Source organism: Alexandromys fortis, unplaced genomic scaffold (genome assembly GCF_014885135.2).
Source record: "Alexandromys fortis isolate MF-2015 unplaced genomic scaffold, M_Fortis_MF-2015_v1.1 scaffold_36, whole genome shotgun sequence".
In the NCBI taxonomy this organism is placed as follows: Eukaryota; Metazoa; Chordata; class Mammalia; order Rodentia; family Cricetidae; genus Alexandromys; species Alexandromys fortis.
The window spans coordinates 7109235-7250497 of NW_026067915.1; the positions used below are offsets into that span (position 1 = coordinate 7109235).

At 51.4% G+C, this 141263-nt stretch overlaps 2 protein-coding genes across 3 annotated transcripts; both read left to right on the top strand.

The window, feature by feature from the left end:
* The first annotated feature begins 1582 nt into the window (after positions 1–1582).
* On the top strand, positions 1583–68961 carry Poc1a (POC1 centriolar protein A). 2 transcript variants are annotated; one of them, XM_050139599.1, is made up of 11 exons: positions 1583–2002; positions 3538–3622; positions 5227–5398; positions 5727–5906; positions 7544–7651; positions 9039–9154; positions 16023–16156; positions 26509–26577; positions 29932–30021; positions 49566–49709; positions 68294–68961. In XM_050139599.1, the coding sequence occupies exons 1-11, from the start codon at positions 1985–1987 to the stop codon at positions 68390–68392; spliced, it is 1215 nt and encodes a 404-aa protein (XP_049995556.1). In that variant the 5' UTR covers positions 1583–1984; the 3' UTR covers positions 68393–68961. The 2 variants fall into 2 exon arrangements, with proteins under 2 accessions (XP_049995556.1, XP_049995557.1); XM_050139600.1 differs by lacking the exon at positions 1583–2002 and adding an exon at positions 2952–2970.
* A 17909-nt stretch (positions 68962–86870) lies between these two features.
* Dusp7 (dual specificity phosphatase 7) lies at positions 86871–93701 on the top strand. The gene is made up of 3 exons (XM_050139581.1): positions 86871–87601; positions 88991–89425; positions 91807–93701. The coding sequence occupies exons 1-3, from the start codon at positions 87085–87087 to the stop codon at positions 92112–92114; spliced, it is 1260 nt and encodes a 419-aa protein (XP_049995538.1). The 5' UTR covers positions 86871–87084; the 3' UTR covers positions 92115–93701.
* The last annotated feature ends 47562 nt before the right edge of the window (positions 93702–141263 follow it).

Below are 141263 nucleotides of genomic sequence, written 5' to 3' on the forward strand. Positions count from 1 at the left end.
CCAGGCTGGCCTCAAACTCACAGAGGTCTTCCTGTCTCTGCTTCCCGAGTGAGTGCCGGGATTAAAGGCATGTGCCACCATTACCCAGCTCACACATATCTTAAAAAGTAAAAATAAAAGAACTTGTGACTGTCAGAGACAGAGGCAGGAAGTGTGAGGTCAGCTCCAGGAAAGCTAGGACTACATAGAGACCCTATCTCAAAAACAAAACAACGACAAACTGACAGAGCTTGTGAACTTATTGCTATTCAAAACACTGTGAATTGTAGAAACATACAAATGTGTCCATCCTGTTTCTGGCATGGTATGCTCATGACACTCACAGACACAAGAGAAAACTGAGTATCGTTATTGGGAGGCTGGGAAATTGTCCTCTGAACAGTGCTGAACAATCCAGACTGTTCTGTGTACGTGAGCAACTATTTTTGTCTTGGGAATTTTACAGTGTCTAAGTTAAATTGGTCTAAACATTTCTAATGTAAAGGAACCAACTCTATGCCAAAATAGTTAAAAATAGCATCAGATATAGATCCACTTCTTGTATCCCTCCTCGAGCCATTTTAAAAAATTATTCTTTTTAATTAAGTGTACGTGTGTGTCTATGCAAGTGAAGGCAGGTGCCCCAGGAGACCTGAGGTGTTGAATTGCCTTGGATCTGGAGTCACAGACAGTTGGGTGCTGGGAATAGAACTTGTGTCCCCTGGGAGAGCCGTTTACACTCTTAACCAATGAGTCCAAATACACTCGTCGACACGCCAGTTTCTGAGTTTACTGTCCCTGCAGATTTAGGGACACAGTCTCAAGCCTAGACATGTGTGTTGAAACCTCAGGACACTGCCAGATCCTAATCAGTGTTGGAGTACGGACAAGTTGGCCTGCCCAGGAGAGGCGATAGAAGGTTCTCGAATCTTACAAAACATCCAGTTCTGGTCAGGTGCACGTAGGGAAGATTCCCATAGGAAGTCAAGTAGAAAAAAGGTCACTCAGGGCCTTCTCGGCTTTCACTGCAGAAAGTGAAAAAGGACGGCCTCTGCTGGTCAGGCCCAGGACTGCGTAGTTTAACTTTTTTTTTTTTTTTTCTTTTTCTTTTTTTAAGGTAGGGTAAGATTACGTCGCGCGAATCCAAGATTCTCCCCAGACTATCCAGTGATGGGAATACATGGACTTCTTTTAGACACAGAATATGTGAAGGAGGCCGGGCTGCAACCACAGTCACTTTTAAGACAAATGGAGAGACTGTCCTCGGAGCAGACACGCTTTTCCTGAGGTCACCCAGTAAAACCATGAGAAAATTAAGAATTGAACACAGATCTCTCTACTCCATGGTTGTGATTCCGAGTGGCTCCAGCTCTTTTAAATAGACATTTAGGAGCCCTCGGAGGCACGAACCATTCCGAGGTCCCGAGGGGCAAATAACTGGTTCTCAATGGAGCCTTAGGCGGAAGCTTTAAGGCAGCACCAAACACCACCACCAGTATTCTCTTTCCGGGATTCTTAAGGCCGCCACTCCTAATGGTAAAGCTCCGCCCGCCCCGGGGCGTCTCGGGAAATGTAGTTCTACTTTTATTAAGACTGTAGGGTAAGAGCTATGTAGAACTTCATTTCCCGGAAGGCTACGCGCTCTATTACCTGAGCTAGGCGATGAACCGTAGGGCCTAAACCTTTAGCTAGGGTTTTTTAAGTTCTCAGAAGGAAGGTGTGACTGCGAACGGAGGCTTTTGGCTGCTCGCCGGGTTAACTCATCTGTGGAGTTGGAGAAAGAGAGCGTGACGACTGTGGAGCAGGCCCACTTCCGGTCGGCGGTCAAAAACCTAGGACTCTTCTCCTTTAATTGCGGTGGGCGGGACGCGGCGACGCCACCGGCGTTGCTATTGGCGGCGATTGGGGGCGCGGAAACTGAACAGGCACAACTGCCGGCGCAGCTACCTCGGGCTTTTGAGGTGCTTCTGGTCCTGTCAGCCCCGCCAGCCCCGCCAGCCCCGCCATGGCCGCTCCCAGCCCGGTAAGTCTCTGGAGAGTGGGCGCCTGGCTGACTGGAGCAATGGCCACGAGAGGGGCGGGTGGTGACGCGGGGTTCTGGGGTTGCCTCCCCATCTAAGGTTACGGGGTGGGTCTGGCATTGGCCCAGCGTCCCAAGTGCCAGACTAGATGCTGGACCACTCTGGCGAACAACCAAGCCCCTGTTTCTGGGATTTACGATTTAGCGATGAAGACACAAGCAAGGCCCGAGCCTTGTCGTGGCCTGGGACCAGTGTGAGCCTCGTCGTCCTGTCCTCTTCTTGATGTCTTCTTGGAAGCAACATCCTTTCTAACAGGCTGAAGCAGTAGGCCATTGGAATGCCTGAGGTGTCGGAGACCTGCAGTATGACCTAGGCCAGACCTGACCCCTTTCCCAGTCCAGAAAACTCCAAATTGGCCTTTTAAATAAAAGTTTGCATCCAAAGTGCCTGGTGCTCTGACGAGGTGGTAGCCGATGGCCCCGGTGCACCTGAAGACTTGGGCAAAAATGGAACCTAGAATTTTGATTACCAATCTGATCATATGTTGACATCCATAACAACATGCTGGTTTTAGGGGAGGGGAGGCCCACATGCAGGATGAACGACTCAGGGAAGAGGGCATCGGGAAGGGGGTCCCACTGATCAGGGCTGGACCTTTCTGCCCGCTGAGCCTAGGATAGACACTGCTTTGTCCTTATTTTTCCAAGAGGTTCAGATGAGGCCGAATGTTCACTTGCTGCTTTGTGAGAGCCCTCCCCCTGAACTACCACTCCATCTGTTAAAAGGCGTGGCCCTGCAGGTGTGTTGGGGGTGGAGCTGGGCACTGGGCCTCACCTTTGTTTTGGGTACCGCTTCACGGAGCTTCACGGAGTAACGGTGGCTCTGCTATGCCGTGCCGTAGGAATGTCCTTTCCCAAGCTGGGTTCCTTGGAGCTCCTAAAATGGGCTTCTGAAGTTTTTGATGTTTGAGGTGGAAGGAGATACCTTAACTCTGCATAACTCCTAAGTCTTGTATACAGCCATGGCCATCCTGGAACTCGCTCTGTAGACCAGGCTGGCCTAGAACTCACAGAGAGTTGCCTGCTCCTGCCTCCCGAGTGCTGGGATTAAAGATAAGTGGCCCCGTGCTCGACCCACACGTGGTTTATTTGTTGTGATTTGTTTATTCATCTGTTGATGGGTGTGTTTGTAGACTGTGTCCCTTTCCGTACGGCACTCCTTTATTCTAACAGCTTTTAGTGGATTTCTTAGGGTTCCTTATATACAAGGTATAAAAACACTTGAGGGGCCGGGCAGTGGTGGCGCACGCCTTTAATCTCAGCACTCGGGAGGTAGAGGCAGGTGAATATCTGTGAGTTTGAGGCCAACCTGGTCTACAGAGTGAGTTCCAGGACAGCCAGAGCTACACAGAGAAACCCTGCCTCGGAAAATCAAAAGACAAAACAAAAAAACCACTTGAGAATTTTTAACATCTGGTTATAGGAAGAGTCTTAGTCCCAAAGAAGTCTTTTACCCACTTGACCTTGCTCTCCCCCAGGAGGACCCCTCACTGGAGAGTCACTTTAAGGGCCACCGAGATGCAGTTACCTGCGTGGACTTCAGTCTCAACACAAAGCAGCTGGGTAAGTGAAGGCATCTATCTTGTCTCAGGTTCTAGATTCTAAACTTAGAAGGATTGGTGTGGGGACGCCAGAGTACAGCAAAGACATGCTGTTTTGTTTAGTCCTTTGTCTTGCTTCTAATGTGTTAGCTTTCTGAACACTGGACTTACTAAACTCTGTAAGCTCCATTGTGCGTGAATAGAGTGTAACACCCAGAAAGGTTAGGAGCCTTGTCAGGGTCATGCAGCCTTTGTTTAGTTTAATCTTTTTCCTTTTATTGGAAAGATTCTTTTTCTCACAAAATATATATGATTGCTGTTTCCCTCCCTCTACTCCTCAGAGTCCCTTGCTGGGTGGTGGTGCACGCCTTTAATCCCAGCACTCGGGAGGCAGAGGCAGGCAGATCTCCGCGAGTTCGAGGGTAGAGAGGCTCCAAAGCTACAGAGAAACCCTGTCACAAAAAAACAAAAAAAAGGGGGGGGGGGAAGAACCAGGCTTCTAAGGAATAATAATAAAATATAATAAGATAAACAAAAACTATCACATCTGAGTTGGACAAAACAAGCAAACAAGGAAAAGAGCCCAAGAAGAAGGCACAAGAGTCAAAGAAACACTTGTTCTGCACACTCAGGAGTCCCATAATGGCATTAAATTGGAAGCATATAGTATATATGCAGAGAACTTGGTGCAGACCCACGCAGGCTGTGTGCATGCTGGTCATGCATCCTTTGAGAGTACAGGGTCTAGGTTTTCCCCTGTGCATCCTGGCTACTTCTTGGGTCTGCTCTGGGGTGTGGACCCCAAACTGGCTCCTTTTCCTGAGTCTTCATTTGATTGCCCACAGTAATATGACACATTTTCTTGTTACAGAGACCTGCTAGTGAGAAAGATATTTAACAAGGCCCAGCTCCCAGCTCCATACCACTGCCCCTTCCTTGTACACACCAGGGTTCCTAAACAGCTTTCCTGACTGCAGGTTTCTTTTCCCGTAGGTTAGGCTTGCCTCCTTATCTTATTGCTGAGTTTCCCTGCCAGAGGCTGTTGGTTTGCTCTAAACAAAGAGGGAACTGAAGCTATTTTTTTTTTTTTTGTCTGTTCCTCCTTAGGCTTCTTACTAAGTTAGGTTCTTTGTTTTGTTTTTATTTTTAGATTGGCTCATTTTATTTATGTGATTGTTTTATCTGCATGTATATCTGTGCACCACACATGTGCCTGGTGCCCCCAGAGTCCAGAAGAGGACATAGTTAATCACTGAGCTATCTCTCCAGCCCCAAGTTGGCCCTTTGAATAGAAAATGTCTTCTATATCTAACTGGCTTCTGAGCGTTAGGAGGACTGGGCCCCTGTGTTCTCAGAGTATCCATGGGCAACCCCACAGGGATGAATTCATAGGACCCTGGGTTGCAATACAGAATGGCGTGTGAATGGTCTGTCAGTGTGGTTCCTGTGTTGGCCTGCTGCATGGAGAACTGCCGGGCCATAGCTGGCAACCTTTCCATCCCAATGGGATCCTTTTTGCCCTGTTGGAGATGCTTGTGAAGGTGGAGCTGGGCCTCCTGTATCCCAGCAGTGAGGTGGGTACCCAAGGTTCTTGAGGTCTGAGAAACATCTTGTTACTCTCCTTAGCCAGCGGCTCCATGGACTCATGCCTCATGATCTGGCACATGAAGCCCCAGTCACGTGCCTACCGCTTCACGGGCCACAAGGATGCTGTGACTTGTGTGAACTTCTCCCCGTCGGGACACCTGCTTGCCTCAGGCTCCCGAGACAAGACTGTTCGCATCTGGGTACCCAATGTGTGAGTTATGGACCTCAAGGGACTAACAGCGTTGAGGGACCTGGTATAAGAGTTGTCCCTCCTTAGGTCCTTTCCTGGCTTTGAGCTGGTCACTGGGACATGTGACCTTAGATGCCAACAGAGGGCTTCAGCTGGGGCTGTCTGCTTAAGCTGGAAGGACTCACGTAAGGGTAGAGATGGGGAGAAGCGCTTTGTTTCTGGTGGAGAGGCTCTTGCCTTTCGGGGGCCCCGGGACAGTGAGGCCTGGAGAGGTAGAGAGCTCTGGTGCACTTGTAGGTCCTCGTGTCACTGCTGTGAATCTTCTGAGTCTGGGTGTCTGTCCTCATAGCAAAGGTGAATCAACCGTGTTTCGTGCACACACGGCCACAGTGAGGAGTGTCCACTTCTGCAGTGATGGTCAGTCGCTTGTGACAGCCTCTGATGACAAGACAGTCAAGGTGTGGTCAACTCATCGCCAGAGATTCCTGTTTTCCCTGAGCCAGCACATCAACTGGGTCCGCTGTGCCAAGTGAGCATTGTCTGAGTGGAGAACCTGGAGGGCGTCGGGGTGGTAGGGGACAGAGAGGAACCCTTGGGTGTCAGCCTGTAACCTTGGGCAAGTTACACAGCTTCCCTTTAATGTATCCCTGAGTCTTGATTTCCTAATCTGTAATGTGTCAACAGCTGTGGTTGCTACACTGAACTGGTCAGGAGCTTCACTGAGTTCATGTGTGAATGTGTGATACCTCTTAGTCAGCTGTGACCCTCTGTCAGGAGTGCTGAGTACTCCCAGGACAACAGCAGTAACAGCAGCAGCAGCAAGCTCCTGTCAGTACCACCGTGCAGTGGCTCCTTGTTCCTTTGGACGGTTCTGCTATCTGGGTAGCATCGTTCTCATTTTGCAGAAAAAGAAACAGGCTCAGAACAGAACAGTCTCTTGCCCTGGGGCCTGCAGTGGGTACGTGGTGGAGCTGGGGCCTGAGCCCACATTTCTCTGGCACTCGGGTTCGCCTACTTCCTCAGAACTTAATTGTGCTCTAGAGCTGCTAGGTGGGGCTTGCTCTAGCTTTGGTGTGGGAGGCAGTGCTGTGACGTGGCAGACACAGATTTGCCTGCCTGTGGCTTCTTCAGCTTCTTTCAACAGAGCTTTCTCATGTCATACCTCTGCTCCGGAAGAGGGGGTTATGGTGACCAGAACGCAAAGAAACCATGAAAGTCAGAGGTTAGGGACCATTGAGCTGTCTTCCTCTGTGGATACCATGGAAGTTACTTATTCCCTAGAACAGAACTATTTTTCTGGGAAGGCCCTATTCTGAGAGGTCTTATGGTCAAGGACATAAGAACAGAGGAGGGCAGGGGTCAAGTAAACAAAGTGGGGTATGATATCCACAGTAGTACTTTGATGGTAGCTCCCAGACCTCCATGTGTTTTTGTTGGCCCACTGTGTTTTGCTAATGTACTGATGTGGGACTCGTGATCTCCTCCATACATCAAACTAGACCAGTTGTGTATCGCTACAGGCCATGTGCCTTCTGGGTATTCTATGCAGTGTGCTACTGCGTGATTACTGCGGGCACTGGAAAGGATGGATCTCACAGAGAGGGAAGCCACTTGCCCAGGATCACTGAAGGTCTTAGAGCAGTGTACCGGCGTAAATGAATGCAGACAGAAATTGTAATAAATATATACAGCTTTAATTGGGAAAATAGACTTACAGCACCAGAGGTTCCAGCGGAGAACAGGAAAGCAGAGGGGGCGGCCCGGAGGCTGGAGTGTGCCCGCAATCTTTATAAGTAAAAAATATCCTCGGGTGACCCCGCCCTACAAGTAAGGTGATTGGCTGGGTCTCTCCTACAGAGCAGCGCATGTAACCCTAGGTAGTTCCTGGTTCAGGTAGCTGGGTCTAGTGGTGCACACCTATAGTCTCAGGAGAGACAGGAGGATTGCCACAGTTTGAGGCCAGCCTGATCTACATATAGAGTGTTGCAGGCCAGCCAGGGCCATATAGTGAGACCCTATGTCAAAATAACAATAACACAAGAATCCCAAAATGCCCAAAAAATTCCTGGATCAGGTAACAGCATGCTGGGAGAGATGGCTATAGAGAACACGGTGTGATAGTCAAAGAGTCTGTTAGTCATGTGACTTATTCTGTACTTAACTTAGGTTTTCCCCTGATGGACGGCTCATCGTGTCTGCCAGTGATGACAAAACTGTGAAACTGTGGGACAAGACTAGCCGGGAGTGTGTCCACTCTTACTGTGAGCATGGCGGGTGAGTCCCTATGGTCATCCTCAGTTTGCAGGTGCTCCTGCACAGGTCAAGACAGAAGGCCCAGTGGCCTTTGGGGCCTGGGACTGCGCATGTGGTAGCCCTGCTTGCTGCTCTTTGGCTGGCTTGCTTTTTTGTATGAGCTTTGAACCTTTTTCTTTGTGGGTGGACAGTTAAGCCCAGTCCCCACCCCATGGATAGCAGAAACACTTCACCTAAGGTCATGCAATAATTTGGCCTCTTTTTCCCTCTATAGTTTCTAAGTTCTCAAAATTCTATTGTGTCTCTCAGAGCATTGAATCAGCTCCCTAACCTGCATGTTAAACTTAGTGTCCCCAGGGTAATGATTTAGGAAGGAAAGCCTCCATTCTTGCAGCCGTCAGTGGCTCTTTGTTCTCTGTCACATCATACATGGAGAATGGGAGTGGCCTGCATCTGAGCAGGGATTTAGATTTTCTTTTCTTTTTTTAAAATTTATGTATTATGTATATAGTGTTCTGGGCACCAGATCTCATTATAGATGGGTGTGAGCCATCATGTGGTTGCTGGGAATTGAACTCAGGACCTCCGGAACAGCAGTCAGTTCTCTTAACCTCTGAGCCATCTCTCCAGCCCCGGATTTAGATTTTCTAAGTGTGTAAGTGGGCTTCAGCTTTGGTCCTCATTCCTTAAGCTGGGGCTCACAGGCAGGGGCCCCTCTGGAGTGCCTGAGTATCACAGATCGTGCATTGCAGGCTCTCAGCCTGTCTTGTAGTGAGAGATGGATTGTAGTCCTCGTAGCCTGGTGGACCTTCCCACCTGTGCCTCAGTTGGCAGGGCCTGTCGTCTTGGAGCCAGCCCTGGCAAAAGGAACCCCAGAGCAACTTGGCTGACTTGTTGGACTGAAAATTGCTGTTTTTACTTGTACTTAGAGCTCAGTAGTAGGCTGGACATGGTTCCATACACTTGTAATCTCAGTATTGAGGAAGGGAGTGGAAAGGTGAGTCTGGACTATAGTGAATAGTGAGCTGCTGTCTCAAAAACATAAGGAGAGAAGGAATAGAGGGAGGGAGGGAGGGAGGGAGGGAGGGAGGGAGGGAGGGGGGGGGGGGGGGGGGGGAGGGAGGGCGGAAGGGAGGGAGGGAAAGTAGTGGTCCCTGAGTGGACAAGGCAGAGGAACTGGGGTTGTGGGGTGTCACCTCCTTCTTGGTCTTTCTGGAAGAACAGCCAGTGCTCTTAACTGCTGAGCAACCTCTCCAGCCCTCCTTCTTGGTCTTTCTTTGCCACCTGGTAAAGAAGCATGTTCCAGGTTGAGGGAGCCCTGTGAACAAACGAAAAGGGACAGGACACTTCTGTGTCCATCCTAACCAAGGAAGACCTCTTACACTATGTGACTGTCCCTGTCTTCCAGTTTTGTCACCTATGTGGACTTCCACCCCAGCGGTACCTGCATCGCCGCTGCTGGCATGGACAACACAGTGAAGGTGTGGGATGTGCGGACCCACCGGCTGCTGCAGCACTATCAGCGTGAGTGGTAAACAGTAACCTAGGCTGCAAGGAGCTGCGGTGAGACCATGCGGGCATTTGGTTCATTGCCGCAATGATCAAACAGGCCCAAGGCCAGCCCTGAGTCGGGAGGCATCTTGTGGCTGTTGGGTTAGCCAGGGTGAATAGTTGGCGGAGCAGCTATCTTAGCTTGGGATGTTGATCACGAGGTACCCTGCTATGAGGTAGCAGAAACTTACACACTCAGCTGAGGAGTCTTCAGTGGGTTTCTGTCTAGGACTGTCCATGAGGGTACTTCTTGAGAGCCTCCCACTGCTCATTTCTCCCTATGACAGAGATGACTTTCCAGGGCTGCTCAAGAGGTCACTGGTGGGACCTTGGCCTCAGTTCTCGTCCACCAGTCTGCCTAGAGTTATGAACCATGTAGAAGGTAGACCTTAGCTGGGGCCAGGCTCTGCTTCCAGGCCCAGGGCCATGGCCCCTTATTGTCACCTTTGGATGGCAAAGCAGCAGGGAGTTGACACTGGTTTGGAGCTCAGTCTTTAGCACTCTCTACCCAATATCCCCATAAGCACTTGGGTCACTGAGGTGAGTAGACCTGGAAAGGGGAAAAGTGTGGATTCTGTAGCGAGCTTCATCATTCCCAGCTGTGTGACACTGGGCGGCAGTTGACTCTTTATCATTATCCTGGGACAATGATAGGGTTGTCTTGCAGGTGGTGAAACAGGGCTTGAGTTTATGTTAAAAATGGAAAGTGTGCTGGGCGGTGGTGGCACATGCCTTAAATTCCAGTACTTGTGGGGGCAGAGGCAGGAGGATCTCTGTGAGTTCGAGGCCAGCCTGGTCTACAAAGCAGGTTCCTGGACAGCCAGGGCTGTTACACAGAAAAAACAAAACAAAAAGAATGGAAAGTGGCTGTGACAACATGGCAGCTGTGACAGAGCTGCTGCTGCTCCCAGTGGTCTGCCTGGACATACAGTACACTGCGCCACCACCAGGTGGCAGGCCTTAGCCGCAAGAACCAGGTCTCTCCTATTCAGAGCGCCTAGGCATCAGCCCTTGATGTTCTTTCAGAGGCTTCTAGAGCAGAGCAGCGGTGGGCTCAGTCTTCCGCCTGAGAGGGGTGGGCCCTACACTGTTTTCTGTTCTGGCCAGGCCTAAGTGAAGGTGCAGGGTGGGAGACTGGGCCCCACACTGACTGGTGGAGGTGAGGCAGGAAAGTGACAATGGCGTGCAGTGGCCAGGGGTGCAGGCCGTGTCCTGTGAAGGGGGATAGAGAATAGGACCTCCGGCACGAGGTGGGAAGCTGATGAGCGTATGTAGAGGTGTTGTAGTTCATGCTTGGTGTGGTGCCTGCCACACTCCTTACACTGGGAGGAGAGCATTTCTAGCTGTCTCTGGAGGAGTCCCACTCTCCCGGTGGATCAGGAGCCTAGACCTGGTGTTCATGAGTTATAGCCGCATGTACTCATTGGAAGAATCTTGAATGCCACCTTTAAATCTGAGGTTCCAAATACTCGTGGCTGGCAACTCTGGGGCATGACAGGTAAGGAGCAAATGGATGAGGTCATTTGAGAGGACAAATATAGAGTGAGAGTCTAGGGTGTGTGGTTGACAGACCCTGGCCACTGGTGCATGGATGTCCAGTGCAGAGGGGTCAGGCCAAGGGGACTGCTTATGTGCAGTGAGTAGAGGCAGGAGCTGATGCTCTGGTGGTGGAGGGGCCAGCTGGGCCCCGGGATCTAGGACATGAGAAGGGCCAGTGCCATATTCTGGGCCCTTATGATTGGAGGACCACTGAAGAGAAAAGGTCTCCAAAGCAACCAGACCATGACATAGCTGGGGGAAGGCAGAGCCAGAAGGAGAATGAACTCTCAGGAGATGGAACAATACAGAGGAGGTGGGGGAGTGGGCTTGGTCATGGGCAGAAGGACAGCTCAGTGCTAGCAGAGCTAGAAGGTGTGTGGACCTGGGTGAGCATCAAGGCCGGGTTCCAAGTGGACCAGAGTGCTTGTCACCCACAGGTTCCCCGGAAAGCTTTCAGTGGGCACTTGCTGCTGTCCTTGCCTCTTGGGATGGAACTCCTCAGCAAGGCTTCAGGGGCATATTTCTCAGCTGTCCTGGTGTGTGTTGGAGCCTTGTGGACTCCGTGCAGTCTATAAACACAGCCATCTTCTCTTGTGCTTCCTACAGAAGGCCGTGGCACCTGGTGGGTGTTCACATGAGGCAAACTCACCCCTTAGCCTGGGTAGGGGCAGGAGAAACAGCTCTCACTCTACCTTCTGACACCAGGCTCTGGAGAGATCTGCTCAAGTCTAGGGCCTTCCCAGAGAGCCCTGTGGCTAAAACAGTGCTTGGGAGGCTCACACGTCTTCAGTGTGCCCATAGATCTGTGTGGAGGCTGATTGCTCAGAAAGGCCTCTCAGCACTGTGGTGGCAAACCTCTGATCTCTCTCTGTCCCAGATCCCTAAGGAAGCCAGGTGAGATATTTCAAGGACAGTGATTTCCAAATGTCTTCCCTGGTGACACTGGTGGTTGCCAGACACTTCTAAGTAGCTTTCTCATTTGAGAGGACGATGGGCTCTTGTAAGAGTGTGGTTGGTGCTCCTGCAGTGTGCGTCCAGCCGCCATGGCCGTGCTTCCTGCGCTTGGCTGGGTTGTTGGAGTAAAGCTCACTTGGGCTTTCAGCTACAGCATAAACCACCGCTGTTTACCTAAGGCTGACTGACTGTCCTCCCAGGCAAGGAGTTTCTTGGCTCTGGCCTATCACTGCAAGGAGCAGTTCTGATTTCCCAATTCAGTATGGGTTGGTGGAGCCCTGGGAGTGCCAGTTCCCATGGAGGTGGGGTAAGTGCCATATGCTCAGAGCCCACGTTAAGACTGTTCAAACATCTGAGCAGCAGCCCCCGCCATCCCAGAACCCAGAATCTGCTTTGTGGTTTTACAGGCATGTGCAGGTCCATGATCCAGGAGCACTGGGTGACTAGCAAGACACAGGCACTCCCCCTTCACCCACAGAGAGTTTATGGCGTGCCTACAGTCACGCAGCTGGAAGGCAAATCTAGCTCTTCAGTAGAAAGGGCCTGGGAATCTGCCCATCGTTCCCACTAGTGTTTTATTCACAGGGTTCCTGGGAGAGAGCTCTCTCTCTCTCTCTCTCTCTCTCTCTCTCTCTCTCTCTCTCTCTCTCTCTCTCTTGTGTTTGTTTGTTTGTTTGTTTGTTTTTCAAGACAGGGTTTCTCTGTGTAGACTCGGTGGTCCTAGAACTCACTCTGCAGACTAAGTTGACCTCAGACTCACAAATCTGCCTGCCTCTGCCTCCTGAGTGCTGGGTTTAAAGGCGTGCATCACCAGCTGGCCAAGGGTGGTTTTCCTAGCTGGCTTTAAGCAAGCTAGTCTTTGTCATTTCCAGGAGCTTCAGTTGAAATTCTTAGTCCTGAGTTCTCTGGTCACTGGTTCCTAAGAACATCTCGGCACCCCTACCTACTCAAGAGGTGTTTGTTTAAGCTTTCTTTGTTTTCATATATATGGTATGGGTGTTTTGCCTATGTGTATGTCTGTGTGTCAAGTATGTGTTTTGCCCAAAGAGAAGAGAGCACTGGACCCCTAGGACTGGAGTTACAAATTGTTGTGAGCAGCTATAAGGGTGCTAGGACTCGAACCAGGGTCCTTCAGAAGAGCAGCTAATCCTTTTAACTGCTGAGCCATCCTTTCTGCCCCTTTTTTTATGTTTTTTGTTTTTTGGGTTTTTGTTTTGTTTTGTATTTTTTTTGTTTGTTTGTTTTTTCGAAACAGGGTTTCTGTGGCTTTGGAGCCTGTCCTGGAACCCTGGAACTAGCTCTGTAGACCAGGCTGGTCTCGAACTCACAGAGATCTGCCTGCCTCTGCCTCCCGAGTGCTGGGATTAAAGGCGTGCGCCACTATCGCCCGGCTTGTTTTATGTTTTTAACTTGTGCTAGGGAGTGAACCTAGGATGTCAAGCATGCTGTCACCAAGCCCTATCCCTCAATCTGGTTCGTGAAGGCTTTTTTGCTTTCTTGTTGTTTGTTTGTTTGTTTTTTGATTTAAAAAATTGTGTGTGTGTGTGTATGTGTGTGTGTGTGTCCTGGTGCCAGCAAAGGCCAGAATAGGAAGTTGGATCCCTTGGAATTGGAGTTGTAAGTTGTTGTAAGCTGCCTGACGTGGATGCTGGGAACCGAACTCAGTTCCTCTACAAAAGCAGTGCATTCTTAACTGCTGAGCTAGCTCTCCAAGCACCTTGTTATTTCTCTGGCCCTACTTGGTGTTTTGAGATTGAATGTATTGATCAGGAGCAATGCTGGCTAACCTACCTCACTGTTTCCTACCATCCTAAAGTGGCCATTTATGTGAACTTTCTGAAGAGGGGTCCTTGCAGGTATAGACAAAGTTTCCTGGAAGTCCAGAGGCCGGTGAGTCACTGGAAACACTAGTCCAGCCATGCTGGACACTTGGAAGTGAGCAGCACTTCCGAGGATGTGGAAATGGAACTCAACCCTGGCACTGTCTACTTCAGAAGGTTTCATCCTGCCCAGCACACGGGCATTCTCTGGACCCCTTGGCCTCTCTGTACTCCCATCAGGCCCAGGTTTGCCAAAGCCTTCTTCCTGTACACAAAACAGTATAGGCAGAAGGACTGTGTAAATATAAGTCTCTCTTCAGGTTATCTGCTGCCCACAATTTAAAGCCATTTCCTGGTGTTTAGGGATGGGGCTGTAGGACCCATTGGCTCCTGGTGGCCTATAGAAGCTTGCTGCTATGCATCTCTGGCACTGAATTACAGTTCCCTCTCTAGATCACAGCCAGGAGCTTACAGCTCTCAATGATAGTCTGTGTTGTCCCTGATAGCTGCCATTGCACAGGACTTCATGAAAAGTAGATTGTTCTTGGATGGTCACTGCTCAAGGCATTGTGAGGGGGAGACTCACCCCTTTGTGGGGCAGGGATAGCTCGTAAGGTCGGGCTTGATTAGAAGCAGAGTGGGGGAGACTGTGGCCAGCAGATGAGGCAGGAGAGCAAGTGGGGAATAGGGATGTCCCCCAAAGCCTGACAAAGAAGGCTCAGCCCTTCTTGGGGGTAGTGACTGTAGATATTGTGTACCCTGGCATTTGGAATGGGGTGGGGCTTCTGTTGCTCTTTCTCTTAACCCAGTTTTCTCTCTCTGGTAGGCCTGACCAGAGGGGAGGCCATAGTTGTGTCCACACAGACTGAGGTTCAGGGGAAGCCCAGGACTCCCTGAGCATGCCTCACCATGTCCCACTTTTCTGCCATTGGCTGTACTTCTGCTTCTTTGTCTTAGGTGGCACTTGGTGGCTTTCCTTCCAAGGCAGGCTGAGGGGTCTCTGTTCTCTCCAGGAGTGGGCTGGAGAAACCTTCAGATCTTCTCCAGGCTTGTGTCAGTAGAATGTGTTGTTCAGATATAAATACCAGGTTACATAAAGCCTTGGCTGTCTCCCCTAAGTGTGCTTGGGAACATGTCTCCACACTCCCCAACACATCAGTACACCAATGTGGTTAGCATCTAAGAGGCTTCCTGTAATCCTTATGGGCTCTGCTGAGGGCCTTGCAGAGGTTCCTGCATCCTCTTGGAGCCCAGGTGAGAGCCTCTTTATTTGTGGCAGTGCCAGCCCATCAAGGTCGTGGTTATCTCAGCTCTACTGGTTTCTTCAGCAGATTAGTGGTAGTGAATAGCAGATCCATGTGTTGGCTATGATGTTGCTCCTTCCTCATGGGGACCACATAGCTCTGTCCATCTCTGTGAGCTCCGTACACAACATGCCTTCAGCCTTAGAGAAGGGCTGTGTAGCCTCAGGGGCTTCCTTCTGAACAACCATCCTAAGTAGCTGCTTCCTCTCCATTTTCTGTGTCCCTCTTGGTGAGGCCTTGGCTTAGTCTCTGATGAGGTGATGTCAGAAGACAGTAGATGTGAATCTGAACGCAGCACATAATGAGAGGGTAAACTTGCGTGAGCCGTGTAGTGTTTTGGAAGAACAAATAAAGGGGCCCCCCAGAAAGCTTCCCAGGGGAGATGATTTTAAGTGGAGAGCTTGAAGATCAGGGACAGGGCAAGAGACTTTTAGCCCACTGGGAACAAGAGGTGAAAGGTTTCACAGATGGGCAAGCCACCAAAGTTGGGGTGACTGATTCTTGGAGAATGGGGGACACCAGAATAGGTGGTAGGCTTGGGTAGGGGTGGTGGGGAAAGGAGTCATGAATGGGATGGAGCTGCTAAATGGGTAGGGTAGAAGGGCCCAGGGCCCAAAGGAGAGGGATACCCGTGCTGGCACTGGGGGCCGAGGGTTCAGTTAGAGATTAACTGGTAGCATTTTCATAGCAGCCCCAAGAGTGCCATGGTACAGATGAAGAAACTGCAGGTCAGTCAGAGTGACTGTTCAGGGTCACAAGGCAGGCCACTGGGAAAACCAGGACGGGAGCCTGAGCCCCACTGGCTCCCGACAGTCTGCATCCTCTGCTTGCTGTGCCCACACAAGGTCTGTCCTGTAGGATAGCACATTGTATTGTATTTCGAGGGTTTCCCTGCAGTAACAGAATGTAAAGCAGATTTAGCACTATAATTGCCTGTTCTCTTCCAGTTTCACTGCTGAGTTATAGGAAAGGTAGAGGATCATCTCTTGTGTATTCTGTTTGTTTCTTCATTGTCTCTCTTTGCCTGCTCTTGGTCCCCGTCCATAAATGGGGCTGTTTTCCTGGGAAATCGTGAGGAGTTCCCTACCTCAGTCAACAGTGGCCATCCTAGCCTGACCCCCTGAGGCCGATGCTGAGGCACTGTTGACTCTCACTGCCTGTCCCAGGCTTCAGCTGTGTTCTGGGGGCCTCCCAGCCAGTGCCTGATGGCTGTTCTTTCTCCAGTACACAGTGCAGCCGTGAATGCCCTCTCCTTCCACCCCTCGGGAAACTACCTCATCACAGCCTCCAGTGACTCAACCCTCAAGATCTTGGACGTGATGGAGGGCCGGCTGCTCTACACACTCCATGGGCACCAGGTAAGAGGTACTGGCGTGGTGTGGGGCAGAAGCACAGCTTTGATGCAGGTGCAGGGCTAGGTTTCACTTAAGGGGGGTTCTTCTGAGGGGTCTTCTTCCCCTGGAGCCCACTGTGGTTCCATCTCAGCCTAGACAACACAGTGAGATGCAGACGGGCCTGGCATCTGCAGGAGCTGGTAGAGGCCTTTTTTGTGTCCTCACTTGATTGCTAGGGTTGAACTTGGTGTGCCTGAGAAGGGAGTAAGGAACTAAGATTGGAAAGGTGTGGGCTGAATGGAACCAGTCCCCTAAAGAGCTTAGGCTCCTTGGTTTGGTGGGTGAGTAGCGTCTTAGAACCCTAGTCACCGTTGGAGTTCTGGGTTGTACTGATTTCCATGACCTCAAAGACAGACGTTTCAGAGGTTGGGGCAAGAGAGGGAATCTGCGTGTTTGTTTAGGAATTTTTTGGCACTGAGTCAAAGGGGCAGAAGCTTTCTTAGTGGCTTCAAAGAGCATAGGCCCTCTGAATTCTCTGGCGGGTCTTCTACAGGAGCTGGGCTGCCTGCAGTTCTCACCAGCAGCTGGCGTGGAGCTAGGCCTCTCATGTACACCCCGCCAGGAAGTTGTGATGTAGCTGTTTCCTGCCAAACAGATCAGTCGCCTAAGTGTCTTCTGTTGGAACACAGTCACCATGTGCAAGTGGGATGTCCAGAGTGTGGAGAGCAGAGATTTTAAGTGTGTCCTTTCTCCACCTGGAAGCTGGAGGAAGGCAGGACAAGGAGTAGGTCAGGTCCTCAATGGCTAAAGGGGACCCTGAGAGAGCTTGTGTATCCTCCAGCAGGCTGGAGTTATCTAGCTTAGTTAGGGCTCCCCGAGCTATGTTTGAATCCTGTTATCTTCTGTTGGGGCACATGCAGGCCTTGTAGCCATGGCTCAGAGGTGAGGACATAGCTTTTTCTTCTTTCTTGGGACCTGAAAGCTGTTTGCTGTCTCTCGTCTAGTGGTGAGCCCTTGTCTTCCCTGGGCCACCACAGCCAGGTGCAGTGTGTCCTAGGGTGTAGTGACTGCAAGCCAATTGCTTGCATTGCAGCAATTAGATCATGTGTAACCAGTTTGGGTCCACTAGCCAGGAGGGCCCATGAAAGCTACCTCTCCTGCTCTCCATGGGCAGAACAAAAGCACTTCTCAGAAACAATATGTAAGCAGGTGCTTACCAAGTCAGACGTTCCCTCTCTTTGTGAGCGTCCTTTGAAGAGGGGACCTCTCCCAGCCCAAATACACTTCAGTATGGGTGGCAACTGTTCTGGTGCATTATCCAACACATAAAGGCAAACCTGTTGACATTGTTTTCCCTGCATCTGTCTGTCACCTGCTCCCTGCTTAGTGGGTCAGACAGGAGGGACACAAAATGAAGGTTGCGGTCCTACTCTTTGGCGCTCACAGCCTGGGTTGTGGAGGACTCTGTTAAGGCAGAGGTGTTAGAGACTGGGAAGGACAGATGTGTCCTATAAAGTACTCGGAGGCTTGGCTGAGAGTGGGCAGGCCCTGCTCACTCCCTGCCTGTCTCTCACAGCTCAGATGAAGGTGAGAATCAGGATCTAAGGCTGGATGTTTTCCTCTTCCCATCCTCTAGCCTCCTGTTCAGTACAGAATAGGATTGCCACAGGTTTTATAAGTTTCTCTTATTGAGGTCTCTGATGCGTAGCTTTCTTTTGGGGTACCGCAGGCTCGGGGTATCCCTGGGCTTGGCTTCTTTAGGGTTCTGCAGGCTGATCAGGAAGCCAGGTTTGCTCAGAGTCTACTCCATGCTCATGTTTCTCATAATCCTGCTCTTTCTAGACACTTGTTCTTTGTCTGCCTCCTTTCTCTTCAGGGCCGTTAGTGAGGCCCCTGACTCTCTCAGCTGGTGCTGGCTGCTCGGTGCTGTTCTCCACAGCCAGTTTCCTCACCCTGTGTGGCATGCTTTCTTTTGGGTGCTTACTAAAGATACAGAGTGCTTCTGGTTTGAAAAGTTGAACATCAGGGCTGAAGCAAGGGAGTGCGTGTGGGGGTCAAGGCTGCCTGAAAAAGAGCCTTTTTTACCCCAATCCAGTTCAGCTCTGCCCTGTTTGGAGAAAGTTCAATGTCAGCTTCCCAAAGAGGAGGATGTTGCAGGTGAAACAGCCTTGCTTATGTGGATAGCTGGTTCAGACATAAAGCCCACCAGCTGGACTGAACTCCTTGTGCTTTTGGAGAGCTGTGGCCAAGAATGGAGTCTGATCTTCCGGAAGTGCAGGTGGGCTCTGGTGACTTGAGCTTTTACACTCTGTCCAGGAGGTGATGACATGATGGGGGATGAGGCCCAGCTGTTGGTAGCCCCGCCCGGCTGTGTGTGACTTAGCAGTTCTTGGGCTTGTAAGTGGTCCCCGACTGCAGATAAGCAGGATGGCAGATTTGAAAACACTTGAGAACAGGTGACACTGAGGGCTTGTGTACTTCTCAGGACAGCAGAGCTGAGACAAGTGCTCACATCCATACTTTCTGCTACGCTCTCTTGCCTGTCACACATGTCTTTGACATTTGAGTTGTGGTTTCACCCTTGGTTCAGCATCACTGGTCTGGATAAGATGCCAGCAGGTCTCATGGCTGCTGTATCCCAGCACCCTGATCTGGTCTATTAGGAGGGAGACCCCATAGAACCAGCTTAAACCTAGGAGGTCCAACTAGTGGCAGTCCCCAGACGCAATCCCTAGAAAGTTGTCACAAGGAAGTCCATTTGACAAGAGGGACAGCAACTTTCTTGTGCTTCCTTTTCCACACGTGTAGGAAGAGGATGATCACAGGCTAAAGGTGAAACCCTGGGGAGGACAACCTCAGGGTCACATCAGGAAGCAGACCCTGACAGGAGGGAGAGGGGCTGTTGTGTGCTGGAGAGCTGTGCGGAGACTGTAGGGGAGTTCTCTCCACAGAGGAGGAGAAAGGGTCAGGGCCACAGTGCTTTGGAGGATGTTCTTATCTGGGTTGAGGTAACAGCGTCTCCTTAGGTCAAGGGCACTAGATGAAGTAACTTGTCAAGTACCAGGATGAGTCATGACCACCCTGTTAGCCTTGGGTTTCTTGGACTGGAGCTATGTGGGGTTGTAGGCCAATGTCAGTCAAGGAGTCTAACCACGTGGCAGTTTTGTCATTCTCTGGTGTGTGATGAGCAGACTTCCCAGTGGCCCACTTAAAGGGCTTTCTGTATATGCAACCTCCCCTGCTGAATATGAAATACATACCCCCATTTTGAGGCTTAGGGTCTCACAGTGGGGCAAAGAACTTGCTTTTGGGTGAGTGAATTACTTTGTTGAGCTAAAGGCTGGGTCAAGGGGCATACTCTTGGGTGAGGAATTTGCTCTGTGTGGCATGGGGCCTGTTCTGTGTGGGAGGGTCTTGTGTTGGGGTAAGGACTTACTCTATGGTTGAGGGGCTTTCACTGTGTAGTGAAGGGCTCACTCTGAGGGGTAAGTGGGGATGTTTAGGTCCACTTTTTGTTTGCTATAACAAAATGCTCCAAATCCAGGCATGGTAATCCACAGTAGCAATCCCAGCATTTAGGAGGCTAAGGCAGAAGGTTTACAAATTCAGGCCAACTGGGCTACTAGTGAGCTGTCACCTCAAAGCAACAGCTATAATTTAAAAGATGTCCCAAGTTGGGAAATTTATGAAGATGGGAAGTTGTTTTCTCATGCGCTGGAGACAGGGTGGTCTAAAATCAAGGTGCTAGCCTCTGGTGAGGGTTGTTACTGTTCTCTGCTTTCAAGGCAGCGCCTTGATGCCACATCCTTCAGGGAGGAACCCTGTGTTACGTGGTCGGCCCCACTTGGCAGATGACAGGTGTGCAAAAAAGCCAAATTTTCTGTCCACGCCCTTCCAAAGAGCATTTAATCCCACTTATAAGGCAGAGCCGAATGACTCAGCTTCCTCTAAAGACCACACTTTGGAACACTGTTGCTCTGGGGACTAAACTTTAACATGAATTTTTAGAAAGAACAAAAACATTCAGACCATTGGAGGGCTAGAAATTGGTAAGTTTATTGTAGGCATAAAGATTTCTGATATTCTCACATGGCCCTGGCTTTGGAACAGATCCTGTTGCTTGGCACCTGGAGCATGTGAAGCTGGCTCTTCTGAGGTTCTGTAGAGACATTGCTGAGTGACCTGACAGACCAGAGAGCTGGAAAAGTTCTTTGCTGGCTTGGACTTGCATGGGTCCTAGCCCTTTAACACTCCTTAGCTTGGAGCCTCTCAGCAATGGTGGGAGGCAATGAACTGTCATTAAGCCTCTAGATGCAGCCCTGAGTGGACGCTGCTACTCTGGCCAGTGGATCAAGTCAGCTCCAGAGAGGAGCCTGCCCTGAATCTGAGGCTTGGGCGGGGGTGGAGGTGGTCCTGCCACTATGGTGGCAGTTAAGCAGGAAGGAACGAATCCCAGCTTCTCTCCCCATGCAGTGCAGATTTGGGGAAGTGAGAGCTGTACAGGAGCTGCAGTGCGCCCCCTCATTTTACGTCAGGGAACACCGGCAGGAGAGGGAAGGGCTTTCCCACCGACTGCAGCTGTCATTTGAAGCCTCATGCCCTGAACAGGGCCCTCACAGATCTGTGTGGCAAGTGTGGGGGCAAGGTGCTAGAAATATAGATTTATTTTTCTGTATTTTCTGAAACATAGTCTTGAGCCATGCTCATTTGGTTTAAATCCTCTAGAGCTATTTGGGAGAGGATGGTGGGTGGGCCGTGGGCAGAGTTAAATCTGCTATTAGTGGCTGTGCAGTTGGTATGCGTGTTACTGCAGAGTGTCGCTGTGGAGTGACTGAGCTGCACACCATCCGCGAGCGCAGACAGCTACCCTAATGTGGGTGGGAACACTTGCCATGGGCCTAGACATGGGCAGAGGCTGCTGACTGTACTTGTGGCCGGAGCTCAGGCTTCTGAGGGACCCACAGATGTATTCTGGGCACTTGGGCCATGCCAGGCCCTAGCTGGGGTTGGGGAAGTAAAGGAAAGGAATCTTAGGTGCTTGGGTTTCTCCTGGGGCTGCAACAGTAGAAGAAACTTCTGGAATGTCTCTTTGCCCTGTGTCTTGAGAGGACTTAGCCCTTGTCTAGTTGCTTTGTTCTGAGGAGTAATTTGATAATCAATAGGGTCTTACCTGGTATTGATTGGACTCCTCTGGGAAGTGTAAGGGGCCATGAGGACAGAGTAGTAATTCATGTGTGCCATTGTAAGAAACCCAGAGTCAGCCTGGCTCTCTGGCACCCTCTAGCAATCCAGAGTTAAGAACTAGGGTCCTGGGTCAGGGTGGAGGGAGAGCTTTGCTTTCCACAGGCAGCACCTCCTACACAGAGTTGTAATATCCCTGTGGCTCATCACTTGGATATACAAACACCTGGTGTGCCAGACTGTTTCTGTACAGGGTCAGAGGTCAGAGCACCCACACCAGAAGTCTCTTGGCCCCCTTGGTCATATATATGATGGCCACTCTGCCTTTTCACATACCTGGGGAGTGTGTGGGATGACAGCCCTGTTTGTTCACTGGTACATGGTGTGTTAGGGTATCATACTGGACTTTGGCCAGTGTAGCTCTTAGGGCCCCATGGTCAGAATTCAGGTGCCACAGAGTCTGTCAAGTGTCCAGAGATCTGGACAGGCTGCCTAGGGTTTCAGAGCGTGCAATCTAACAGAGTCACTACGGGCTTCTTTTTGCCTGATGCTTGGTGTTTAAAGGAAATGGACAGGGAGCTGGCCAGATGGCTTGTGGGTAAAGGCCCTTGGTGCCAAACCTGATGACCTGGGTTCTTATTTTTCTTAATGTGCACTGGTGTTTTGCCTGCATGTATGTCAATGTGAGGGTGTCAGATCTTGGAGTTATAGACAGTTGTTAGCTGCCATGTGGGTGCTAGAAATTGAACTCTGGTCCTCTGGAAGAGCGGTCTGTGGTTGGACTTTTTTTGTCAGGACCATTGGCTTCCCAATAATGACACACAGACTTATTATGAGACTTACTAATTATGAAAACTCAACTGATAGCTTAGGCTTGTTTCTAACTCTTATAACTTAATCCATTTCTTTTTATTTATTTTCTACTTCGTGGCTCTATTACCTCAGCTCTATAGTACCCATCCTACTTGCTCTGCATTTCCTGGCATCTCTGCCCCTCTTCTTCCCAGCGTTCTTTGTGCCTAGAAATTCTACCTAGCTATAGGCCATTTAGCATTTTATTAAACCAACCAGAATGACACAGTTTTACATTGTACAAAAAGATTATTCCACAGCAACAGTCAGTGCTCTTAACCATCAAACCATCTCTCCAGCCTCCTGATGATCCAACTTTTATACCCAGAACCTATATACTATATAGTAAAAGGAGAGAACTGACTCCTGAAAGTTGCCCTCTTACTTCCACATGTGTGCTATGGTACATGTGCGAGCATGCTAAATAATTAAATAATGTAGAGAAAAGAATCGGCAGCATAGCTCTCATGAGTCTGGAAACTGGCAAGGGAGAAGAGGCGTGGTGAAGTGACTGGGTGTGAGTTCAGCCAAGTATGATAGGGTCAGGAGACAGAAAGGGAAGATACAATGTGTATACAGTGTTCATTACAGATTAAGAAGGATCACCTTGCAGGGCAGTGGTGGCACACGCCTTTAATCCCAGAAGCAGGTGGATCTCTGTGAGTTTGAAACTAGCCTGGTCTACAAAGTGAGTTCTAGGACAGCCAAGGCTACACAGAGAAACCCTGTCTCAAAAAAAAAAAAAAAAAAAAAAAAAAAAAAAAAAAAAAGTAAGAATAAGAGGGAGGGGGAGGAGGAGAAGGAGAAGAAGAAAGAAGAAATCACCTTATAAAACACCTTATAAAAAAAACCTTTAGGGGACAGGAGGGGGCCCTAGCTGAGCTTGTGAAACATCTGCATGGATGTGGTCAGGAGTAGACAAGGGACAGGGTCCGGTCCCCAGCAGGTAGGCCACTCTGCTGCTGGGGGTGCAGTGCAGCTGGAATCTTTGCCGCCTAAGGCCCAGCAAGAGATGATGCTCAAGTCACGCTCTGGAGTCCCCGTGGAGGCCCCAGGGTAGGCCTAGCCTCAGAATGGAAGAACTAAGCCACATCTCTGCTGGAGCTGGCCTCCAGCACACCAGGAATGATTGATCAAATGAAAGGAATAGGCCACCATGAAGCTTGAACATACTGTATTTGATCACTGACACTTAGAGAAAGGAACTCCCCAAGTTCCCTTGGCTTGAAAACCTTAGATTCATTCACTTTCTAGTAACTGATGGCCTAAAGAAGTTGAGTCAAAACTGACCATTAGGAAGGGAATGACAGAGAAAGTGTACAGACTGGAATCTTCAGAGACAGATTTGTAGCCTTAAATGAGTTTATTTAAAATGCAGGAAGATTGACAGTGACTGAAGAGCTCAGGGTTAGAGCTTCAGGAGGAGCAGGAGAGAGAGACTTTTTTTGGCTCAGCCTTTGAGAAGCAGTGAGCAGTAGAGTAGACTAGAATGTTGGTGAAGGGCAAGATCAGTGGAGGCTGACTTGTCCAGACCCTGAGAGCCAAGACCCCAGAACACAAGAATCAGCCCAAGTAAGTGGGCCTGCTCTGTATAGTCACGGTCTGAGAAACACATCATGTGATTTTTGTCATCGGGCCCAATAGTTTATACTTTCATAGACTGAGGTGGCTGCGGTGGCGTGGTGATACAATCTGATGGGAACACAGGCTGCACTCGGCCTCAGGCTGCTTGCTTGGGCTCTGGGCAGACCAGCAGAAGCCTCTGGTGAGCACTGTTCTTTCTAGGAATGCAGAGGCTCCTGGTTACAGGAGCCTTGCTGCCTCTTAGCCAACAGGCAGGCACTATTGGGGAAGCATGTGGGCCCCACAGAGCCTCCTGGTTGCTTGCTTATCCCTAAGTCCCCTGAAAGACTTGGTCTCCTGGGGGAGCCCCAGAACGTTAGCACCTGCCCTCTGGCCCTAATCCCCCTGTAAGCTGGGTGCATTCTCGGAGCCTGCTGCTATGGCTGCTGACATCTTGTTCCCAGCTTGGCATCTGGTGGCTGAGTGATGACAAGCAATGAGAGTGAGCCACAAGTGTGTTTGCTCTTGTCATTGCTGGCCCTTCTTGGAGCTCTTCCCATGAGCTCTGGGTGGGCAAAGGGCCTGTCTGCTTTTGAAACTCCGTGCACTGGTTTCCTTCCCTTTTCTTTCTTCCCTCTTTGTATTTTTCCTCAAAATGAAAAACGTTCTGTTGTCTTTTTTTTTTTTTTTAATTACAGCATTGCCATACATTAAAAAGTTCCAAGCATGGCTGCCCTTGCAACCTACCCCCCAAAACAAAACCAAATTTAAAAGAAAAACCAAAAATCAAACCAAACAAACAATAAAAATGTTCCAAGTATGAAATTGTCACAATGTCACAATTGTCAAGAATCAAGTAGATGTTCTTTGAAAGTGTACCACCTTCTTCCATCAGCCTTGTAACACCTTGCTAACTTTCCACTGGAAGGGACATTCCCCATGCTGCAAATACAGTCAGTGTCACTCAAAATGGAGCCACATGGTCCAGTATGGCTCACACCTGGTATTTGACACTCTCTGCTCATGGATGTGAGTGGCCATTGTTCCCTAGCAGGAAAAGTGTGTCCACTTTATCTTGGTTAGTGGTAGGTTAGAATTCCTGGGCTGGGAACCACTTGTGTGGAGAAGGGAGGTAACAGGCAGGCGTAGGCTTTGTATTGGGTGCTCTTAAGCTTTGTTCCCCCCAGCTTGGAATGGTAAAGGCACACGCTGTCCTGGGCGTTAGGTGGGTTAACACAGGTGCAGGGCTCCGAGCCAGTGCTAGCCACATGGAATTCTTTCTGTCTTGTCACCCCAGTATGAGCGCCTCTGAGAGGAAGAACTAGAAATGGATTCTGGAAGCCAGAGCGGTATACCCTTCTGTCTCATGTGCCTGAGCCTGGGAGGCATGGCTCACTGCCTGCCTCCAGGGAGAAAAGCTGCTTGTGGCTGTGAGGTCTCTTTTCAGCCTAAGCCGTGGTCCTTTTAGCACTCAGTGCAGGGTATTTTCCTGTGTTTCCTTTGTCTCTAGCCCAGGTTCTGTTGCTGAAAGCCCTTCCTGTGGACATTTCTTTTTTTTTTTTTTTAAATTTGTTTGGGTTTTGTTTTGTTTTGGTTTGGTTTGGTTTTGGTTTTTCAAGACAGGATTTCTCTGTAGCTTTGGAGCCTGTCCTGGAACTAGCTATTGTAGATCAGGTTGGCCTTGAACTCACAGTGGTCTGCCTGTCTCTGCCTAGGATTAAAGGCATGCATCACCACCGCTGGGCTGTGGGCAGTTCTTGTTATACTTTGGTGGTCCAGAAGAACTGAGGTGATCTTTGTGACAGATCTCAGAGAACTTTAGTCTGGTTTTGCCTGCAGAATGCCAGGCACGGGCTATGGTAAATGCTCAGCTGGAAGGGAGAGGGTTGTATCTGTGGCTGTGACCTTGCTTGGCATATCTTTCTGGAATGGATTCCAGGCATATGGGGAAGAATGTTCTTTCTCTGCTAGGAGATGATGGTCCCCTCCCATCCAGGGTGTGCTTGTTGGAGAGTGCTGCATAGCATGTACTTGAAATTCCCCTTTAGATGGTTGCTCTGACCTTTTGTACGTAGGAAGCCAGCAGAGAACATTGCCCTGCAAGGCCCAAACTTAAAGAAAATGACACGCACATTGCAGGGACATTGGTGTCATTTTTTGTTCACTCCTCAGGCACCTTCAGTAATTCCTTCCTCGGCCTCCTTCCTGTTGCTCAGGCCCCTGACTTTGCCTTGTTCATTTGAGCCATTGGCTTCCCTTGGGGCTTCCACTTCTCTAGGCTACAGCAGGGCACTATTGGGCCTGTAGCAGAGAAATCAGTGTTGAGCTCAAGCTGTGCTCTCTGACCTTCTTCTCATTAGGGCAGCCATGAAAATGATACCTGTCTGGCCAAACTGCCAGTGTGAATGTCCTGTTCCCTCCTCTCTTGTCCACCCTTGGTCCCCACAGCCTGGCCTTTGTCTGTTGAGGTGTCTGGAAGCAGAGATCCAGTAGCAGTTCTTGTACCTGATCACATGCAAGCTTCCTGGACAAAGGCTAAGGAGGACTGGGTGCTGAGTGAGTACCCAGACCTTTGTTCCACTGCTGCTGTCGTTCAGGAACTGTGCATTTAGACTTGGTAGGATCTTTTTGGAGGGGGTTGTAGGATGTGTATTAAGATGGGGGTCTTATGCAACCCAGACTGGCCTGGAATTCCTGATTTCCCTGTGTCCACTTCTGTGATCTTTTGTGTGTTACCATGTCCAGCTGACCTTTGGTGTTTATTCTGTTTGTTCTGCTAGGGACCTGCTACCACTGTTGCCTTTTCAAGAACGGGGGAGTATTTTGCTTCTGGAGGCTCTGATGAACAGGTAAGAAAGAATGGCCTAAGGAGCCTGAGCTGATCCTGCTCAGAACCTCGCAGGAGGCTGCAGTTCATGTGGAGACAGGCCTTCAGTGACTACAGCCATGGTGAAGATCACATCACAGTGGTGATGGAGCTTGTGGGGGATGCTCAGGGCCAAGGCTGTCCCCAAGCAAGTCCTTCAGGGACAGCTGTAGAAGTATCTCAAACTAGAATGGGTTGGAAGGAGTTTGAACTAATTATCGTGGTGAAAAAGTTGAAGATTTCAGTTTTGTTTTTTTTCCCCCCTTTTCTCCTGATTACATAAAGAGTGAAGAATTACTGGGTACTTACTGCAGATCTGGTAATGTCATCAGTGTGGCAAGGATTTCATAGCTCATTTAGTCCTCCTGAGTCCTGTGGGGCAAGTCTTCCTATTTTATTCTTACAAATGAGGAAAGAGTCCCAGCAGGAGGCAGAGACGGGGACAAGCACTGAGCCTGCACGATTGCAGAGTCTTGGTTTTCCCTGGAGCCTCTGCTTCATTCTCTGCTGCCTTTTGCTTCCCTGCTCATGACATGCTTAAAGGGTCAGCGTTTTCTGTATCCTTGACTGCAGAGAGGAAGTCCTGTCCCATCTCATAACCCTTGGCACTGAGCCTTCATCCTGACATCCCTGTGCCTCCATGCCCAGGCTGCTAACTGCCAAGGGCTTATCTGCTGGGTGGGGGTGGGGGTACTCTGACCTTGGTGTCTAGCTCAAAGCCTGGCCCAGGAAAGGTGCACCTAGGAGTGCACCATCCACAGTCTCCCAGAGTATCTCCACAGCCCTCTGTTTCTGAAGGAACGAGCAGTGGCTGTGAACACAGTTGATCTGGTGGATGTCGAGAATGTTCATCCTTGGGTACCGGCCTCGCCTCGCAGCTCTGCTGCTCAGCCCAGCCAGGCCTGTGGCCTTCTGTGAGTCCCAGCTGCAGTGAAATGTACTGATTTTCCAGCAAAGCAGAGACTAGCTAAAGGTTCTTTGTCCACAGCCTGGACAACAGCCAGCATGTATCTTCCCACCCCAGCACTAGGTCCTAGCCAGCAGCCAAAGAGGAGGAAGGTAAAGGAGAGCCTTGAGCCTCCAGTGATTGTGGAAAACAGAAGCTGTATGGCAGATGCGCATATTAACTGTGCAGTAGATGTACATGTTAAATAGCCATGCTAAAACAGAGTCACACACAAGAGGAAACCTGGGGGAGAGCTTCCACCTGCCGGGGCCATCCTCAGACAGCGAGGCTATCAAGTCCCTGATTTTTTACACCTGCTCATGTGTTTCCCAGGTATTGGTGTTATCTCTGCGTTCATGCTAGCCACTCTGCTCCTAGAAGCGTTAGGTCTGCACAGCTATACAAGGACCTTGTACGTGGGGTATACATATGCCAGCGTTCTGTTTGTAAGTTGATAAATGAGGTACCATGTGCCCATCCCTCTGGGCGCTGTAAACAGAGGAACTGCTCAAGGAGTGGCGAGCTTCATAAGAGCAGCCGTGTCCCAGTGAAGATGGCGTCTGGGCCACGTCAGGCCTTTATCTTGGGGGATATAGCGGTGCTTTTTGTTTTGTTTGGTTTAGTTTTGTGTGTATGGTGTGACCTCGTTGGCTTCCATTGACAACTGGTCATATTGCAGGATTCCTCCTCTGTTAACCAAGCCAGCCATCCTGAAAGTAACCCTAGAAGTAGCCAGCCAGCCTCCTGTGGCTTCTAGCCACCAGTAGGGAGTGCTCTTGCTTCCTAAGCTTTTGTGGAAGTGCCTTCAGCTTAGGAAGATACTGAGTGTGGTTATTCATTTGTTTGTTTATTTGAAATTCTTTAACATTTATTTTTGTATCTTTAATTATTTTGGTTTTTGAGATAGGGTTTTTCTCTGCTGTACTGGAACTTGCCTTGTAGACCAGGCTGGCCTCAAACTCAGAGAGATCCACTTGCCTCTGCCTCTTAAGTGCTGGGATTAAAGGCGTGTGCCACCACTGTTAACTTCTTTGTTTTTAACGTGTACGAGTGTTTTGCATGAATGTATGTCTGTGCACTACATTCATGCAGTGCCTGGGAAAGCCAGAAAAGGGAGTCAGATCCCCTGGTACTGGAGTATTAGGAGTTGTTAGTAGTTGTGCTGGGACTCAAACCTGGGTCCTCTGAAAGAACAGCCAATGCTCTTAACCACTGAAGCCACTTTATTTATGTATTTGTTTATTTATTTGTTTGTTCTAAGGCTGAGTCTCACTCTGTAGTGCTCACTCTATATTGATTGACCAGCTTGGCCGTGAACTCAGAAAACTGCCTGTCTTTGCTGCCAATGTTTGTATTACCATACCTGGCTAAGAATATGGGTTTTTTTTATTGTTAAACTTACTAGGCTTAGGATTATGAGTGTGTTAGCATTCATTCCCTGGTGCCAATGACTGTTACACACTGTGTCCTGTGAACCTCCTAGCAGTCCTGTGAGAGGAGAGCTGGGATCTTTTCAAAGAGAGCCATAGGCATAGGCTGAACCCCTCACCTAAGCCTCACAGTAAGTCAGTGGTTCTCAGCCTTCCTAACAAACACTGCCACTCTTTAATACAGTTCCTTATGTTGTGGTGGCCCCAACCATAAAATTTTCATTGCTACTTCATAACTGTAATTTTGCTACTATTATCAATCATAATGTAAATATCTGCTGGAGAGATGGCTCAGTGGTTAGGAGCATTGCCTGCTCTTCCAAAGGTCCTGAGTTCAATTCCCGGCAACCACATGGTGGCTCACAACCATCTGTAAAGAGGTCTGGTCCCCTCTTCTGGCCTGCAGACATGCACACAGAATATTGTATACATAATAAATAAATAAATAAATATTAAAAAAAAGACATAATGTAAATATCTGATATGCAGAATATCTGCTATGTGACTCCCGTGAAAGACGCCCAGAGAGGTTTCACCTACAGGTTGACAACTGCTGCAGTGAGGGTCGAGACAAGACATTAACCCAGAGTGTGGCTTGGATTTTATGTCTACCACTTCCCACAGTGTCATGAGCAGGGCCACCACCCTCAGGAGCTTCCTTTCAGAGAGACATGATAAATGGGGAAAGGGAACAAATGGATTAAATAGTGATTCTGACACTGAGACGTCTAGGACACTCAGGTAGAGGGACAAGCAGGTGTTCAGGCCTAGTCGTGCTGTATGGCAACATCATGATATTCCGTCCTGATGCCACGGGTCTGTCCCCGAAGCCCTGGGGATGTGGGACAGGTCCTAGAGTTGAGTTGAGCTGTGAAATGGGGACCACTGTGATTCAGAACTTTGGGGTTGATTTATGGTCCCATTTTCTCCCCTTATTCTCTGTGCCTATTGCTCTTGGCAGGTGATGGTTTGGAAGAGTAACTTTGATGTTGATTATGGAGATGTGAAAGTACAGAGGCCTCCACCCCTGGCCAGCTCTACTGGGAATCTGGTAAGTGGCTTAGCAGTCAGGGCTTGAGCCACGTGACTCTGGGATGGTCACAGTAAACAGCACGGGGCTTGGAGATGAGGAGGCCTGCAGGCGTCTCTGTTACAAGAAAGGAACCCTGGGAAGGTCCATCAAATAACACTTTGGGCCTTGACTCCAATCTACAATGAACAAATGGGCTATAAAAGCTACAGAGTGGCTGTGGTGTCCAGCACCCTGGCCCTTTTGGTGGGGAGTGTTGTCATGGTGCATGCTGCTGGAGTGAGACCAAGGATGCTGCCCTTGGATCCCAGGACCCAAGTCCTGGTTCCTAGAGGGCTCAGGACACAAAGCCTCAGCTGCGAAGAGTGGGAAAGACCCTGGTTTGGTTACTCTCACTTCTTTTTTTTAAACCATGGAGAGGAAGTTCCTTAGCCACAAACCATTTTTAGTACCTTTGTTGGTAAAAGGGCATTCAGTGTTCCTGAATAAAAATAACTAATTTTGTAGAATAAATATTTGGGAGAAAAATGTTAACTGATAAAGGCTCATTAAATAGACCCATACTCAACTTTGGTTGAAGCAGGTCAAGATTGTAATCCCGAAGGTTTAAGCTTCTATGGTGACAGACTGTTTAGATCTTTTTTCCCTGAACCTAAGAAGCACCATGGTCTCCCAAGCAGGAGGAAGCTGGCCTGAACAACAGGAAGCGACTCGCCCAAACCCCAGCAAGTCAAGGCTGGGACTCAGAATAGAACCAGGAAGCCTCCTTAGTCTGTCTGGGCTCACTGTGGCTCCACAACTGAAATCTCCCTACTGCACGTGCCCAGTCTGTGAAGCTGCTCCAGAGTAGGCCACAACAAACCTAGATTGTTCTCCAAGGGCCTCCCCCTTGGCTCATCGCTGTGGATCTCCTAAGTGTTTGCTAATGAGCCCTGAGCTGTGGGCTAGTTGGGGTTCTCTGGGGTGCGCTGATGCTCTCCTTGCTGCTGATTCCTTTTTTGTTGCTGTTGTTGTTGTTTGGGGTTGTTTTCTTCATTTCTTTGTTCGGTTTTTTTGAGACAAAGGGCCCATGCTTTGCAAGATCATTTCAAAAGTTATATTCCTCTTCTAAATGCTTCCCTCACCATTTTCTGAAACAGGGTTTCTCTGTGTAGCCCTGGCTGTCTTGGATCTCACTTTGTAGACCAGGCTGGTCTCGAACTCATTTAGATCTGCCTGCCTCTGCTTCCCTTAGTGCTGGGACTAAAGGCCTGCTCTACCACCACTCAGCTTGCTGATTCATTTTTTACCTAGAAGGATCCTGTGTCGATTTTGCCCTCTGTCCTATGACTCTTTGACTGTCAGGAACTCATGTGAGATCAGCACTGCCAAGATCTTTGTGTGTGCTCATTGCTTGCAGAGTGGGGAGGTGGTTCCCGTTCTAGTTCTCAGGGGAGACTTTCAGATGTAACCATGCTGTCTCCTCTGAGCAAGACTAAATAACCATGCTGGAGGCTGCTGGTGGCAGGAGCTGCTGATGGCAGGGGCTGCTAGGCAGCTCTTTCCTATACTAGGAGGTTCCCATCATCTGCCTCTTGGGAATAGTTAGTGTCCAGTAGGTGCAAGAAAAGTCCACATTTTTTAAAAGTATTGTTATTAAAAGGAATTTCATGCAAATATTGAGCATATTTCTCCCAGCCGCCTGCTCTCCCCTTTTTCTCCCCACCCCCTCCAGTAGGCGTCTTTGTTCCCTACAGTTTCACTTCTACTTCCGTGTCCTGTATCTGTACACAACTTTATGAGGCTATGTGAGATCTAGGAACCACAAATGAGAGAAAACGTATGGTGTTTGCTTTCTGAGACTGGCTTGATCCAGTTAATACGGGCATTGCTGGTTGCATCCATTTGCCTGCAAACAACATCACTTCATTCTTTTCATAATTTAGCTGTTGTAAGTGATGCTGCATCTCTGTGATACACTGACTCAGAGTTCCTCAGTAAATGCCCCCAGTGGTGTAGCTGGGCCATACAGTAGATCTACTTTGAGTTGTTCTAGATGCTTCCATTCTAACTTCCACAGTGGATAGTTCACATTGCCACCAACAGCATTTGTTGTTTATTTCTTAATGGCTGCTATTCTGACTGGGCTGAGATGGAATCTCAATGTAGTTTTGATGGCTAGTAAGGTTGCATTTTTTTTTCTTATAGTTACTAGGAAAATAACTTGGACAAACTGCTTGTTGTCCCTCAAACTCCCTCAGAATGGAGAACAGGTCACCTTGTTTCCCAGAGCTTCAGGGCCTGAGAGTCTAAGGTGTAATCACATGGGAGAGGTGGCCAACAGGACAGGATGGGGCATTGGCAGGTGAAGGGCTCACAGGACTCAAGGCAGCCAGTTGTCCCCAAACTACTTTGAGGTTCGTGTCAGGGCTATTGTTACAGTCCTGCCAATGGTCTGCCCTACATGGCACTCAAGCAGGGCACAGGATATAGATTCTGGCTTCATGGAGTTGGCTTTGAGCCCTGCTGGATAGCCTGGGATGAAGCAGCTCATCTCTCTAAACCTCCATTTCCCTAGTGGGTTCAGAGTACCCATGGACTGACCGATTCTGAAGAGTCCTGCAGTGACACCGTAATCTTAGAACCACTCTTGGGTAAGATAAGCACTGCTTGTTCTTTGTCCTGAGTACCTTCTAGAGCCTTGAGAGGACAGGTAGGCCTTCTAGACACTCACTCACCCATGCACCCACACCCACTCCTAATGCTGTCTGAGAGGCTTCCCTGAAAGGGAAAAGGAGGAAGGCCAGGGTATTGAGTCTTCCCCGGCACTCAGATCCCCTGACTGTCCAGAGTGCTCTGTTCCTCAGGGGAGCCCAGAAGCACTGCTGTCCTGTGACATCCTCCCATGCTTCATTTCTGCCCACATCCCATCCTTTCAGTAACTCTGAGCTGCTCAACCTCAGCAAATCATATCTGGGGTAGATATTTGAGTGTTTGCTGTCCTGTGTACTGAGATCTTTAGTGGCATCCCTGGCCTTTACCCAGTGGGTGCTGATAGCATCCTGCTCCCCAGTTTTGGGGACCAGAAATGTCTTCAGATATTGTCAGGTGGAAATCACTGCAGAGCTTCTTCCTCAGGAGGAGCCCAAAAGGAAGGCCGTGGGAGAAGTGTGGAGAGAGACTCAGGGGAGCGTCTAGGAGCCTGCTGGCTCCCACCAGGTGCGCACCAGAGCTCTCAGAGAGTCTCTGGTAGTCCATTTTCTAAGAGTGCTGTTTGGCTATCAAGTTTCGGGGTCTCAGAGATGTTGGTAAACAATAAGAAAAGACTCTTCACCTTTAGCAACTTGATTTTCTTCAAATTGGGCGTGTTTCTTGCCTTGCCTGCCCAAGGCTACCTGGCTCAGCAATAATACCTGATGAGAGATTTAGTGACTGGCCAGAGTGGTTTGATTTCTTAAAAAACCCATGAACACTGCAACCATGACCAAACTGTGCTGTGTATCCAATGCCCTTCATCTCCTATCTCCAAATCACCTTAGGCACTAAAACACAGTGGACGCTCCTGGGCATTTGGGGTTTCCAGGGAGTTCGTGGGAACTTCTGACCATGTGCTCTCTCCATTGTGTCCATTGGAAGCCTGAGGGGCAGACCTTGCCTGGACCCCACGCTGCTCCCCCACTAGCAGAGAATGTCAAGGACAACCTTGTGCCTGTGGAGGTTCCTTCACCCTTGAGCCCCCCTGCCTGTGACCCCTTCTCTGACCGTGGCGTTTCGGCTTTCAGATCTTGGAATGAAGGCTGTCCTTAAACTCACTCCAAGCAGAGCTCTGTTCACTGCAGAGCTATTTTCAACCTCTGGTTGAAATTCACAGCTTATTTTTAGGCACATTTCATGTTGAAAAGCAAAAGCCATTTCCTAGCCATTCAGAAGGAGAATAATGGGTGCCATTTTCCTTCTGTTCTTGGCTGAGTTGTCTAAAGGAGGGATTTCAGGGCTTGCGGCTGGAACACTTTCTCTGCTTGGAAAGTTGCACATGAAGGATTCTAGGTCATGCTGTGGGCTGAAGGGGGGCAGGAATCTCCATGCTCTGTTCTGAAAGAAGGTGGGAAGGGCTGCTTTGGGGCAGATGGGTATCTCCTAGAGAGGTGGGTGGTTGCTGCAGAGGGCTTCTCTGTAGCAGGTGCTTGTACTGGTGTTTCGGGGGTCTGATGTTTATCCCTGTTTCCTGCTGCAGCCCTGGCCTTCAGCCCTGTTTTTACCCCCTTGCTCTCTGTACTTAAGGGTCTGTCCCTTAGGCAGAAGGACCCAGTTGTCTTAGCTGATTTTAGAGTAGGAGTAGGTTCTTGCTTACCCCAGATCTCAGCTTCTCCAGAACAGATTTCTACCCCAGCTACAAAAGTACTTTTTAACATTTTTTTTGGGGGGGGGCAAGGTCTCATTATGTAGACCAGGCTGACTTTGATCTCAGATCTGTCTGCCTCTGCCTGCATGCTGGAATTAAAGGTGTGCACTACCATGCCCAGCTTTTAAAGCTACTTTTAATTAACAAAGGTGCATTATTTGGATCTACCCTTATTTTTGCCACAGTCAGAGGCCCATTATGCAATTGAGAAGGTTGTACTAGTGGGGTAGGGAGGAAGAACACCAAGTTCTAGGTAATTCAATGAAACTGACAGAAAAAAAGCCAACCCACTTCCTGAGTTCTCAGGGTTGACTGCTCCGGTTTAGACATTAACCTTGATCTCTAGGGTTGAGGGCTTTTCTCTGCTCACTTCTCAAGATTGCATTTGAAGGAGAAAAGCGCACCTGTGGTTAAGACCTTGGCTTCTGGCTTCCGACCAACCAGTGATTGAATCCTGCCCCTGCCTTGTTTGTGCTGTGACCCCAGCCAGTGGCTGGATCTCTGAGGTCTTGGTTCCTCTTCTGTCAACCTGGGAGTCACTGGGTCCTCCTCCTTCCATGAGATTTCACAGGTGGCATGCCAAGCAGGTGGCCAAGCAGCACTTGGCCCTGTTCCTGGCACATGGCAAGTGCTCACCCAGCTGTAGCTATTTCAAGAATGTTCCTTTTTCCCTCTTCCATCTCCTAAGAGCCAGTCAGAATGATCAAATGTTCAGATCTTTTGGGGTGGGGACATTGGACAGGGGTGTGGGTGATTGCTGACTGAGATAATTTTTGGTGCTGGCTCCTCCCTACAGGTGGTCCTTGTAGGGACAGGGGTAGGTTTTAGACCCCTGCAAGTATATGTTGTATTTTTAAATGACATATCCCAAGTCTTCTGAGCTTGCAGATAAGAAAATAAACCTCTGAGATGGGTAAAAACAACACACACCCTTCTGCCACCCTCAACACTCCTTAGAGCAAGATGCCCAGGAATCTCAGAACCTTGGTGCTAGAACCTTCCCCGGAGAAGGGGTTGGCCCAATCAAGAATATCTGCCCTTAGTCTGAGGCCTCCTTCTTACGGTCTGCCTCTTTCTTTTGCCTTGTGCCCCAGGATCTGAGGACAAAGGTCTCATCACCTGCTATACCTGTGTTTTGTTTTGGTTGCTCCCATGGGGTTCTGATTTGGGGTGCTAAGGGGATCTGGTTCCTACTCCATAAATACTTGCTCATGCTGAGGATCTGGGGAGTCCTAAGTGCTTGTGGTGGTTTCTGAAGACCTAGATTTTCCTTATGGGAACCTCACCTAATAAGGCAAAGAAGCGACCCATTTCTACCTGACTCTCAGGTCTTATCTTTGTGCCTTTCAACTACTATAGACTAGGGCAGCTTTTAAACGGAAGTTCATGTTTCACAGTTCTGGGGGCTGGGTGGTGCAAGCAGGGCATTGATAACCACTGGTGACGGTCCGGTAGTAGAGAAGTAATGCCTTCCTTCTATGTCAACGTAGTAGACAGTGCTGGCTGAAGTCCCTTATAAGGGCACTAATCCTAATCATGGCAGCTCTGTCCTCATGACCTAGTTGCCCACCAAAGGCTCAATCCCAAATATGTTAGGGATTATGATTCTAACATAAATTTTATAGGGGACACAGATATTGGAGCTATTAGCAATTTGATTTCCAGACTTGGGTCTGTTTCCTAGAATATAGACTTCTGTTTTGGCATTTGCTTTTTGTAGTGAGAAATAATAATTCAAGCTGGGTATGGCAATCTCAGTCCTTCCTTGGAAGGTGGTGGGAGGAAGACCAGGAGTTCAAGATCATTCTTGACTATGTAAGAGGTTGGAGGCCAGCCTGAGCTCAAAAACAAAACACCACAGAATAAAAAAAGAAATTCAGATTCAAAGGCATGCTTAGCAGGAGGGTCATTGAGTGTATTTGAAGCAGAATGAACCCCAGATTTATGTGTCTTAAAAAGGAACTTCTCCCTTCTCCACTTGACCCCATTTCTGGCTCCTTTTTCTTTTTAAAAGACTGTTAAAGGGAATTCTTGGCTTTCTGCCTGCTGCCAGTGAATCAGATGCACAGCTTGGAAAAGGGTTGATTTCACTGGGCCCATCCTCTGACACAGAGAGCTGCCTCTGCCTCTGGGTCCAGGGCATCTCTGGTAGTCGAGCTGTATATCTTCAGATGTCGTATGTTGTGCGCCTGCTGAATGACCAGCTTTGTCCACAGTGTCCCTCATCTCTGTGGATGAAAGCTTGGTGGGAAAAACGGGGAAGCAGACCCTCTCCTGAAGGGCCCACATTCCTCCCTGTTTGCCTCTTGGGAAGCTTTGTAGATCTCAGAGGGCTTTGAGGGGTGACTTACTTGGGGACAATGGGGATGCTGTGACTTACCTGGTTGTGCATCTCTGTGTACAATTCATTCATGCCTTCTGCTTGTAGAGGAGGAACCTAGACGCAGAGGTCATATGACATGCTGGTGAATGGTTCTCGACCCAGTCTGCCCGCTTGAGTGCAGCAAAACCAAGAGGCATTTGAATGAAGAAGCAAAAGGCGTCCCCCATTTCTCCTTCAGCATCCTCAGACCTAGGACAAATGCACAGGCTCAGTGTGTGTTTGAGTGCACACTCATGTAGGGAGTCACATTCCTACCACCTTTGGTCAGGTGTGATCATCAGTGCCCCCCACTGCTGTTTATTTCCCCCTACAGATATGGGGGACTGTGGGCACAGGGGATGTCAGGTAATCTGGCTGCTCAGGTACTCCTGTCATGAAGAAGGAAATCTTACAAGGATGATGTGGGATTCTCCTCTGTATGCTGTGAATGCCATTGGTTAATAAAGAAGCTGCTTTGGGCTTATTGCAGTGCAGAATAGAGCAAGACTGCAGGGTAGGGCAAGGCTGGAGTTCCAAGCACATAGAGGAGGAGAGAGTAGACAGAGTCAATGAGAAGCCATGGAGCTTCTGCAGGAGACAAATGCTGAATGGAATCTTACCGGTTGGCCACAACCACGTGGCAGTACACAGATTAATAAAAATGGCTTAATTTAAGATATAAGAACTAGCCAATAAGCAGTGTGAGCTAATAGGCCAAGCAGTGTTGTAATAATACAGTTTCTATGTGTTTTTTTGGGTCTGGATGGCTGGGAAACAAATGAGCAGCCTCCAACTACATAAAGATGTGTTTGTGTTTGCACAAAGGAACATTTGCAGACATCCCTAAGACATCCCTAGGCCATGTTAGCTGGACTTTCCTGACAGTATTGGGATCGAAACAAGCTTGCTAGACTGTCTCACTATGTAATCCTGTTATGTGGCCTGGAGGTCAGGCTGGCCTCAAACCCATAGGGATTTGCGTACTTCTCTCTGCTTCCTGGGTACTGGGATTAGAAGTGTGCACCACCATGCCCAGCCAAGACAGTCCTCTTAACTTTTGACATTTATTATCCAGAGTTCCTCCAACTGGTTTTCAAACTCAAGTGTGCATCATAGACCACATAGGAATGTTAAAACTTGCTACTGAGCCAGGCAGTGTTGGCTCATGCCTTTAATCCCACCACTTAGGAGGCAGAGGCTGGCGGATCTCTGTGAGTTCAAGGCCAGCCTGTTCTACAGAGCAGGTTCAAGGACAGAGAAACCCTGTCTTGAAAAAATTAAACAAAATAAACAAGAAAACTTGCTGCTGGCTGGGCCATCCCCAGCGTGTCTGATTTGGTAGAGATCTTATACTCCTAACACATTTCCAGGAGATGCTGATGCTGCTAGTGCAGGGCCCCACTCTGCAAACCATTAGTCTATTGAAAGGCAGTGTCCAGCAGTGTCTGGCATCCTAGACAAGGAGTCTTTTTATATCCTAGACATTTCTGTGGCTGGTAGAAGCTACAGCTTGAGAGAGGCAGTTAAAGACCCAGCATCCCTTTCATTCCACTCTAGAGGAAAAGGGTTGTAGGGGAAGGGGTGTAGACTTGGTTAGAATCTTCAGGATTGTTCAGAGAGATTCCAGTGCTGTCCCATGAGCCCCTTAAACCTACGGGCATCTTCTAGTCTGCTTAGAACAGTTTACTACCAGAAGCAACTGTCAGTAAGGAAAATGCTGCCCTACCATAGGCCTCTGCCGGCCTGTCTTCCTCTCCTGCCTCCTGGCTGCCACTAGATGCTCTGCCTCCAATATAGTCCTTGTTCTTAAATCTCCATTTCCAGGCTGCTGCTTTCTGCACTGTCCTCAGTGTCTCCTTTTGTGCTAACTCTGACTCATACCTCTCACACTGTAATTGTGGGTACCTAGGCCAGCTCCTATCTGAAGAGAGCCTGCTGACTCTTGAATCCACACAAAGTCCAGAGGCCTCAGGTTCAGTTCTGCGTGTATCAGGGCTTACCCAGCGTGTAAATCCAACCATCATACCTCTTTTTGAGTTCTGCTAACTCCTTTGGGAGATTTTCCTCCTCACTGTGGGCTCAGGGCTGTTGGTAGCCCCACTTTTGCATGTGAGGAGATGGTTCCAAGTCAGAGACAACAATGGGGTGGCCAGACCATTAAGCTTCACTGTAAGGCACACACAGTCCTCAAACACCTGTCATCTCAGCCACTGCTATGTTACTGCCATTTTGCTAATGGTGATGCCAAGCCACCTATAGCCCTGTCAGTTCACACTTGCAAGTCACCTCTCTGTGTAAGAACCAGCAGAGGCCACAGCACAATCTAGCCAGCTTTGAGTGCAAAGTAGAGAGTGCATGAGAACTGGGGCTTCGGGCATTTAAGACTCTTTCTCTTTTTGGTTCTATTCTATTTTTCAAAACCCAGAAAGCTGAAAGTAGAAGAAACAGGCCACACATAGAAAAAGCCCAGATGCTTGAGTCTAGCTCTGTTCCTCTGGGACACTGTCACCTGTTCCCAGCAGTTGCTCTCGGCCATTGAGGCTCTTTCCTCCTTTGTGTGGTCTTCTCCAGGTGTTTGGAAATGCTTCTTTTCATTCATTCATTCATTCATTCATTCACTGAGGCAAGGTCTCTCTTCATAGCACTGGCTGTCTTAAAACTCACTATGTAGACTAGGTTGCCTTAAACTCACAGAGATCTACCTACCTCTGCCTCTGTCTCCTGAGTACTAAGATTAAAGGCATATGCCACCAAATCTGGCCTTTTTTATTTTTAAATAGGTGTATGTGTGTGTTGCAGTGCAAGTGTGAAAGTCAAAAGACAACTTTCAGAAGTCCTCTCCTTCTACCATGTGGGTCTTGAACTCAGGTCATCAAATTTGGTAGCAAGGGGGCTGGAGAGATGGCTCAGAGGTTAAGAGCACTGGCTGCTCTTCCAGAGGTCCTGAGTTCAATTCCCAGCAACCACATGGTGGCTCACAACCATCTATACTGAGATCTGGCACCCTCTTCTGGCGTGTGGGCATATATCAAGGCAGAATGTTGTATACATAATAAATAAATAAATCTTTAAAAAAAAATTTGGTAGCAAGCACCTTTGCTCATTGAGCCATCTCAGCAGCCCTAGAAATCCCGCCCAGAGCAGTCCCCTCCCCAGAGTAGCCCCTCTTTCCTGCCATCAGCTATTCGTAGCCCTTGGACTGAGTTGTGCTCTCCCCACAGCAGCCAGCATGTGCCTGGAAAAGGATGCTCAGGAGATCAGGGCGTGGAAGACACATGCCTGGATCATTGAGCAGTGTGGCTGAGTATGTACACCTTCTGACTGCCTTTGGCCCTCTCTAAGTATTTTTTCATGGTCCCTGACTAAATGAAGAAAGTAACTTTCTGGCTTCATTTGTCCCTTTGGCAGCAGGTGGTGTGGGGTGATACAGGCAGCCAGCAGGCCACAAAAGTTGGTAGAACTGTGTGTCTGGACTAGCGTTCCAGAATTTCTTTTCATTTGAAATGGAAAAACCCTTTTTGCATTTTATATTTTCCAGATTGGCTAGTAGTGTTGACCATGTGGTGTAAGGGTGTTGGATAATACTTATGTTTATGTTCTTATTGGTTACCATGGCAAAAAAAAAATCAGAATAGATGGTTTCCATGGAGATTATCTTACAGTTAGTTTCTGTGAAGGTTTGGACACTGCTGTGAGTGCAGTGAACGCTGTCACTGCCATCAGGGGCAAAGGCTCAGGCAGACATTCTTTGGGCTTAGGCAAAGCCAACTGTCTCCCATGCTTGCAGACTCAGGGCCCCCAAAGGTGGAGGTGACCCTGTAGCTCTGCTTCCTGCTGGGGTTCTCCAGCCTGGCATCAGCCCACAGCACTTGCTATCAAAACAAACAAAGCCTTTGTGTGACAGAAATGTTCAGCCTAGCCCGGGAGTGGAGCAGGAAGCAGCATATGGGCCTGGGAGCCCTCACCTGGCTTCTGCAGAGGCCAGCCTTCCATCTTCCCCATACGCCTTAGAAGCCCTAGAGCGTGCCTCTAATTCCAGATACTGCATTTTACTCTAAACAAGGGTTTTCCCTAATTATGTAACTGTAAAGCTCTTGTCAAATTCAGCAAAATTAGTGAATTCTTCCTAACAATACTGAGAGCATGTTCACATTTTCCCATATTGTGTCAAGAATGTCATTTTGTGGGACTGGGGATGTGGCTTAGTTGGCATAGTGCCTGCCTATCATGTCTAAAGTACTGTTTGTTTCCCTGCACCAAATAAAAACAGGTGTGGTAATGCATGTTTGTAATCCCAGCCCTTGGAAGCAGAGGCAGAAGGATCCTAAATTAAAGGTCATCTTTGGCTACATAGCAATTTCAAGGCATTATATGAGACCCTGTCTCAAAGAAAGAAAAAAAAGAAAAATCATATTTGTTCTCTTTGCTCAAGTAAGGATATAAAAAACATTAACACCCGTGTGTGTGTTATGCTATTATCTGAATACTCCTCTTGGTCCTGCCTGCAGTTCAGGGTAGAGGGGTGTAGAGTCTTTGACCTGCACCTGGGGTCAGGCCAGGGACAAGGGGAGCTCCTGGACCCACTATCCTCAGGGAGCCATGTCTCTTCCTGGAGCTGTGGTGGGCAGGTAGGCAAGCTGCTGCTAGTGACCCGGGATAGGCATCAGATAAGATGTACTGGCCCTCTTTGAAGCCTGCAGGAGTAGGGGGAGGAATGATGTAACTATAGTTCATTCTGCTGTCTGCAACTTCATTTTCTGGGAAACAGAGACTCCTTGGGGTATGGCCTCCCATGAAGCATGCGGCACTGGCAAAGGACTCTGGCTGGCTAATCTGAAGCCAGCTACCTCTGCTGATTGGATAGTCGGGCCAGGGTGTCTGTCTTGGCAGGACTAGTTCATGTACTATTATGCTGTGCGAAATATGAATTAACTGAGCTTGGGAGTGATGCCTGGGGTATGGTTCGTGGCTCTGATACTCTCCATTGAACTAAGTGCAAAGAAAACTTAAAATAGTCAGCCTTTGTTCCCGGAGTTTTAAAATTCAACTCCAGTAGTTACAATGATCTGTCTTCAAGTGGATCTATAAATAAACTGCTGCTGCTCCTCTTTGTCACCAAAAGCTTCCGCGTCTTCCAGAGACGTCTCTGCCGCTCATCTTCATCAGATGCCTCTCATCTGTGGGGCAGCTGCAGCCCTCATCAAGCTGGGCTGGCACATGGAGTTTGTAAAGACAGCATGTTCCCTCTTTAAAATCCAGTTGCCCCCAAATTAACTACACGGGGAGAAATAATAGCTTTGCACTGGAGAGACTTGGAGTAGGGACAGTCCCCACTGATGAGGTCAGCACCCTCAGCGTTCAGTCCTGTCTGCCCAGACCCTGCAGTGTCAAAATGTGTAACCTGAATCCCATCACGTGAAACATCATTCAAAACCAAAGTGAGAGCCACTTGAGAAAATAACTGACCGATATTCTTGAAAAGGACAAAGGAGGGTTGAGGAGCTGACACAGATTGCAGGAAGCTGAGTGGATAATAAAGCACGAGTGAGGGGCTGGGGACTGGGTCAGCCCAGAAAGTGCTCTGAGTGTGGAGCCCCAGCACTCACGTGAGAAGCCAGGCGTGGCAGGGCACATCTATGGTCCCAGTGGTGAGAGGCAGAGGTAGGAAGATCCCTGGAGCTCGCTGACTAGCCAGCCTAGCTAAATCAGTGAGCTTCAGGCTCTGTGAGAGACCTTGTCTCAAAAAATACAGTGGAGAGCCCTGAGGAAGACAGCTCTGCCCTCCGCAGTGTGCAGGCACACACATGCACACACACAGGTCCTGGATAATATTCTGTCTAGACGGGCGATCCAAGGACATTAGCCACAGAAACTGGTGAAACTCACACACGGCTATTCGCTTTGGCTAGTGGTATTTCCCAGTGCTAATCTGATCTAGATACTGCCCTATGGTTTTGTAAGATGCTAACCCTGGGGGTGGGGGGTAGGCATATTGTAAATTCCCTGTGCTATTTTTTCTAACTTTTCTATAAGTCTAAAATTAGTTAAAAATAATTTAAGCTTTTTTTTTTAATCCAACTATAGTCAACACTGAGGCCTTATTAGAATTCTTGATCTGCTCTCTCCGTGGCCTCCGGGCACTTGGCATATGAAGGGCAGACATTTCTAGATAGCCCTGAGAGATTCAGTATAGTTGTAGTAGACCTTCAGGAATGTTTGTGGGATTGACCTGACCAGGAACTACCATGATTGGAGACCCAGCGTTCCAAGGGAGCACTCTTTCCCAGGAGTGAGTCTGGAGTTGGCAGATCAGCTGCACTGTTTCCTTCGTAAAGTCCCTGTGGTCTCACTGTTCACCTTTATTCTGGTTTGTCTTCCCTATGTAATATTCGCTCATTTTTAAGACTTTGTTTGTTTGGGTTATTTTTCTTGTTTGTTTGGTTGGTTGGTTTTTGAGACAGGGTCTCTCTAAGTAGCTATGGCTAGCCTGAAATTCCCTATGTAGACCAGGCTGGCCTTTAATTCATAGAGATCCTCTTGCCTCTGCTTCCCAAGTGCTGGGATTAAAGGTGTGCACCGCCCGCCAGGCCCCAGTTCTCTCTGCGTGTGGTCTTGACCCCCCCCCACACACACACACCTTACCTTGCTGCCAGAAGTGTGTGGCTCTGGCTGTGCGATGGCAGTGATGAAAACTTCAACTCCAGAAGACCAGCTGTTTCTTAAGGTCTCCGCTGATTTAAACTGTTTACCCTTCTCGGTTTCATCTTGCTCCCCTCTTCCTTACCCCTGTGTCATTTCAGGATAGACCTCCTTACTTTTCCTGAGAGTCAATGTGAACCCTGCCTGCCAGGGCATTCCCTCCCCCTTTTGAAGACTCCCCATTCTGTGTGGGAAATGCTTGGAAACTCTTGGAGCCAGGTTGGAGTGACTTTCCAGACCCTGGGGCAGGCAGAATGGGACTCTCTGCTTTGTCTGTGTATCATTTGTCCATGCCCACAGGCCTGAGAGCAGCCCAGATGTAGTGGAATCACCTGCACTCCCTACCTCTCCAAGCATGTCATGAAATGGGGACCATGTTGCTTTTGGTCCCGAAACCCAGATTGCACTGGTTCTGCGTGGCAGGGAGGGCTTGGCATCAACGTGTTGATCAGGCCTGTGAATTCCTTGCAATCCATTTAAAGACAAGTACTCATCTTTCCAGCAGTGAGAGCTTATCAAGTCAGGGTGTAGCCCTGAGACCTGTCTGGGGTCTTTGGTTGCAGAGTGTCCCATTCAGCTTTGAGGCTACTACTTAGACCCCAGACCTTGTATCTCTCTATTCCAGGACTTAAGCAAACGGCCCAGCACTCTGTCCTCCCCAGAACTGGTGTGGGGACCGGGCATGTTGATAAGTCTAGAAAACCAGCCGTGGTAAACAAATCCTAGGCTCACGCTTGGGCAAACATTGGCCAGACTGCCAAACAATTAGTTGCTTTTAGGAAACCAGAATTCCTTGTGGCTTCAGAGCTATGTTTAGAACCAGAAGTTTCTTCTCCTGTGGGATTTCAGGCTGGAACCCTAAATTACAAGACAAATACGGCTATAGGATGTTCAGTCTGCAAATATATGTGATTTAAGAAGATAGCCCTGCCTGTTCCACGTGAGAAGCTGGGCATGAGGCTGAGTCCAAATGAACTCTGCCTTTTAATTCCCTCCCCAGGGCCAGATTAAGCATACATGAAGGCAACTGTTAGCTTCTGAGAGCAGATGAAGGCCTGACATCAGGACAGAGAAACACCTTCTGAACTCCTCTTGCTAAGTGAGCAAACTGGTGAAAGGTGTGTGTGTGTGTGTGTGTGTGCGTGTCTGTGTGTATGTGTCCATCATTCCTTCCAGTGTGGCCCTCGGCCAGTCCTCGGAAACTCAGTGATATGCTCTGGTGTGTTAAGTGGGCAGTGATCAGGCAGGCAGTTCAAGAAGGAAATTAGAGCCTGAGAGCCCAGCCCTGGGTCACCTCAGCTTCCCCGTTCTGGCTGCATCTGAAGCCATGGGTCAATTCTTGGACTCTTATCCATTTTAGGAGCAGGCTGGCCAGAGGACAAGGTCCAGGGTGAACAATTAAAAGAAAAGGAGAAATGTACTTTGAGCAAATGTTAATCATCACCCACCTACCAGCCTGCAGGACCCATTCTGTTAGCTCAGCTCAGCATCTTCCTGTCACGTGACAGCCGCTTCTGGCTTCTTGCCACTGTGTGCAGTCCTTGCTTGACTCGGCATGGATCCCTGTGTGACTAAGGGCTGCTTGGGAAGCCCTGCATCTGGGGTCAGCTTCTTCCTCCCTTCCACTGGGGAGACTGCACTGAAATGACGTTCTCTGCTTTACACGTGTGGAAATGAACTCCCATATTGATGGCAAGCCTCCTGGGCCTCTAGAGTTGTCAGCCTTGGCTTAGCCCCTTGGCGATGCTCGTGTGTATGTGGGGGGGGGGTGCTTTTCTCCTTGAGTGCAGCGTGGCAGTGATGTTAAGAATGTCAAGTGTGTTGTGTGCTGGACAGGAGGGCTCCTAGGAGCATTGTAGATCTAATAGTATCTTTGAAGGATTGATAGAACTTTGTCATTACAAATAGTAATATTCACATCGAAAAAAATGATCAGTTCTGAGCTTTGGCAAACAGATACAGTTAGGTAACACCACCACCCTACACACAATCAAGGTACAGAATATTTCATTCATTCCAAAAAGTTTCCTTTGTGCAACTACTAAATGACTTGCTTGTAGTGGGTTCTAGTTTTTGAGACAAGGTCCTGGCTGGCCTGGAACTTGCTGTGTAGACCAGGCTGTCCTTGAACTCATAGAGGTCTGTCTGCCTCTGCCAAAATTGAAGGCATGTGCCATTATGCCCAGCTGTTGTGAGGTGGGTTTGTTTGGGTTTTTTTGCATACATGTGTGAGTAATATGTAAACGTGTGAGTACATGTTATGTGGATGTGTGTATACATGCTTGTGGAACTGTACTTGTGGGCTGGTCTTCATTGGGAATTTGCTTATCATACTCTGAATGTATTAGTTTCTTTTCTCCTGCTGTGGACAAGTGCCTAACAGAAGCAAATTAAGGAAGGAGGTTTTATTTTAGCTCACAGTTTGAGAGGATACAGTCCATCGTGCTGGGCAGGCAAGGTGGCGGAGCATGACATGCATACTGTGTCTGCAAGTCAGGAAGGGGAGACAGAAGGTGCTGTTCCACTCAGTTTTCCTTTTTGTTCAGTCTGGGACCCCAGCCACGTTCAGGGTGGGTCACTCCTCTGTTAAACTTTTGAAAACACCTCACAGGCATGACCAAAGGTATATGCCCTGATGACATCAAGAATAAGCATCACACCTGAGACCCGCTAAAGCCCCTTAGGATGCTTTGATGTAAACAGGTGTGATCTTTCCACTTCAGCACTGCTGTGGTCATTCTGCCCTTGTCATTACTCAAGGCCCTGCTACTTTGAGTGCTCGCCCTGGCACTTAGCTTTCCCATGTCTGCTTCCGTCCCTGTTCACCACCAGGCTTCACAGGAAATGCCGCAGCTCTCAAGTGCTGGAGTGCAGATGAGTGGCCATAGGGCTGCGGGGCAGGGCCATGGCCCTCTGTTGCAGTGCAGACCCTGAAGAGGTTCTGTCACAGGAATTCCACTGCACCTGTGGGTGGGCCTTTTGAGACATCAAGTATTTGCAGAGGGCCTCTGTTCGCTGCTTCCAGGCATTCCAGGACAGGCAGGGGAGCAGTGATGGAGAAACAGGCTCAGAGGACCTAGTGACCTCCACAGAGACACTAAAGAGAAAATGCACAGAGAAGTCCAGCTGCAGCCAGTATGACCTGTCACCTGTCACAGGCTACCTGATACCCAGGAAGTTTATGCTCTGAGATTAGATCTCAGCCTGGTGATTTTGAGAAAGGCACCGTAACCTGCCAGAGTGATCTTTCCTGAGAGAGCACTTAGCCTGAGTGTTCTCTAACTGAAAAATAATAAAACAGTTCCTACTCTGAAGGACCCTCAAGTACTTAGTGAGGTGACATTAAATCAGGGCCTGCAATGATGGTAGGTAAACAGCAGTGACAGCCCGGTCAGCCTTCAGTGCTGTGGTGCTAGGGTTTTGTTCTTTTGAGACAGGATGGCCTAGACCATGGCCTTAAGTTCACTGTGTAGCTCAGGCTAGCCTCCACACTTGTGATCCTCCCATTTCAGCTTCCAGAAACCCCAGATTCTTTTTAAATTTTTTCTTTTGTTTTCTTACTATATCTTATTCTTTATTTAAAATTTTATTATTATTGAGTATGTATGCATACACTAGCCCGTGTGTACAATGCACACCCACATGTATGGAGGTTAGAAGGACAACTTCTGGTCAGTCAGTTCTTTGTCATAGGTTTGGGATTGAACTTAGCAAGTGCTTGTCCTCACTAAGCCATCTTCCCGCTACTCCAATCCCCATATGTAGCCCAGGCTACTGTGGAGTTCACAGCCTCTTGCCTTAGCCTCCGGGTGCTGGGATTGCATTTCTTTCCTCAGTTTCCCTTGTTGTAACATGAGGACAGCCCATGTGAACGCATGGTATCCATGGGAACACATTTCTCTCCTGAAGCCGCTTCTCCAGCTTGGAATAAATACTATGGCTCCAGTCCTTGCTGCTCCCTTGGATCTGCTCAGCTCTGGCTCAGAGGGAGATTGCTAAAGTTTGTGCTCGCTCCCCTCCCCCACCTCATCATCCACTGTTTCCAGAAGCCCAGTTCAGCACTGGCAGCTTCTGGGCTGTTCTGCAACAACACTCAGAATTTCCATTCCCTCCTTCCCAGGCAGCAGGCAGCGCCATTCTGGCTGTCCTCATGGAGATGCCTGCTGTGGGGCAGGAAGCTTGTAACCTTCTCTCAGTAGTCTTTTCTGGTGGGACCATGGGGACTCGGCGCCTAGAGGAAGAGTGTGTCTGTCTGGAACGAGTAGGCACAGGACTGAAAACAATTTTCAAGGTTTGCTGGTGACTTCAGATGAGTTCAGTCATTGGCTCCATTTTTCAGATGAGAAGGTAGAGGCACTAGCTGGTCAGTGGTGGAGCCAAGGTCTCTCTGGCTTCTCCTTCCTCACCAGTGACAGAACTGCCTGAGCCTGGGGATCACTGTGGCTGACACAGCCTTCCTGGCAAGGCTAGTAGACTTCTTAAGTATTTCCTTTTGGGATGGGCTTCTGGGTGGGCATTGAGACCTGAAGCACTTGATCCCTGGAAGGCCTGGAAGAGCCCTGGTCCCGACAGCCAAGACCTTAGGAAATGGCCACATCACCCAGCAGACACGCCCGCCATGGGCATGTGGGCACAGCACTGATTTTCTCAAGAGATGCACCTCCGGCTCGTGTTTCACATTCTAGTTCTTTGGCTACCAGAGCTGGCATTTTTCAAGTTCACATCAATATGTCCTTGAGAGTTTGTGGTTTATGAGATCAGGACTCTTTTCTAATAAAGAGAAATATTAGGTAGGTTCCATATGCTGAATTGTCCTTGCCTTTCTCCTCTGTCACCTGGGGATCCTCGCCTGGGTCCCTTCTTTTCAAGGACTGTGATGTGATCCAGGTGAACATGTCCAGGCCAGATCGTCTTCCAGGACTGGGTTGCTGTGGCTTAGTCTGAGAGGGAAGACATTGAGGGGAAGATTAAGCAGCCAGCTGCTGATTGTGGGTCCACAGGCATCCCGGCACTGTCAGGGCTGGGCAGTATCCTAGGTGAGTCCCAGATGTACCCAGCATAATCCACTGCCTGTGACTCTGGAGGTGGGCGGCTTCTGGGAGGAGAAGGCTTGGCTCTGGTGCATGGATGGTTCACAAGCCTTGAGCCTAGTGACGTCCTGGGGTTGTGGGGAAGAGTGATGAGTACAGGCAAGAGGGAGTGACAGACCCTTGGACAGGCCCATGGAGAAGCCAACATTGATTCGTCTGCCTGTGTTCTATCCCTTGTTCTGAAGATGAAGTGGCTAGAGGAACAGGGCTGGAAGAAGGAGTTCCTGAGGGGGAGGGCAGTGCACTTTTAGCAGAGGAAGAAGTGTAGGTGAAAGTACCCCATGGAGAGGAAAATGTGGTGCAAGACCCAGAGCACAAAGGCAAGAAAGGGACGTGGAAGGAGGTAGATTAGATGGACAGAGCCCTAAGGGGGGACATGGTATATCTGTAATGTCCATGAGACATTTGTGGGTCAACAAAACTTGGGGGTGTCTCAGGGCATCGACTGTCACTAGTCCACAGTGGAGCTGCAGGCACTGCTGGTCTGCCTCCAGGCACCCATGCTCAGGGAATCTTCCAGCTCAGCACATGAAGGCTGCTTCCTGGGGCAGGAGAAGCCTGCACCTGAGTATAGAGAGGGGCTCAGTGACCCTTCAAGCCGCTAAAAACTCAAGTGCCTCCCATTCCTGCAGTCCTGTTTGAAACAAGCTGGCTGTGCCTGTCCTGTGGGTTCTGGCTCTTGCCAGGCATCTGGGCATAACAGCCACACAGGGATCTTTGTTTTTCCAGGGGATCTGGGGCAGGGCAAGATCTGGACCATCCCCTCTCATTTCTGGCCCACAGCTGTTGGGCCCTTAGGGAGGCGTTAGTGAAACCTGGGGCAGCCAGTGTTGGGAGGGTGGAATTGAGGTTAAACAGTCGTCAGGGCCATGAACTCACAGAGATCTGCCTGCCTCTGCCTCCTGAGTGCTAGGATTAAAGGCCTGCACCACCACCATCCGGCTTTAGATAATCTACCTTTGAAGATGACCCTCTCTCCTTTTGTTTCTAAAGCATTAACTAGTCTGAGGGATTGTTCTCTTTCTGTCTTTAGCCAGAAATGGATTTGCCTGGCCCACCAGGCAGAGACAAGAGTCTGGAGTCAGTGCAACACCAGCCCCAGGAACCTGTCAGTATGCCCCAGACACTGACCAGCACACTGGAGCACATCGTGGGCCAACTGGATGTCCTCACACAGGTAGGTTCTGATAGGAACAGGTGCTCATATGTGACACACACACACACATGCTCATTCATCTACATTGTTCTAGCATTTGAACCGTTTGATGTTGGTTGGCAGGTACTGGTACTGAGTTTTGTTTTAATGAGCCAGGGTCACTTTACATAGCCTAGGCTGACCCTGAACTGGAAATCCCCTTACTCCAGTCTCCTGAGCACGGCTGTAACAGGGTGTGTGTGTGTGTGTGTGTGTGTGTGTGTGTGTGTGTGTGAGAGAGAGAGAGAGAGAGAGAGAGAGAGAGAGAGAGAGAGAGAGAGAGAGAGAGAGAGACCATAGAGACCATAGAGACCATGCCCAGGAACTGCTGGGTTTTTTTAAAATTAGAAGCTCACAGTGCCTTTGTGTCCCTTGTGGACTCATTGTGTCCTTCTCTGGATCAAAGGCATGCTGACTGTCTTGGTTATGTTTTCTATTGTTCCAATGAAACACCATGACCAAAAACAAGTTGGGGGAAAGGGTTTATTTGGCTTATACTTTGACATCACAGTTTGTCACTGAAGAGACGCAGTGCAGGAACTCGAGCAGGACAGGAGCCTAGAGACAGGAGCTGATGCTATTAAGAGGTGCTGCTTACTGCACGCTCTCCATGACTTGCTCTGCCTGCTTTCTTATAGACTCCAGGACCACCAGTTTAGGGGTGGTCCCACCCACCATGGGCTGGGCCCTCCCCCATCAAATACTAATTAAGAAAATGCCCTACAGACTTACTTGCTGCTTGATCTTTTTTTTTTAATTTTTATTTATTATGTATATAGTGTTCTGGGCACCAGATATCATTATAGATGGGTGTGAGCCATCATGTGGTTGCTGGGAATTGAACTCAGGACCTCTGGAACAGCAGTCAGTTCTCTTATCCTCTGAGCCATCTCTCCAGCCCCTTGCTGCTTGATCTTACAGAAGCATTTTCTTTTGGTTTTCAAGACATTTTCTTAGTGGAGAGTCTCTGTATTCTTGGCTTTCCTAGAACTGAACTCACTCTGTAGACCAGGCTGGTCTTAAACTCAGAGATCCTTCTGCCTCTGCCTCGCGAGTACTGAGATTAAAAGCATGTGTCACCACCATCCAACTGGAAGCATTTTTTTCTCCTTTTTTTTTCAGCTTTATCTATCTATCTATTTATTTATTTATTTATTTATTATGTATGCATTGTTCATGTGGTTATGTGGTTGCTAGGAATTGAACTCAGGACCTCCGGAAGCACAGCCAGTACTTTTAACCATTGTGCCGTCTCTCCAGCCCCCAGAAGCATTTTCTTTTATTTTCTTTCCTTTTTTTTTAAATTTATTTTTTATTTTTTTTTATTTTTGGTTTTTCAAGACAGGGTTTCTCTGTGTAACAGCCCTAGCTATCCTGGAACTCATTCTGTAGAGCAGGCTGGCCTCAAACTCACAGAGATCCGCCTATTTCTGCCTTCCGAGTGATGGGGGTTAAAAGCAGTGCGCCATCACTGCCCAACCCAGAAGCATTTTCTTAGTGGAGAGTCTCTCTTCTCAAATGACTCTGGTGTGTGTCAAGTTGACATAAAATTAGTCAGCAAAGAGGCTGACACCTTTGATTTTAGCCCTGGGGAAGCAGGGGTATGTGGGAGTCTGTGAGTTCCAGGCCAGCTTGCTCTATATATTAAGTTCCAGACTGGCCAAGGCTGCTTAGTGTGAACTTGCATAGTCTTTTATTTATTTGTTTGTTTGGGGGTTGTTTGTTTGTTTTTAAAATAGGGTTTCTCTGTGTAGCTTTGACTGTCCTGAAACTTACTCTGTAGGCCAGGCTGACCTTGAACTCACAGTGATCTGGTTTTTAAAATAAATTGTTTCTGCATGTGTGAAGGAGGAGGGGAAAGAGAAAGAAGGAGAGAGAGAGAGAGAGAGAGAGAGAGAGAGAGAGAGAGAGAGAGAGAGAGAGGACCTGTTTTCCAACCTACATTAATGAAATATCAGCGTCTTCCTGGGATCCTGGCTGTTGGAGCTATGTAAACCGCAACCACCAGACTCAAAATCACACATAAGTTTCCACCCGAATTTGCCCATCCTGGTGTGGCGGGAGCCACAGTGGTGCTTTGAGAGAAGTCCTGTTCGTTCATCTCACTCTTGCCTTCCAGAATGCGGGAGCAGTGAATGGCCATTTCTGCAGGCCTGGGTTTCTATTCCCCAGGTGTGCTTGGTTTCCCAGCCCCTTTAGTTCTCTAAACTCCAGTGCCTTGACTTGTAATACACAGGTTGCCTGGGCTCTTGGCCTCCCTGTTTGTGGTAAGGGTTAGCAGATTTGAATCAGTGCAGAATTTGGCTCACGCCTGGCTCTAAGTGTGTCTATTGAGTGAGTGTGTACTGTGGTCCTTCTACCCGTGATCTTCATCAGTGAGGTCAATGTGGATCCTACTCTCCAGAGCTTAACTTTCATTAGCAACTTGCAATTTATAGCATAGCAGCTTTGGGATGAACAAAATATCCTGACTTGAGGTAGCAGTGGCACTGGGGAATGCCCAGAGGAGAGTCACATGAGGGAGGCCCTGATAGAAGAGCAACCTGCCTATGGTCTGGAGGGACCATGCAAATCCCGGGTAGCTGACGTGTGGTGCGGTGAGCAAGGCAGTCTGAAAGATCCTCTGTCCGCCTGGAACCTGGGTACTAGCTGCCAGGCAGGGACTCTATAGGTCCCTATATCCCATGCTGGCTTGTTAACGAGGCTGTGAGGGACACGTGATCTGCTAGGGCAGGTTGTAAAAGCGGGAGAGGAGTGAGCAGCCCAGCTCAGTCCTATGGGGGAATGCAAGGGATGGCCAAAAGAAATGGAGCTGAAACCTGGTGCTGTTCCCTGACTCTGGACCTCGGGCTGTGTCTGTCTTTAGCGGAATGTCAATCTTGGGTCCATAGATGGAAGTACCTAAGGGAGAGGCAGGTGTCAGGGTGTGGGACTCCAGAGCACACTGTGGAGACATTCTGGAAAGCCTGTTAGCCCCCGAGAAGAAAGGCTGCTCTGAAGAGATGTGAGCAACGTGCAAAGTCTTTAAGGTGAAAACCCCACTTCACGCCTGACAGAAACCGCCTCATGCTCTTCACAGCCTCGTGGAGTGAGAGGTCGGGGGAGGTAGAGTCCTTAGGACCTTACAGGCTAAAATTGGAAATCAAGTCTGAGAAGGTGGCTAAAAATGCAGAAGCACAGTCTTGAAAACTCTTCCTGCTGCTGGTTTCGGAGCGCACATGGAAGGCTTTGTTTTGTTAGCAATCAGGAGTATGATAGTAGCTTTGTAAGGCACTCATAGAGGGCAGGGTAGCCCACAGCTTAGTACCTGACAGTGTTTGGTCTCTTTGCAAATCCACGGTGGTCTTATCCTCTGTTCCTTGTGCCACGAAGTGAAAAGTGTCCCCCTTAGACCCACTGTGTCCTGAGGAAGCTTGGGTTCCTTGGAGCCGCACACAAGGCCATAGGCCCAGCCCGCTTTTGTACAAGGTACATTGGGTCCTCCAAGAGCTCTTTGGAGGCTTGATCATCAACTATTTTTTAGACCTAGTCCAAACTGAACCAGCCCTCTCCTGAGCCCTAAAACCAGGTAGCCACTGCCACTTTCCCTTCAGCTGGCTCATTCAACCAGGCTGCCTGTTTAGTCTGTGAGGTCTGGCCTGGGATCTACCCCCTCAGCAGCTATTCCTCACTACGTGCTTAATCCTAAAGCCCTCTGTGCTCTGGCCACCTCAGCACAGATTCCTGCTTCAGTGATGTCCGTATGAATCGTGTGTTGTACGATCTGAACTTTACTGGCCTTTTCCTTCTCTTCAAGGAAGTCTACTTCAAGGAAGTGTGGTCTCCTAGGAGATGGGTCCCTTACATTTCTGTCCTACAGAACATCCTTTCTGATATTGCAGTGGACAGGGATGATTCCTGAGTGAGTCACGCAGGTCCTCCAGTGCCACCTTAAAAAAGGACTAAGTTTTGTTTTTTTTTTGTTTTTTTTTGTTTTTTTTTTTTTTTGGTTTTGGTTTTTCTCTGTATGGCCTTAGCTATCCTAGAACTTATGCTGTAGGCCAGGCTGGCCTCATACTCACAGAGATCCACTTGCTTCTGCTTCTCAAGTGCTGGGATTAAAGGCGCATGCCCCACACCTGCCCAGGTAGGACCCTAGTTCTTAAAGCTAAATTCTTAACTCACACTGGCAATCCTTGCACTTGGAATGCTGAGCCAAAAGGACCGATAGTGTAAGGCCAGCCTGGTCTACAGCATAAACCAACAGGTTTCTCAAAATAACAGATAATTATGAATAAATAAAAACCTACCTCCTTGTTCAACAGTCTGGGAGTGTGGGTATACAGCTCAGTGGGGCAAGGCCACTTCTGAGGATGCTTGTAGTCTGTTTGCCACCAGTCTGAGGGACAGATGAAAAAACCTCAGCCCTCTCTAGGGAGACACCCTCCCACATCATTTCTTCTAGAAAGAAAAGTCTTGGAACTAAGCAAGTCCCCCTTGGGGCTCAGTGTGTGTCTGCCTTCACTGCAGCCTTACCTGGTGATTCAGGGAAACCTAAGCCTCCTGTGCCTCAATCTCCAAGCCTGGAATGCAATGCTGTTACCAGCACCCACTCTCCATGCCTCTGGGAATATAAAATGTGTCCACCTGTGGAGCTCATCAAGCAGTGCCCAGCAATGCTGTGAATTCCTGTCATGTTAAGCAGCCACCCCTGGTGCTGCCACTGCTTGGCTTGCTAGGGACAGAGCCTTCTATATGACACCACCACAAGGCCATCTTCCCAATCTTCTACTGCCTCCAGAAGCTAGACCTTCCCCCTGCCCAGAAAGCCATTTCTTAGCCCTTACAGTAGAAGTGGTGGTTCTCTCTATGCACACACATTTACTGAGCCCATTCTCTGTTTGCTCCTGTGTGAAATCCAGTCCCTTTCCTGAGAAGTCTCCTTGACTGAATTTGATGCCAGAGCAAGGCTTTAAGAGGGAGTGGGCAGCTGGAACCATTGAGAAAGCTAGGAGTGATGGATGCATAAGAAGCCCAGGCGTGGTTAGACACTGAATAAAGCCGAGCTGGAGCCTGACCCAGCAGAAGCCAGAGGGATGCAGGGTGAGATAGGAAGGACACAAGAGAGGTCAGGATTTAGCAAGAGGCAGAGCTGTCACAGGCTTGCTCCTGGGAAGCAACTTCATAAAACCTTGGAGCTAGATTTTAGGGCAGGTCAAGGAAGCGGGTGGTGAGATCAGCAAAACAGTGAGGCATCTAGCCTCCCTAGCAAGCAACTCCTCGCCCCCACCCCCGCCCCAAGCCAAGAGATCTTGCAGGTCTGTCAGAATTCCAACTGGCCTTGGGGTTTGTGCAGCATCAGAAATCAGTTCTTTGGGGGGGGGGGGTGCTGTTGAGACAGGATTTCTCTATAGCTTTGGAGCCTGTCCTCAAACTAGCTCTTGTAGAACAGGTCTCAAATTTACAGATTCACCTGCCTCTGCCTCCTAAGCACTGGGATTTAAGGTGTGCACCACCACCACCCGGCTCAGAAATCGGTTCTTTAACACATGCACATGTGCATTGGGCCTTGCTGGTTTTACCTTTTAGAGAATCCCATTTTTATAAAGTGCACTCATTACTTTTCAAAACTGCATTTATGAGCTAGGTATGGTGGTGGCATATGCCTTTAATTCCAGCACTCAAGAAACAGAACCAAGTGGATCTCTGAGTTCAAGGCCAGCCTGTTCTACAGAGCAAGTTCCAGGACTACACAGAGAAACCCTGTCTCGAAAGGGGGTGGCATTTATGAGAGGAACATAACTTTTGAGATGACCTTGCAAGGTATGGACCCTTTGGCCTGTCTCCTGCTGTCTGGACTTCCAATAGGCCGTCTTTAGGTTCGCCTGACCTTTCAGGTCTCCTCCAATCTTTTTAGATGGCGAGTCCCTGAGAGCATCTTTCTGGTGCTTAGCTGAGGCCTCAGCTCTTCCAGGGATGTCCTTTGCAGCCCTCACTTGATCTCGCCTTGGGGTTTCCCAGCAGTTAGCATCTTGTCAGGTGTTGATAAGGCCTTCATAATGACTTGTTGTACCTGGATCCACCCTGGAGTTCAGCCAGCCTGTGTTTGACTTTGTCCTGTCATAGCGTAGGCAGAGCATCCTCTGCATCTCTCACTAAAAACAGTTTGGTGGGATTTGGGGATGTCTTCATCAAGAAGTTTCCTGCACTTGCTGTGCACACCTGGAACCACATAAAGGTGAGAGGAGAAAACTGGCTCCTCAGAGTCCTCTGACCTCCACACACACACTGTGGACTTTGTGCCCCTTTCCTCAGTAATAAATAGTGAAGGAGGAGGAGGAGGAGGAGGAGGAGGAGGAGGAGGAGGAGGAGGAGGAGGAGGAGGAGGAGGAGGAGGAAGAAGTTGTAGTGCAGGGCTGAAGAGATGGCTCAGCAGGTAAGAAAGCGTAAATCATAAACACTGGGCACCTAGCTCGGTGGTCATGCTTGTCCAGAATCACAATACCCCAGTTTCCATTCCTACTACTACCCACCACAAACTTTCCCTTTGGAACAAACTTTGGAGCCCAAAGGCCTGCCCCTGAGGCCACCTGCAGAGAACAGCCGCCACTCTCTTTCTCTCTCTCTTTCTCTTACACTGACATGTGCTCCACCCCTCTGAGGCTGCTACTTGGGGCTTCACTTATTCCTCTGCTTAGCTCATGGAGGATCTGATCCCAACTGGATGTCATCCATACTCGGAGTAGCCAGGATTCTTCAGCTGCCTTGTCCACCAAGTATGGAGAGGAATGGCTCCCTCTTGGGATTCACAGATGTTCTCACTGAATGAACCACCTGCCTATCAGATGCCTCGGCACCTTCCCTCTCCTGGATCTGGAGGCATCCTGGGTCTCTTGGACATTTGGTATCATTCCCATGGCCTCAGTTACCTTTCTTATAAATGGGGATAGCCAAACCTGCTGTGGTCCTTGGTTAACTTGTAAACTGGACTGGGGCAGTTGTTTGGTAAAGATCAGCAGTTATTCCAGTGTTGTCTGAGGCACTGTGAGGAAGCCCTGAGATAGCCTATAGCATGGGAGCAGCAGAAGTGGACACTCAAGTCCAGGGAAATGCCAGTGTCTGTCTATGATTATCAGAGGCTGTTTGTTCGATCCCGGCTGCCCTGACCCAAAATATTTGCACAGAAACTATTAATTACAATACTGCTTGGCCAATGACTTGTGTATTGCTAGCTAGCTCTTGTATCTCTGGTTAACCCATTTCTATTAACCTGTGAATCGCCATGTGACTGTGGCTTACCGGCAAGGTTCTAACGCATCTGCTCCAGCGACTACATGGTGTTTCACTAGACTCCACCTACTCTCTCTATATATCTCTTTCAGCCTGGCTTTACTCTGTTGAGCCATTGGCCAAAAGCAGCTTCTTCATTAACCAAAGCAATAAAACATTCACAGCATACATCACCTCCCACATCATGTCTAGGTTGTGAAGGGAACACAAGAAGTTGGGGTGAGGCTGTTGAAATTTAGGGATTGGTCTTTGAACCTGGACTACAGCCCTCAGGGCCAAGACTGAAGCTCTTCAAAGATGTCTGCTTCTTGTGATAGCCATTCTTTGAATTGAGTTACCACGTAGCCTGGGAGGCTGCTGTGAAAAGTGCCATGTGGGCCCGTCCAGCAACTTATTGTCTTCTTCTTAGACACCAACGGTAGCTGGCTTGGGGAAAATGTAGGGATTTCTTTTTTTGTACGATTTATTATTTTTATTTTATGTGTATGGGTATTTTGTCTGAATGTATGTCTGTGTATCACATGTATGTCTGGTGCCCATGGAGGCCCTAAGAAGGTATGAGGTCTCTGGAGCTAGTGTTATAGATGGTTGTGAGCTGCCTTGTGGGTGCTGGAAACCAAACTCAGGTCATCTGGGAGAGCAGCCCAACGCTCCAACACTTAATGACTGAGCCATCTCTCTAGCCCTGAAATGCCTTTTTTTTTTTTTTTTGAGACAGGTTTCCATGTATAGCCTTGGCTGACCTGGAATTCAGCTCATAGAGATCTGCCTGCCTCTGCCCCCTCTGTCTCTCCCTTGGAGGACTTTGCTATGAGTTCATCTTCAACCTTATTACCTCCACACCCAATACATGCCTGTTCAAAGTGGCTGCTCACCTCACTCTCTTGCTGAGCCTGCCTGAGTCTTTTTTTGCTGACAAAGCTGGCTCCACCCAGAAGTCTGTAGGGTCTACAGAAAAGCCAGGAGAAGGGCAAAAGGGCCTGGCTGCTGTTGTTGGGCTTTGCTTCTTAAGACTTTCTCTAGGGTGAAGCTTCTGGTTCAGCAGTCAGAGGCCTGTAGGGTGTCCATTCCTGCTGTTTCCGCCCCACTGACCACCCCACTTTCCCATGTTGCCCTTCACAAACATGAACATAACCACCTTGCTGCTACATAGCATCTGCCATTCGGTCTTGCAAGGTGGTCAGCAGACATCAGCATCTCTGGTAGAGCCATGTCTTCCCATGAGGCCTTTCAAAATCTGCTCTGCCACCGCGCCAGTTTTGTAGCCCTCGTGGCAAGATCTGAAGGACTCAGGCCAGACCACTGGGCTGCCAGACTTGCTCTCTTGATGTCAGATCCTGAGGAACAGCAGCACAGGCTCTGAACTGCGTGTTCTTTCCTCTTCTTCCCTGTAGAGATGCTGGAAAGCCTAACTAGCAGGCAGGTAGAGTCCTGGACAAGCTCACTGCTCCAGGGGCTCCTCTGTGTTCTTCTGTGGACTCGCAGAATCCTAGAGGATTGCTGGGCTGGGCCTAACTATCCTCTCGAGCATTTGAGGCCCTGGGTCTCTGCTGGAGATGTGGATAGTGACCAGGAGCCTGGGAGGCGGCTGTGAGCAGCCCAACACAGACTTAGCCAGTGGCCTGGTGGTTTTGTTTCAGAAGCCAACAGCAGAGTTATTTTTGATTTCAGTTTCACATCTTGCTGCTTTTTAAAAATACCAACCCATGAAATTCTTGCAAATTCTTGTTCCAGCTTTTTTTTTTCTTAGCGTGCAGTGCTTCAGGCTAGCCAGCCATGCTGTGATGTCACAGTCAGGTTCCTATGGCTCATAGAAAATACTAGGCTCTAATCTAAGACTTGAAATTTAAGCTAGAAGAACCAAGCCCTACAAGCGCTGCTGCTTTGGGACTCCTTGGCAATTGAGTGTGCCAAATGTTCAGGTTCCTGAGCTCTGCTAGTATCACCCAACAAGGCCAAGGGTTTTTCTTTGATTCCTTTGGATACCTTTAACTAATCCTGCCTTGCTAAGTCCTTGCAGTTCCCTGCTTACAGGACTACTGGATAAAGTGTCTAGTCCACACTAGCGGGATAACTGGGATTACCAGGCCGTGTCTCTGTGCTGTGGGCCAAGCTGCCTGGCTACTCCATGGGGCTTTCAGTGTCCTTCTTTGCTAGGCAGGGCAGCCACTGTCTGCAGGAAAAGAGTCTGGATTTTTAGTAGTTATACCATTTTCTCTAGGGTCGGTCCTCCCATGGGATCCCAAACCTAGTTTGTCAGGAAAGTACAAAGCAAGTCCCCTTGTGTGCCTTCTGCAATCCCTGCTTACAAGTGAGTACTTGTTTGTTTCCACCAAAACCATCCTCTGCACATCAGCGTTTGCTAACAAGCACATAACTACCACACAGACTTGGTCCAGAGCAAATTTGTCTTCCTTCTCTATATGGCCATTCATGGGCTACCCTTTCAGCCACGGTCAAGTTCAGAACAGCCTGAGCCCCTGCCACTTGGGGGTTTGCAGACAAGAGGCTTGTTTGTCTCTCTGTTAAGAGGCTACTTCCTGGGAGACAAGGGACTGAAGACATTGTGTAATCTGTGGTAGGGACAGGCCTGATGCCTGCCTTTAGCTAGTTGCAGAGGCACCGAGGAAGAATAAGAGCATCTGTCTGGTTCCCCAGCTCCTCCTCCCCAGCCCTGTTGCTGGCTTTGGCATTCAGTCCACAGGTTCCTGTGGCTTTACAATAGGGAAGGGTGGGGGAGGCTGTTCCCTCCTCAAGTACCAAGTCAGGACAGCATGCAGCCTCCCCTCATGGCACGCAGCTTACTAGCTGTACTCCAAAACTAGCTCGTGTTTGTTACTGCATGGGGGGCTGGATGGCAGCTTCCTCGGGGATCTGGCAGACATCTCTTGCTTTCCATCTTCTATCCTGTCTGCGGTTGCGGCAAAAAGTAAACCCCCCTCCCACACACACACACACACACAAAGAAGCAGCAGATTGAAGTGGGCTGGGCGATGGCTGTGGTTACCTCCGGAACAGGAATGTTCACGGTTGGTCATATGAGATTGCTCTGAGGCTCTGTGCAGGCCTAGAGGAGTGGGGAGGGCTGGAACATGAGGAGCAGGAGTCAGGGGCTGAGACATATGAGACACATGTATGAACCCCTCGTTCAGGCTGGTGTAGGATGTGCTTAGAGATGGGTTAGGGGACTCCGGTAATTTATTCTTGTTCATCTGGAGCCCTCTAAAGGAAGGGTCAAGCACAAAACACAAGAAGGGGCCTGTGTGAGCTTTATGGCAGGCAGACAGGCCTGTGGTACTCTGAGATTAATCAAGCCTCAGCTGACCCTGTGGCTGTCGGGTGCTCTCTCTGCTGACGTTCCACTACAACAAAGCCAGGGAAAAGCCGCATAGGGCCTGCTCTTTCCATCCACTCACTTTGATCCGAGCCTTTACTGTAGGCACAAACCCTCTTTATACCTTAGGGGATGGAGCAAGAGGAGAAAGACATGTCAGGCTTTACCTAGCATGACACTTGGAAAGAGCAGTTCTGGGCTGATCTAGAGTCACTCTAGCTGGTACCTCTAGAAAACGCAGGGCAAGGAAGCAGATTTTCCCTGGTGGGTCAGTGGACACCTGGCAGGGCAGGGAAAACTTATGAAAACCACCCTGATAACACATGCACTTCTCTGTCCCCGCAGATGTCCTGTTGGGCCGGGGCTGCAGCCAGCCTGCCAGGCTACACTGGGATTTTTCAAGCCTCCCAGCTTCAGAGCAGTCTCTGAGGCTTGGGGCTGCAAGAGGTGTTCAAGTTTCATGTCCCTACTTAGCTCTGTTGGACTTCATATAGAATCAGTGTAGCAGAACCACTGGACAAACTTGCCTGGCATCTTGTACTGTATCTTGGGTTCTGTCACCTTCTGACTTCCCAGGCGGGCCACACATGGCTGACAAAGAGAGGTGCCTAAACCCAGGCCCATGTTGGCAAGACTGCGGCTTGGTATCCTCTGTGGTGTGAGCAGCACTCCTTAGGGCCCGGGAGCATCTGGCTTCACAGGTGCAGGTGGGCCCTGTAGTGTCTCCTCTGAAGGAGATACTGTTTGAGAGGAATGGCTATGAAGCCATGAGAAGGTAAATTAGTCAAGATGCCTTAATCCAGTAGCTAATCCACTGAGAGAAAATAGTGTTTCCTCTATGTCCCAAAGAGAGCTAATCCTCAGTAGAGATGAGGCCTGGGGCATGTGAAAACATCAAAGAAATCCTGTATCCCTGAGATGATGTGAAACAGAGCTCAGACCCATGGCTCCAGATGCCAAAAGCTTGTGTTGCTTTGCAGCAGACTGTGGGCTAAGTGGGAAATAGCTAGAGATTCTGAGGGTTTTCTGTAGATTCTTACGTTTTATGGGCCAGCTGTGTGTACTTCAGCATGTCAGACATCATCATAAGAGGGACCTCCTCCGTTCCTTCCCTCCAAGTTCAGGCCTTGAAGCTTTAAGCCATCAGATCAGAGCTGAGGTTGGACAAGGAGGAACCCACAGATTCTTTGACTCCGGCTCTAATTTTGTATCCCCCATTTCCTGCTCTACTGAAGTTGGGGAGTTTCTCCCCAGGCCAGCCAGAGGAGGGCCACACTAGGGTAGGATGTTAGGTCTCTGTCACCCATATCCCTCCCGTGTCATCCCTTCAAGCTTGCCATATCCAGGGGTTAAGGTGAGTGAGTGCTGTTCATCAGCCAGGCAGACTCATCAACAAACTTGGGCTGTCTTGGGTCTCAGGGAACTGTGTTCTTGACACTTGCCCCACGCTCAGCACTCAACCTTTGTCCATCAAGCACTTTCTAAGTGCCACCTGTGTCTTGGAGCTTGTCTATGAACAAGACTTGTACAAAACCTAGCCCTCATGATTCGGACACTGGACGACTGGCAGGCTGCTTGAAGACTAGCATCGGCACCCTCAAGAGTTGAGAACCCCTCTGCAGCAAGTCATTAGATGCGGGCCGTGACCAGTCTGGGAGGCAGACTGAGTTGTGGGAAAGATTGAACTCAAACCAGCAGCCTGTCCCCAGGCTGCCCCTCCAGCCCCTAGTCACCTTGACACGTGACTGACCAGAGCACTATTAGCAAGGCAGGGCTTCCTATGTGCACATGTGGGCACACACATAGGGACGTGTACCAAGATATGAGGCTGGGGCTTGCTAGGGACAGAGCAGAGCTGGGACAGGCTGCATACTCAGTGTCCCTACTTTGATTTGATAGCTCACAAGACCTCACAGTGGAGAGAGATTCCCCCACTTACTGCATCTGTTTTAGATGCTGAGAATCTGAGCGGCGTCAAACCATGCTACAGTGAGATTATTTCCACATTCTCTATCTTTAAAATCAAACCAAAGGAGCTAGATGTGTGTAGCACAGTCCGGTGGCCAGCCCTAGAGCATTCCCCACACCTGCCACTTTTTCCAGAGTGGTGTGCCAGGGGAACTGCACCCAAGAGCTGCTAGCACCCATTAGCCTCTAATAATTGAATCCTCTGTTTGGTGGGGGAAGGAGGAGGTTACTGGGGAACCCAAGACCCTCCAGAGAGATCTCCTTAGGGAGTGCAAATCAGCCACAGTCCTGGAAATCATTAAAAAACAGCTTTCCATCGTGAGGGAGCTGTAAGAAGCCGCAGAGCACTGTGCACCCTCTCAGGACTGACCACAGGTACTGTCTTTGGTACTCCAGTGAGTCCCTTCTGTGTCCAGGCTTTCCCCACTATCCCAGAACTCAGCCAGGGCAAGAGCTGGGGCATCGTGTTGCCCACAATGCACCCATCCTATTTACAGCCAACAGCAAGTGAATAAACACGAACCGTGGGTGGGTGAGCGTTGCAGCAGCTCTGAGAGCTGCATTTTTACATACAGGGAAACTGAGTCAGGGAACTTAGCCAAGGCCAGTTGCAAGCTTATCAAGTTCAAATCTGAATACGAATCATCACAGTCTGGAGCCTGTTCCTTTGTCACAGTGAAAGCCGAAGCTGTGACATTTCCCAGGGGCTCACACCTCTTCTACAGCCACAGCATGCTGAAAGGGGAGGAAGGCAGACCCCAAGCATGGACTGCAGTCCAGGAGGGAATGCTGGGAAAGAGGCTGGAACTGGGTCTTTGGGAAGCAGTATTGAGCTACCACACAGGGCCACAAGTGCCATGTGAGTGTCACACGAAGGAATCTGAAGTCTTGGGTAGAAAAGGAATATATCAGAAGCAGCAGGAAAGATGGGAGTCAAGGGTGGCCTAAGAAAGGAAGTCATTAGGAAGCCGAGATGTGGCTGTCAGGGGACAGACGGGGGTAAACCCCACAGTAGGACAAGGAAGGTCCACAGTGCTGGCTGGATGTGGTGTGCCCTGGTGCAGAAGGACCCCAATGGTGCATAGGTGGGCCCCTGAATCTGTCAGTAGTCCCTTGTCTACAGAGCCCTCATGTAAAGGCCATGCTCTGGCTACCTTGGTTGCTATAATAAAAACAGACAAGTGCTCTGAGCCCAGAGCAAGTGAGCTGTGTCAGGGGCACTGTCCCAGTGGGTCAGACAAACACCGTGCTCTGCTTTCTTGCCTTATTCCAAACACAAAGTGAAGAGTAGGATAAAAGAAGAAATAAACAAGAATTAGGAAGAAAGAGTTGTAGAAAGATGCGGGGCAATCCCACCTCAAGGGAAAACCAGGCCAGAGAGGGAAACCCAGGGAGAGAGTGTGTGGCTGTCATGGTCTCTCTTCCGCTCCGAGCTGTGGCAACCAGGCAAGTTGTACCTGACCTTTTTCCACTTTTCACCTTTTCTGAGGGTTCTGGACTTTCTCACCTCCTTTCAGTACTCAGAGAACTCTTCTCTGGAATACGAAGAGCCTGTGAGTGCTCTGTGGCCCCCACGAGGCCCTGTAAACTTGCCCTGGCTTCCTGTGGTTCTCTCACATACCTGAATCCCAGTCACACCAGTCAGAGAAGCCAAGACTGTCTCCTCAGCCACCTCAGGCCAACAGATACCCGAGCTCAGGTTCAGTCCCATGCAGGGCATCTGATATGGCCGGTATGGGCCGGTAGTCCTGTTGAGAACAATGCAGGAGCTGGATTCAGCTGTTTGGGATCCTAGCAGCCTTCAGCAAATGCCCCATAGCTACTGCCAGTACAGAAAGGCATCTCTGAGAACGACCCTGGTGTGTGTTCCTCTGACATTTGGGGTGGGGAGCCCAGGTGCCGGACATCTCAGGCTTGGCGTTTGGTTCAGCTGTTGTGAGAATTGCCATAGTTCTTGGGGGGCTAAATATGAAGGCTGTCACTTTAAAGTCGGTTCCTTTTTTACTGTTTAGAAAGCCCTTCAGGGTGTCACATTAATGTTTACTCTCCTTGAACTGTGAGAGAAGACGCACTTGCCCCGTGGCCCTAGCCAGAGACATCACTGTTTCCCCTCCTCTTGCAGGAAAACCAGAATGGAAATAGAATACAGTGTTGAGCCAATCCTAGGAGGATTTTCCTCCAGAAGCCCGGATGAGTCAGACTGAAAGTCCCACCCGGTAGCCCAGCTCTAGATCCTCATCTGCTGCCCAGAGCCAGGGGCTGGCCCAGCCGCTCCTCACTGTGCTCTTGGTTTTGGTCTCCAACACCTTAATACTTTCCTCCCGTCAGTTCCTATGGGCCTGGCAGTCCCTCCCTGGCAGTGTCCTGAGCCTTGACAGGGTCCTTGGCCCTGCTAGACTGGATTCTCCTTTCCTACACCAGGGGCTTGTGGATTCACTGCCCTCCGTCCTCAGAAACACGCTGCAGCCCTCTGCCACTTCTCAGACCACTGCAGGCCTCACACTCTGTCGCGCTCTCTTCTCCGCTAACCTGAGTCTTGCCTCACCCTTCAGAGCACTGTCTAATTTTGTCTCCTTTCCTCTAGGGCTTCCCTTTCTGCAGTCTGAGCCCCCACATCCCATCCTTGACTCCACCTTGCCTCCCCACAGCTCTGCAGCGCCCTTCCAGACTGTTCCTAGGCAGCAGCCAGTGTCTCCCAGCCCTTTCTTGCTGCTCTGAGGTGAAGATAAAGCTCTGCAGGGGGTTGTGGGACCCAAGACCCTGTCTCCTTGGTCTGCAGTGCTCTGTAGCCTCCTGTGGTTGTCTCTCTTGCCAGTGAGTTCCCCTCAACTCCTGCCTGCCCTGCCTCATTTCCTCGGCACAACCCCTGACCAGTGTAAAGCTTTCCATTTGCCTCCTTAACCCAGTGGGCACCTGTATGCCCACTGACTCCTGGATAAGATTGTCCCTATAACATTGCCTCTTTTTTCTTTTCTCTATCTATCTATCTATCTATCTATCTATCTATCTATCTATCTATCTATTTTTGAGACAAGGTCTCTTTATGTAACCCTGGCTGTCCTGGAAAACTTGTTCTGTAGACCAGGCTGGCTTCAAACTCACAGAGATCTACCTGTCTCTGTCTCCCGAGTGCGAGGATTAAAGGTGTACACCACCACCACTCGGCTCCTTTAAAAAAAAAAAAAAAGTGTCAGAGGACAACTCTGGGCATTTGATTCTGAGGATCAGGTTCAGAATGGCAGCTTTTTGTGGCAAGTGCTTTTACCTGGGCAGCCATCTCACCAACCCCCAACATTTATCTTTCCTTGCTTTTATGACTTCCGCCATAATTCCAAACCTAAATGTTTAAGCAAATAAAAGATCGTTTGGTTGGGGGAAGGGACGCTTGTGATCTGGAAAGTGCGCCTCGGTGTTGTGAGGTGTGTAATAGGGCTGCTGGGTAGTCCTGAGCAAGGTCTTTGGACTGCTGGTGTTTAGACACGGGGCTGGAAGTTGTTGTGACAGGCACCTTCCCACTCTGGCGCCCTCGTCACCTGACCTGACACAGCTCCCTCTGAGGGACTAGGCTAGTTGAGAGACACTGGGAAGGCTGGAAGGCTAGTTCTCATCTGCCTTTGTCGAGAAGAAAATCAAAGCTGGGGGCTGTAGCGTGGGCTCCTAATATCACAGGTATTGCCTTTAAAATGCCCCACTCACACTTTAAGGATAAAGTATGGCTTTGTTGCCCAGCCAGGCCAGACCCTCTGTGACAGGAGAATTCCCAAGGTAGGACCCAAGGGATTGAAATGAGGTGAGCAGCTAGCCACCCATGTGACTGAGCTCCCCTGTGTGGGCGCTGGGCAGAAAAAGGGAACAGCAGCTGCTCTTGTCGTCTGGACACTGAGGCAGTACATATTCACTGAGCCTCTGAGTGACTGACACTGGTGTAGACATGTGCTCGTCACAGGTAAAAGTCACACTGTGAAAAGGCCACATGAAGTGGCCTAAGGTTAGTCCTTAACCAGGGATGTCCCAGATGTCTTACATGCCACCCCAGATGCAATCTCCCCCCGCCCCCCGCCCCCAGGTCCTGCTACAGTGGCAGCCTATGCATCCTGCACTGCAGTGCTGGGGCGGACGCAGACCCTGCCAGGACCTTGCTTAGCCGCATCATCAGATGCCCTGGTGGGGCATTCCATTGCTGGAAAAGCCCTCTTCTTTGTAGAAGAACAGCACATTGTGCACTGGAGATGTGCTGAGTTGGTAGAGGGCATGTATCTAGCATGCACAAAGCCCGTGGTTTGATACCTAGCACCAAACTGGGCACTAATTGGACTTAGTGACTCATGTATGCCTATGATCCTAGCACTAAGAGGGGGAGACAGGAAAAAAGTTCAAGGCCATGCTCAGCTTTATAGTGTGTTCAAAGCCAGCCTGGACCACTGTGAGCCCTTATCTGAAACAAAGGAAAAAAAGAAAAAACTAGAATTTTTTCTGGGATGGTATAGAGTCTGAATTAATGTGAGTTATGGTCTCACACTAAGATACTGCAGCAGAAGTCAAGAACATGGTTCCCAGGTCCCAGCTCTGTTCCTGCTGGGCTAAAGTATGGGCCTCCCTCCCAGGGAACCAGGTGGAGCCCCCATGTTGCCGTTGGTCAGCAGCTCTTGTTTTCTGAGTCTATGATCTCTGCATTTGGAAACTGGGTTCCTGTTAAAATTTTTAAAGGACGGGGGGGGGGGGGAACAAGCAGAAAAGGAAATGCCACCAGCCAGGCTCCCCCACTGTGGCCTCGAGTCCCGACTGTCTGTGGAAAGGGTCTGGAAGAAGAATGATTTTGGCAGAGGGAGTTTCACAGCAGCAATGGGAACTTCCAGGAATGCTGCTCGGGCCAGCCCGGGGCTGTTTCCACTGCCGCTTTTACAGCAGACCCGTCCTGGCTGCCTGGCCGACTGAGGATATGATGAGTTCCCTCAGCCTAGCTCTGCCATCCCTGGCCAGCCATCAGACGGCGCAGGATGCTGTGAGGATTTACATCTGCACAGAAAGGGAAACTCCCAAAATGTCTCCGTTTTCTCGAGTGCATGAAAGCTCAAACCTTCTTGGAACCTCGGGGAAGGGGACAATGTCTCTTGAGAGACATCCCTGGTGAAATTACATGACCTTCCTAGTGCCTGTAGGAATCAAGCCTGCTGTGCTCACGGTGGCCTTCCTTGCAGTGACCTTATCCCCAGTGGCTGGGGTGGCCTTCATGTAAGCAGTAGGCCCTCAGCGGCCCTTAGTGGTGGAAATGAAATGACCAGCTGAACGTGGATCAGCCTAGCAAGTGTTAGGGTAGGTGTGACTGGTGGGGCAAACTGGGATGGGTAGCCTTTGAGAAGTATGCAGCTCCCACTACTGATACCGCCCAAAGCCAGAGGGAGTAGACAGGTTTTTCACCACCTTTGTGGGAGCCCTGTCTGCAAGACTGGTCTTGGTCCATTAAGTACATGCAGCCTCAGGAGACTGGATCCATAGGCAGCCTTTGTGCTGGGTGTGTGGAAGTAAGTGGATCAATCAATCACTTGCCAGGAATCACCCTCACCCCCAGGTGGCGCTGTCTCACTCTGCCCTCAAAGGACCCTCCCACCTTGGGAAGAGTGCCCTCAGCACAGGGGGGGAGGGACGTGTCCTGGGGCAGGATCAAGAAGTAGTCATGGGGCAACTTCTTTCTTAGATAGAAGTGGTCGGTGGTTTCTGGTGTTGTACAGTGCATGGCCCAGACTAGGGGTCAGATTTCCTCCTGCCCTGGTTGTCTTGGGGGAATGACTGAGGACTGTGAGAGCTACAATCTGCTTCCCCTCAAGGCATCTCTTCCTTCCCACAAACTCCAGAGATGCGAGCAGAAGGCATGAAAGGCCAGGCAGGGCCTGGTGGGAAGGGAGGCACCTGGCATTTGGATAGGAAGCTGATGGCTTATCCGTTAGGGCAGCAAGGTGAGCCCTCCATCCTGAGCCTGGCACCTTTTATTTTGCAGACGGTGTCCATCCTGGAACAGCGGTTGACACTGGCAGAAGACAAGCTGAAGCAGTGTCTGGAGAACCAGCAGCTAATCATGCGGAGAACGCCATCGTGATCAGGGAGCACATCAAGAATCAAGAGCTCAGTCGATTAGGACAGCAGGCCAGGGATTTGTACGGGGGCTTGAGTAAATAAATAAAGGGATTTGGCCCTGAGGGAGCCACATCTGTACCCAGCCTGGGATTGGGTACTCCTGCTCCCCCATCCCCAAGTGCTCTTAGTACCTGGAGCCTCCCCACCTGGCTGTGGGAAGCTCCCAGTGGGCAGAGCCACACAGAAAGGAGACTTGAGTCCCAGCTGAGAGGACCACACTCAGTTTAATAAAAAGGGGCCACTGAACTGTGTACTTCTTCAGAGTCCTGAGATGGTGGCACGCTGTCTGGAGAGCCATGCTAAGTTCTCATTCAGCTCACCGCAGTCCCTTGACTGACTCCTAAGCTGGCAACTCATTGCTTGGACGAGCCATCTGAGTCAAGATGCTCAGAAACAAGCTTGGCGGAATGGGTAGGGCCATTGCAAAGGCTGTCGTTTCTGTCGCCCCATGTTTTCACCAGGGCTTGTGGCTTCTTCCTGTCTACATGCATGAGAACAAAGGAATCTGAAAATTAAAACTAATTTGACTGATCTTGCTGCAGGAATGGCTTGTTCTAGGTAACACTGGTTACAGTCCTCTTGTCCCAGGGCCCACAAAGGGAAAATGAGCATTGTTTCTGAGACTAGGGACACCCTCTTTTGCAGCTGTTTAGGGGTGCTGGAGTGCAAAACCTTGTATACTACTCACCTCTGGCGTTTGCAGGGATTTGGAGACCCCAAGCACCCTGTTTGCATTCATTCATGAGGGTTCCCAGGGCCCCTTCCTCCACATCTGGACTGGGAAAGCCAGTGTACTTTCCATGTCTGCGTTGCTGTGCCTTCAGCATCTTGGGGTTTAGCCAACAAAGGAGGTCCTTGTCCCTAACATACTGCCCTGCCCTGGGGGTGCATGCAGTGCTAGAACCCCCCCCCCAAAGCTGTCAGGACTGGCTAGTTAGCATGGTCACTGCTCCCAGGAGAGGTAGAGCCTGAAGGGTGGGAGGTTGCCTCCTCCAGGAGAACTGAATTCCAGGGTCAGAGCTTGGTCCTGCCCACCCCCAGTTGTACCCTCAGGACTGCGGCTGAGGCTCTGATTGTTAGGGAATTTTAAAGCAGTGACCTCTGTTCCTCTAAGTGCTACTCCCTGCCCAGTGCAGAGTAGTTGCTCAAGGGAACCTGTCACTTTGTCCAGTCCCACTAGATGGCAGAGCCTGTTGTCAGGGTTCCCTGGGAAGCTGCAGTGTAGGAACCTGGTAGCCTGCACTGGCAGGAAAGCCCCTCCACTGCCCCAGGAGGTAATGAGCACGCCACCCCATGAGTCTTAGCTGGCTGCCAACTCAAAGGGTGCTTCTGTGAGTTCAGTCTTGTCATTCCCCTCCCATGCTGGTTCTGCCACCCAGCATGGGCTCCCTTGGAGGCAGAGGCAAAGGCAGGCGGATCTCTGAGTGTGAGCCTGGTCTTACAGTGAGACCCTGTCTCCAAAACTAGGTAGAGGTGGAAGCCAAGAATTGGCATTTATCCCCTTCTTCTACTCAGCTGTGGGTCCAAGGTAACCAACACTTCAAGTTCAAGCTGCCATGACTTCACTACCGTGATAGACCATGAGCCAAATAAACCTTCCCTTCCTGAAGTTGCTTTTGCCTAGTACTTTGTTAGAGTGATGGAGACAGTGATGGAGAGGGGCCTTACTGGGATGTTTCTAAGCCACACACCTCCCTTAGTGGAGCCGCAGGGATTAGGGAAAGTGCAATTCTCAGTAGGCAAGCATTCTACCACTGGGCTTCCCCAGTCTGCGTATGTGGCTCTTGGAATGATCTTGATCATGGTGGTCTTTCCTTCCATGCCCAGGACAGACTTATGAAGGACTAAAGTTCTCCCCCAAAATGGTCCTTTTTTTCTCCCACGAGTCCCAATTCAAAACTTCCCTGCTCCAAGAACCTGAGGACCCAAGTTGCACCTAGTTGGAGAGGGGGTCTACAGGCCCCTTGCCACTCCTACCCCTGTGAAGACTTAATGGACTCCCTGAGCTGGACAGCTCTCTGGAGTGCTAGGAGGTCCAACACAGGGGTCCTTGGTGGACTTGGATGGCTTGGAAGGTTGGAGGTCATGTAATTGGGCCTTTCTTGCAGTATTTATCTCCCGAAATGATACTATCAACCCTACCTGATAGGTTGCTCTACTTCTACCCCCTCCCTCTTGCTGTCAGACACAAAAGCACAAAAGCAGCCCTCCAAAAGTTCAGCCGGCCCAGCTTGAAAGGAATATTTTAATATTTTAATAAGTCAAAGAATACTAGCGGGGGGGGGGGAATGGGAGGAGGGGAGGAGGTGGAAATTTTTAAGTAAAAATAAATAAAAATAAAAGAATACTAGCGGGCTGGAGAGATGGCTCAGCGGTTAAGAGCATTGCCTGCTCTTCCAAAGGTCCTGAGTTCAATTCCCAGCAACCACATGGTGGCTCACAACCATCTGAAATGAGATCTGATGCCCTCTTCTGGCCTACAGGCAGACACACAGACAGAATATTGTATACATAATAAATAAATTTTTTTTAAAAGATACTAGTACAGCCGGGTGGTGGTGGCACACACCTTTGATCCCAGCACTCAGGAGGCAGAGGCAGTCGGATCTCTGTGAGCTCAAGGCCAGCCTGGTCTACAAGAGCTAGTTCCAGGATAGGCACCAAAAGCTACAGAGAAACACCCCTCTCCAAAAAAAAAAGGAATACTAGCACATGTGAGTACTCTTACCCAAGATGTCAGAGAGGTCAAAATGGAGATTTGTATTTTTCCAGAGCTGTCTTAGTCTGGAGTTAAAAATTTTACTGATCTGAAAACGTGCACACAGAAACATAAGCCAAGCATACTATGAAAACACACCCATATATTCACACAGACACACCATGGCCACATTATTCTAACGACAGATAAAACACTTGTAGAAACCTATGTCAGCTGACCAACTTAAAATCCTGGTGTAGTTAGGTGGCAGAAGCCAGGAGAGTGGAAGGACGGGGAAACAGATTTGTTTAAAAAAAAAAAATCCTAGCCAGGCGATGGTGGCGCACGCCTTTAATCCCAGCACTCGGGAGGCAGAGGCAGGCGGATCTCTGTGAGTTCGAGACCAGCCTGGTCTACAGAGCTAGTTCCAGGACAGGCTCCAAAGCCACAGAGAAACCCTGTCTCGAAAAACCAAAATAAATAAATAAATAAATAAATAAATAAATAAATAAAATCCTAGAGTTGCCAAGCAGTGGTAGTGCACACCTTTAATCCCAGCACTTGGGAGGCATAGGCAGGTGAATCTCTGTGAGATCAAGGCCAACCAGCTCTACAAGAGCTAGTTCCAGGACAGACTCCTAAACTACACAGAGAAACCCTGTCTCTCTCTCTCTCTCTCTCTCTCTCTCTCTCTCTCTCTCTCTCTCTCTCTCTCTCTCACACACACACACACACACACACACACAAATCCCAACGTGAGACAAATGGCAAATAGCTAGAGAGCAGGGTGGGGGAAGGGAGCGTGGAGGGGGGGCAGGAGCATGCAGGGTGGGGGAGGGAGAGGGGAGGGGAGCAGGAGCGTGCATTTAGAAACCATGGACTTTTGGAGCTTTGTTTGCTTCTATGTTAGATGTTAGATAGCCCCAACTTAAAAGGATTTTTGTAAAAGGCAGCCCAAGGGCGTTTGAGGATTCGACTTTGAATAGCAATAACCCATTTAGAAGTCTAGGCCTATTGGGACTCAAGCCTGTTGCAATGCGTCCACCGAAAGGGGCTCTTGAGTCAAAAATGGGGGTTTAGGAGAAATGAGTGGCAGACATCTCCAAACACCAAGTCTCATCTCAGCGAGGCCTGGCTCGCCTTATGGGTTAGACTTCATTGGAAAGCCTGAAAATTGACAAAAATAGCATGAATGCCCCCCCCACCAGCCATATACTCCAAAAGGGGAACTCACTGAGATGAAGCCCATCTTAGCCTAGCAGAGAGAAAGTCCTTTTCCCAGCACATGGTGCTGGGCCTGCAGGAAAAACGGACCCCTCGGTGGAAACCTCCATATGTTAGGTATATTTCTTAGTAAAAGCCTTTCTGACAACGCAGATTATTCCAATCAGACCAAATTAGACCAAGCCAGGCGGTGGTGGCGCACGCCTTTAATCCCAGCACTCGGGAGGCAGAGGCAGGCGGATCTCTGTGAGTTCGAGGCCAGCCTGGTCTACAAGAGCTAGTTCCAGGACAGGAACCAAAAAGCTACGGAGAAACCCTGTCTCGAAAAATAAAAAAAAAAAAAAAAATTAGACCGAATAAAAGATACCCATGTTTAATTAATGCAGCGCTCCCAGATGGGCTGGAAAGCATGGGGGAAGGGGGGGGGTAGCCATGCAAAACCCAGAGACCACGTGTTTCTTTTCTGGGCAGCAGCCTAAATAGCCGGTGGGAGTGGTTCACCGTTTGGTGGGCTTTTTTGACCCTCCCTGGGGTCACTGGTTGGCAGGCTTTCCCGGAGGTGGAGTCTGGACCAAGGTAACTCCCAGGGGAAAGTTGAAATGGAGTTTCCTGCTCCAAGGATGGGTGCCAGGGGCTGGGGTGATGCTTTCACCCAAACATCCTTGAAAAGACCCCCTAGCCGGTCATTGGTGACACACACCTTTAATCCCAACAACTGGAAGACAGAGGCAGGTGGATCTCTGTGAGTTCCAGGATAGCCAGGACTGCACAGAGAAACCGTTTCAAGAAAGAAAGAAAGGGACTAAAGGAAGGAAGGGAGAGAAGGAGGGGGGGAGGGAGAGAGAAGCCCCCTCATATTTTCTGGTTTCTGTAGAATTCTCAGCGCAAATGTGGACAATAGATGACTGTCTGTTGGCCTACAGCCAGGTCTCTTCCCTGGTACTTCGCTCTACATATCAATAGGGGACTTGTGGTCCTAGGGTCTCTGGCTCCGATTCCAGATGGCCTTCATTTCTTAGGCCAGTAGCTCCTGCCACAGGCTTCTCCAGGGGCAAGAAGGAAGTTGGGAGTGTGAGGAGGTAAAAAGCCACCTCTTCTGCCACCACTAGGGCTAGCACAGGTTGGGGGTGGATATTGTGATTACCCAGAATCCCGGAAACCCAGCCCTTTGAGCAGGCCAGTGCGTGTTGTCACCCTCACCCTGCCACCCTGGCTCCCTGTCATTAGCCTCCTCTTCCTAACGATTTGCTCAAGGTAGGCCCTTGATGGCCCCAGCCATCCAGGGGGGACGGGTGCTACAGGGGCAGCTTCTCACCAAACAGCCCCACGCCCCCTGCCTCACCCCACCCTGGACTTCTGAAGAGAACTGGGTTTGCTGAGGGAGCTGTGTCAGGCTGGTGGCAGTGTCATTGACTCAGGGCCTAATTCCACTCCCTGTGAGATTGCTGCTTGGGCATAGGAAGAGGAGACTAACCCACCCCAGCCAGGGCACCGTGAGCACACTAAGTGAGTACTTCCACCACACTAAGGAGAAGCTTAATGCACCCTTTTGTCCCAGGATGTGGGGCACTCACGGCTAAGCTAGGGATGGGCCCTTGAGGCAAACCCAGAGTGCCTGCTGCCGCCTAGCTGCTAGGAAGCCTGGGGAGCCAGCCCCTCCTGCGTGTGGAAGCATTCTCCAGAGAACCTTTTTACAGAGCAAGGGTAGTTTTCATTAAAGTGAGGCCACCAGCCCATGGCCTGCAGTCAGTTGTGGATGAACCCCCACCCCTCCCCCAAGCCCACCCCTCCCACTCCTTACTGCCTGGAGAAGTCTGTTCACTGGGAGGAAGGGAGGAAGCTGGCTTTCCTCTGCCACTTCCTGTTCTCAGCCTCCACTTCTCTCTCTCTCAGACACAGCTTGTGTTACTGGAAAAGGGTCCTTTAGTTTGTGTGGTAGGTCCCCTGTGGGCAGAGTCTGGGCCCACAGGTCAGTGTCACCAAGCCACACTCACCAACACCCTTCCAGATGGGCATGTGCACTTCGTGACTTAGATGTCCCTGAGCTCCGGGACTCATGTTTCCCCAGGCCTGTGTCTTCCCTTGATCTCAGGGCTAGCCCTAGCAGGATGGTGTCCCTGCTTCTAAATGCTCTGCTCCCCTGCCTCTCATAACCCTCTGCCCTCCACAAGGCCTTGGCCTAGGGCCTTGCTGGGATTTGGCAGATCTCTCTAGAAGGACCATGCTCTTCAAGAAACGGCTGCTGTAACCCAGCTCACCTCCACACTGACAGTGACCCCAGCCGAGGACGGACTAGGATCCTGCGCTGGGCCTGCTCAGTTCATCTCTCCCAGCCCTGCTGCTGCAGGCTAATCTCTGAAACCTGGAGCTGAAAAGCAGTGTAGTTAGCACCCCTGCCTCTCCAGGCAGTAGCTCACACGCACCCACACCTAATGCCTGCTCACTGGAAACAAGGTACTTTCTGTCCCAGAAACCTGGCTGCTGTGGACTCCGGCAGGAGCTGGGAGATGGCCCCCTGTTCTGAGGCTGCCCCTGGAATGTGGGTTGTGACGTCTCCCCAAGGAGTTGGAATGCACCCAGTCCTGAGATCCCACAAGGATGCTCCCAGCCCTTTGAGAGGTGTCTAGTCTCCTGTTGAGAACCAATGTCTGTGATCTGAAGGAGACACAGTTCCATAGACCTCTCTGGTGGGAGGGGAAGCCTCAGGTGGGAATGCCAGGTGAGGACCACCAGCCTCCCCAGGAGCATGAGCCTGTTCAGCCCTCCTGCAAATCAATGGCAAGCCTGGCAAAAGGAGTCAAGGCCTTTCCAACCCGGTCTCCCGCACCTGCCCAGACTACCCCATTGGTTCTCAGCCCAGTGCCCAAGCTGCCAAAGGGTCAAGCTAAAAGACAGTAAATAACAGAGGGATTGCAAGACAGCTCATGGCACTCCTGCCCAGCCTCCTCCAAAGACAGGCCAAGTGGGTCCCTCATTCCTATCCCCCCCCCCCCCAGCCAGGGCCTCTGCTCACTGCTCCTGCAGCCAGGAATGCAGCACTTCGCCTCCAAGTCTCGGCCTTCATACTGCTAGCAGCGGGTGACACCAGGAACAGCTTGTGGGCTGCTGGAAGACTTGCTGGGACAATTCCCGCACAGTTCCAAGTGCTGGGTTTTCTCCAGTGGAGTAAGAGCCACGGCCCAGGGAGTAGATAGGAACCCAAGAGTTGGGCCTGTGTATTCATGGGGTCCCCATGCCAGCCAGCTCAGCCTCTGTTGACTATCTATGCTAACTGAGGCTCAGCCAGCATTCCTGGGAGGGTTCCATTGTGCCCCACGATGCCTTCACGCCGCTTTGCCCAGCTGCCACACGTCTTTTACTGGGCTCTACCACCTACTGCATACCAGCATGGCCTTTTCCCAACGGGACTTTCAACCACCAGGCCAAGCCAGGAACCTCCACACAACCCCATGTGCCATGCCTCCCCATGCAGGATCTGAGAAAGCCAAGGTGGGGTTCAGGGTGGTGGTTAGCTCCTCAGACCAGCAGGGTTGGTGGAAGGGCAGGATTTGAGAGAACACTGTCACTAGTCATGGGAAGTGAGGAGGCTTCTGTCCCCATCCTCACCTGCTCACCAGGTCCGATACCCCCACTCGCTATGGTCCAGGACCCTAAACAAGTAGAGCAAGGAGTGGGGCTTTTTCCGGCTGAGAGAAAAGAGCAGCCTCCTAGGGGCCTCCTGCACCGCCCCCATTCGACCACTGGCCTGGGGCCTCCTGCAGGGGCCTGGGAGCCTGTCTGCCAATCTGGGATGCTGTAGAGCTTCTGGGGACGGAGCCTGCTTTGGCTTCCTCCACAGCCACATGTTTCTAATCCCTTCCCAGGCCCCTCTCCCCCTCCCCAGCCCCTTCCCGTTTCCTCCTCAGCCATCCACTCCATGTGGAACTAATTAAGAGACCCTCAGGGCTAGTAACCCAACTCTGGCCCCGGCTTGGGGAGGGCCCACGTGCAGAGATGCAGCTTCCTCAAGCTCATCCCACCTCATGTCTGTCTGGCCCTGAGTAGCTCTAAGCTGAGACCACAAAGAACTGGCCATGACCAAAAGTCAGCTGTGCAGCTGAAAGGAAGTAGAGCCAGGCCATCTTGGCTCTTCCTTTTCTCTCCCTTAAAGCACCCCAGCTTCCCAAGTTGCTGGGCCAGGAGCTCTGATCCCAATGGGTAACTGGACCAGTGTGAAAGAAGCCAAAGGATTCTTGAGTCAGGCCCGGGCCCTGGTGACTCCCCGCCTGATCTTCCTTCCTCATGGGAGAGCAGGCAAGTGGGTGGGACAGCAGAGGTACTGAGGCCCAGGCCGTCAGGCAGGGCCTTTCCCATGCCATGAGACCTGCACAGGCAGGCCCAGGGTGTTGGGAGTGTCCACACTGCCACCCCACGGCAATATCAGCCTGGGGATGGGGCAGCCACTGGCTCAAGCTTCAAAAGAGCTCCTTTGTCTCTGCTTCCCACCCGGTTGGGGCCAGCCTCTGGCCAGAGCCCACCCTACCTACGTGCTGGCACAGGTGTGCCACACCCTCCTGGTACTCTGCTCCAGAGGCCTCCCCACCAGGGTCCTCCACTAGCCTGTGCCCTCTCTCTCCTGTCAGAACACAATGAGGGATGAGCAGGGGAAGGCTAGGCCTGTCGCGCGCGCGCGCGCGCGCACACACACACACACATTCGCCTTTCCTGCCTCGTGGAGGGCTTGAATGGCGTCCCACAACCCACTTCCAAAGAAAGAACAAGTTGGGGGAGAGGCAATGACGGCCTGGGGCTGGAACCAGCTGTCTTGGGATTTCCAGTTTCACCCCACCCCATGTCATCCGTATCCTATCCTGAAGTCACAGGACAGGGCCTGGCAGGTATCTATACTTGACCTTGTCTGACACAGCTGGATCAGGCTTCTACTGCTACCTATAGGCGTGAGTGTCTATGCTCAGCCAGCCCCCTTGGCCACAGAGGCGCTTCCCCAGTATTTCCGGCTAAGAACCTGCCGGGCTTCCCTCTGGGAGTTAGCTAGGCAAACAGAGAGATGCAGAGTCAAGGGCTGGAGCCCTGCCTGGAGCCACCCCAAGCTGTTTTCTCAGCTCTCCAGGTCTTCGTGTCACTCTTAGGGGCTGCCTGAAAGTCCCACATCCAGGCAGAGCCTGGGCCCTGGGGAGTCCATCCGCTTCTCAACCTGAGTTACTGCACTGGGACAGTGGCTCTGGACTGGCTGCTGCTCCAGAATCTCTGCTGAGTGTTCCAGCTATCAACACCTCCCTAGGGCCCTTTCCCCTGCCCTAGGGTCCAGACACCACGTCATCCTGCCTGGAGAGAAGAATCAGAACAACAGTTTTGGTTTTGGTTCTGCTGTTTCCTTTCTCCCTCCCTCCCTCTCTCTTCTTTCTCTTCTTTTTTATCTTTACTTTTTTTGGGGAGACAGGGTCTCACTGTGTAGACAAGGCTATCCTTGAACTCAGAGATCGGAGATCCGCCTGCCTCTGGCTCCTGAGTGCTAGGATTTATGCCTGCCCCTTAGTCTCTTCATGAGCTATGGCTGGGTGCCAGGAGGAAGACAGGATGGCTCCCAGCAAAGTCAGCCTCTTGCCCATCCTGCCCTCACATTAGAGAACAGAGTCCAATTCACTGAATCTCTGCACCCTTCCACAACACTTTGGGGTGGAGGGGACCTTACTTGCTGGTGTGGCAGGAGTAGGACTGGGCACAGTCAGGCCAGATAGGGGCACCCCCAATCTGTTTCCTTATGCCACCAAACTGGGGACAGGCAGTCCAGCTCCAGGATAGCCCAGCCTATATGAGATGTACTGAGTATGAGACCTGGGACAGGGACCTCAAGCCAGCACGGTGTCTGGCCAGGCTAGGTGGTTCCCAGGCCATTTCCCTGGCATCATCGTGGTCACTGTCATTGTCACCATCAATGCCTCATAGGAGGGATTCCTGAAAAACAGGGCTGCGTAGGCTGGTAGGGAGGGGAACAGACAGGCCCAGGCGACAGGCAGATGCTAATGAGGCAATTAGGCCTAGCAGTTACTGAGAGACCTGCCCACCCAAGGCAAGCCCGGCCCAGGCCCCTGGCACATCCGCCAGCCCAGGCCAGGTGCCCTGGGAATTCCTGGCCTGCTCCACCCTCCCAGCCTCAAAGGTGGGACTGGCTTGATTGTCAAGAATCTTTTTACTCCAGCTTTCCTAGTTCAAAAACCATCAGCATGTCTGGGGAGACAGAACCGGGGACCCCAACTTCATCACGACTTTTTACAGTTGAGTTAGGGGAGTTAGCAGGGGCCTAACCCATAGGTACCCTAGGCCCTTCCTGGCTGAGGCAGCCATAAAAGGACCAGGAGCTCAGTGCCAGAGGATAAGGATGACCGGGTGAGCAGTAGCAGACAGCTAAATACCCTGCCTTCCCAACCTGTGCTTCCCGCTGCGTCCAGGGTGGGCTCATGGAAGTGCTGCCTCTAGCCAGGGGCTTTCATAGAGGAGGGAAGGATGGAAAAGGGGTACTTCAGGGCAGGGGCCCCTTTCCCTCTCTGCCCGGCCTGCCTCTGAGGCCCAAGAATATTTTCAGCAGTCTGTCTGACTCCCCCAGGCTGTGCAGCGGCTTCTCCTGGCTCTCCAGAGATGACTTTAGTGTCAGCAGATGAAGCATCTGGCTGAGTCAATCCCCTCACCCCTTCTTCCGGTTTAAGGGGTGCTGGTATGGGCCTGGAGCCCAGGCTCAGGGCACTAAGGATTTGAGTTCCACAAAGAGGCCAGAGTTCTGGTTCAGCCTGTGGAGGAAGGCTATGCCATACTGATCCTGGCAGGGAAAGGAGGAGCTCGGACAGGAATTTGATGCCCTGCCATGGGGGAGAACAGGGGCTCAGGGCAGGGAGCCTTTGTTCTCCAGGTTCTCCTACTGAGCAGCTTCAGGTAGGTCAGATGGGGAGCGGAGGTGAGAGGCTTCCAGAATCATACCATGTGACTGGGGAGGCACCAAAACATTTTAAATCATAAGGGCACATGCTTATGACTGACAACATAGAAGCTTCTAGAAACATGCCGGGGTGGGTTCTAATCCTAACACAACCACTTTACAGGTATCAACTCTGGCTCAGAAGGGGACAGGGGGGTCTGGGGAGGAACAAGAAGGTAGTCTAAGGCAAAGTGGGAAGGCACGTTCTAGCAGAGGGACTTGATAAGCGCCATCAGCACCCAAGCAAGAGCCAGCAAAGATGTCTGAGAGAGGCTAGCCAAAGAGTAAGAAAGAGTGGTAGACAGCTGAGACTCCAGGTGTTTGCCATAGAAGCAGAAAACCAACCACCCTACAGCTCATCTACGGGGGTAACTACCCTACAGCTCATCTACGGGGGTATGTAACTACCCTACAGCTCATCTACGGGGGTATGCAACTACCGGTTGCCTCCTGCCCTCGGTCTTCCCACATTGTACCAGTCTTCTGACCTGGGGACGTGGGGGAGGATGTGGGGAGGTAGGGGGGACCTGGAACCTAGTTAAGAGCCCCTACCAAAGAAAGAGGAGCTCTGAATTTTAGTCCAGACCACGGCCTTGGTCATAGCTTGGCCTGTGACCATGGGCCTCAGTTTCTTCATCTGTCAAAGAAGTTGGCAGCGCTCCCAGGGCTGACGCAAAGCCCAGGGAACATGTTGGGCACAGTCAGAGGTGCACCTGGCCAGTAAGCCCAAGGGGGCTGGTGTGTGGGAACTCATACTGGGAGCCCCAGGCAGTCCTCCACCCTCTCCCTAGACTGCCCTTCCCACTTGCTCATGTTTGTGTGTTTCCTTCCCATCACCTGGGCCACCATGACTCACCCCCGGCCCTGTGGGCATATGAGTAACTGGCTGGGACCCGTGCCAAACCAATGGGCAAGACACTTCCCCTCCTGGGCCTCAGCTTTCCCATCTGTAGAACGGTCAGAGCCCTGCTCCGCTCGCCTCACTGAGGAATCCAGGACAACAGCAAGGCTGAGGAGGTAGAAGCAAGAGGTGGCCGTGAGGAAAGGGCAGCGCAGGTCCCACCTGCCTAGAGCTAGCCGGTGCAGCAGCCCCTGGCTTCTCAGAGATACCAAGACCTTGGGCAGGCCAGCGGGAGGCCTGGCTACTCCAAGGCTCGGGCTCAAGTAGCACTTAAGTGAAGAAAGGAACCAGGCCTTTAAGTGGTAAAGAGTGGGACCTGCTGGACCCGATACGGGAGAATTTGGAGGTTAAACAGACCCTACTGCGGCCAGGTAGAAAAACTTCCTGAGCCGGGAGTCCCTTGGGAACTGAGATGTGATGAGGGGCACTGTGGCATCGACGTGTAATTCCAGCAGAGGGGATGCGCCTGAACTTGCGAGTTCAAGGCCGGTCTTACATACAAAGTGAGACCCTTTCTCAAAAACAAAACAGCCTAGAGGTATAGCTCAACGGCAGCGTGCTTGTCTATGGCGTGAGAGAGTCCCTAAATTCAATCCCCAGTACTTGGGAAGAGGATGAAACAGGACAAGTGGGGACAGGAACACTGTGTCCCCGAACAGGGAGTGGGAGGGGCAAGATGACAGAGCTGGCATAGCTGTGAATTAAGAATTAAGAGTCCACCACCAAGAGGGGGTTTTGTTTGGTTTTGCAGTACAAGGGCATGCGAATGGAGTCAGGGAGCAGCTTGGTGCCCCCCCTTCGTCATGTGGCTCCCTCAGATCGAACTCAGATCTGCAGGCTCAGTGGCAAGTGCCTATATGTGACGAGGCCTTTCACCAGCCCCTACTTTTTATTTTTGAGCCAAGGTCTCACTAAGTTGCTCACACTGGCCATCAGTTCACTCCATAATCTAGTCAGGCCTTAAGCTTGTGAACCTCCTGGATAGCTGGGGACTACAGACTTGTGTCACCAGGCCTGGCTGCAAATAGGCTTTATGTCCTTTTCCTGTCACCATTATTTGGCCTGGTAATGTTCACTGTAAAGATTTTGGAAGCCAGCATATGGCTGAGCAAGAAGTGCTGCAATTGACTAGTAATGTCTGCTTGGAATACAGTATGGAGGATGACTTTCCCATGTGGATTCCTGCCTCCTAGTTCCCATTCGCAGACTGGTTTCTGTAAATGGGCCTATTGCTGAGAAAGGCACGCACTCAGAGTGAGTAGCCATGGGGACTCCATGTAGAGAGGTTCTGCTCGATTCTGCTGGGTGAGAAGGACTTACATTATTCTGATCTTACATGAATGCCCATCCTGTCTTGTATCTTTCCTGACACAGAGCAGGCTCTCAAAAAGTGCTTGAGAAGCCAGGCAGTGGTGGCGCGCTCCTTTAATCCCAGCAGAGGCAGAGGCAGGTGGATCTTTGTAAACAGAGCTACTTCCAGGACAGCCGAGGCTACACAAAGAAACCCTGTCTCAGAAAACAAAACAAAACACAAGTGTTTGAGAAAGAGCAGGTGGAAGGCTGGCCTAAGACCTGGCTCTTTTCTCTCCCTCTCCTTTGCTTCTCTAGGCAGCCTGGGGGGATCAGATTCCCACAGACATTTCCCAGGCCCTCGCTCTGTCCGGTCATGTTTTGTGCTCTGATTGACCTGGACATGGCCCTATCTCTTCTTGGCTTTGGTTATTTGTTCCCCAAGGCTCTGCATTCTCACCTGCTCAGCCCACACATCTGGACAGATGTGGCTCCCAGATACTCTGTGCCCTAAGACTGTCATTTGGGGCCAGGAGGAGGGTAGGGGGCAAGCCAAGGGTGGAATTTTCATCCTTCAAGAACTTCAAACTACTGAGACCCTAGAATCAACCAACAGGAGACAGTGAGTCTGGTGAGTTGGGGGAAGGGTGTGGTTCCCATTGTATGGTGGGGCAGCCCCTCTGACTAGCCTAACTGTCTCACCTAACAGGAGCCACCAGTGCCAGACAGGGGTGTCTTGAGGAGATGCGAACACATGAGCATATATAGCAAGAGTTCAAGACTAGTCTTTCATGAGCTCTTTCACAGATCACTGCTGACCTACCTGTCCGGACATCTGCCCAGGTAAGTGACCCACCAAGGGCTGAGCAAGCTGTTCAAAGAGCCAGGGTAAGCAGAGTGAGTCTGAGTTTCCAATGGTGGCACGGGGGAGTGCCACTGGGCACAGGGTGGTTGAACCAACAGCAGCAGGAGCCATTGACTGCAGTGTTCCTCACAGCCTCAGCCCTTGTTCATTCCTAACAGGGGATGATAGGTAGATCTGCTAAGAAGCCACTGTCTGAGCTGGAATTGTTTTTTTTTTTAAATACTCATTTATTTATTATGTATACAATGTTCTGTCTGTGTGTATTCCTGAAGGCCAGAAGAGGGCACCAGACCTCTTTACAGATGGTTGTGAGCCACCATGTGGTTGCTGGGAATTGAACTCAGGACCTTTGGAAAAGCAGGCAATGCTCTTAACCACTGAGCTATCTCTCCAGCCCCCTGAGCTGGAATCGTAGGATACACCTGTAGTCCCAGCATTCAGGAGGTAGAAATGAGGGTTGTAATTTGAAGCCAGCCTGGGCTATAAGCCAGGCTACAAAAGAGAGGTATTGTCTCAAAACAAACAAACAAACAAAAACAAGCAAATGAAAGAATAAAAACAAAAAAAGATGGAGGGATCACAGAAAGAAAAAAGAATATATAAAGTAAATAGGCACTCACCCTAAATGTATGCTAGCTTCTTTGGGCTCAGAAGGATAGGAAAGTGACCCTTACCTACAGGACATGTTTGTCCATCTTGAAGAAATGCATGTTTAATGACACAGCAGTGGGGTCACCAAGCCACACAGTGGGCCTGTTCTTGGAGCTCTGCAGCTCTTCCCAGAAAACAGCAAAGGGCAGGAAATGCCCCCCCCCCCATCATGGCTAGGCTTGTCCTCCTTCGTCATTCTGGGTTGGATGTGCACAGACAGGGAGAGCAGTTTCAAACGTGCCTTGTGGGTTCCAGGTAATTAGGGATGAGCCAGGGACATAGGAAGTGGATAACCATACACGCCACTGGGCATCCAAACTGAGGAAGTCTATAGGCACACTGCCCGGTAGCCGTGATGGAGTGCAGACAGGATGGGGACAAGGGTCCTGGAAACTCACAGCAGCTAACAGGACTGGAGGATCAGAGGAGACTCCTGGGAAGTGACATCTAAACTGAGATCAGAAAGTAGGCAATGGCTAGAGGCAAAAACTATCCAGGGCTCTGCAGGAGATGCTGCTTGTGCACAGTTTTCTCTGCGATTTCAATATTCCATCCGCAGGCAAGCTCCTTAAGCAGGAAGGCAAACAACTCAAAATAGTGGCAGGAAGGCCCTGACACCAACCAGATTCACTAGGCCCCTCCCTGTCAGGGTAAGAAAGGCTGAGACATCCTCACAGAAGAGCAGAGACAAGCTGCAAAGAAGGCTTTGAGACCAGAGCAGCTGCCTGGAAGGGGTTTTGATCACAGTGGCTTGGAAAGGACACTCTCCAACCCGCTGATCTGCCTGCAGGCTGTGCAGGGTGCTCTAAGTTCCCAGCTTTTGGAAGCAGTCACCTGTGCCAGGGTGGGCTTTGGTGACACAGCTGTCTTTGAGTCATTTGTGCTCCTGTAAGTAACCCCAGTAAAACTCATGGTTCACCAAGTTGGACTTTGGTGGTGTCTGTACTTTGGTCTGTCATGGGCTCCCTATCTAGGGTGAGTAGATGTAAGTATTACCATCTCCTCAGGAAGTTTTGTCACACAACAATGGTGCAAAGGCCTAGAAGTGTGGAGGAGGCTCACTCTGCCTGCAGAGAGCTAGGATAAACCCACCTGCAGACTCCTTCTGGAGCCTGCTGACCTCAGGGGAGCAGACCTGTGAGGGAAGCCTTCATGTGTTCTTCCTTTCCCTCAGGGACACCCTGGTAAGAGAGGCACGAGACACGTCTGTGAGATGCAAGAGAGACTGAAAAAAAAAAAAAAAGGAATGTCTGAAGGGAGGGGGCACCAGGTTCCCGGAAAAAGAGAGAGCATCTCTTTCAAGACCTCCCAGGAGCTATGAGAGAGACTCACGTCCCCAGAGCCCACTCAGAGCCAAGGCTTTGGAGCTTCCCTTCAGCCTGGGTGATGGAGGCCCTGACCCTGCCAACATCTCACAGGCTTCTTCTCCTGTCACCCCTTTGTCCCCACAGTCAACCCGCCCCACAAGCTCTCCCTCACCCAAACTGCTTCTTTTTCCACCCCACCCCCACCCAGGAGCATTTCCAATTCCCATAATCCTGAAGGTGTATGCCTCTTTGAGGGACTCCAGAGTGGGAAGAGACCAGCAGGTGAGACATCACAAACCAGCATGAGGGATGGTAGACCTCCTAGCCTCCTCTACGGCAAGTGGTGGAACTAGGGGTATTCCCAAAAAGTGCCTCTTTCAGTTGAGCAATTACTGGGCAGAACCCAGCTAACTCCCCATCTCCCATTGGCAAGCCCTCAGGAGCAAGCATGCCTGCATATAGTGGGACTTCGTTTTAGCTGAGAGCAGCAAGAGACTCTTGTTGATGTGACTCTAGCTCGCCCCTATGGCGATGTCTCCTTGACATCATATTAGTAAATCATGGACTCACCTGATCTTTCTCCTAAAGAAAAAGGTCTCTGGGTTTGATTCCCAACATCTACACAGTGGCTTGTAACCATCTGTAATTCTAGTCCCAAGGGATCCTGTGCCCACTTCTGGCCTCTGTGGGCATCAGGCACCCCACCCCCTAGTGATACATGAACACTTAAACATTTTTTCTTAATTAAGCCAGGTGGTGGTGGCCTTTAATCCCAGCACTCAGGAGGCAGAGGCAGGTGGATTGCTGAAGAATTTGGGGCCAGCCTGGTCTACAGAGCTAATTCCAGGACAACCAGTGCTACAGAGAAATCCTGTCTTGAAAAACAAATAAACAAAAAATTAAAAGCAAAGGGCCTCTTTAGGCTGTTGAGGGTCTGAGGGGAACAGAGCCGAGCATTTAACCCTGGGGACAAGCACAGAGGGACAAACACCCAGGGTCCCAGCCCTCAGGTCTATGATTCACAGTACACATTCATTCTCTCCTGAATGGGTACAGACTGAGGCTGTCTGTACCCATCTCCTCCGACCAGCACCCCGACTGGCCCCTAGGAGCACAGCCTGAGAGATTGTTCTCTACCTGGGAGTATTCTGCATGGGTAGATTAACTGGGTCTTGCCACTTGGACTCTAGCTCTATCTAGCAGAAGTGTCCTGCAATCTCAGAACAGTACTCCCCAAAGGGTCCATTCTCCTTTACATCTATCTACAATCCCCCCACCCCGCAACGAGACCTTCCCTGGCTGCCCTGCTGTGACCTTTCTGAGACCGAATGTAGAAGAGGGTTTCTAAGGCTGTCTGGGAGGAAGCCCTCTAAGTGGGAGCTGGGCACTGAAACTACAGCCCGACCTGACACCACTACGCCCCATCCGGGGTTGAGGGCGAGGTGGCTCAGAGACGACTGGCCCAGGGCAGAGTGAGGGATTAAGCTTCAAAATGGACCACGCTGCCTGTCAAGAGAATGCACCTGGGGTTTGGAGGGAACAGCTCCCTCCCAGGAAAGACCACCTTAGTTTGGTAAAGAACGCGCACGCGTGCCGCCGGAGTCCAGCCGCTTTGTTCCAGCCCTACCTGCAAAACCTTTTACCTCCTCAGCCCCGCCCACCTGAGAATTTATATAGCGAGCTCCGCGAGACCCCGCCCACTTCCAGCTGGATGGAACCCGCTGCGGGCCCCGCCTCCTTCCCCCGCAGCCTCTTTCGGCCGTGATTGACTATCTGTCGCGCCGTGCCCGCCTACCGCAAAAGTTGATTGGTGCATGGAAAGGGAGGTAGGTGAAGGAAAGCAGATTACGGAGCGCTTTCTCCCTCCCACCCGCCCTAGTGGGAAAGTCACGTGGCGGTAGCCACAGCCACATTTGTAAAAGCTTTCTTAAAGAGCTCGCGTTCCCTTAGCCAGGGATAGTCCCTTCAGAATTTTTTTCAGCTGTGCTTGCGGTAGGTGACAGTGGTCCTTGAACTCTCCTACCCTCGAGTCACCTAGGTGATGACTCCCTTAGCAGACTTGCTGGAGTAAGACCCTTCTGGAGCCTATGGCCATGGGGGGTGATGCGATTTTCTAAAACTGCGGCCGCCCAACACAGAGCACGACACGTAGTAGGAATTCAGTTTCCATTTGTTGAATGAACGAGATCCGAGAATGAATGAGGGTAACAGACCAGAGGAGGGAAGGTTGGCTCTGGGTGACCGCCCCCCACACCCCAGTCCTGGAGAAACTCTGCTTCTGTAAATGTTGGGTGGGGTCCCCGTGTAGTCTTCCAGCAGGGCACAGATCTAGGCGCTCAGCCAGAGGGGATCCACGAGGGCTCCTTGGCTGGGTCCCCTGGGCAGGTCTTAGCCAGGTCCCGGCGAGGCGGGATCGCAAGAGCCGGCCGAGGGCGCTCCCGCGCAGCTGGCGGGGGAGGGGCTGCGGAGGCGCGGTGCCTTTAAGCCCGGGCGCCGGCCTCGCGGCCCCGCCTCCCGGAGGACGCCCGGGCGCGCGGCCGCCGGAGCCGCGGTTTAATTGGGGCTGTCAGGCCGCGGCACGCGCGGAGGGCCGGCCGGGCGGGACTGAGGCCGGAGGCTGGGAGGCCCGGGCGGCGGGCGCGCGGCTCGGCGGGAGGCGGGCGCCCGGAGACGCGTCTGGGGCCAGCGCGGCCGGGGCGCCGTCCCAGGGCTGGGTTGCCCGGCCCCGGCCCCGGCCCCGGGCTCCCCATGAAAAACCAGCTCCGCGGGCCCCCAGTGCGGGCGCACATGTCGGCTTCGGGGGCGGCGGCGGCTGGGGGCACCCGGGCGGGGTCGGAGCCCGGTGCGGGATCTGGGTCCGGCGCAGGCATCGGGGCGGGAGCGACGACGGGAGCGGGGGCCATGCCCTGCAAGAGCGCCGAGTGGCTGCAGGAGGAGCTGGAGGCGCGCGGTGGCGCGTCCCTTCTGCTGCTGGATTGCCGGCCGCACGAGCTCTTCAAGTCGTCGCACATCGAGAAGGCCATCAACCTGGCCATACCGGGTCTCATGCTGCGCCGCCTGCGCAAGGGCAACCTGCCCATCCGCTCCATCATTCCCAACCATGCCGACAAGGAGCGCTTCGCCACGCGCTGCAAGGCAGCCACCGTTCTGCTTTACGACGAGGCCACGGCTGAGTGGCAGCCCGAGCCCGGCGCTCCTGCCTCGGTTCTCGGCCTGCTCCTGCAGAAGCTGCGAGACGACGGCTGCCAGGCCTACTACCTCCAAGGTGAGGGCAGAACCTAGACCCCAGACGGCATTGGGGCTGCGCTGCTGCTCCCTGGCGCCCTCGCTGCAGGCTGTTTCCTTTCCATACGCTTGGCCAGGCCGGGCGCCACGTCGCCCCTGGCCCGAATCCGCCCTTCTTCTGGGAGCCATCCCCCAAGCTGTGGGTTTAGCCAGGCACAGGGGACCCAGTCTGTGTCCTCTTTCTCAGCACCATTTGGTGATTGAAACAAACTTTTTTCCTTCCGATTTATTTTTTTTACCCCTGTTGATGGGGAGACAACAGCGCACAGGCTTCCGCTGAGCTCCTCAGAGATCGCAGCTGGAACCCATAAAGGAACAGGGCCCACAGGCTAGCATGGAATTCGTGTCATTAGAGGGCTGGGAAGGCACCTTTCACAGAACCACCCAACCTCCTGTGCTTGGGGGCCGTTTTATGTCGGTTTCTCTGGGATCCTAGTATGGCCCCAACCTACCAGGATTGCAGCTTCTTGGAGGCACTTGGGCAGGATGTGGGCAGTTGCCCAGGTGTGTGTATGTGTTGGGGGGGGGGGTTGTCTTCCCATTGCGCCTGAGTTTATAGAAGGGGGAGGCTGGCAGGCGGCCGGCAGGGGGGCTAGTGGCTGCAGCCGGTGTTTCCAATTAACATTCCAAAATGGCCTCTTTCTGGCAGCACACAGGCAGGGAGGGGAGGGGAGTCCTGCGGCACCCTCGGGTGCCGCAGGGCCATGCCTAGCTGCATGGTGCTCCTTGTCTCTCCTGTCCTTGTATAGCCCCCCATGGCCCTTCTCTGTGAGTCACGTATGGGGGGGGGCGTGCTTGTGTTGAGGAAAGGCTCCAGAGAAAAGTGGATCGCTAGTACCCGTTTCCCCCCTTGCTGGGGGAGAGGACCAACAGTACCTTCACACCACTCTCTACAAGTGTGGTTGCCTAGGCTCTCTGCCTCCGACTGGTCCATATGTGCTCTGGCTCGTCTCTCATTTTGGAATAGGGCTTTGCTGACCTACAGGTGCTTGCCTGGGATGGGATTGTTGGCTCTTCTCTATCCAGTAGCTACTGCTGAGCCCCCAGGTGTGTTAAGTATATGTGGGTGCTACAGAAGGGACGTGAGCTGGGCCTGTCCTCAGGTGCTCTGTTTCACATGGTATGGTCAGTATCCCTGAAGGATTATGGGAAAGGGCTCAGAGTTTAGGCCTCGGGTTCTTTACCTGTGAGGTGGCATTAGTTTTGACGGCAAGAACACACGAGTGGGTGCATGTGTAATGTGTTTGGCATGCTCACATTGTCCTTTGATGTGGACGTGTTGTGGCCTTTGACATGGGGAATCCTGGCCATTAATAGTCTTTTGTGGCCCTTTTGGACTCACCAGACCCCCATCTTGCCCTGGCCACAGGTGGTTTCAACAAGTTCCAGACAGAATACTCAGAGCATTGTGAGACTAACGTGGACAGCTCGTCCTCTCCGAGTGGCTCGCCACCCACCTCCGTGCTGGGCCTGGGGGGCCTGCGCATCAGTTCTGACTGCTCGGATGGCGAGTCAGACCGAGAGCTGCCCAGCAGTGCCACTGAGTCGGATGGCAGCCCTGTGCCATCCAGTCAGCCAGCCTTTCCAGTCCAGATTCTGCCCTACCTCTACCTCGGCTGTGCCAAGGACTCTACCAACCTGGATGTACTTGGCAAGTACGGCATCAAATATATCCTCAATGTCACACCCAACCTGCCCAATGCCTTTGAGCATGGCGGTGAGTTCACCTACAAGCAGATCCCCATCTCTGACCACTGGAGCCAGAACCTCTCTCAGTTCTTCCCGGAGGCCATCAGCTTCATCGGTAAGTATCCTTGTGCACTGGACAGAGTGGGTGGGTGGGCAGGCGAGGCAAGGTGTGTGAGGGACGCTGGGTGTCGCCCCTGCCCAACTGGGTACCTCTGGGCCTGTCAAGACCTGTGTGTGCTCTGCATGTGCCAGCGTGTGCCCGTGGGTGTACCCGTGCTTGCTGTGACTCACTGAGTCCCTTGGGCCCCTTTACCTGTTAGGACCTGAGCATTCCCCTGAATCCTGGGCTCCCCCAGCTCTTAGCGCCTCCTGGGCTCTCTGTGGTCCAGTCTATGTTTCTCTGGCTTTGCTGTAGTTTCAATGCACCAAGCTGAGACATCACAGCTCGCAGACTCCCACGGGTCTCACTGGCTCTGCATCACGCCCCTACACATGTGCCTCTCCAGGATGGGGCTGTCACGATGCCTCTTTGAGCTTTATTGTGGACCTGAAAGGGCTAGAAGGTTGCCCTGGAGCCAGACTGACCCCAAATGGGCAATTTCGGACCTGCGATGCCCCCAAGTGACTCTATGGGACCCAGATGGTCTCAGCTGCCTATATAGAAGAAGGTGGAGGCAGCTTGAGGAAGGCCTCCATCCCCGACCTCAGCTGACTCCGGCTCCCCCTCCTGCTTCCTCCTTGGCCAGCTGGCTTGGAGGTCATCTCCTCTGGCCTGGAGTCCTAACCAGGCAGCCAGGAAAGGACACAGGCTCGGAATAAACATAAACCCTGTGCTCTCTGAGCCTGGTGCTTCTGTTTCTGCCCGGCCTCCAGTGGCCGGGTGAGGGAGGACTTGGGCAGTGTTTTCCAGATTGATGGCCACTGTGTCCAGCTGAGGGCGTTTGGTGTCAGCTAGGCCTGGCTAACTTTAACAACAGGAAGTGGGAGGCTTCCCCGCCTCATCCGCTTACTGGGAACCAAAACTAGGTGCCCGGGGTTGGGAGGAAGGAAGGAAGCTGAGTCCTGGGGGAGGGGTTGCCCAGAGTTTCCAGCCCTGCCCCAGGGGACAGAGCCAAGCACTCTGGGGGTGCTAACCTCAGTGTTTGGGCTCCCACAAAGGAAGGTGCAGAGAGAGGGACCCCAGGTTGCTCAAGACTAAGGCCTGACTTGTGGGTGGTTTTTAGTCTTAAAAGCTCTCCTCCATTTCTGGTGAGGAATAAGGAACAGGATGCAGAGGTGGAAGGGAAGGTTCCCCTCAGATGACAAGGGAAGGAATCGGGGTCCCAGCCTCCCATAAGGATTCAGTGAGACAGAATTGCACCACACTCTGAAAGCTGACCCTCTCTGGGGTCTTTTTTTCTCCCCCTGTCCCCAAATTTCAGAGTCAGATCTCTTTACTCTTTACAGAGCCATCCCTGTCACCTCTGCTCCAGTCTTGCTCTCAGTTCCAGAGCCACTGGCCAGCCTGTCAGTCCTCCTGTCTGCTTAGGAGTAGATCCCCTCAGGTGACCGGAGATGGTGAAGGAAAACTTGGCCAGACCAGAGGCAGTAAAGAATTATTGGTGAACAAGTGTATCTTATAGGAGAGTAGCAATTCCCTACTGTGTGCCTGGCTTCCAGGAGGCTTAGAGGTGGGACCTTAAGGACCCTGGGACTGTCTCGTTTTTGTTCATGTCCCTGGCAGCAGTGGTAAAGAAGCTACCGCTGTAGGGTCTAGGATAGAAGATCCCAGGGCCACTCTTCAGTAGCTCAGTCAGTGTTTGCAGAGTTGATACTGTGTGCCAGGCAGAGGTGCCCTTGATGGCCCTGGGGGAAGCTGGAGGGGTTGGGGGAGGAGGAAAGGAGACTTGTTGTGGAAGATGTCATGCCCATCCCTGGGTCTTTGGGAGCTGGAGTTAAGGCCTTGGGGACTGATTGGGTAGAGTACATGACTATTCTGGGCCCGGGTGCCTGCCTCAAGCCCACATTCCAGGATGTCCTGAGAGTCCCCATGGGAGTGGGTACTAAGTAGAAGGACCCTCTGTGTGTGTCACTTTGTTTTTGCGTCTGTTTTCACATTGACACAATGGGCTTACTGGCTGTGGTGCCATCAAGAGGATGTGGGTGACACCCTTTGTACCACTTGTGGCCATGGTGGGGCTAGTAGTGATCCCAGTGGTGACAGACAGTAACTCGTGCTTGGTGAAGCCTTCCTTGGCTCAGGTCCCTACAAAAGCAGTGAGAATAAATAAAGTCAGAGTGCACAGAGGAGGATCCGGAGGCACAGAGGTGGTCTGGGGCTCACTTGTGTAGCATGGTATTGCTCTCTGCTACCCTGTGTGTGCTGGGCTTTATCCGCTGTGTTGGCCGGTCACTAGGCTATCCTCTGTCCCTCAGCCCTTCTGTGACCCATCTGCACATCTGTTTGGGAGGTTGCTTGGAGATGGTTCTACTCTGACCCATGCCCCTGTGTTTCAGATGAAGCCCGCTCCAAGAAGTGTGGCGTCTTGGTGCACTGCCTAGCAGGCATCAGCCGCTCGGTGACGGTTACTGTAGCCTACCTGATGCAGAAGATGAACCTGTCCCTCAACGATGCCTATGAATTCGTTAAGAGGAAAAAGTCTAACATCTCGCCCAACTTCAACTTCATGGGGCAGCTGCTGGACTTTGAGCGGACGCTGGGGCTCAGCAGCCCATGCGACAACCACGCACCCAGTGAGCAGCTCTACTTCTCCACGCCCACCAACCACAACCTGTTCCCGATCAACACACTCGAGTCCACGTGAGGCCTGATGCACTAATGGGCACAGCACCAGGGTCTCCCAGTCTTCCACAGGGCCTGATGGGGGGGGGGGGCTTCGCCTGCTGCTCCCCTGGATTCAACCCACAGATGTCACCTGTGTCCAGAGAACCAGGCTGAGCAGTGGCTGAGCTCCCATGTTGTCCTGGGCAGGGCTCACAGCAAGGCCACTGTGGTAGCACTCGCCAGAGTGGCTTCAGCTTTCCAGACATGTGATGCTGAAGTGAGCATTGGCCTCAACTTTCAGACTCGTGGCTTGGAGGCCAGCGGGGCCTTGCCTCTACCCCAGGACATTCATTCTGCTAATGGCCCGGCCATTCTGACTGTTTTTAAAGACATATCCACAGACCTGAGTTTACTACTTCTGGCAGGTAAATCCAAGCTCCCTGGAGCAGAGTTTTCAAGCTCTTCTCAGTTTTTCTTTCTTTCTTTTTTTTTTTTTTAAACAAAAAGTGTTATTTTTCAGGCTACATGCGACAGTGGGTTGTAGAAACCAATATTTCACCCTTTTCTTAATCTGCAAGAGAGAGAGAGATGTGTTCTCGGTTTCTTCCTATTTCAAAAAACAACCATTGGTGTGTGTTCTTTTTGTTTTCAATGGAAAAGACAGACCACATGTTCCTGACCAAATGCATTTTGCACATGTGTGAAGCCTCTGTTTTCCCAGCAGGTGTTCTTGAAAGGGTGGGTTGCTGCTCTCTGGGCATTAGTTCCCCTGGTTATACCATCTCCTGCTTGTGGCCCGGCCCAGTTCAGTGCCACACTGCACTGACCAGTTGCTGCGGGTTGTACATGATGGGTACTAGTGGCCTTTGAGCTGTCTGCCCTCCTACCCACCTTCTGAGAGTCCTGCAGATCTCTCTGAGGCATGAGGTGGTGGTTCTGCCATGTCTTGCTGGCGTGGTGCTGCAGGGGAAGGCCAAGCAGTAAGATTAGCCGTGGGGCCTTGGCCCTTTCATAAGTTACCCACCGCCTGTGTCATCCTCTCTGTCTCTACCTGGGAACGGAGCCCACAGTGCCTGGGTAAGCATGGATGATGGGGCACACCCCCCTTCCCAGTCTTGTCCCTCATCCTCACGGTGGCTTTGACCCAGTTACCACTCTCAGCCCCCTTGCCCAGGTGCACGCCTGCCCTAGCCTGTGTTGCCCATGCCTTTTACCTGCAGGCAACTTAACATCCATTGCAGCTCAAGGGCTGGGGCAGGAGGGGCAAGGACAGGCCAGTGGAGGGAGTCTGAAGCTCTGTCTGCCACTCAGTGTCCAAAGCCACGGGTTCCATAACGCTCCTCTAGTTTGGTTCCTTTCCAAGCCTCTTCTCGTCAGAAACCATGAGAAATGGGAAGAGGGGTGCTGGGGTCCTGCTGGAACCAGCACCCACAATGGGCAGTGGAGGAGGCCACAGAAATGCCACCCACCACAGCTTACCTCACAGGGTGGTTTTCAGGGATTCTTTAGGGCAGCAGCTTAAAATCTTGCCACAGTTGAGAAATTGACAAAAACATCCATGCTGTACATGGTATACATGGTCTCTCTCTCTCTCTCTCTCTCTCTCTCTCTCTCTCTCTCTCTCTTTCTCTCTCTCTCAGTTTTAAAAAGAAAACCCCAGAAAGATGGATCAGAATGTAAATGAGGGTATACCAGAGGGTGGCCAGTTTTGCTTTATGATCTTATGAAGGAAAATTTGTGACCCTACATATATATATATACATATACACACACACGCACACACACACACACACACACATATATATATATATATATCCCGAGCCAGCAACGGGACTTTGTTTATATTGCAAATAAATATTATTTTTTCTTTAAATGGAGTCATGGTGTTCAATAAGGGCATGGGAACGTGAGGCAGGAGTAGTGTTGCCTGTTTCTGTGAGAGTGGGCCTCATCTTGCCTAGAGTCTGCCAGGAAGTGCTCCAGTATGGGAGGGAGCAGCTAGGGCTTCTGTCTAACCCTAACCCTTTGTCGGTCACTGTCTTTAAAGTAGAGTCAAGCTGGGCGGTGGTGGTGCTCACCTTTAATCCCAGCACTTAGGAGGCAGAGGTAGGTAGATCTCTGAGTTCGAGGCCAGCTTGATCTACAGAGCGAGTTCCAGGACAGCTAGAGCTATACAGGGAAACCCTGTTTTGAAAAAAACTTAAGTAGAGCCAAGCTCACAGAGACACTAAGTCCTTCTCATGTTTGGCATGGTGAGCACGTGTTTTTCTGGTGAGGGTGTGGGCACACTGGGGGCAGCTGGAAGTAGCAGGCTCAGGCCTCCACTGGGGCTCCCACTGATGGGCTACCGTTGGGAGCATGAACGTGGCTCTGGTGAGTGAGGGCTACAGTGCCCCCTTGTTGGAGAGGTGCTTCCATCCTCTGCCTGTGTCAGGTGGATACAGGTGCAAGGTCGGTAGGCAGGGTCAAAGGTGAGGGCAGCCTCACTTCTCCCAGGATGCTCCCCTCCATATCCAGGCTCTTCTCTGACCTCGGCTCATTGCTGCTCATGAGTCTCAGTATCAGAACAGTCACTACCTTCTCAGTGTGGCCTAAGACAGAGAGAGGCCAGGTTCTGCCACCATAGGTGGCTCAACTGGCTGCTGTGACTGGCAGCCTCCATTCGGTGCTTGAGACTTCAGAGTAAAGGACCCCATATTCCTGCAAGTCGAAAGCCAGAGAAGTGGGGGTTCTCACAGTGTTGGCAAAGGGGTGGTTGCTACTTTTGCTGTCAGAGTTCCTCAGGGCCACGGTCTTTCTGTGCCAGGGGCAGGCAGGGGTGGGTGTCTGAGAAGGCAGAGACTGCGCCTTTGTTCCCTCTTGGTGCCCTTGCCTGGGGTTGGGGAAGCCCGCGGGCGCCTGGCTGGGGGCTGGGCCCTTAACAGGCCGAGTAAGTGCCTGGCAGTGCCAGTGTGCCCAAGGACATTATGGGGGTGGGAACAACAGTCACTTCCTGAACAGACTCCTCAAGCTGAGGACTGAGGGCTTAAGAGTGCATGAAGGGGGCCAACCCCATCGCTTCCCAACCATGGAACCTTAAGCCCGTGGTCTCTCTGACCCTCAGTATCCTCACTGTATAAAAATTCCACCTTTATGCTGCCTGGCTAAGACTAGGGGTCAGTTGTCCAGGTCACGGCTGAGTAGCTGTGTCCTGGTTCCCTACTCAGAAACCTTGGGCTCGGTTAGGCAGCTCTGGACCCCAGACTCCACCCCTGTGGATTCTTCCAACGGTTCTGCTCATTCCAAACCCATCCTTGGCTGGGCCCCCAGGCACCAGCCACCCCTGAACTTAGGCTGAACACTGGCTCTCAGGCAGCATCCTCGGCTGCTCTACCCTGACACCCTCCTTCTGATCCGCTTAGCCCTACAAGGTCCCTGTTCTGCCCTCTCAGACTCTTCCCCAGGAGCCCAAAGAATGCCACTGCTTTGCCGCTTTGTAGCTTTCTCATGGGAGAAGGACCAAGCCACTTACTCATTGGCACATTCATGCACCAGCCATTTCCTGTGCTGGCTGGGCAGTCTCGGGAATGGGAACATGCCCCAGGGAAAGCTCTGTGATGTCAGCCTGGGTGGCAGGATAATGGGCCCTCAACTTGTCTTCTGATAAATGAATCCGATTGCAACAGCAAGAGTGACTAAGGCTGAACACCAAGAAGCACTTGAAGCAATGTGGACTCGTCACCTTGAGGGGGTGTGTGAACAAGGAGACCGCATAAAAGATGTACGGTTCCCTAGAGTGGTCCTGCTCTGAGTCTGGGATGAGAAAGACAGCCTTTAGGATAGGGGTCACTACCTATCTGCCACCCTCAAGATCGAAAACACTCCTGCCTCTGTATGGGGCGGGGCGGGGTAGGGTGGCAGCAGGTCTTGATTGGAACCTGACGTCTCCCTGCCGCTGTTACTGCCCAGCAAACTCAGGTACTGGGAGTCTGTGTCTCAGTATGGGTGTACCCGGGTACAACAGCACCTATACCAAACAGAAGCCATAGGGTCTGGGCAGGAGTCTGGCTTCTCTAAGGAGCATGCCAACATGAACCTCTGGACACCCTGGGACAGGGAGAGCATCTTTCTCCCCGCTTCTTCTATGCACCAAGACATAGCACACTCCTGTCCCAGAAGCCTCCCTGCACTGATCCCGTCTGATGCCAGAGACCTAGCAGACCCAAGGAAGCTTCAGAATCGGAGTACCAAGGAGGAAGTCACTCCTCACCCGGCTGTCAATCTTTTCTCAAGGCCCCGCCTTCTCCATCAGTCTGGAAACCTTTCTCCCTCAGGCCCTATGAGAGGCCAGACACACATGCTCATGTGCGTGTGTGAGGCCTCCTCATTTCTCAGGCTGAACAGGTCCAAGCAAGTCCCACAGAGATGAAGGAGAGAGCCTGCCTCTGGCTGCAACCTCCTCCCATCGTGTGTGCAGTGAGTGACATCAGCCCTTCCCAGACCTAGACGTTAAATCCCAGCATTTAAAAGCTCCCAGGGGCCTTATCCTCATTGTCTCCTGACTGGGCCACGTGAGGCCCTGTCAAGGACTCTAGGCCAGAAAGGAATCCACCTTGCCTAGGTGGCCAGCCCCCTTTCCAGAGCTTCTGTGACGACACACCTTCCCAGACACTACCTGCCACAGAGCTGCGCTCTATGGGCACTTCCATGGCCACACATCCTCTTACCTGAGCGCCTGCAGGTAAAGCAAGGGGAGCAGTTCCTTTCCACGGGAGACCCCTTCTGAGGGCAAAAGGCTCCCTTGGTGACTTCCAGTTCAAGGCTGTCAGGGTCTAATTGGAATTGTCCCATGTCCTAGCTGCTGCGTGGAAGGTCGTCCGAAAAGCAGGTGTACAGGCCAAGGGATGAATGAGGAGGAGACTGGGCAGTCATTCAGGGTGGGTCCGGAGGGCTGGATCACAGGGCCCAGGAGTTGACAGACCAATGAGGCTTGTCCCTATGGGAAGTGGATGTCACATGTGAGCAGAGGGTCTGTGTCCTGGAATCCTGACTGCCAGCCTCATGGGTCCAATTCTTAGGAGATGGTATTTGTGGCTAGACATGAGGACTTGAATTCTGATGTCCAGCATCCGTATAAATACCAGTCGCTGCAGCGTGTGCCTGCTATCTGAGCTGGAAAAGCAGACAGGAGGATCCCTTGGGCCTTCTCCTAGCCAGTCTAGCCAAATCAGTGTGTGCTTCAGTAAAAGACTGTCTCCAAAACTAAGGTAGAAGAGCAGTTGATGCCCTACGTTGACCTCTGGTCTGCCCATGTATGTGCACATACACATGAACACCTGTGACTATACATACACACACACACGATGGCCCTTAGGCAGGGCTGGCATGGGTCTCAGATTCTCCTCATACCTCCTGAGTGCAGCTTGTATTACCCTTCACTATCCTCCACACTGAGCATCCACGAGATACCTCTCAGAGCATCCTCGGGTTCTTCCCTCCCCACACGAGCTTCAACACCCATCCTTCCCCTTCCCAGAAAAGCACAACCCCAAGGCCCTTCTCAGCCTTCTCAGAGATTTGGGAATGTAAGCCACAGTGATCATCATTTACATAGGCCCTCCCCACCCTTGCTGAAGGGCACCTTTCAGGGGACAGCTACTGCCAATTCACTGAGAGACCATGGGCAGGCCACCTTCTGTAGTCCTTGCTTGCCTGATGAGGATAATGACCTGGAGAGACCTGGCCCTCAAACTCAAACCCTCAGTCTTGTCCCAACGACCGGACAGCTTGGCCTCAGTAACCAAGAGGAGCCCAGGGGCCAGTGCCCAGCCTAAGAGGGCCAGTGATGAAGTCCCTTGGCGGGGTCTAAGGGCTGCCAAGACAAAGTGGGCAGGCAGCAGACCCCTTCCCAGTACCCTCTTCCGTTTCCCTGTGCTTCCTCTCTTTCTAGGGGAACCCTCCTTCACTTGGTTCTGAAGGCTAGGGAAATCAGACTGCTCTTAGCAGAGGGTACTTAGCCTCTGATCCCAGCTCTACAGACTGTTCCTCCATGCTCTGGTCTGGTGTCCAGCCGGGATTCTTGCCATCCTCTTGTGACCATTAGAAAAGGCCGTCATCACTCCCTTTGAGTCTTGTCTTTGGATCTGCTCATGTCCTATCCTATTCTTATGTCCTTCCTCACAGCTTCCCAGCCGGCCCACTGTAGCCCAGCATCTCTGGAAGCCCCCACCAGGCCCTCTAAACCATCCAAGCCTTGCATCTACCCAGTTCTGCCTCTCTTCCTCCCTGAAAAGCTGGGAGCTGGGGATGGTGTCTGTCAGGCATAGGCCCGACAGGGGCAAAGGCTTGCTCCCACCTGCCCCAGACCCCTAGTCCCAGGCTCTGCTTTTCTCTATGCCGTCTCCGTGGGGGAAGAGAGGCTGAATGGTAACGGCCCTCCTTGGTCTAACTTCTGCCTTATCCCTTCCGTACTTCTGGACAGAGTCTGAGTGGGATTTCTGTACATCTGTGCGTCTCTCCCTCGGGCATCGTGCCCAGAAATGGCATTTCTGGGGCAAACACCTGTGTTCTGGTTTTTTTTTTTTTTTTTTTTTTTTTTTTTTTTTTTTTTTTTTTTTTTTTTTTTTTTTTTTTTTTTTTTTTTTGACTTGGCTTCCGAAGGGAAAGAACCGGACTATTTGGCTTTCCTGCTGGCCTATTGTCGCTGACTTGCGAAAACCGAAAATTCCCTGTCCTTGGCAGAGGCTGGAGACCTAGCTAAGCATCCCTCCGTGTTCCGAGCCCCTGCCTGGTCTGCACTGCCCCTCCTGGTTGGCTCTGCCTGGGATTGTGCTGACTCGTGGGATCCCTAGCAGTTCTAACTGCAGCAAGAGTGATGATGATAATAACATACCCAGTGTGCCCCCCCCCCTCGCTCGCTCCCTCAGGGTGTCCTGCAGGCTTAAGATGATAAACTCCTTTAATCCTCCCTGCAGCCTACACGGGGAGGGGCTGGGCCAACCCTGATGGGCGATGAGGAAGCCGAGGCAGAGCAATACAGCCATGGTCAGGACGATGCCACACTGGCTTGGGCTGGTAGACAAAGGGACCTTCGGTGTTGAAGATTTTTAAAATGGTTTGTTTGTGTGGTCATACATGTACTTGGGCATGTTGTGGAGTCAGAGGACAACTTGCAGGAGTCACTATGCTCCATCCAGGGGACCCAGGGGATAGAGCTCCAGTTGTTAGTCTTGGCAGAAAGCACACTGACCCATCTCACCAGCTCTTCAAGGAGACTTTTGGTTTTGATTTCCTTCCTAAGCCGTAACATCACCAGGAACAGTGTCTCCGGAAGTAGAACAGGGAGGCCCCACTGAAGGGATTTCAGTGTATCTGCGGGTTACTGGGAAGGGGACAGTTAACAGTGAGGGAAACGCGGAATGGAGTCAGTGCTGTCCTACCAGAGCATATAAGCGGGAAGAGAGAGGCAGAGACACCAGCTCTACTAGGAAACACAGCCTGGAGACTCTTCAGAGGGAGCGGCACCTTCCAGTGAACCCTAACTTTCTGAGCATCCTGCCTCCAGTCCTTGTGCGTGTGAGACTTTCTCTTTCTAGAATGTAGAATTACCCACCATCCCTTTCAAATGGCTCCGTTTTATCTGTCTTCTCTGTGAGCCCCTTCCCTAACTTCATTTTCCAAGTGAGAGTCATGTCGCTTTTGATTGCTGTGAGCCCCTGTACAGTATCAACCCTGGACCAGGTCCAGCTGGCCATCCCCTGGGCCACCTGGGGAACATGGTCAGCTCTGACTATCTATCTGTCTTTGTAAACTGTACACATAGAGGTATTGCCAAGGTCCCCAGAGGGCCTGCCCCCTTCCATCCCTTCACATGGTCGGGTTACCCAATCCTGCCTGTCCAGGCTTATCGTGATGCTGAGGAGGTGGCACTGGGCTCCCCCCCCCCCCCGCCCCGTGCTATCCCACCGCCTCTGCCCACCCGGATTGCTACCCTGCCCTTGGCTAGGTTCCAGCCAGAGAAGGTTCTGGCCACTCCTGTTCACAAAGACCTGCCATTGCCCCAGCTAAGTGGAGGGGTCTGGAGGCCACACTAATTGATTAATTAAACCCTCTCGGTTAATTAGCTGCATCCCTCCAGGGAAAGAAGTAGAGAGCAGAGCCAAAGCCTAGCTGGGACTGGGGGAGGGGTTCGTTAGCTGGGACTGGGGGAGGGGTTTGTTAGCTAGGACTGGGGGAGGGGTTCGTTAGCTGGGGACAGGCCCGGCCTGAAACTTGATGCTTGCAGCTGGGGAGGCAGTGGAGAGAGGGGGCCTGGAGAGGTACGTTGAGGAGGTCTGGACCCTGGAGCCAGCTGGCCCACCTAGGGCAGGGAGAAGGGGCTTTAGCTTTGCCCTGGAGCCCTGATGATATTCCTGAGCACACACCCAGTGAGCTGTAGAGATGAGGAGACAGTTAGCCCTAGGGGGAAAGAGAGAAGCTCAGGAGAACTGGAGCAGACCTGTAGGAGCGAGGGTTGAAGTTGTACCTGGCAGGAAAAGCTGCGGTTAGTGTTCTTGCACAGAACTGGGAGGACCCAGGCAAACCTCTCCCCCTCTGCTGCTTCTATGCCTTGAGGGAGGCTCTGAACAGCAGTGTCAGAACATGAGATTTGGGTTGTGGGGGGCAGGCTGTGGCAGGTTTGAAGCGGGGCCAGCACCTGATCAGGTTTGGGCTTTTGAAAGAGTTCAGGAGAGGGGCTTGGAGAAACAAGAGAAGGGTGGGAACTGGGGCAGCAGGGCTTCAGGTACCCGTGGGGCAAGGACACCCATCAGGTCTGGGGATATCAACAGATAAACTCCCACTGTGCTGGCTAGGAGCACCCACGTTTTTCCTCTGCTTCTCTTTCCTCATCGACAAGGTACCAGGGGGTAAGGGGTGGGGAGGAGCTGCCCCTGAGGCTACAGCCTTGGGATATGAATGTCACTGGCACGTTTCCTTGCCCCAGGACAAAGCACCTTTACCTCCAAGCTCTGGGTGGCACTTAGAGTCATGAGGTTCACCTGTGTGTGAAGTAGCCAGCACCCCATTCAGGATCTGCAGGATTCTGGTTCTGGGGACACCTGTGTCTAGCCTGGCTGCTCAAGAGGAAGAGAGATTGGCCATGGGTCAGAGGCAGAAAGCCCAGGACATCCCGAGCAGCCACAGGCAACAGGCAAGGGCTACAGCCTTGGCACGCAGCCTGCCATGGGCTGGTCCTCCAGCTCCCTGAGTGGCTGCCCAAGTGGGAACAATGACCCTTTCACGTCACGCCTCCTCCAGTCACAGCAACTTTGGCGCCGCAGGACAAAGGGGCCGTTTCATCATTGTTGGATTGGATCAACAGCCTCCCGGACAGAGCTCTGCTGCCCCCCACCCCCAGCCAGGCCCAGGACGCTGTCTGGTTCAACCACATGGGTCCCAGGGACCCTCTTGATCTCTGTCTTCCTCCTTCTGGCTCCCTATGAGGATGCTAGCCCTGCTTCTCAGCCTTGATCTCCCCGTGTGGGAAAAGGGCAGGGCAATGGGCTGATGAGGCTTCATCTGAGCTGGCCATACTGAGAGGTGCCATTCTTCCACCTGTACCTTCTGTCCCCAGTTTGTCTGACCCCAAGGAAGGAGCACTGAGGTGGAACAGGGCAACACAGCCTTTGAGAGGGGGAGGAGAAAGGCGACTCTTGTTTGAGTCCTTGTCCTCTGCCTAGCCTTCTGCTGCTCAAGGCTTTCCATTAAGGTGAACTAGTCCAAGGCCAGATTTACTCATTTTGGGGTTAGCCTCAGTCTGCTGTGGACACCTGACTACACAGAGGCTCAAGAGGTTGGCTTGAACTGGGGTTGGCCAAGCTGAAGGTGGATAAGAGCCTTCACCTTTCACCTTGCTTTTTGTGAAGAGACCCTTGTCTGGAAACCAAATCGCAAAATAGATCAACCGCCACACTGTCTCCTGTGATCAGGACTAGAATCCAGCCATTTGGGGCCCAACTTCCTGCCAAAGAAGCAAGGACTGTGGGACGCGTACAGGTTGTAGTTCCAGGCACCTTCGGACCCGAAGGCCACAAAGGTATTGATAGTTTACATGGGTCCAAAGACCCAGAGGCGAGCAGAGGGCCAAGGCAATGGGTCCGGGGATCATAGCCGTTTGAGCAGCCTGCTCCAACAAGAGCATTTTTTGGCCCTTCTGTACAGCATGGGCCCAGGCTCTCCCACAATGGGATCTTTCAAGCTCAGGGCCCTGAGAGTGGAACACACCTGGAGAGTGGCCGCCCTGTGTTGGCAATGGATGGACTAGGGCCACGTGTGTTTCACCATTGTCCCCACTTTGTAGGTAAGAACCCGAGGCTCTGAGCCCCGGCCATCTGATCCGTACTGACAGGCTCCAGCACCTCAGCTGTTAAAAGAGCACACACCCTGCTTGAGTTTGATTCTCAGCATCCATATCAGCAGCTCACAACCGCCTGTAACTCCAGCTCCAGGGGGATCCACTGCTGGCCTCCTCAGGCACCCACACACACGTGTGCATACTCGCCTCCACATACACAGAATTTCTTTTTTTTTCTTTTTTTTGTCTTTTGAGACAGGGTTTCTCTGTGTAGCTTTGGAGACTGCCCTGGAACTCACTCTGTAGACCAGGCTGGCCTTGAACTCACAGAGATCCATCTACCTCTGCCTCCCAAGTGCTGGGATAAAAGGCATGTGCCACCACCGCCTGACTAATTTTTAAAAAAATAGCCGGGCAGTGGTGGCACACACCTGTAATCCCAGCACTCGGGAGGCAGAGGCAGGCGGATCTCTGTGAGTTCGAGGCCAGCCTGGTCTACAAAGGGAGTTCCAGGACAGGCTCCAAAGCTACAGAGAAACCCTGTCTCGAAAAACCAAAAAAANAAAAAAAAAAAAAAAAAAAAAAAAAAAAAAAAAAAAAAAAAAAAAAAAAAAAAAAAAAGAAAGAAAGAAAAAAAAAAGAAAGTCTTTAAAGTAAACAGACGCACTGTGACTCTAACGTCTCTGGCAGGTAAGAGGCAGAGCTGAGGAGGGAGCTGGAACACAGGGCTGGGCTCAGGGTGGTTCCTGGACACTGAGCAATATGATAGATGTGGAGGGTAAACACGGCATGTTTGGGTGTGGGAGACCTCCTGGGTAGGGCTGCCTTCGCAGTTCCTGCCACCACAGTCTCTGCAGGCCTGGTGGCCCTGCATACGCTTTGCCCATTTACCCTGCCTCACTTCCTCTGACTAACCCTAAAGAATCAGCCCTCCAGGGGAGTGGAGCCCTGGCATCCATCAGCAGGAAATGCCCAGCTCAGCCCAGAGCCACGTGCCCTGGCATCCTCATCTGGGTTCTTGCCCAGGTCTCCTAGGAACATAGGGTTAGAGGTACTGCCTTTGCTGAAGTTGCCGAGCTCATCCTGGGCCATCATTAGGCAGTCTGAGGTAAAAGTGGGTGCCCTCTCAAACCAGGCTGGCCAAGCATCCCCCTGCCCCAGATGCCAGTCTTGCTTTTAGAGTTCTTTGTGTCAAAGAACCCAGGGCTTTGGGAGGAAGTTAAGGGCCCGGCCCCCGGCATACAAGCAAGGCCTGGACTTCTGAGCACTTACAATTCCCTTCAGTTCCTAGGTAGTGTCTTTCAGGAATGGCGTCTGTCCAGGAGGCTGAGAGGGTGAAACTGCCTGGAGGAATGGGAGCCTGGCCTACAGACAGTGGGGACCAACCCCCTGTCATCGGGGTGAGGTAATGAGTTTCTAGATCAAGGGCACCTGCCCAGATAGGGCCTGTCCTAAGCAGAGGCCACTAAAACCCAAAGAAGAGGTGCAACAAGCCACAGAAGTCCTCAGAAGGGCCAGGACGCTGTGTCTCTGGAGTCTCACTGTAGCTTTACCCCTGATGGGACACTGGCTTGCAGCCAGGTCCTTCCTGGTCTCAGTCCCAGCATCCCTTGGGGCTGCACTCTTGGCCAGACTGCTGTTGATGATGACCCCAGTTCAGACTCTGAGTTCTTGCAGAACACCTGCTGGGCCAAACATGCCAGTGCCGCATAGCCAGAAGGCCCAGTCAGCATGTTTCAAGGGAGTTCCTATGAGAGGATTCCACTCTGTCCTTCCCCCCACCCCATGGAGGGGAAGGACACAAAGATTCAGTAATGGCAAGGCCGGCCAACACTGTAGCTGGGCCAGGTGACAAAGTATTCTTAGCTGGAGACTCGGCACGGAACAGTTTGCCTAAGCCCAGTGGCAACACTCACACTGAGATTTATGTGGAGTGACCTGAAAGCATTTTTGGCACTCACACCAGAAAATACTGCAGCCTAGGGTGGGCATGGGACAAATAAAAAAACCCATAGCAGCTGGGCCACCAGCCTGTATTCCTTGCAAATGCACCCACGGCTTCCTGAGCTAGTCAGTGACTCCAGGCTATAGGATCCTCTCTGGGCTGTAACTGCAAGTCCCACACAGTGAGTTCCTGCCCTCCTTAAAGATGATGGACAGAATCAGAGATCTCAGGTGGGCAAAGACTGGTCTGTAGCCCACCTTCAGAAGGGACCCTCTGTGTGACTCTCGGGCAGGTCACTTCACTTCTTTGAGTCTCACCTGAGTGAGGACAATGAAGACACCTCATCAGACGTGGGGTTCCCTGGGGAGGTGAGACAGCCCTTCCCAGGACAGAAGTAGTGCATGCACAGAGGGTGCTCAAAAGTTTTGGGGGGTACAGACTGCTGGGGCCAACTGTGGTGGACTTTCTACCTGTCCCAGGTCATCACCCTAAGGGCAGATGGCATCGGACTATTGTAATGATAAAAATAAAACGGCATCGTTCCCCGAGTGGCAGCAGCCGGCAGCAGGCACAAGGGGCAGTGGGTCCCCGTGGCGGGTCAGAGACAGAGACAGATAGGCACGCCATGCAGAAGGAACAGAGTGTCAGGCCATTGTGCCTAGGGGCACACCTGTGAAGGAAGGTAGCCTCCCTTCCTAATCATGATAGTCTGAGCCTGTGGCCTGGGGGAATCAGGGTCCTAAACTGGTAGCAACAGACTCTCCTCCCTAACATCTGGGGCCAGCAGCAATCGGTACCCAAACCTAAAGACTTGACTCAAGCTCTCCAGCTCATTCCACTAGGTTCATACTTAGTGTGAGTGTGGACACTGAAGCCAGTGTTCAATAAAAAGGGGTGCAAAGCCCTGGCCCTTTCCTGGACAGGAGGGATAGACTTGAGCAGCTTTGTCTGGGGCCTTGGCTCTACAGAGAGGCTTAGGAACCAGGCTGGCATATGGATCCCTGCTCAGACTGTCTCTCCAGGCCGGAGGCTGCCTCCTGCTTGAGCAGGTATCCTTTCCCCCAGGGACAGATAAATGCTGTGGATTGACTGTACCCTCCTCCCGGCCCCCCACCCCTACCCCAAGGCAGGGCTAACTCATTTACTCCCAAGTCTCCAAAGATCAAAGTAAAGTGGGAGGAGCCTAGGCCTTGGAGCCTAGGTTTACTCTTCCCTGGCCCTTGGTGTGACTGAACTGTCAGCAGGGGGGTGGGTAGCTCTGTTAGACTCGGTTCAGCCCTCCCTGGCGGTCTTATAACTTCTCAGTTACCTGGCAGATTGAGCTGCTTTCTGGAAGCCATTTGGCCACTTGAGTCAAAAGATATAATATGCACCGCCCTTAGCCCAGAAATCCCATCTACCCCAGTGTATCTGCACCAAGGAAACTGCCACCTGAACGCAGAGAAGGGGCGACCTCTAACTTGCTTTGTGATCCCTGACTCACATCAGCTGAGTCCAGACTCCTTCACAGGGACTGTTCCCTACCACAGGCCCTTCCCTGTCCGCCCAGGCGGGATGTCTGTTTCTCAGGAATACAGATGTCCACAGAGGCAGGGAAGAGCTAGCTGGCTGTGAGCTTCAGTCCTCCCGGGTGCCAGGTCCATTCTAGGCACACAGCACTCCATCCTGTCCTCACGACAAGGTTTTATTCTCTCTGTTTGTCATGCAACAAAACCAAGGCATCCAGGGAGGCTGAGGCACAGAGCCAGGGAACTCAGCTGTAAGCCAACAGGCGGCAAAGGGAATTCTAAGAGGCTTGTGGGCAGGGAGGGTATGTAAGCCCCTCCAGGTCCCTCACAGCCTATCCTGAGTCTCTGCAGCCTTACCCTTCACACTATAGCAGGTGCTAGAGGCAGAGGGTGACATCTGCTCTAGTCTTTCTCTCTTATCCCTCTCTCGGCCATGCACACCCAAGCCCTGGTGCCACCCCACAGCCTCTGCTGCAGCCTCGGATGTGCCTGGAATTCCAACACGGAGCTGCAGAGATGTCTGGCCAGAGCCGCAAGGTCAATCCCTCTCTTAGCACCGCACACACTACTGCAGCATCGGCCCAACCTCAGGGGAACACCTGCCCCCATCTTGGAGAAACGGAGAATGAGTCAACTCCTGTCCCACATCCAGACCTGGGAGAGAGCACGGGAGAGAGAGAGGTAGGATTCCTGCAGAGCCCTGGACTGATCTCTTCAAGGTAATGGCTGCCCAGCCACCCACATACACTGTCCAGAGGGCTGAAGGCAGAGCCAGGCAAAAGCCAACGCTCCTCCCCTGAGAACCTACAGTTTAACAAAAAGCCATGTAAAGCAGGCTGCAGTCTCCTGAGAGCCACGGACGCCCTTCAAGTGGACTATGAGGGTCAGGGTAGCCAGGTGAGAGCCCCAGCTGGGTCACCTGCTGCGACATAATTCGGGGCACTTAACCCAGATTCCTGGCTGGGAAATGAGGGAAGTCTGAACAGAGGCTAAGGAGTGTGGAAGAGGCAGGCAGGGCAAGACCCGAGGTGACCACGAAAGCTCCTGCCGCTGCCACCTGAGTGTGGCCTCAGTCTGTCCAGGCGCCACACAAAGCCTTTTGTGTGAACACTGAATCGTCACAAAAGTCCCGTGAGACACACCTATTCTTCTCAAGCATGTGCCATGCTCCATGGCTCACAGACAGGCGGAGCGGGCTGAGTCACCCCGTGGCGAGGACCGTGATAGGGGTGAGAGAATGTTGACTTGGAAGACAGCGGGGGGGGGGGGGGGGGGNGGGGGGGGGGGGGGGGGGGGGGGGGGGGGGGGGGGGGGAGTTAGGCACAGGAATGAGAATTGGACAGGAAGCACTTGAAGATGGCAGTCCAAGCATAGGCAAGTTCTAGGCCAGCTCGTTCAGAGCCCAGTGTTGGTGTCTTGGTCAACTTTCCAAACTGCTGCAAAGGGAGCTTGTTCCTGGGATCCCATTCTTAGTAGCCGCCTGAGCCCTCAGTCTTGCTGTCGTGGCTGCCGGTCCTGGTCTTGCCAGTGCCTGCTTAGCTTGATCAGGCAGAGCTGGACGAGCTCAGAAGGTGGCAGGCTTAGGTCCTTGATCCCAAGTAACCAGACTCCTCTCCAGACCCTGACTGTCCCTGAGACACAGGTGCAGCTCTTGCCTTGTCCCCCTCCCCCCAAGTCCTGGCCCAACAGAACGATCAATCATGGCTCTCCAGCCTGCACATGGAGCTGGCAAGGCTCCCGGAGAAGTCACCAGCATGAATGGATTCCTTGCCCTGCCACCCCAGCCCCCAGCAGATGAGGAATTGTCAGCAATGAGGCAACAGGAGGCCTGAACCACCCTGGCAGCTTCCTCCTTCCTATGGAGAAAGTGCCAGCTCCAGGCTGGAGCCTCCAGGCCAAGGCTCAGCCTGGCCTGCTCGCCCTACACCCTGCCAGATAAGGATCAGAGATAGAGAAACCTCTCCAGGTCCTCTGCCCCAGCCCTTTCGCTCCCTTCATCATGTGACCTGCTTCTTGGTCCCTTGGCCAGCCTCAACCTGAAGATCCACCAGATCTGACATCGAGCACCTGAGAGGCCACCAGGTGGAATTTGGGGGAATGGGGATGGAATCTGAGTCTACTGAGGAGTGGGTCTTATTGCTGTCATGAGTGGGGAGGTCAAGGAAAACTGTAGGGGTCCCATCTGGATGGAAGTCGTCAGCCGCCATTAGGCAAAGAAAGCGAAAGAACAGCCCAGTTGAGGCAGGGATGAGGAATGGACATGCCTGGCTTGGGCGGTAGGCTTTAGGGCCTGTCAGTGATTAGAACCCAGTGGCCCTTGGAGGGTAGTTCTCAAGCATCCTGTGGCAGCCCAGAGCGGCTCTGAGCCTCACCAAGCTGAGGTGTGCAGTACTGAGAGCGGCAGGTTTGGGGTTCCAGTGGCCCCGTCTTGGGCAGGCCCTGGGCCGTCCTCACTGAGCTCAGGCCACAGATTACTGAGAAGCAGCCCTCTCAGATCCTGGCACCAGTGTTCTCCCGCTGAGCAATGTCAGGCCAGGCTGGGTGCAATGAGTTGCAGTGTTTAAACAAAAGGGGACCCAGGAGGCTGCGATGAAAGGGTCTTGGCTTTGACAGGCCTGTAGCCACTAGCTGTCTTTTTTTCTTTCTATCTTATTTAACCAAGGACTCTCTATGAAGTCCCAGAGCTCAATATGTAGAACAGGTTGGCCTTGAACTCACAGAGATCCTCCTGCCTCTGCCTCCAGAGTGCTGGGTTAAAGACATGCAACACCATGCTGGCCCGCTGGTTGTCTCTTGACTCGGGTGGATGTCCCTGAGGCCTACACCTTTCCACGCTCTCCCATCCCTTGTCCCGTGTGGCGGGAAACTACACTGAGTTAATGGCCCATGGGTCCAAGGCCACAGGAAGTATGTGTGTCAGAAGCGGCTTGCCTTGCCTCACCTTGGTCTGCCAGACCACAGGAAATAGGAAGGTGTGGGGCTGGTGGTAGAGATGGGGAAGTCCCTAAGCCTTGACCCACCCCGAGAGCCCTGACTGTGAGTATAGCCCTCTCTCACCTCCCTTTCACCCCTGAAGCTTCCACCCCTCCTCTTTAGCTCCTAATGCCACACCTGTCCTGAGCATCTTCCATCTTCCCACTGTGCAACTGGGCCCAGGACTGCTACAGGGGAGAGCCACCGAGGCCTGTGGTTCCTTCGTTTCTTCCTATTCAAGCTCTGCCCAGCATGAAGTCCAGATGGAGTGGGGCTCAGGCCATCACAGGTCAACCTCACCCCAGACAGCTACCCAGAGGTAGAAGAGGGGACCACGTCTGACTTGTGGCTGAAAAGCACCTGGGGTAACAGTGGGGGGAAAGGCGATGGAGGCAGAGGAGGAGGAGCTAGAGAGCGGCGAAGTCATTCACGTCTGGGCCAGCCCTGAAGCTCTTGTCAGGATGTGTTCCAGGGGCCTGGGCTCTGTTCATCTCCTTTGGTCCACAGCCAGTATGCAGAGCCCTGGTAGTCAAGGAGAGACATTGAGGGGGGTCCTGGAGGGGGGGATCTGTGTGTATGCGGGCACATAGAGGGCCCTGAGGATATCTCTTGGTAGGTCTGTGAGTGCGTGCCCCTACGATATGCAGTCAGTGCCACATCTGCCCTCGGCTGGAATAACAGGTGTGCTGCAGAGAACTGATCCATGCCAGCTGAATCCATTTTTCCTCTGGCAATGGGCTTGAACTGCTCCTCTGCCTTGTACCAGTCCCACCACCAGCTCCTGCACCCATCCCATTGGGATCCAGCAGAAGGGCCTGGGGGTCTTGCTGGCACAGACCCCCTTGCCAGGACTGGGAGATCCTCCCTGGGGAGTGTCAGTCCCTCTGAGCGTGTGCGCTGGGTATGAGGATTATTGATGTTCTGTGATTCTGGGCAGGGTTTAGCCCCTCTGGGCCTTAGCTCCCCAACTGTAAACAGGGATTAATAATTGTGCAAATCTCCCAGGGTCATGAGAATTAATTAAACAAGAGAATACCGGAAAACTGAGCTCAGCCAGCGTCTGGGGCAGAGCCAGAGCAGAACGTGCTGATCCCCAGGTTTCTTTGGTTGTCATGTGATCACATGGCTACTCTGTCCCCTGAGGAGACCTACCTGCTCTGGCTGGAGCCCTGAACCAGCACCACCTTTGTCTCCCCATACAAATACCAGAACCACTTCCTAAGGCGAAGACTTTTCTGAGAAGGGTTTGTGCTGGCTTCTGGTTCAGGGCCAGCCCAAGTGCTTGTGTCCTAAGACTGGAGGCTCGTGTCTCCTCATGGCTTAACATCAGGTCATTCAACCAGTGTCATGTTGCAAAAATCCTTCCCATACCTCCCAGTCCAAATGAGCCCATCTTGGAGTGTGGGTGGAGGCCCCTGGCCAGACTGAAGGAAAGGCCACGCAGTATGGAAACCTTCAGGAAGCCTAGGGTAGTCAGGATGGCACCCATCCGGCAGAGCTGTGAAATTCTTTCTGCGTGCTGGCAGTGGCTCCAGCTCCCTTCTAAAGCCCAAGGGACCCTTCCAGCCCCAATCTAGACCTTCATGTCTTCCCAGCAAGGCCCAGGCTAAAGGGAACCCAGAATCTCCTAGAAGGCAGTTGTGAGCCCCAGGTGTCTCCAGTCCCCTGGGACTTCCATTGTCTGTCAGATGAACTCAGAGGAAAATATCTACTACTAGATAAAAGTTGAATCTTCTAGAGCATGGAGGGAATTCAGCTTTCCTCACCAAGACTTGCCCTGGATGCTGAGGTCTAACACCTGAACACACTAGCCCTTCGGATGCTAATACAGAGGGCTGCAGACATGTTCACCATAGTGGGATGGATGGTAAGTCTGCTTCTGAATGCAGAAGAATCTCCTCACCCCTCCATCATCCCCTCTTCCCCACCTCTGTAATCCACGGCCTAGACTCAACTCCTTGACTTCCAAAGAGGGCACTGTCGTTGTTTAATGGGGCATCCATGGGGACCTAGCAGATGATGAATATATAATGAGAAACTTGTCACATGCTGGAAAGATAGATCAGAGAATCTAAGGTACTTACTGCCAACACCGAAGGTCTGAGTTCAATACCCAGGGCCCGCATGTCAGAAAGACAGAAGCAGTCCCTGAAAGTTGTCCTCTGGCTTCCACACATGCGCCATGGCATGTGGAAATAGAGGGAAAAAATACACTATAAAAATACACACTATAAATAGATAAATGTAATAAAAACCTTCTTAAAGAGAGGTGGTGATGACACATGCCTTTAATTCCAGCATTTGGGAGGCAGAGAGAGGAGGATCTCTGTGAGTTCAAGGCCAGCCTGGTCTACAGAGTGAGTTCCAGGACAGCTGGAGCTACACAGAGAAACCCAGTCTTGAAAAACCAAAAAAAAAAAAAAAAGGGGGGCTGGAGAGATGGCTCAGAGGTTAAGAGCACTGGCTGCTCTTCCAGAGGTCCTGAGTTCAATCCCCAGCAACCACATGGTGGCTCACAACCATCTATGATGAGATCTGGTGCCCTCTTCTGGTGTGCAGGCATACATGCAGGCAGAATGCTGTCTACATAATCAATAAATTAATTTAAAAAAAAAAGGTCATTGTTAGTTGCTTAGTGGTAAATAAATTTACTCCTTACAACTAAACAACTGCTTTGTTCTCTTTCTGTTTTTGACAGAGTCTCTCTTATGTAGTCCAGGCTGGCCTCCAACTCTAAGTTCTCCCGCCTCAGCTTCCTGAGTGCTAGGATTGCAGGCATGTGTCACCACGTTTGGCTGTTCAAAAATGAACGCCAACGGAGGGAGGAGAGGCAGAGCAATGCAGGGCATTCACAATAGTTAGGGCTGGTAGCTTCTAGCTGGGCAGAAGGACCCTAGAACTTCCTCTACCTGCTGGGTTTGTTCTAGCCTCGCCAGTCAGTGCCCAAGACCACGACAGACTGACAGTGGTCCTCTCTGGCTTGGAACACTTCTCCAAGTGCTCGGCCTTCAAATTCAAATTGGCTACTTCCAAGAGATGTGAGCTGGGCCTAGAATTCACCTGTCTGGGCACTGTCTGCCTCTGTCCCACCCCACGGAACTGCACTGAGGTCACATGGGGCATAATAGTAGGTGCCCAGTGAGGTGCGTTCTCCCTGCCGCCCTGTTCAGCAGGGCAAAGGGCAGGCCGGGGCCCTATGTTTGCTTCCTCTGCTGAGAGGAGGCCAAAGCCAGACCTTGTACCTACCTCAGTTTCCCATTTATGTCCCTGAGACAGAATCACAGGAGTCCTGCTACTGCAGAGTTTAGCAGAAAGGAAACATAATTTGCGTGGGACTAAAGCAGCCTATTCCACCAGGATCAGGTGCCTGGGGCCTGCAGTTGTGGGAGCAAGCATTCACAGCGTGGAGGTGGGAGTCGAAGTAGGCCCAGGGTGGAGATTGGAAACGTTGTGACCTCTGAATGACCCTGGGTTATCTCCGGCAGACAGCTCCTTCCAGTTCCACTCTCTGGCCCCTGCTTATCTTCCTGATAAATGGCCCAGTGTCCTTGCAGAGGAAGAGCTGCCCACGTCCTTTAGAGTCCTCCCTGCCTGGCCTGGGCAGAGCTAAGTGACGACCAGCGCCTAGGCACGTGGCCTCTAGCCCAAGAGTTTGCCAGGTCAACCTCCAGGGAGGTTGGCTGTTCCAAAATTATCCTGAGGACCACGGTCTGAAACGAGAAACAAGGTTTGACCTTCTGGACTCTGAAAGGAGCAAGGTCTGGGGCTGGAGAGATGGCTCAGCAATTAAGAGCACTAACTGTTCTTCCAGAGAACCCGGGTTCAATTCCCAGCACTCACATGGCAGTTCATAACTGTAACTACAGTTCCAGGGGATCTAACACTCTGACACAGACATGCATGCAGACAAAATAGACAAAATACCAATGCACATTAAGCAAACAAACAAGGTCTAGTTCTTCCGGAAGATTTCTCATTTCCTCACAGAGGGCCAATTCCCTGCACATCCCAATACATACATCACATAGGCCTGGTCCTCAGAAGCACTCAGCAGTGGCCAGGTAGGAGGGAGGAACTGGACATTGCTTTGAATTGTGACCACAGCTGGGGACTGGATCCTACCAGTGAGGCCATAGACAGGAATCTGGAAAAGAGGGAGGCTGGGAGGCCGGTGCTTTTCTGTGGAGTCTCTTGGTCCTCACAGCTATTTAAACACATCGCTAGAGAGCCAGGACCAGCCCCCGCCAGAAACAGGAAGCTTCCAGGAGCCTGCAGACCCCAACCAGCCTACCTCTCTGCAAAGAGCAAACAGCAAGGGAAATGTCTTCCCTTCCCTTTGGTCAGAAGCCCAAACACACTAAATCTGCTTCTCCTGACTTTAGCCTGATGCCCACATAGGCAATGGCAGGTTTTGTCTGTCTGTCCACATGCACAGTGTTCATCCAACCTGTGGCATGTCCTACAGCTGAAGGAAATCTATTGCTTGGTGGATGCTGGCCTCATACGCTTGGATATCTGAATATTTTGGAACTCGCTCTGTAGACCAGGCTGGCCTCAAACTCACAGAGATCCACCTGCCTCTGCCTCCCGAGTGCTGGGATTAAAGGTGTGTGCCACCACCGCCCAGTGTGAGATAGGGTCTTATAAACTTACTATGGAGCCCAGACAGGCCTTGAACCCCCGATTCTCCTGGTTCCACTTCCTAAATACTAAAGTTACAGGTGTGTACCACCATGCCCGGCTATAAATATACTATTTTGTCTTAAAAAATTCTCTCTCATTTTGTAGTGAAGTGGCCACCAACTTAGCTGGCGTCACTGCTGTTGCTAATTTGCTTTATGGCTGCCCCCAAACCAGGCACAGGTGACACTGTCTGAGGACCAGAAGCATGTGTCTCCCCATGGGTTAATGCTAGGTTACTCAGCCAGTGACATACAGCAAATCCCATGTCCATACCTTCCAGTCTCAAACAGCTCAGTTGGAAGTGAAGGTAGGAACCTAAAGCCAGGTTTTCAAGGATATTGGGAGGACTGTAAGATGACTTCCTTTTATATTCAAATCTTAACTGTGTCTTAATTTGTCATCACTGTGAAGAGGTCCCATGACCAAGACAAATTGCAGAGGAAAGAGCTTACTGGGCTTATGGCTTTCAAAGGGCAAATCCATGACCATCATGGCAGGGAGTATGGCAGCAGGCAGGCAGACATGGCACTGGTGCAGTAGCTGAGACCTTACATCCTTAGCCAGAAGCATGAGGCAGAGAGAGAGCTGACTGGGAATAGTGTGGGCTTTTGAAAGCTCAAAGTATCTCTGACTCCAGGGCCACACCTCCTCCAAAGGGCCACACCTCCTAATCCTTCCCAAGCAGTTCTATCAACTGGGGACCAAGTATTCAAATATGAGTCTACAGGAGCCATTTCCATCCAAATACTATAAACCATCTTGGCAAACTTCTAAACATGAGAATTTGAACTAACATTGCCACTCTGTCCATCTGGGTACATGGGAACTTGCATTTTTGTTCTAGAAACACTGTGATTTCTACAATCATCTACTCAATAGTCACATACATTTCTCTCTCTCTCTCTCTCTCTCTCTCTCTCTCTCTCTCTCTCTCCATTCCATCATGCATCCTTTGTCCCACTGGGGCTTGAGGAGCCACGCCCTCCAGCCCTGCAGCCAGTACCTGTGATTGTGGTGTCTGTAGAGGAGGCTAATGTGGGATGTCCCAGAGAGGCCACCTCTGCCTCTGTACCTCTTTATACCATATACACATACACAAACGTGCACGCACACAATACATATACCACACACACTACACAGACACCAAACACACATCAGGTATACCACACACACACACCATACATACACACAAGCCTGGAGAGATGGCTCAGTGGTTAAAAGCATTGCCTGCTCTTCCATAGGTCCTGAGTTCAATTCCCAGCAACCACATGGTGGCTCACAACCATCTGTAATGAGGTCTGGTGCCCTCTTCTGGCCTTCAGGCATACACGCAGAAAGAATATTGTATACATACATACACACAATACACGCATACACCACACACACACAATGCACACACCACACACACACACACACACCTCCCATTGTGGGCTCTTCCCCCTCCCTTCTTGAGGAAATCTGATTCCCCCCACCCCATGACTGACAAGGTCCCCAGATCTGAATGCACCAGTAAGTGCCTCCACCCAGTCCTCGTGTCTACACCCCAACTCTGCTCCTCTCACTTGTGCTCTGCTCCCCTGGACTTGTCTTCCTCTCCTCTCCTGGTCAAGGACACGTTCATTCTTTGAGTCTCAGTTCATCTGCTTCTTCTTTCAGGAAGCCCTCCCTAACCTCATCAGGAGGTCCCACACCTACCGGTTACTCACTCCGCGCTGTAACTGCCTGGTCACATGATTGTCACCTTCATTTCCACTCAGTGTTTCAGAGTCCAGCACAGTCTCAGAAAGGGTATAAACAAATGAATGATCTCCAAAACGCCTCTGACCTTGGGACCCTTCTTGACTGGACCTCTTTGGCTTCAAGCTCACAGTCAAATGCTTGGAGTAAGGGCTTGACCTGGATACTGACAGGGACCTGGGGGTCCCTGACCTGAGAGAGGGAGGGTTTGTGCTTAGAACTCTTTCGTAGTGTGGGCCTCACTTGGCAACTGGCCAGCTAAGGGCCTCTAAGAGCCGGAAACAGAGCGGGAACTTGGCTTCTGTTCTCCCACCCATCTCTAATTTGGAAGAGGTGCACCCTATAATTTGGAAGGCTAATTCGGTGTGGGGTTAGGAGAAAGCACTGAGTACCGAATGATGATGCCAAGTTGTTGGAGAGCACTTCCTCCCACCCACGGGAAGCTGAGGCCTTCCCCTTCAGCCACAGGCCATGCTGTTGCAGGGTACCTCTAAGGCCTGAGATGGGACTCCGACAGATGTGAGCAGCAAGGGCTCAGGTATGGGCAGGGAGAGAAGAAGAACCCTGTTGGGGGACCTGATGCTCTCTCTGCAGGCATTGTCTTCACATGGTCAGGGGCACACTAGGGACCCAGCTTCCTTAATCACTGACTTTCTGAATGGGGGGCGGGGTGAGAGGGACTGGCTTCCTAGGGACAATGGGTCCCAGACATCAACAGCCTGCAGAGGGGGGACTGGAGAGATGACCCAGTGTTTAAGAGCACTGGTTGCTCCTCTAGAGGACATGGGTTCTGTTCCCAGCACCTATATGGCAGCTCACAACTGTCTATAACTCAATCCAAGAGATCCGACACCCTCTTCTGCTTTTCTCAGGTACCAGGTGTATATGTGGTGCCCAGACACACATACAGGCAAAACAAGCATGCACATAAAAAGAAATGAATCTTAAAATATCCTGCAGAGGATCTCCAGAGATCAAGGCCAAGGGGATCGTTCCCAGGACAGCCACCCAGAAGATGATGTCCTTTTAACTGCTTGGGGAAACTGAGGAAATGGGCACTCTAGTAACCTGCCGCAAATACTGTCCTCCCCAGGAACCCCGACTCTTCCTGCCACTGTCGGCTGGAAGCATTGAAAACATTTACTGTCCCTTCCACAAAGTCACCCTTATTGAAGGCCACAGGCCACTCGCATATTCCTTCCACCATCTTTGTTGTTTGAGAAGATGTAACAGGGCCCCAGATCTTAGCACAACTGACTCCATGATGGAAGTACCTACCATTCAGGCTGTAAAACTCAGCACACAGACAGCACCACCTGCCAAAACTAAAACAAAGACTTAATCTATCAAAGCCCATAGTTCTGGGGAAGTCTCTAAAAATGTACTAACCTTGCTTTTTGGCTTTTGTGGTTCCTCTTCTGGCTAACTGTCTTGTTAACTGAAATATTAAAAATCAGGGCATGGCTTTGTGCCTAAAAGCTCTCCCTGAGAAAAGCTCAGTGCTACACTGGGATCCCAAACACCCAGAGTAGTCACCAGCTGGCTAACAAAAACTTCCTATGGGCTTAAACCCATGTTCGAGCAGTCTGCTCCAGTAGACACCCCACAACAGACAGGTCCTTCTATGTAACCAAGGCTGATCTTGAACTTGAGTCTTCTGCGACTCAGCCTCCTGGGATTAAAGTCTTACATTGCTATCGCCTTGCTTTTGGCATTTAAGCATGTTTTCATCTCCTCCCCTGTACAGTCCTCTGTGATTGGCAGACTGACTCAGGTCACCTGCCTTGTAGATGTTTGCTTGGCTGCCTTCTCACCAGGACATAAGCTGAGGGAGTGTGGTTTCCTCTGCTTTGGCCCAGAGCCATGTGCAGGGTCTGGCTTGGCAGAGCTGTGATATCTGATGGGCAGAGAGGCCACTCTACTCATGACTGTGTGGCCCTGGGCCAGAACTGGCACTTCCTTGAGTCTCCGTTTGCTTGTCCGTAGGCTAGACACTGAACCCACATTAGTGAGCACTCTTGGGCGGGGAGCTTGCTTGACCTGGGCAGGTTCCTAACCCTCTCGCAGATCAAGCCCTCCTCCCTTACTGTTCAAGCCTCCCAGCCCAAGCCCAGTGTGTGTGTGTGTGTTGGGGCGGCGGTGGGCGAGGGTTGGGAAGCGGGAGGGACACACGACACATCAGCCTTTGTGTGACAAAGCCGTGTGGAAGCCTGGAAAGGCAGGGCAGGTAAAAGCTGAGAGCTGTGACCCTGGTGGGGTGTCAGGTGACAGACAGGCTCAGGCACAGTGGAACAAAAGACTCTTTAGAGGGCCCTCCCCCCACAACGTTCAAGGACCCAGGTATCCTGGGGTAGCATACCCTCCCCACGCTGCCCCCCTCTACCCCCAGTTCACCCACACCCTAGCAGCTCTGAAACTCCTGCTAACTGGGCTCAAACCGTCTGTCGCTGGCTCTGGTGATTCACACAACTCCGCTCCTCTTTCCTCTTCCTGACTAATTATAGCTCCTGCGTGTTTTTCCTCCTGGAAGAATGTCTTCTTAAAAAATATATCCCCAAGCCAGAGGTAATTAATTCCGTGTTCCTTGCTGTACACATTTCAGATTGACTTTGAGGACAGGCAGGTCTCAGGTGTGGGGGTATATACTGAGCCACAGAGGAGGGACTGGTGTGGGATATGGGGTCCACATGAGGATAAGTTGCAGAAGCTCAACCCACCCCTCACCTCACCCACGCCCGTCCCATCGTGTCTTTAGGGACCCTGGAGAATAGCAGTCACTGTAACAGTCATGGGGACTCTGTGTCCTAAACTTGAGAGCAAAACGCCTGCCGTATTCATAGACATTTGTACCCCGGAACTTGCTAAAGCGTGCCTGGATATAGATCCAACTCTTTAGAAGAGGGTCCCACAGTCATCAGTGACCTAAATAGAGATAGACCCTGGGGAAATTAAGCCCTCCAGAGTAAGCCTTTCCTCTCTTGCCTTTGGGAATCACAGCGACTGTCCTGGAACAGAGCACCACTGACATCCTCCAAGCTTCTCCAAAGCTTCAGCTGGTGTCTGTCTGAGTAGGTCGCCTGGCATAGAAGGAGGGTCTAAGAACAATTGTGAAATGGGCAGTCTGAGTCTGGATCAGAGAGTGTCAGGAAGAACCAGAGAGGAAGCATAGAGCCATAGGATACCAGGCAGAGCCAGAGAGGAGGCAGAGAGCCATAGGGTACCAACTAGAACCAGAGAAGGACAGAGAGGGAGCCTGAACCAGAAAGATAAGGATAAAACCTAGAGAGACAAGATAGGAGCAGGGACCCAGCAAAGAGAGTAGCTGGAGTCCTGGACAGAGTCACGGGGACAGCTGAGATGGGCGGAAAGCCTGGATCATGCATAGGGATATTGTGGGTTCTGCCAAGAGACCAGGGGCTAAGGACTAGGATAAGCCCAGACTGAGCACCATTGAGAAGAAGGAGAAGAAGGAATCAAGTTCAATGCCTTTATAAGCTTAGGGCTGCTGGTGAGGCTCCAAAGAGGGATCCAGCTTCAGTTACGAACATAGTACCTTCTGCCTGTATCCGTTCAGAAAGACTGCTGGAGTACCCCAGGGCAGGGTACACTGCGTCCTTGGGTTTAGGAGAGCTCCTGTTGACGGAGCAAGGGAGTCCCATGAGGTAGCAGTAATCCTATTCCAGGACAGAGTCCTCCAAACTGTGCTGTGTGACTGGCCAGCTTCTCTCCACCCTAACACAGAGGTGAAGACAGGCCTAGGGGCTTGGAAAATCCAGCAAGGCTGAAACACCTCATTTCCTGCATGAGGAAATGCAGTCAGGCCCAGACCTCCTTTCTATCCCACTTTCCAACTGTCATCAAGTCTGTGGTGGCGACGCATGCCTTTAGTCCTGGCACTAGGGAGGCAGAGGCAGGTGAATCTCTGTGAGTTTGAGGCCAACCTGGTCTACAAAAGCCAGTTCCAGGACAGGCTCCAAAGCTACAAAAAAAAAAAAAGAAAGGAAAGGAAAAGAAATATATCACCAGTATCATCACATCAGCCAGGCATGGTGTCACATGCCTTTAATCCCAGCATTTGGGAGGCAGGTGTATCTGAACTCTGTGAGTTCAGCCTAGTCTACATAGCAGGTTTCAGGCCAGCCAGGGCTACTTAGTGAGACCTTATCTCATAACAAACAAACAAAAACAAAGTAGAACTATCTCCTCTCAAACAGGGATGGTGGCACAGGCTGTGATCTCAGCCCTTGTCAGGCTAAATCAGAAGGATAGTAAATTCAAGGGCAGCCTGGGCTACACAGCAAGTTGTAGGGTAGCCCAGGGTATAGAATAAGAGTCTGTCATTTTCTTTTTTAATTAAAACAACATTTTCTTTTATCTGCATGAATGTTTTGCATGCATGAATGCCTGTGTGCCAAGTGTATGCCTGGTACCCTGGAGAGGGCATCAGATTCCCTGGAACTGGAGTTATTGGCAGTTGTGAGCTACCATGTGGGTGCTGGGAATTAAACCCAGGTCCTCTAGAAGTGCAGCCAGTGCTTTTAACTACAGAGCTATGTCTTAGGATTCTGTCTTTTTTTTTTTTTTTTTTTTGGTTTTTCAAGACAGGGTTTCTCTGTAGCTTTGGAGCCTGTCCTTCCTGGAACTAGCTCTTGTAGACCAGGCTGGTCTCGAACTCACAGAGATCCACCTGCCTCTGCCTCCCGAGTGCTGGGATTAAAGGCGTGCACCACCACAGCCCGGCTCTAAGATTTTTGTCTTAAACAAATAACCAAACACCTAGTGTGGTGGGGCACACCTGTAACCCCAGTTTTCAGTAGGCAGATGTAGGAAGATTAGTGTTGAGTTTGGGGCCAGCCCGGCCTTCATAGTGAATTCTAACCTAACCAAGGCTACATAGCAAAATCTTGTCTTAAAAAACAAAAAAGAAAAAGAGAGAGAGGTGTGTTCATGTGTGCGATCCATGTATATATATTTATGTATGTAAGTATTATCCTCTACCAGCTCCTAAGACCAGAAGCCTACCCCTTCCTCAGGCTCCTCAGGCCAGATCGTCTCCCCTACTATGGGTATGACTTTGCTTCTTTCCCTGGGCCCATCCAGGCAACATCTGTCTCCTGCTTAGACCCCTCAGGACAGAGCCCGTCAGGTTCTCAGACCACCCAGATCAGGCCTGCAGGCCTCTGGCAGCTGAAGAGGTGTTGACAGCTTGCTAACCACAGGCAGGCTACCTCTGACTTCAGCTATCACCTCCCCCAACTTCTCTGGACACCTGACATGGCCTCCTCCTGGCCTGGGTCAGGGCCCAGTGCCCGGGATCTTTTAGCCAGGCAGCTGTCAGGATTTCCGGCACGAGGAGTCTCTCAGCCACTTTCTTGTCTGGAATCTCCTGGCCAAGTCTGTGCTCTTCTGGGGTCTGTGTCTGAACTTTGGAGCATCTGTCATTATAAAGGGAGTGACACAACAGAGAGCAGGTGGCCTTGGGTGGCCTTCAGCCCAGAAGGCTCAAGGACGGTGCCCATGAGCCCCAGGAACGGGGAAGCAGTGGCTGTGAATTCTGGGTCGGGGCTTTAGTCAGTGCATGAGCAGGAGGGCTGCAGGCTCCTCACTGGTGGTCCAGGCAGCCCACTGGGTCCGCAATACATGATGGCCAGCGATTTTTCATGGAAACGGATGGTTTTTCATGGGCCCACAAAACAATCCAGAAAACTTCCTTCTGTAATCATAACTAAAGGTAAGATGGTGGGAGTCAATCCGGTTCGCACTGGGTAGACTATACCACCCACCTCAGTTTCTTTATCTGTAAAATGGACAACAATCAACCCTTTTCCACAGTGTTCTCAGGACAAGAGCCTCACCTGCAACAGAGACATAAATGGGCAATACACTTTGGGCAATCCAGGCTCCACCTCATGGCTTCAAACCGTTCCCTAAGGCTGTCTTTCTCCTGCCAAACTGATAGACAACCCCTTAGCTACCATCCTAACCCGCTGTAGCCCAGGGAGGACCACACTTTGCTCTGTGGGAAAGAGAAGCCTGGATGGGCACTTAGAATCCAGACTTAGAGGGGAATCCCCCAGGGGAGAAAACATGGCCAAGCCCCCTCCCTCCCAGCCTCTGCAAAATGGAGAACTGTTGGCTGAGTTCCTGCTTCTCTGATGTGGAAGCCACCGGCTGCGCCCAGAGTTCTCCCATCTTCCCTATCTTCACTCTGCTTTCCTGCCTTCCAAGCTCTCCTGACCTTTGGCCCCAGTCCCTCAACAAAATGAGAGGGAGGAGGGATGGCCACCCCCACCCCAGACCGTTTTTAGCCCCCTGGGAACTCGGCGTCCTCCCAGCAAGGGTGCGTGGGTCGCAGTGGGTATTAATAGCTTGGCTGGAGGAGGTGACGGGGACTCTCATAGCCAAACTCTGGAAGCTTCATATCCTAGGCAGGGCAGACAATCCTCATGCCCCCACCTCCCCTATTGGCTCTGAGCTTCGCTGGTTCTGTCCCCTAGGGGCTCTCTCAGTCCCGCCAGCTCCCACCCCCTCACGCATGCCTCTAACTGCCCCTTGGTTTGAACCTTCTGCGATCCTCTTAGGCCAGAGCCCTAGTGGGTTGGTGGCTTGAGGCTGCTCTGTGACCTGCCCGTGGGAGATGAGAACAGAGGGGCCTGTGACAAGGCTTTTGACTGCACCCTTCCTTGTCCCCTGGCTGGCTGCTCTGTCCTGCATGCCCCTCCTCCACCTCTGGTTCTGCCGGGCTAGGCTGCCTTGTCCTCAAACAGCTGTCCATGCTCTGCTGAGCGGAGGAAGAAGTGGGGGAAACTGAGGCAGAAGAATGAGCATCTGGAAAAGGTGCCTGCACACTGTTCAGGTGGGCCACCTCTCAGGGCAGCTTGGCAAAAGGAAAGGCACTCTGGGCTGTGACGGGGGACAGCCGGATGGCCAGTGTTGCCTCCGAGGCTGTGTGGTGGGGGTGGGCACAAACCCACACCTGTCGGGAGTTGCTCATCTTTACCCCCACTCTCCCCACCTTGTGGCCTTCAGTCTTGGGGGAAAGAGTTGCAGAAACTGGCAACAATGAAGGAGCTCAGTCAGGGCCACGGGTGCCCCACAGCTCCGCAACCAGCAATGGAGGCCTGGGGTACGGGGTATCCTGAGGGCAGGAAAACAGAGTTGGAGTCTCCGAAGTGGGGCCTTGGTTCCAGTCCTTGCGAAAGTTCAACCACTGGAAGCCCCATCTTGCTTAATAGACAAACTTCTCTGTTCCCAGTCTGGCTGATTTATTTCGAGGAACGTTTCAGCATCTCTGAGGGCCTCCTTCTCAGTCAGCAGAGGTTGGCTAGCATAATCCTCTGACCCCTCTCCTCTAACCCAACCTCAGCCTAAGTCCTGACCTTGACCCCTGACTGACCTCCACCCTCACCAGATCTGATTAGCAGTCCTGCCCTCTGACCCCTGACTCCAGATCAACCTCTGGCTGCCAAGCAAGATAAAAACTTGAAACCTCTGACCTCTGACCTCAGCTCCAATTTAAGGCTCATCCCTGCAGCTAGATGTATGCAGGATCTCTGACCCCTGACCTGACTGAGCCTCAAACCAGTGGCAGGCCTAGGGAGCCTGGTGCCCCCTCCCTTTCTTCTATCCTCGGCTCACCCAGCTCCCCAGCTCCAGAGGAAGCTCCTCACAGCCACCTCACCCTAAGAACACGTCACACCAGGTGATTTGTGACTTGGGAAAGCAGAGGCCGAAACCGAATGCTATTTCTGGGATGAATCTTTGTGGTTTAGACTGAGGACAGAGAAGAACCCAGTAGGACAGGGAGGGAAGGAGGCAGACAGACCCTCAAACTGCACAATGGCTCTTAGATGACCTGGGGCTGGGACAAAACAAATTGTAATAACATTCACACCCTCAACTCCTGTACCTGTTTTGCTTTCTAGCGAAGGAATATGCATTCCTGGTGGCTCAGAGTGGAAAGTGAGTATGAGTCCTGGTTCTTCTTCCTAAGAGCAATGAAACTGAGCCAAACCGCACACCTTCAGCCTATAGTAGCCTCTGTATTCCCATCTGTAAAATGGGACCCTGAGCTACCTTAGTTTCAGGATTTTACAACTTCCAAATGTAATTGTGGATGCAGACAGTGTCTGTACATGCCTAGCACACACGGAGTGTTCAGGAGAGCTGGTTAGGTATGGCGGGAAGACTTGAAAGCAGGAGGGTCAGTTCATGTCCATCCTCAGCTACATAGTGAGTTTGTGGCCAGCCTGGGCTACATGAGATCCTATCTTTTAAAAAAATCAAAGAAAGAAGGGAGAGTTAACTCAACTTCAATTATGCAGTGAAGAGCCACACACTGCCCTGCGTCTGATGCTTGTCTCACCCCCTGGGCCACGGGGTCCTGAGAGACACACGTTGGAAGCCTTGAGGTTCTTGGCCTGCAGCAGAAGCAGAAACTGACAATTACATTTGAGACAAATGGAATCTGTCACCATGGAATTAGGTCACAGAACTTTTAAAACCAAAAAACTACACAAGTCCCCAAAACTCAGCATCCTGGGGAACGATGCTCATCAGATTTCCTGACCAAGCAGGAATGGCACAAACTGATCAAGAAAATATGGGCTCCTGCCTGGCAACAACAGCCTGGGCGTCTCAGACTCTCCAAGTGACCAGAACGTCAAGTGGGGGGAGGGCTCAGGGAGGAGGAGGGCTCAGGGAGGAGGAGGGTTCAGGGAGGAGGAGGGCTTCCTGGCCCCATCATGGTCTTGTTTGTTTGGTTGGTTTTGGTTTTTCAAGACAGGGTTTTTCTGTAGCTTTGGAGTCTGTCCTGGAACTCACTCTGTAACCAGGCTGGCCTCGAACTCACAGAGATCCGCCTATCTCTGCCTCCAGAGTGCTGGGATTTAAGGCGTGCACCACCACACCCAATATGGCCTTATTTTTTTAAGATTTGTTTTATTTTTAATTATGTGCATGTCTATGCATCTGTGTAGGGTATGCACACATGGGTTCAGGTGCCCGCGGAGGCCAGAAGAGGGCATCAGAGCCCCTGGAGCCAGAGTAACAAGTTGTAAACTGACCAGTATGGGCTCTGGCAACTGAGCTCCGGTCCTCTGAAGAGCAGAGTGTACTCTTAACTGCTGACCGTCTCTCCAGCTCACTGCAATGGACTTGAATCCCCTCACTTCCCAAGGATTCTTCTCTGCCAGTTCAGGTACCCTGACAGTCCAGCTTCTTCTAGACCACCTCCCTGGCCTACCTACCCTCTTCGGACTCCTAGGATGCCACCCTCCTCTGCATGAATCCTTGGGACTGTCCCTGCTGCTCTTGGCCTTCATGACAGTATCCCATGGAGTAGAATTCTAATACGCCCGTGAGCACAAGCCGTGGGCTCTCTGGCCTCCCTCACAAGTGCGGAAGGTGTTGACCTGTAGGAAGAATGTTAGCACCAACAATATGTGGGGACACCCACGGTACACCGGGGTTTCACATACGTACCCCAAGGACCAGGTAAGGGAATTACATCCCCAAGACCACTTTGCTGACAGTGACAAGGGAATCCTGAGAGAAGAAGAGGTGTGTAGCGGCTGTCAACCATGTCGCGGTTTAAGGGGCTGCAGCAGACACCTGTGGCCTGATCTCTGGAGCAGGGGGCGGGAGTGGTAGCCTCCACCAGGGCTGGCTGAGCCCTGCCCCTTGGTGCCCATCCCGCATGACCTTTCTAGGTGGCTAATGAGGGCCTAGACACCGCTCAGTAATTGGCCTCATTCGGCAGCCAGGGCTGCCCAGGGGATGGGGCGGCGGATGCTGGGGCCCTGTGGGGACAGGCCAGACAGCAGCCTGTTAATTACCTGAGAAGTTAGACAATTAGGATTTGTGCCACCCGCGCGCCCGTGTCCTGCTGGCCCCTAATTCCCGAACGGCTGCTGAGCAGACCGGGAGTGACCTGGATTTGGACCGGGGACCAGCCTCTCTCTGCCATTTCCCTGCCTCCACTGCAGTCTACAGAGACTTGGGATCTTTTCCGGGGATCTATCCCTCCCTGAAGATCCCCTGACTTCCATTCCTTCCCCAGTCCTGGACCCTCTTGTCCTACCTCTCCTGCCAGAGGCAGCCCTGAAAGAGAAGCGATAGATGTCGAGGTGCCCACCGTGAGGGGATGAAGCGTGTGGACTGCTGGAATAGGACCCGTGGCTTCCTCGGGGAATAGGTGCCCGGCCATGCTCAGAAGCAGGAATGAATGTCTGAGGAGATGAAGATGAACACTCTCATGAGAGCCCCAATGCACCCCCAGAAGATGTGTAGGGGGAGTAGACCTGTCCTTGGGGATCCCTTCCATATAGAAATAAGATGGATGGACTTAAAGAGAACAAGCCTGGGGTGGGGTGTATGAGGAGAGGGCCATGGTGGGAATTTCTGGAAACCTACCAGAAATGGGGTGATCAGGCTGAGTCAGGTAAGGACAGCTTAACAGCACATTTGGGGGCCTGGAGGTGGATTCTTAAACAGCTGCTGTGCACTAGGCAATTGACTGGAGAGAGCCAGATGGGCTCTGCCCTGGGGTGCCGAGTGGGAAGCTGGGTGGCTCAGTGGGCAGGGCAGAGACATGGGTTATGCCTCATCCTGAGCATACCAGGAGCTGCTGTCTGTCAGGGTCTGAAGAAGGCTTCGTGATCTTGAAGAACCAGCTTGCAGGAAAATACCTGGGCCACTGCTTCCCACACTGAAGCTTTTTTCTGGTTCTACTGTGGGGCTAAAAAAATCCCATCCATTGTCTCCCTGGAGGATTCGGGGGGGTCCCCAAAATTGCAAGCTACTCAGAAATGCACGCCTAGGAAGGTCAGAGGTCACGAAGCTGAGTTAGTCAGGCTAGCGATGCACTGGCTGGTAGTGGAACTGCATGAAGCCTGAACATCCTGGGATCCACATAACCCCAGGAGCGCTGGCACGCATTGTAACCCCAGCATTCAGGGTATGGAAGGCAGGAGGACCAGAAGTTCTAGGTCATCCTCAGCTACATGGAAAATCTGAGGCCTGCCTGGGCTACATGAAACCATCTCAAACAACAAGAATGAGAAATTAAGTGAAGATCTCCTGGCCAGCTGGCTGGAGGGGGCCCCAGAGAGGCCTCCCAGTGTCATCCTGGCCCAGCAGAGGAGGCATCATGGCACCAAGGTAGGAGAGAGACAGGCCAGAGACTAGACTGCACTGAACGGCTGGACGCTGGCATCTGAGAGTCACAAAGGCCCTGTGGATCCCTGTCTCTAAGTACAGCTTCATGATGGAGGGTGGGGGCAGTCATCTGGAGGCCCTGCCCCCAATCCCCTCCAGAGAAAGGGGCCAGGAAGCCTTCGTGAGCTTCCTCTACATGGAGGCTGAATCCTGAGACTTGTGGCACGCGCGTGCACGCACACACACACACACATACACACACACACACAAACACACACACGGGTCTCTCTTCTCTCCCCGCTGGTTTGAGGGCACTCTGTCCATCCACACTGTGCCCTACAACCCTAATTACTTAGGTACCGAGGTATTTCCTGATAAACACAGGTCGACCTCAGAGATGTGGGGCCTCAAGGCTTCTGCCAACTATTTCCCAGAGAATCAGCCCTGGGACACGTGTGTGCACGTGCATGCACACACACAAGCTGTAGCCCTAACTGCCGTTGGCTTCTGAGCCCGACAGGGTTCAAGCATCACATTCATTAGGCCAGTTTGCTCCCCTTGCACCTTCAGGGCGCCGTTCCAGACGCTATAGTCACTGTCTCGTTCATCTTATTCAACCGGCCCCTGCGTTTGCCTATCTGGCCTCCGAAGGGGCCGGGCCTTGCTCCACATCATCTCCTTAGGGCAGCTGGCTTGGGGTACACCTCACAGAGGGAGCATCATGCGTGTTAGGTGAATAGGATGTGTGTGTATCAGGGTATGGAAGCCATGAAGGAGTGACTTGTCCGAAGCCCCTTAGGCAGTGTAGCATATGAAGGACTTGAACCTAGGACCTGCCTGTCTTAGCCTGCATGGAGTCAAGGTCCCCAGTAGGATGTTCTATACGATGGGGCATCTTTGATCTGTGCTCTCACTTCTAGCTGACACTGGTCAGGGTAGATCGCCAAGTTGTGTGTGTGTGTGTGTGTGTGTGTGTGTGTGTGTGTGTGTTCTGTTGTTTTAATACCTAGTCAGACTCACCAAACTGCCTGGAGAAAGATGATACTGCAGTCAGGCGGTGGTGGCACACACCTTTAATCCCAGCACTCAGGAGGCAGAGGCAGACGGATATCTGAGTTTGAGACCAGCTGGTCTATATAGCAAGTCCACGACAGCCAGGGCTACATAGAGAAACCTTGTCTCAAAACACAAAAAGGAGGAGGAGGAAGATGATGATGATGATACTGCCCAATCCAGAAGCTCCCATGTGATGTCACTTTTAGGGTCCGGAGCTAGCAGGGAGCAAAATTGGGAGAAGGGCCGTATAGTGAGAGGGTGAAGGGAGGGAGTCAGACAGAGCCGGACCCAGACGGCATGATGGTTTCAGCGCCGACAAACACCCACCCCAGCTCCACTTCCACCTTCTCTATGCCTCAGCTCACAGCCAGCCAGGCCTAGGTACAGCGTGCCTCTGCCAATCACTGACTCTGCCTGCACTCAGGCAGCCAGCTTCCTGTTGCATCCTCAGCTGACTCACCCAGAATCAGGAGAAGGATGAGACAGACACAGAAGTTCTCTGGTCTTGTAGATGGCCCACCAGTGATGGCTACTGTGCTGGGCACAGACTCCAGGCCTTGCAGGTGTTCACGAATGATGGCCACTCTGCATTGCCCCATTTTCTTTTCTTTTCTTTTTTTTTTTTTTTTTTTTGGTTTTTCGAGACAGGGTTTCTCTGTGGCTTTGGAGCCTGTCCTGGAACTAGCTCTTGTAGACCAGGATGGCCTCGAACTCACAGAGATCCAACTGCCTCTGCCTCCCTAGTGCTGGGATTAAAGGCGTGCGCCACCATCGCCTGGCTGCCCCATTTTCTAGAAGGAAAAACAGAAGCCAGGAGACGTAGGGTAATATCCTGAGGACAATGGCAGGGCCAGGACTGACGCTCAGGCTCTCTTGGACGTGCGGCAGCATGCTGAACACAGAGTGACTCCTGCTCTGAGAAAGGCACAGGGAGCTCCACTTGGCTGTGTGGAGAAAAGGCATTCATGTTCAGTGACTGTCTAGGGCCCCATAAACAGGGTGCTTGGTTACGCTCATGAGGACTGCCCTGAAAGGAGACTGTTCCACACATGGTTTGTCTCCAATTGTACCTGGAACAGTCGTTGCTGAACCCTGTCCCCACCTCTGCACACCAGGCCTTCCAGATCAGCTTCCCAGAAGCTATCTTGGGCCCCAATCTTGGCCTAGAGCATCTGCTGGATGTGACTAGACACACGTCTTGCCTTTGAGGACATTGGACCAGGATGGACAACACCTTCTTGGCTCATTCTCAGAGCCGCACCAAGGTACAGGCTGTTCCTGGAAGACTGTAACATGAACTGGGCCTGGTGGGGACTGTGCCCATGGCCCACAGGGCCCAAGGCAGTTCTCAGGCCAGTGACTGTAGGCTGTGTTGTGATTTAGGTTCTGCAAACTTGTACCCTGGCAACTCAAGGCCTGGACTGCAGGGATGGTATTAGAACCTTACTCTTTGCTCATCAAAGGGGCTAAATGCCACTAGCCCTACCCCTCAGCTTCATGGAGCACGACAACTATGGGCACCTCCCTTTCAGTCTCCAGCATCACCTTCTCCGAGTGAGGAGTTGTATATAGCAGGGTCTGAATATACGGGCTTCAGTAGCGGTTTCTCTCTGCCTGGGCTGTGACCCTGGGAGAAAGGCCATGCCATCATTAGTCTCCTTCCATTGGTCAGGTTGTGAAAACTCAAGAGAAGATGGTCCATAGTCTACAATCACACATTCTTCCAACAGGCAGGTACCCTAGCCACCACCAAGAACACAGAAGGCATAGCCACTGCTAGCAGATGGACTAGAAGCCCAGAGAGCCAGGCTGAGTGACAGGGTAGCCAGGGGCCTTGCACTATGGAGAAGGAGGTAGAGGTCACCCCAGGAAGACATCCTGGTTGGACCTAGCTCTTTGTCTACTCACTGGACAGGGTTAAGAGCTCTACATTCTTGTGGGGTGATGGCAGAGGCAACAAGAGAGTAGCTACGAGCAGACGGCCCTCAGGAAAGATGTTGGCTGCATAGACCCACAACTGTCTTGTAATGATCTGAGTCTTGTTCCTGTCACTAGAGAACTGACAAGCCGTGGATGCGCCCATCATCTTTCCCAAATGCCTCACTCCTACCATCAAAGCAGAAAAGATCCCCAACCGGAAATCCCATGTCCGCCTCCCACTGGGTGGAGAGTTTGAGGCAGGTAGTCACTGTTCTCTTCCGCAGCTTGGCAGCTAACGCGAGACACTCAATATATGTGTTTGTTAAATGCATGGGTGGTTGGCTGGATGGCTCCGCCACGGGCTGAATGAATCGATGGTGTGTGTGGTTCCTACAGCTGCTGGAAGAGATTACCACAAATTTAGTGGCTTGAAACAATGCAAATTTATTCTGAAAAGGGGTGTCTCCATGGGCCGAATTCTCCCAGGGCTGCAATCAGAGGCTCTCAGGGAATATCCACTTCCGTGCCTTTCCAGGCTTCACATTTGCCTCATCTTCTGGTCCTAGTCCTTCATCTTTAGACTCAGACACGCCAGTCAAATCCTTCCCACACTGTCATCTCCCTGGACCCCTCTTTTGAGGCCCTCTTCCCTTCAAGACCCCCGTGATTACATTAGGCCCACTCGGAAAATCCAAGATAATCTCCCTATTTTGACTCCAGACAATGAGCAGCCCACATTCCAACTGCAACCTTAACCCCCCTTTGCCATTGTTAAGTAACAGTCTGGGTTCTGAGGATTAGGACATCTTGGGGAGCCATCCTTCTGCCGCTCACACGTTAGCTGTATGGACCTGTGCAGGGTGGGTTGAAAGACCAGTGGAATGATGGACAGTTGTCAGACTGAGTGAGGACGAGCAGCTGGAGACAGGCTGCTTCCTCCCCGTCTTCTGCTTTCTGTTCAAGCAGTTAAAGAGCCTTAGGCTGCCGAGGGGTGATCAGGTGACCAGACCCTGCTTTTTCTTCCATTGCATTTTATCTCCCCATCTGACCCTGGCCCCCTCAGACACAGAGAACTCTAGTCCACCTACTATCCTGACCCTCGGAACTGTATCTGGACCTATTAGTGAGTGAAAGAATAGCTTCGTGCTATTCAGCTAGGGTAGGGTACTGGGGAGTGCGGTGGTTTAGATGAGAAGGCTCCCCATAGACTCAGACATTTGAGCACTTGGTTCCCAGCCGGTGGCACTGCTTGGGGAGGGAGTGCAGCCTTCATCCTCTCTGCTGTAAGCAAGACCTGTGATAACTCAGGTTGCTGCTCCTGCTGCCATGCCTACAATGCCACCGCCACAGATGCTCCTTCCTCCGGAACTGCAAACCCAAACAACCGCTTCCTTCTGGAAGCTGTCTTGGTCGTAGTGTTTCGTGGCAGCAGCAGTGACCAATACAGTCTGGGGCTGGAGCTCCCTGTGAACGTGATGGAGTACGCTGAGCTCAGGCCTCAGGACCAACTTCGGTTGTGCAGGACTTCAGGCTGGGGTGAAGGAAGTCAGTTAACTATGTGTCTCTACCTCGTTTATCCGTTTAAATGGAGTGGGCTTGACATTAAAGATACCTGTAAGGAGAAATGGATAATAGTATAACCGACACTTGTCATCCTCCATAGACCTAAACAAAGACAAGGCAGGAGCCTGCCCTGCCTGGGCGCAAGTTCCCTGAGGTCTAGGACTAGCTCTGTCTTGCTCACACCTGTGTCTCCCCAGTATTGTGAAGGGTTTTTGGCATCTGTGGGCCCTGACAAATGTCCATGGATGGTAGCTTCTTGGTGTGCCTCCTTCACCCATCCAGAGTGTCACGAATTGCCATCTGTCACTTCCTGGCCTTTGAATAGGTCTACCGCGTTTATATCAACCCCTCAAACTGTATTTAGTTTTGTTGGGCACTTTGAACTGAATGTAGCCCCTTGCAATTGACCTGTTCCATCCCCGCTGATATGGTTTAGGATTTACCCATGTGGCTAGGGGAGCTGCAGCTGATTTCGGAATTCAGCCACTGCTATTCCTGGAGTTTCTACTTTCTGCTTAGGAACAGTGCTGCTAAAAATGTCCCCAGGGCTGGGCTGGGTTACTGTTCTTAGAGTTATCCCTGGTTCGGTCCCATTCAGGTAGACACACACCTTCTCTCCCTTTCCCTGGACCCCTTGAATGCACTACCTGGCCCAAGCCACCGCAAGTCAGCCACAGTGGGTGCTGGGGGTGGGGCAGGAGGGCATTCTGGGTATAGACACAGAAGCAGGCACTGCCTCTTATCAGGATCCATACCTAGCTGGGCGGTGGGGCCAGGTGCCTTTTATTCCAGCACTCAGGAGAGAAAGGCAGGTGGATCTCTATGAGATGGAGGCGAACCTGTTCTACAGAGCTAGCTTCAGGGCAGTCAGGGCTACACAAAGAAACTTTGTTTTGGAAAAAAAAAAAACACAAATAAAACAAATAAATAAGAAAAAAAATCGGTACCCAGGCACTCCACCTCCAGTCCTCCATAGACACATCAGATCCCACTGGTCCTAAGTTCAGAACAGGAGGAAATAGTAAAAGGACACTTGATCCCGGATGGTGTTGGGTTCAGATGTCCAGCCACCGGGTCAGGTGAGTTCCTCTTCACCAACTCCAGTGTCCTCATGAAGTGAGGACAGATAACCTCAGGACTGTCCCCTGGGGCAGTCAGAGCACTGAGTGCTCGGTCAAAGCTGGGGAGCGGATGTTAGCTTGTTGATTTCCCCCCTCATGTTCCAACTCCTTCATTCCGGTCAGCCCTGGAGTGCTTTGGTGGGTGACCCGCCTCTTTTCCCGACGACTGCCAGACTGCGTAGCCTTGGGCTGGGCTCACCTTCCAGCCACTTGTGTTTCCTCCTTCCCCCTGATCTGTCCTGGTGGACCTGGCATATGGAGCTGGAGATGGCTGCGAAGGAGGCACTGAGAGCATCACTCAGGTAGACCAGTCTCAGTGGCCGCCACGTACCACAAATGTCTCAGCCTCCAGCCATCACTGTCTCCCCTCCACAAACCCCTGCCCCCCTCCACGCTCCGCATCATGCTTCTCTAGCTGGAGAACTCCGGGTCTGACAAAGCCCCCACTATCTTGGAAGGGTGACCACAGGGCAGCCCCTTCAGCTGGCACCGAGGTTCAGGCAGTAACCAGGAGCCTGATACATTATAGACAGGTGAGATGTGACCTGTGACATGCACCGCGGGGACGGGGTCCAGTGCTGGGTTTCATAGTCGCACCTAATTTTCGGATGAGGATGCTGGTTTCAGTGTCACACACAAGGAACAAGACCTAAGTCCAGATGCACGCCTCTGCCTGATGCTGGTAGGCCTGCATTCCGGGCAGAAAGCCAAGGAAAGAGCAGGGGGGAGGGGGTTCCTGCTTGGAGGGAGGGAGGGATGGAGGGACGGGGAGGAGAGGGAGAGAGAGATCTTGTCCAGTCTGTGCTATTGGAAAGAGGCCCCATGCCACACCTCAGCCAGACCAGTCATCCCCCTCCCCCCATTCAGAAGAGCAGGGGTTAAAGCTGCCTGCCTTTGGTCCTGCCGGAGTAGACCTGGAGGCAGGAGGGGAAATGAGAAGGGCTCAGCTCCCTTCTGCAAACTACACCCTTTCCCACCTGCCAGAACTCACTCTTCTCTGCTTCCTTTCAGGGAACCCCCTCCTGGCTGCTGCCACATTCCCTCCAATACCGCCCCCGCACCCCCAGGCCCCTCCTCTGCGCCAGGGTGGGAGCCGCAGCGATTCAAGTTATTTTTAGACAAACTGCCTCCTCCAGGAGATTCAAGTCAAGGGGAAGCCGCCCCCGCGCCTCCAGGAGCTGCTTGCGGAAAGCGACCGATTAAAACCAGTGCTGCATGGGCTGGGTGCCAGGCGGGCAGCAGGCGGTGAGACAGTCCTCTCCCCCGCTAGCTCTGAGTGCTAGTGTACGTTGTTAAGAGTGTCGGGGGTCCCCAAATGCCCTTTATTGCCACCCCTCAGCGTCTGGTCTTCAGACCAACCCGTAGGTCCTGCTCCAGCACCCTCCCCTCCCGCGCCCACTCCAAACCACACCCACATCCCTATCCATTTATAAAGCAATGCACCAAGAAGGGGCAGGCAATCTCTCTCTGATCAGGATAGAGATTTGGGGGTAGGGCAGGGGAACCTCTATTTTGCCTTTTTTCCTTCCTCCCTTCCTCCCTCCCTCCTTCCTTTCTCACCCTCTCCTTGTCTCTCTTCTCTTTCAATAGGGTCTCCTGTAGCCCAGGCTGTATCAGACCTACTGATAAGGCTAGACTCCTTGACTTTCCATCTTCCTGCCCTTAGCTCCTAGCATTCTGGGGTGACAGGTAAAGGGCTCTAGCAGGCCTGAACATGCCATCGACAGGTTTTGCCTTTTACCCTTCTCCCCGATTCCCTCTACCTTGCTAAACCGTTAGGTTACATTCCTAAAGCTAGGCAGCAAGGTCTATTCCCTTATTTGGCCACTTCCTCCTCCTGAGGCTGACCACCAAGGTCCAGTTATCAAAGTATTGAGGTCCAGCAATCAAAAGCCCCCTTTTGGTCACCCTCACTAACATGACCAATGAAAATTAACCAACTCATCCTAACACTGGGGTTCCCCTTTTCCCTTTATAAAGTGCCATTTGCCTAGGGGTCAAGTCTGTCTCCTCCCTATCCAGAGGTAGCCCTTTGTCCGTCGTTGGCAAATATCCCTTCTCCCTCCCTCGTTCCTTTTCCCTTTTCCCTCATCCTCTGTCTCCTGTCTTTGTCTCTTATTTCCTCTCTCTGTCCCTCTGGGACAAATAAATCTCCTTTGTGCTGAGCACTTGGCCTTGGGGTGTCTTATCCCGATACTGTTCCTTTCAGCAGGTGCATTGTACCCCGTATGGCTCATGTCACCCTTTGAGAAGCTGGCTGCCAGGAGTTACCAGGAGGCAAAGGCCAAAGTGGCAGTCAGACATGAGAGTAGCCTCGGGATTAACTATGGCCAGAGAGCACCAGTATGAGCAGGTCACTGAGTCAGGGTCCTTGGAATGAATGGGTCTGGAGAGCTCACCACAACCCGCCATGGTGGGGTGGGGCTGTCTGCTCAAGCTGACAAGCTGCCTGAGAAGGATTCTGGCAATCCTGAGAATATGGAGATGTTTCTAATGACGGGAATGGGAGCACATTTTAGGGACGAGGGGGCCCTGGATCTCCCAGCTGCCACTGGTGCCCCAGCTCCCTTCTACCTGGGAGCCAGTCCACAGGAAAAGCATCAGCTTTCCTCCTCAAGCTGGCATCAGTGTCCAAGCCCAGAGGAGCACCGGGGAAGAATTTGACAGGAGGAAGGCTCAGTTCGCTTTCCTCAACCTCAGTCTTCTGCATCATGGGATTATCGAGGGGTCTTGGTGAGACTTGGCAAAGTCAAATCATAACCAGGCGAAGCTCTCCAGCTCCTGTCCCACAGGAAGGCCCCTTTCCCTGTCTGACCCTGGGTTAGGATTGAGCTCAGGAGAGGTATGACCCCACCCCCAACACACGCACAAGCACAAGGCCAGGTCTCTGGAGTCTCAGAAGCTTCCGAAGTGCCGTGACAGTTCAAGGAAGTCCGGATCAGCTGGGAGAGCTGTGGGACACATTGGCCCTTGACCTGCCCAGGCTGCTACGTCCTTCCTTCCTGTCTGACCCCACAAGGCCTGCCTTTTCACAGGAGGGTTCCCAGGCTGCTCCTCCATCCCCTGTGGTCCTTTTCTGTTCAACCTCTCCATTCTGGGTGTCGTGTTCCCCAGTCCCCAGCCTCTGCACCACCCTGCGTGGTGGCAGCAGTGACCCTAGCCTAACAAATACAAGTTTGGGACTTGAGCTGTACAAGAACAGTCACCTCACCGATCTGCCTGGTGAAGCCTGAAGGGCTCCCTCTGTGTCTACAGTGTCACGGGAATCTCCAAGCCTGTGTGGAGGGGAATGGCAAAACAAGAAGGGAGGTTTAGCAGCCCTTGGGCAGCGTGTCTTACCCAGTGTCACCCCGCTAGAAAAGGCGTGTGCTGGGCTGAGAGCCCAAGGCTCATTGCCACATCCCTTTTGTCAGGGGACACATGAGCTGTTTCGGGGCATTCCCACAGATCCCCAGCTCTTCCTGTAACAGCAAGCAGCCTCTGCGACTAGAGGCAGGCTTAATTCTCCTTTCCTCGGTCCCTGTTGCCTTGGGCTGATGGTGGAGGCAGGCACCTCAAAGTCCAGGAGCTGGTGGAGGCAGGGCAGGCTTTCTGGGGACACTGCTTCCTCCTGGTATGTTCCTCCTGCGGCCTTCCTTGCTTGGCACGCCTCAACCCTTTCTTCCCTGCCTAACTTTGCTACATACTTCCCTCCTGCTGCTGGACTGGGTCCTTCTCCCCAGCCTCAGTGTCCCCACCAATAAGCCTGTTGGTCTTGGCAAGGGAGGCTTGCAAGTCTCAGACTACTGGAAGAGGGTGGGGACCCAGAGAGTCAGGGCTTGAAGGCTTTGGGCCATGATAGTCCCTCTCATCCATTCAGAGGAATTCTTTGAAAGGTCACGTCATCCTGCCCTCTCTCCCCCTTCAAGAGCCTTCCAGAAGATCCCCAGGGAGGGGCGGTCCTGGGAGGCCGGCAGAGCTTTAACCCCGGGACTGCTTGGTGAGCAGAGCCCTCCCTTCCCAACCCCCAGGCCTGTCTTTAGCCTAGACTGGGATGGGGGGGGCAGGCAGGAGGGGAATCCAGGCAAGAAGGGGTTACAAGAGAAAGGGGAACTGGAGGGGGGTTGTGGTTGCCAAGGCAACGGCATTGCTGGGGCCAGTGGAGGCTGCTGGGGAGGGAAGGGAGAGGGGTGTCCCTCTTAGCCCTCTGCTTCATTCTTCCTGTTCTGATGCTCTTTGTGAAGAGTCGCCTTAGCCTCCCTTTGTGTCTGGGGGTGGGAGTGGGGGGCCACTTCAGGGATCCGTTCTGCCTAGCGGTGCTCACCTATTTGGCCTTTCCCTCCCTCCCACCTTCCTGGCTGTTCATTTCCTTACTCCAAGTTTCTTGCTTCTCACCTGCCATTCTGTCTTCCCAGACCAGCAACATGGCCCTGACCTGTGCTGACAGGGACCTGTCCCCCTCCCAGAGACACACATACCTCCTTTCTGGGTCCACTGAAGGTTGACAGGAGGGCCTAAGTAAGTCACCCCTCTCCCCGCCCCACCCCAGACATTCCAAGTGTCTGTTGGCCAGAGAAGCAAGGGGCTTTTATGTCACCTGGATGTCATTATTGTTGGGATCCTTACATGGTCTCATGGAGGACAAACCATCCCATGTCCCCCTGGATCCTAGTGTGACCATGGACCACAGAACCTTTCCTCGGGGTTCTGTTTTCCACGCTGTGACCCCAGCTACTGTGCTGCCTCCAGAGCCAACCCTCGGCCTCCGACCCTCGGCCTCTGCAGCACACAGTCTGGGCTCTGGCAGACTTCCTGTTCATTCAGTGTGGGGTGCTGCAAACTGAGGGTCAATGAGGGGAAACGCTCTTCCAGTCAGTGGAAGCCAGAATTTAAACCTAAGTGCGCTGGTGTTAAAGTCTGTCCTTTTAATCGCTGGAAGGCATGGCTTTGGCTGCCTAGTGGTGCCCAGAGTCCCCTTTTCTTCTCCAGGGAAGACATCGCAACACCATCCTAGAAGTCGTTAGTCCAGGGTGGCCTGACATAAGAACTAACCCAAAACCCAGGGGCCTTATCTGCAGGTTTGTCAGCCGGAAAGGAACGAGAAGCGGCCTCAGCTGGGGTGGCTACAGGATCTTCCCAAGGGAGGGAGCAGGGCAGCCTGCTGTAACTGAACTTCATCTATGGTCCCATGCTGCCTCCTTGTGGACAATCTCATTTGGGACACATTAGCCATGGGCAGGAGGGAGAAATTCAGCGGCCAGGAGCTGCAGGGGTCTGGGATGACCTAGCCTGCACCTTCCTCTTCCACTGGAACTGACAGATCCCGAGCCCCAGGGCAACGTCCCGGGAATGCAGCACTTCTTTTTCTTGCCCAGGAGCTTTGAAATCCAGGTTCTTGACAGAAAGTAAATTTAAGAATTGTACTTTTTGGGAAAAAAATGTAATTTTGGGGCTGCAGGACCGGCTGTTCTTCCAGGGACCCAGGAAGTTGGTTTCTGAGTTGGATTCTCAGTGCCCACATGCCTAGTAACTCACAGCTACCTGTAACTCTAGCTTCAGGGCATCTGATGCCTCTGGCTAGCACGGAGATCCATGTGCATTCACATTATTAAAAATAATAAAATAGGGTTGGAGAGATGGTTCAGTAGTTAAGAGCCCTGGCTGCTCTTCCAGAGGTTCTGAGTTCAATTCCCAGCAACCACATGGTGGCTTACAATAATTTATAATGAGATCTGGTGCCCTCTTCTGGCATGTAGAACACTGTATACATAATAAATAAATCTTTTAAAAAATTTTAAAAATTATAAAATAATCTCAGAAGGCAGAGGCAGGTGGATCTCAGTGAGTTGGAGGCCAGACTGGACAGTCAGAACTGTTACACAGAGACACCTTGTCTCAAAAAACAAAAACAGCAAAAATAATAATAGTAAAATAAAATAATAATAAAATAAAGAGCTGGAGAGATGGTTCAGTGGTTAAGAGCATTGACTGCTCTTTCAGAAGATATGGATTCAATTCCCAGCATCCACATAGCCCTTCACAAATGACTCCATTTCCAGGGGACCTAACAGCCTCACACAGACATACAGAGATCAAGGTCAACATGGTCTACAGAATGAGTCCCAGGACAGGCTTCAAAGCTACAGAGAGAAACCCTGTCTTGAAAAACCATAAATAAATACATAGTTGCTTTTTTTTTTAAGAATTGTATCTTTCAGCCCTTCATTCCCTGTTCCTGATTTTTTTCCTCCAGCCTCAGCTGCTGTTTGAACACCCTTTGTATTAGGAAGTCACCAGCCCTGGGAACAGACAGTGGCTTGGAAACAATTGGGGGGTGGTGTCAGGGTCTTTCCTACCCCAAGCTGACTTGGAGTCCCACATGTAGTCAAGGATGACTCTGCAGTTGTGTAACATGTGGATTTAATTCTTCAGACATTTATTGGGCTCCCACAGACACCCGGTACCGTGAAAGGTATCACCAACATAACCCCAGCTGCCTCCAACCATGTTACTTCGCTGAGCTGGCTCTGCTGAACTCCATTTGGGTTGGGATGTGGATCTGGAGAGGTCAAAGAAGGATGTGTGGTTTAGATAGCTGGCATGTGGATTTTTTTTTAAAGATTTATTTATTTATTATGTATACAACATTCTGCCTCCATGTGTGCCCACATGCCAGAAGAGGGCGCCAGATCTCATTACAGATGGTTCTGAGCCACTCTGTGGTTGCTGGGAATCAAACTCAGGACCTCTGGAAGAGCACCCAGTGCTCTTAACCACTGGGCCATCTCTCCAGCCCCCATGCAGATTGTTTAGTTCAAGTTTGTCTTGTCAGTTAAGCTTCCATCCTTCTCCATCCACATACAGAATGAGAGACTAGCTGAGCCATGGTCTGCTGAGTCAGCAAGCGTTCGCCTGAAGACTCAGGAAGGAGAGATGGTTTAGGCCTCTCCATGGACTAGAGTCAAGGCAAAAAACACTTATTCAAAGATAATGCTGGACTTGGTGGCACACTTGAATTGCAGCCCTTGGAAGGCAGAGGCAGGTCTGTCTGTGTGAGTTTGAAGCCAATCTGGTCTAAACTCTGAGTTCTAAGCCAGCTGGGGCTACATAGAGAAACCCTGTCTCCAAAACAAACAAACAAACAAACAAAACAAAAAACAAACAAACCCACCAAACAAGACACAAGTAGAAATGGAAGGATGTTGACCATAGAGGGCCCTAGAGGAAGGGCAAAGGTCTTCATTGCTGTCTTTGTGCCTGATGCTCTTTTGGAATTTGGTATTATTCAGTCTCCTCAGAATCAATGTAATTTTTATGTATTTTTTTTCCTTCTTCAAAAAATCTTTTCTAGATGCGCATCAGTATTTTGCCTGTATGTGCATCTTATGTGTGCCTGGTACCCACACAAGTCAGAGAGGTCATTGGATTCCCCTGAAGCTGGAATTACAGATGGTTGTGAGCTACTATGTGGGTGCTGGAAACGAAATTCTCTGCAAGAGCAGCCAGTGCTCTTAAACAATCGAGCCATCTCACTAGAACGGCTACAAAGGATTTTCATGGCATAGAAAAATGTGTACAAATTGTACACATTGTCACAGATGTAACAAATTGAATGACAACAGGGTTCCCACTAAGATTTCTCTACGAAGACAAGCAGAGGATGAAAGAATAAAATGTTCCTAGAAAGAAAACTATCCTTGTGCCCAAAGCTGGCCTTATCACACATCAGACCCTAAAAATATGGTTGTGCTAGAGAAATGGGTCCATGATTAAGAGGATCTAAATTCTGTTCCCGTCACCTAAGTTCTGCTCACAACCATCTTTAACTCTAGTTCCAGGGGACCCAGTGTCATCTTCTGACCTCCCTGGGCACCAGGACAGGTTCCAAAGCTACACATAGAAACCCTGTCAAGAGAGAGAGCCCCTTGGACTGGCCTCACTGAGTTATAGTCAGAGAAAGGTCCTTCCCAGGCTGGTAGCTGGTCTTTCATCCCTGGTCTCTTTGTCTCACAGCCTAGGATGGCAGAGCCATCCACCACCTCTGAATCTGCCTTTCCATCAGACTATGGCCTTTCCATACTGTTCATTCTACAACTACCAATTTTTAAAAATGACTTTTTATTTTATGCACATTGGTGTTTTACCTGCGTATATATGAGGGCATCAGATGCCCTGGGATTAGAGTTACAGACAGTTGTGAGCTACCATGTGGGTGCTGGGAACTGAACTCGGGTCTTCTGGAAGAACAGCCAGTGCTCTTAACTACTGAGCCATCTCTTCAGTCCCCAACATTCACTTTTTAAAGAGCTATTGGAGGGACAACTGCTCACCTGAAAGGTGAGTGTGGATGTGCATATGCCAGAGGGCACGAGTGGGAGCCAGAGGGCAACTCTGGGAAGTTAGTTCTTTCCTTTCGTCATGGGATACGGGATTGGAACTCGGGCCACTGGGATTTTACCTGCTGGGGCATCTTGCCCATTCCAGCCTGGTCCCTTTAAAGTTATCATAGTTCCCTTTGCTAAACCCCACCAAAAAAAGTTACCTTTCATTCCTCTGTTCCAGTGTCACCACTCTTGCTGACGCTGGTTTCTGTTTGTGCTGGCTGTTTCAGGGTTCTATCCTGTTTGAAGGATTGAAACCAAAGAGCTGCTGGTTACTGCCCAGGGCATTCTTTTTTTTAAAAAAAAATATTTATTTACTTATTTATTATGTATACAATATTCTATCTGTGTGTATCCCTGCAGGCCAGAAGAGGGCACCAAACCTCATTACAGATGGTTGTGAGCCACCATGTGGTTGCTGGGAACTGAACTCAGGACCTCTGGAAGAGCAGGCAGTGCTCTTAACCACTGAGCCATCTCTCCAGCCCCCTGCCCAGGGCATTCTTTTGTGGCCCAGTAGAAGCTGGCTGCTAGGGGCTACGGCGAGGTATAAGTGGTGAGGAAGTCCTTCTGTATATGTGTTGCTTTTATTGGTTAATGATTAAAGCTGTTTCAGCCAGTGGCTTAGCAGAATAGAGCTAGGCTGGAAAACTAAACTGAATGCTGGGAGAAAGAAGGTGAAGTGAATGAGAATCCATGGAGCCACCATAGGAAATGGACGCCTTCACTAGAGCCCACCGAAACTTTGCCAGTAAGCCATAACCTCACGGTGATGCACAGATTAATGAAGATGGGTTAGTTTAGGATATAAGAGCTAGCTAGAGATGTGCTTAAGCTATTGGCCAAACAATATT

Bases quoted from the DNA above. Each gene is read 5' to 3' on its own strand.
- Poc1a (XM_050139599.1), top strand. The intron at 9,155-16,022 runs GTGAGTGGTAAA...TTCTTTCTCCAG, and splicing joins GCTGCTGCAGCACTATCAGC to TACACAGTGCAGCCGTGAAT. The intron at 30,022-49,565 runs GTAAGTGGCTTA...TTCTGTCTTTAG, and splicing joins CCAGCTCTACTGGGAATCTG to CCAGAAATGGATTTGCCTGG.
- Dusp7 (XM_050139581.1), top strand. From the start codon at position 87,085: ATGAAAAACCAGCTCCGCGGGCCCCCAGTGCGGGCGCACATGTCGGCT. The intron at 87,602-88,990 runs GTGAGGGCAGAA...CCCTGGCCACAG, and splicing joins CCAGGCCTACTACCTCCAAG to GTGGTTTCAACAAGTTCCAG. The intron at 89,426-91,806 runs GTAAGTATCCTT...CCTGTGTTTCAG, and splicing joins GGAGGCCATCAGCTTCATCG to ATGAAGCCCGCTCCAAGAAG.